The 119,399-nt window shown below is 44.4% G+C and overlaps 2 protein-coding genes, 1 long non-coding RNA gene and 1 other non-coding gene across 5 annotated transcripts; 1 reads left to right on the forward strand and 3 right to left on the reverse strand.

Moving 5' to 3' along the window:
* Positions 1-27,737: 27,737 nt before the first annotated feature.
* LOC126541275 (uncharacterized) lies at positions 27,738-43,998 on the reverse strand. 2 transcript variants are annotated; one of them, XM_055076616.2, is made up of 6 exons: positions 43,520-43,998; positions 38,040-38,331; positions 35,908-36,065; positions 32,564-32,646; positions 29,228-29,308; positions 27,738-27,944 (listed from the first exon to the last, which is right to left on the reverse strand). In XM_055076616.2, exons 2-6 carry the CDS (start codon positions 38,157-38,159, stop codon positions 27,817-27,819), a joined length of 570 nt encoding a protein of 189 aa, XP_054932591.1. In that variant the 5' UTR covers positions 38,160-38,331; positions 43,520-43,998; the 3' UTR covers positions 27,738-27,816. The 2 variants fall into 2 exon arrangements, with proteins under 2 accessions (XP_054932591.1, XP_050043935.1); XM_050187978.3 differs by lacking the exon at positions 43,520-43,998 and having other exon boundaries at positions 38,040-38,866.
* Positions 43,999-44,524: 526 nt separating this feature from the next.
* Positions 44,525-44,597, reverse strand: TRNAT-CGU (transfer RNA threonine (anticodon CGU)). Its single transcript has one exon. It is a non-coding gene; the product is annotated as a tRNA-Thr (tRNA).
* Positions 44,598-50,588: 5,991 nt separating this feature from the next.
* LOC126541274 (uncharacterized) lies at positions 50,589-62,321 on the reverse strand. Its single transcript, XR_011892540.1, has 4 exons — positions 62,167-62,321; positions 53,787-53,878; positions 52,269-52,361; positions 50,589-50,779 (listed from the first exon to the last, which is right to left on the reverse strand). It is a non-coding gene; the product is annotated as an uncharacterized lncRNA (long non-coding RNA).
* Positions 62,322-85,891: 23,570 nt separating this feature from the next.
* Positions 85,892-98,021, forward strand: LOC126541407 (cathepsin B-like). Its single transcript, XM_050188172.3, has 8 exons — positions 85,892-85,990; positions 88,427-88,560; positions 89,591-89,800; positions 92,442-92,557; positions 93,932-94,161; positions 95,447-95,563; positions 96,732-96,860; positions 97,896-98,021. The coding sequence occupies exons 2-8, from the start codon at positions 88,432-88,434 to the stop codon at positions 97,979-97,981; spliced, it is 1,017 nt and encodes a 338-aa protein (XP_050044129.1). The 5' UTR covers positions 85,892-85,990; positions 88,427-88,431; the 3' UTR covers positions 97,982-98,021.
* The last annotated feature ends 21,378 nt before the right edge of the window (positions 98,022-119,399 follow it).

The following is a 119,399-nucleotide window of genomic DNA, read 5'->3' on the forward strand; positions in this document are numbered from 1 at the left end:
GTAGAATGGTAGTTCCACACAAGCTAAAAAGAAAACATCGAAGAGCCAAAGTGGGACACGTCTTCACACTCTGGCGATCGCAGCGCCCCTCTCACTCAGCATAAAATATGAATTCCTCATGCGTCTTCAGTAAGTTCAACATAACGCGCCCACCTAACCTCTTGCAGCATGCAGGATACTTGCATGCGGCAAAGTTTATAACTAGCATTGGCGCTGCAGGTAACTTCAGTGGTCGCATATTACACATGGGCGAAATACACCGTCAACCGCGCGGCTTTTTATAACGAAAGCATGCCGCCAGCAAAATGACGCCTTCTGTTATGTGACTCCTTATTCCAACAGCGTTTTGTGCACAGTAGACTGCCAAATTGAATAAAGTCGAACACACAAAACGCACGCTAAGCACGCACCACATAGGCTCGGAATCATGGGCTGGTGAACAAACCATCTTATGCTTCCCCTCGCCTCAGGTCTTATTGAATATACCATGGTTCTGGCAGCGTTTGCGATTTTAAAAGCTTTCACGGATATCGGCAAGTGGTAAAATCACATGCAATTATCGCGACGACTGGCTTTTTCGGTTGACATCGAGAGACACAGCGCACTTGCCTAGTCCGTTGTCAATCGCGTCGGCTAAGCGCCGCGACGGCTTCCTGGCGATAGCATGTCGTATAAGCAGAATGTGCGCGTAAGTTAGAATTCACTTACCGTGGAGGGTTTGTTATATCCAACTGATGACGAACGGCTGTCGTATTTTCGCGGCGGCGCTAGATGGCTCATACACGGTATCTCTTGGATGGCCTTCGTTCCTGCTCGCTGGACGGATCACCTGATTTCAAACTGCTCTATTTTTTTAAAGAGAATCGTGTGCACATTGGCAACTACATGAAACACTGATGCGCAACGACATATGATCAACCAAGTAAGGCAAATAGAAATGAAAATTACGGTCATAATCTCCTGTGGGAATTTTCTAAATGTTGCGTAAGCATTTGCAACTAATCACCTGCTGTTTCGTCGTCGTATGCTGCTGTGTTTGGCATAATTAGCGGTGCACGTTGTGGGACGAATGCGCGACATTCCAATATAAGGTGTTCAAGTGTCTCACAGAGGCCACAGGACGTGTGGACAGGCCGTCGTGTACGTCCTGCGGCTCCTGTGAGACTCTTGGACACCTGATATTGGATTGTCCCACATTCGTCAAGGAACGTGCACTGCTAATTAAGGAATATGGACTGATTGGACTCAAGTGTATGACCCTTGACGATTGCCTTTTTCCGAGAGGGAGTGCTGCTCAACGTGTCCACAGAGCATTGCTAACTTTCATGCAGAAAACTGATTTGGCCTCCCGTTTATAAACATTCTTTCCGTATTCCTGCTTTCTTTTGTCCGTGTCTCAGTTACTTGTTTATTTACTATTTTATTACCTATCTTCTTCTCCTCTTCTGTTTTAATTCCCTCCTCCCGAAAGAGTAGGCAGGCGTTGTGCCCCTCTCGGTGGCAGTTGTCAGCTTGCTCCCTCCATGTTTCCTTTGTGCGCTTGTATGTTTCCATATAATAATAATAATAATAATAATAATAATAATAATAATAATAATAATAATAATAATAATAATAATAATAATAATAATAATAATAATAATAATAATAATAATAATAATAATAATAATAATAATAATATTAATAATAATAATAATAACAATAATAATAATAATAATAATAATAATAATGTTGTTATTATTATTTGCGAGAAATACGGCGAAAAAATTGTGAAATGGAAAAGCACGCTTGCAATACTGAAATGTTAACTGAGAACAGCATGAGAGGACGAAGAAGAGTAGAGTAGTAGCAATGTTCACTCACGTTATAGGTAACTCCCAGAAGATGTGGACGTGGGATGAACTGACCAGAGACCGTTTGTAAATGAAGCAAATATATACAGCATTTATTATGTGCACATTTTCTTGTTTAGTTCTTCATGTTGCGTTTCTTTATCTTCAAATTGGATGACTGCGCGTTGTGATGACGCCGCTGCTTCGTGGAAGATGAGCACTGGCCGCTGCGTGCTGTAGTACGTGGCCTAAGTGAACAGTGCCACGTTTGTAGACCTCGTACGTGGACGTGGGGGGTTAACATTGCTTCCTATCCGCCGTGGTTGCTTTGTGCTTATGGTGTTGGGCTGCTAAGCACGATCGCGGGATCGAATTATGGCCACGGCGGCCGCATTTAGATGGGGACGAAATGCGAAAGCACCCCTGCACTTAGGTTTAGGTGCATGTTAAAGAACCTCAGGTGGTTCAGATTCCTGGAGTCCCCCACAACGGCGTGCCTCGTAATCAGATCGTAGTTTTGGCACGTAGAGCCCCACGATTCCATTAACGCTGCCTCCTCTCCATGCGGACCATTATCAACCATGCTGTGGTGGTGGCGGCGGATGGCATGCCCGCGCGAACCCTAACTTGAAAGCGACCTGCGATGGCGACACAGTACGCCGAGTGCTGATAGCTTCGTGTGCGCTGTGTTCTCGCCGCTTAGGTCGTGTTGGAGCGGGATGCAGCACGAAGGTCGACTCCCTCGCTGCTGTGGGCCATACCTTGAAAGCGATCGCGTCACGTGACGGATGCACGGAGGTGCGGACGGGCGGAAGGGCTTTCTCGTTGGGTAGGCATAGAAATGCTCACGCATTTAATAAACAAAAGGCAAAAGCCAATAAAGCTGAGGCACCTGTCTGATCGGTATGGCCTGCATGTGTGACATTCAAGAAATGTAGCTCCTTGCTATTTAAAGAAGGTGAAGGAACACTGACGCCTAATGGGTCCCAGCACGACATTTCAGCGGCTTCTGTTATTTATTTTGTGACTCTGTTTCCACCCTTGCCAACAACAGAGCAACACTCAAACTTGGGTTCGCAATCACACCGCTTGGAATGCGTGACCAAATCAAATTTTTTTTTTTTCCATACCCTGTCGCCTTTCTTGTCTTCGTCGGCAATTGCGCTGTTAATCTCTTAATATGTCTTACCAACTAGCGCAAACCAGCACGCTCCGTCGATTTAACAGCTTCTATGCCTTCCAATTAACCAGATTCTTCCGTTTCATTTGCCAAAAACTTCCGCTACGGATATCCTTTGCGGTAAACGTAATGCAGTAAAACTGGCCGTGAGATCCGCAATCAGGAAAGTAAAGTTTCTAAGGGCCATATTTCAACATTGTATATTTGCTGACTAGTTTCCACAGTGCCGAAATTCCCGAAAAGTTACGCCATTGATTGAGTATGCTTTGCTAACGTTGTGGATGACGTTTAGCATGAACTTTCTGAATGAACTTTTGTGCTGTTTCATTGCTTAACTAGGTTACGCCTAATATCTTCTATACCGCTTCTCAAACGGCGAACAGAATACTACTTTCTGAGTCAGGCGTAATTTCTCTACTGAACTCTAAACGTTTTAGACCAGCTCACATATAGTTTTTGTCGTTATATTGAAAACACAGACGCGCACACGTCCTTTCTTTCTGGGAATACGAGTTGTTTTATGAACTCTTGCTGGTGCTCTTAGGGCAGACATCCCAGTCGTATATCCAGTGTTTCAATACACCGGCGTATATTTCATACAGTAGCACGCATATGTAGGGAATTGCCTGATGCTCTTTTACATAGTTTTGTTCGGCCCAGACATGGTACCCTAGAAAAGATTGAAATGAATGAATAAACTTACATAGAGAGAAGACCGGCATCTCTCATAAGATGCAATGTGCGCAGGAGGGACAGTGACACCACTGCATTGTCCGTTAAACTCTATCGCTACAAGAAATTTGTACAAGAAATAATAGCAAGAAAAACAAGAAAAAGAGGAAAAGAACCACCAGAACGCAGACTGAGCCGTGAAAGAAAGAGAACAGGAGGAAAAAATGTATAAATATCAACTTACTACGTGTACTTACTACCACGTCCACTCAATGTCCTTCAGTCGAGTGCTAATGTGCTTCTCTCGAGTGCACAACCATTACCGCTCGACTGGAGTGCTAGTGTTGCTCGAAATCATAAACGGCAGCATTTCAGCCATTTGAACAACCACGCCCACTGCCGTGTAATTGTCCTTTAATGCGTTCCTATCGCTGACTTGGTTGTATTCGCCTTCTGCTGCGTCGGGCATCTTCTATGGCATATTGTTAAGTGCAATTTATCATGCTATATCCAATGAAACGCACAATACCATGAAACGCAAAAAAAAAAAGTTTTTAAAGCCGACTTTTACACAATCGGGTTCGGCTCGGCTGCGGACGGCCACTTTCGAGGAACGCAGGTGACACTGACGAGACGACGTGAATTCGCCGATTCGTTTCCCTGACGCGGTGAATGTTTGTTCTGTTTAATTCGGCTCAAGGTCATTGGATGCACACGGATGAATTGGATACGTCACTGATCGCGTCATCGCGATAACTTCAATAGACGACTTTATAAAGTGGCAGGCGCCCTCAAGGGTCCGCCGGTAAGGCGTTATGGGAATCTTGAGGGCGAAAGCGTCGTCGATCGCGTGCTTCACTTGCAGCTACCCAGGTATAGGACGTGTCTCGTCTAACTGCTGCCAAAGCTCTATTCTGCCATCTTTGCTAACCATAGGACGAGAGGCAGTTATTGAATTATCGCTTAACAAGACAAGTGCAACCCCAAGTTGCCCCGAAAAGCCGTGCGTGTTATGCAGCCATCACGTCTAAGCGCAGTCGGTGCGTCGATTGCAACCGCCTCCTCTGTCGCCCCTCCCGCTTTTTGCCTGCCGGGTGTATGCAGCGAAGCTTTGGAACTGTTTTATTTAAACGCATGAAATACATAGCGACGACATACTACTGAGAAGACAGTGGCACGCCATCGGAACCTTGGATAAGTTTTACGCAGTTACTTTCTTGCATTTCGGCTGCCCGTATGCGCGGATACATACCGACAGAAATCGCGCTTACACCGACGCGGCACGTAAACAGTTCTTCGTGGGGCCCTTCGACGTGTGTGTTATGCACTGGAATACACCACGTGCTGGTTAGAATGCCGAAAATGGTATTTTAAACAGATATTTGTGGGTGTGTCCTTTGACACGTTTTGACAAGTTGTCGGGGACCGCCGACAGATTGCACGTAAACATTGCGTGCCGTTCGCACTTTCTTCCGAGCGTGTGCTGACAAATTCGCCTTGGTGTATATATTTGTAGCAGCTACGAGGTCCCTGCGACTGTGCTATTTTTATTTTTAAGAGTACGCGAGAGCACAACGTTTCACAAAACGCCGCACCACCTGTACTGATTGCAGCGACCATCTGATGGTGTTTATCCGTGTTTCGCGCGTTTTCCCGGGCGAATAACTCCTCAGATATTTCTCGCAGAACGGCGGTTGCTGCGGCAAGCGTATTCCCGAAAAGCTAGTGAAAAATAAATTGGTTTGCTGACCTCAGACATTTCCGCGCATAGGCCCAGACTTCATAGGTCGCCGTGCGAGGCTTTTTGTGCCTGTCGTGAGGTTAGCGCCCGTACTACTATGCAGGAAATCTTCACTTCGCTTGTGCTATACACTGCAACTGGTAGCTGTGATCGTGACCCATTACGGCAGGAACTCACACTATAATTAAGACATCCCGGAGCTCTATATTATGTGATACGTTGTTCAGTTCGGTCAGCGTATGGGGTCGCTTGCTAAAACCGCATGTAGCGAAAACATGCACTACTATTATTGCTTCTATATTTGCAAGTGTATACTATCCACGCGTATTTTGATATCATTGCCAAGATAAAAGAAGCGATCACTCGTCGTGCATATATCGCGCATACAGATGGCGCCTTTGTCGCGTCCCGCAGGACCCAGTCGAAGCCAAATTTACCCTGTCGCTCGACATCGAAAGAGACATAGCTCAGCAGTACGATAGTCACTCTGAGCGGGAGTGGCTAAATTTGAGTGAGCTCACTCAATTATAGTAGGTAAAATCCATCAATCTCAGACTCGTGCTCATCAGTAGTTATGAGGCTTACAAGTGTGCAATTTTCTACAGAAATTTGAGAGTGTTGCTCGGCTATGGCGCTCCCACGTTCGACACGGATAGGGTCGTAGAAATGGCGTGAAGAGACTCTGGCAGCGAAACAAGGGGGATGCCAATTCACGCCCACCACCTTTTACCACGGCGAGCCCACTATGAATAGGCAGCGGACACGATTGCAATATTACACTCTAAGAGCCCCTCTAGCTGTATCCTAAGTTAAGTTTGTATGAACTTTGCAATGTGCTAATAAACTTCCCTTGTGTATTTGGCTACGTCATTGCTTGTATACCCTATAGTGCCCACAGACCCTCTACAGCACGCACAAGGCGCTTCACGTAGCCCAGTGCAACTGCGCCCCCGTACAGCCGGCCCAATTTCCGTGGTTGCTTTTGTTTTACTTTCGTAATGTAAATTATACGGCAGACAGACTGACACGGTTCCCTGAACATGCTATTGTGTATATTAGCCCGGCACGCATCAAGCCTTTCCAATTCGCACCTCTTTTCTGCCATCACCACTCAGAACGCTACACAGACCACAGCGGAAAAAGCCGGTGCAATCTTAGGGGGTGTATAACAAAGAAAGAGAACTCGCCGCACTCTCACGAAGAAAATAAAATCAATGTCAACGACTCTTAAGGGCCTCCGGATAGTTACGACGAATCTACAGGCGGATTGTGCTGGATAACTACGCTGAATCGGAAGCCCCGAAGCCGAAACTGACCCTCACATTTCCCATAATGCCTTTGGTGCCACAGTTGGCGCTGACTTTCTCAGAGTCGTAGAATATTAGAGCTCGCGGTACCTTCTGGTGATGCCAACTGGCAGTGGAGTGCTCAAATGTCTAAGTTCTGGTCATGCCAGCGCACATAGCTCTTGTACGACTGCAACCTCCTGCTTTACTTCCAGTGTTACGTCTGGCGCACAGAGCAAATCTATTATTTCTCCCTCTTTCCTTTCATCAGCGATACCGGACAAGAACGACCGTTGGCAGATGTCGGCGGTTAGTTAAAATATTGTCATACAGCTACAAATTTAGCCATGTTGGGACTTAGGGTGCTATAACGTAAAACTATTTCAAACTTTTCTATTCCAATTCTGCCATCAGCCCTCCACGATTGGTCAAAAACTTTTTTCGACCACCCCCACTTCACCTGTCTGTCACGCGACGTCACGAAAACCGCGATACCTCCCCATCTGATATGATGTGTACACACTGTTTATGCATGATTTGACAGAAAAAAGAAAAACAGTTATTTCTGATTCGACCGATTTTCGCCATTAGCCCTCGGCTATTGGTAAAAAGTTTTCGGGCTGCACCCACTTCACCTGCCTGTCCCGCGACGTCACAAAACCGCAAGAACTCACGCGTCAAAGTGACGTGTACGCGATAAAGATGCATTAATATGCCGAACAAAACTGAATTTTCTTCGGAATAGTCGCAGGCTGCCCCGTTCCGAAAGGAATAGAAGATGGCTGCCGCCGATCGGTCAGACGCTGGCTACTCGCACCTGCCGGAGAGCATGGGTGTATTTGGTATAATAAAACTTCTTGCGTGGCCGTGTAACATTTTCGAGCACTTTCGGCACGTTTACCCCCTCATTCTGCCAACTCTTCTTTGATGAGGGTCCATTTTAGCGTCATTCTTAAGCTTCCGTTGCATGCCGCCGCGATTTTCGACCAGCCACCGCAAGCTAAGTAAGGGAAAACCGACCAATCGTAGACGCTGGCACCACCCTCTTCGTCCGGTTATCGACTTTCAGTGCAGTGGCTCGGCCCCATCGAGTCCCTCTCCACTGGAGCGTTCTCCTCGCCTCTTGTCAGCCAATTAGATACGACAAGCCGCTCAGTGTAGGCAATGTTATTCGTTTTTCAAGCAAACAAAAGTTACCTCCTATGAACGAGGAGAGCGTTTGATTGGTCTGTTCAGACAACCCTGCGGGTGACCGCCCGGTGCTTGCGTTGGCGGTTACGCAAATTTGACGTCAGGAGATTGGAATAGAAATATATTGGAATAGTTTTACGTTATAGGGCCCTTAGTTACAAGCCAACTGGAGCGAATTTTCGCTTTGTATAAATTGGTCATGAATGAGTAAACTGAACCTGATATAACACAACAAATTAGCTCACGCGTAATGTTTGGTTACACTATATCCAGCACGCTCTCTTTCCTTTATAGGTCCAATGTTCTAATTACCGTTTATCGCATCTGTAACAGTTTCTGCAGAGGACGACGTGCAGACGACGTGCAGACGACGTGCACAAGGTGACCGATATATAGGGTGTTTTTTTATCTTGATACCATGCGAAGATATTAAAAATCGCCTGTCGCATATGGCGCCATTGTATTCCTTTGGCTGAATTATTTGAAGCGGTGGACATTACTCGCAGAATGCATAGTCGTTTAAATAAAAAAAAGGTTCACTTATTATCTTTTAAATAAATACCTTACGGCCCCTATTGCAATCCAGGAATTGTAAGCGGTGAGTTTGCAAGGCATGTCCACTTGGAGACAGCACTGAATATGGCACAGGCTTCGCGACATGAGCTGTCACACTTGCGGTAAAATTGCACTGTTATTCCACTTCTTTTTTCAAGAAAACGTCGTTTTATGCATTCGAGCACAAACCTAACTCTAACGCCAATCTATTTCGTCGCCAGCTTCGGGAATTGATGCACCGAAACTGGTGACATCCTGAAGATTCGTGAAAACTCAGCACCTGCAATTCACAGACTGTAATATATGCCGTGAAGTGATTAATTTGAAAATTAATTTGCGAATTTTCGTTAATAGGTTCATTACGCATATTGATTTATCGTGCAGCTAATGTCCGCCTCTTTGAGTAATCGAGCTAAATTACTAGAAATGTGTTCTCTGCCAGAACCAATTTTTAAAAATTCAGTATGATCTAAAAAAAACCTACATCCCGACATCTGAAGGAGCTTCCCGGGTGTTTGCTCGTGTCACCTTCGCAAACAAGTTACCGATCAAGAAGGAGCAGTGAGAGCATAAAATGCCTTCTGAAATGTGTTCGGAAAGTTTACAGTGTTCATTTCATAGCGTTGAAATGAAACATCTGCATTTTCCCCCGCTTTTCTTCATAAAAGTGTCAAAAACAGGAACATTATTAGATATTACCAAAACCCCGTGACCACAGTAATATGCAGGTCCTTTCGTCGGTGTAGAGAATCTTGCTGTTCAAGTGCCGTATTTTTGTACCTGAAAGAACAAGAAAAGACAACTTCGCTGTTATAGATACTTTGGTGCTCGTACTTAATGAAGGGCCGTGCTTCAGAAATTTGTAACTGCATGCTGGATGCAGGCAGCGTAATATTTATTTAAATGCCGACGTGCCCTGGTTAACACGGTCCACGGAAGGTGAGCGCACCAATAAGGGTTATAATGTGCAGCACCACCGCTGGAGACCCCGGAGCTAAGACTACCCGGCACGCCGGATAAAAGTTTTTCGAGTTCAAGCTCTTTCGGGTTATTTTTCAACATTGACTCGGTGATCGTGCTCCCAGAACTGTCAGCAAATTTGTTCGTTGGCTTGAAGCCACTCATCTCGCCGGATATCGTGGTAAAAAAGCATTGTTGCATGTTGCAATTGAAATGTTTAACGAACACAGGCGGCTTTTAGAAGCCTTCCGACAGCTGGCGCACCATCCTGGCATCCCATGTGGGGCTTTAGCGACGATGCACTCGGATAGGGTGCCACCGAGGAAATTGAGTGAATGCCGTGTGCATTTTTTTGAATGTTGATTAGGACGCACAAGGCGGGCCTGGCCTGAGCGGCCGCGTGCAGCGCCGCATCCCGAGACCACCCTCATCATGGTTGGCCCTACTCAAAATATATCGGGGCCCCGGCGGTTCCCTTCCCTCAGCCAACTCCACAGACCACTGGTTACCAAAGCCCATGGGCAATAATTGCCAAAAGGCGACCCGGAAGGAATTGTCTGACTGTGTGGCCCTTGCCTTTCTGAAGTTTAGTTGAACCCCTGTGAAAGGAAAAATATATATCGTGTGAAGTTTCCTACTTTTGTCGACGTCATGTCTCCACAGATCGCAGGAGAAATGTTCTACCCCGTTCTCGAGATGCCGTACGTGGGCACCTAATAGTCTAGCTAAACCCTGTCGCACTGCCTCATTTGTGTTTTTCCCGTGGGCCCACAAGGCCGGTTGGCCTTTATCTCGTACGCGTGCGGATCAACGCGGCCGGAGGAGGGATCAAACGCTCTCGATGTGAAGGACAAGTGTGCGGTACTCATCAAACAGGCCCTGACGCCTCCGTATGCGCAACAGGCGGATACCTTTAGGCTTGTGTGAAGTTAATACTAATTCATGTGGCTGAGGATGCATTGGCCGGGGTGGAGGCACCAGAGCAGTACAACGTATAGTTATGGTCTTAACTAGCCAAATGTCCTAGCTTTCAGGGCGAAAAGTTCCTGTTTCACCGATATATTATTTCTATCACATGCTCCCACTTACGCGCAAGATGTTCTCGGTGCGGTGAGTGTAATTACAGTCTGTAGTTGTAACGACCATTCCATCGCTTTCGAAAATGTAGAATGACGAAGGAATCGCAGGCATCCCAATTACGGAGGGCAGTTAGAGAACCTATATCACCGTAACCGAACAGTTTCTTCCGTTTGAAGAGCATAACTCCTTCCAAATAACGAGCCCGGAATTTATGTATGGTTTCCCGCATCTTTGCACGGCTGCATGCGGCCGTCATTTCGTGACAACATTCATGGCTACGCAAACGGAAATTAATCAGCGTCCTATTTAAGGGCAAATCATTAAGTGATGTAGGTGGCGTCTTGTTAAAAAAAAAGCAGAACAATGCAATCCGTAAGATACCTTTTGGATCGTTGGCTGTTAGTACGTTGTCAAAGACGTAACAATCACTTGACCTCTTCATTCCCAATATTAACGATGACGTTTTGCTGAAAAAGGTCGCCGGGAAAGAAATCAGCCCATTACTTGTTTAAAGTTTAGGAGAAGAAATTATTGTTCCTAGTACGTCGGAACAACGTTAAACAAATACTTTGACAATGTGTGCTTGTGTACACATAATTCATTCATGACCCTGCTGACACACACGTGTAGCAGAGATACAACTACGTCCCCAAGGTTGCCTTGTGACGGACAACTGCGCTGAGAATATCTTTTTATTCATATAGAGATTTCCTTCCCATCATCAGAGTAACCTGTGCTACTTGGCTTAAATACAAGTACTTCTTCATTGATTTAAGGGACTGACTACGAAACAGGAACATTTATTCCCTCGCGTAGATATTGTGCAATGTCCAAGTTATCTCTGTATTACTCGTAAAACCGAATTGAGAGTCTGCCGGCGTAGGTCCTGATTCATGTTATGTTTATCTGCTGCAGTCGTTACCAGGGCCCCTTTATGCGCAAACGGCCAGATATATCAAATAATCATATGTTATCCTTGTTCTTAATGGTCTTCAATCGAGTATTTCGAATACGTCTTGTAGATACATAGAGTAAAACAACGCAGATGTTTCAAAAATAAGCTTCATCGGTTTCCTAAGGTGTCTTCTGGCTGCTGTTACGATTTCGAAGCCCCGCTACAAACATGACCTCGTCTACGATGTCTTAGTGAAGTTTCTTTCAGACGGAACAGCGTGTGACGAAAGTTTGCGAGTTCTTTTTGTATGAATTACCTGCATATACATGGCATTTGTTTATTTTTTAAGCGCATGCAATCCAGTTGGGACTTGCCTGTTTGGAAAAAGGGTATTTTTCACTCACATTGTGGTGCTGTTGAAAAGAGTTGTGTAGAACAGCTCGGTTTGCCATTTTCTTTGTGGAACTGCCTTTTTCAGTGTTGTCGTTAGGCACTTATAATTTGCCTGATCCACCGTTTTCTTAGATACAAACATTAGGTGAAAGTTAATGTTATTTTTCTTAACTATCTGTAATTTAGGAGACAAAATGGGATCTTTGAATGCATGTTTATAGAAGACACAAAGCGCGATATTCTAAAGCTATCGGCCGATTCCAACATTTATATGTCGTTCGCCTACTTGCGTTTTGAACATCGCGATCTTGATCCGCCAATGAAAAGTGCGGAATGCATTCCGGGAGGAAAAAGTCGTGTCTGTGTTAACGTGGGTCGACTTGTTCTTGTCGTACTCTTTTAGGAGTAAAACCTGCTCGATTGTGTGAAGTGCTCGTAGATCAGGTTCGGAGCTAGGGGTGGCAATGGTAGCTACGTGCTCATTTTCATTTCGGGGGGAAAGGCGGCAAGGTAGCTGTGATGGGGCCACTTTCCTTGTGCTCGATCGCTTTCCATAGAGCACGATTGGCGTTACAATCGCTTCCGTCTTCAGCTGCTCCTTACTACTCCTTGCGGAATTGTATGCGGAAGAAAAAGAATGACATAGGTATGCGGCGGGTTCTGTCCATGCTTCAGCTCGCTTTCGCTTGCATAAATTTCATTTTTTATTTTTCTTTTTGTAAACCTTCCTCTACCTCGCGGTCTTCTGCAGAACTGATTTGCTGTAGCTCTTGAAATGCCAAAAAAAAAAGGACTAGTTAATAGGTAAACCAAAAAATTATGGTTTCACCATAAGGACGAAGCAATAGATGCTTTATCAAGATGTTAGAATATTTCACGAAGGCTAGTAGCTGTTGTGTAAGTATGAATTGAAGTAAACGTAAGCTGACCATGTAAAAACGAGCTGTTGTGCAGAGCTCCTCTGTTTGAATCCTGCCACAGGACAATTTCATTATTGCTTGTTGATTTCAACCCTCTTAGCGACTTTACCACCTCTTTTCCGTATCGGGTATGTTTTAAACCTCTTTCCTCACTCGATCACGAAGATGGTGCACAACTGCGCCAATAAAATTACATCAGTTACAGGTTTGAGTTCCCTTATTGTTTCGTACTTTCAATAAGATTTAAGATAAAAATTGGCTGTGGATTTGCTCGGTTGCGCCAGGATATAGGTAGCGAAAGCTAAGGTATAGCATAGCTAGCCTTGGTTAATCTTGATTGCAAGTCCAGGTTAGTCTGGTTGTCTCGCTATGTTGAGGCGTTTAGCCAGTTGTTCGGCGCGCTGTTCGTCTGTTTCCTGGGCGATTCGTTTCCTATTCATTTCTTTCCGATGTCGCATCCAGGCCTCCTCCTGCTTATCAGAATTGTCGCCGTCCATACTGCCGCCTCAACTGTGGTTGCGGCTCACGTGGGCTCTCCTTTTCAATCCTCCGAGATCTTATCAGGCATGCAACAACGTGTAACAACGAGGAACGAGGTGTGACGTTATACCAAACGTCGGCGGCGGAAAGGCGCGGCGCTGCGCAGCGGCGGAACACCTGTGGCTCGGTGCTACTAGTGGCGCATACGCAGTAGTCACTAGGGAGCGAGAGAGAGAGAGAGAGAGAGAGAAATATCCGCGGCGAGGCGCGAGTTGTGACGTCATGTGCCTTCTCGGAGCACCGCCACGGAGAAATCGCAAGATCGCGGCCAGTAAATCTTTCGCTTTAAAAGGCATGTGCCGTCCTTTTTTTGTTTCATGACATTTGTTTGTGGGCTGCCTCATAGGCTGCCAGAAGGAAGAAAGAGCTGGGGCCCGACCACCTTTCTGAACACTATATATATATATATATATATATATATATATATATATATATATATATATATATATATATATATATATATATATATATATATGTATTTCCTGCACTTGAAGAAACTTGGTGTGACTTCGAAGAATTCTTCACTGAAGTGACGACCTTATATGAGAATTTAGAAGAGCTCATGGTAAGGGACAGTTAAATTTCACAGCCTGAGTCCTCTCGCACCACCAAGAGTCTGTTGTCTTTCGGTAGTATTATCCGCCTTCGTGTAATGACCGTATATTTCGCTCTAATACTGCTTCGCCTTTGCGAAACTGTAGCCTCTCTCTCTCTCTCTCTCCTTTCTTTATCTGTGAGTCCGAGAGTAAGCGCGACTGCGCATGACTGCTGTTGTCTTTTGTACGCGGACGACACCACTATTTACACCTCACATAACGACATCTTTACGCTAACCGAGCTTTTAAATGATGAACTAAATAATGTCAGTAGTTGGTGCAAAAAAAATAAATTGCTAATTAACCCTCAGAAAACAAAGTTTGTGGTTTTTAGTTCACACAGTAAACCTCGACATAACCTTCTACCACTATACATCGCTTCTCACCCAATATTACCATCTAATGAATGCTCATTTTTAGGTGTTCAATTAGACCCTTTTCTAAAGTTTAATTTGCATGTCAGCTTCATAAAAAAGAAAGCTGCCTATGGTATCAGGGTGCTTTTAAAGGCCAGACAGTACTTTCAAAAGCACACTCTCCTAACATTGTATTATGCCTTCATTTATAGCCATTTAAATTACTGTATCAGTTCTTGGGGTCTTACATATCGCTGTCATATAGCTCCCTTGCAGCACATCCAAAATAACGCTGTCCGTATCATCGCTTCAGCTCCTTATAACGCTCATGTTACCCCCATCTTCACTGAGTTAAGTATCCTCACTATAAATAAAATTATCTGGTACAACCACAGCATCGTCATTTACCGCCTTCTTCAAAACCCACAATTACATTATGTCATTGGCAGGAATAGTCTTGCTAATCCTAACACTACCAGGTTCTCTTTACAAAATAACCTTTTACTTCCAAAATCACGCAGCAACTATGGCAAGCTAACTGTTGGTTTTGCTAGTGTAAAAATGTGGAATAATTTACCTACTCACGTGAAATCCTCACCTACATTATCGTCATACCAACGTTCACTGAGAGCTTATATTAATACCCTGTAAACTGCATCTATTCTTTGAAGTAGGTTTATGTTGCTTATTATGTAATTTCTTTTATGTTGTGATGTGTTGCCATAGGTTTTATTACTTTAACACTGTATAAATTGTGTAATCCATTCTTTGTTTATAACCGCAACTGACGCCTTTTTATTTATGTATTACTATGTAACTAAGAACAAGAGGTCCCGCTGCAGTTTATAACTGTGGGACCTCTTTCTGTATAACTTCTACTGCATATATGTACTACTAATGAATGAAGCAATAAAACTTGAAAACTTGATTCTGATTTCGAGCGAATCCGGCCTGGCCTCATTTCACTTACTGAGTGAATTGCACAAGGTTCCCCAACTATCATGCACCAAATCTTAAACAAATAGCAGCTGTGTTACTAAAAAAAAAAACATAGTGCATATTATTCTCAGTACAGGGGAGTACCCGGCAGTAATCATTTCGTTACAGAGATTTAGTTCGGCAATTGCAATTAATTATCTAATTCGAGAAGTACTGTCCTAAGTATCAAAGTGTGAATGAGGCATTTGTAGGCGCCCCCAGGCACCCCCGAACGACATCTAACTGCTGTGTTTCGAGTGACGTACTAATTGCGCGCAATTTTTTTCCGACTGGCAACAAAACCTCCCGAAATGTGAAAAATACCACGTGAATGCGCTCCCATCCGCATCATAAAGCAGCGCCCTCAAATAAGCTGATTGAAAGCAACTGCATTGCCTGTCGCAAACCAGAAGAGAAAGCGCAACACCTTGATAATGGTACGGAAGGAGCTCCAACAGCGGGTTTAGAGGCTTTGCAGCTTTTCCTTCCTTTCATTTCTGCGTCGCACTTTCTATCCGGCTCTCAAGGCCGACTGATCACATGGCTAACAAAAGCCCCTTGATAACGCGGCCAAAGCACCGCTCTGACCACGCACGAAACGTGAAATGCAATGTAATAGGCATAGAATGTTTCCAAGTCCTGGCTTTGCTCGCAACGCATCGAAAGAGTGCGCGCGGCTATATTTTACGCCAGAAACTTGCTTCGGACCAAAGCCTAATTAAAGTGATGGTTTTAGTTTTTATGAGACTGTATACGTGCTGCAAAAACAGGTTCATGGCAAAAAATAAAAGTGAAATAAACAGACTGGGAAGCGACCCACGTGTAGAGAAGAGGTAGAACAGATGGGTTCAAGAAAGTAAATATACCACTTCTAAATGAGCTGAATTGGCGATCGGGATGCCTGCACAAAAAAGAAACAAACAAAAATACTTCAGATTTCAGTGTGCCCTTATTATCTATGAATTCGTAAGTGCCGTTGAACACCAGTAGCTGCCTAGAGGACATGTTCGAACAGGTATCCTTATGGAGCCACGCAGTACTGAGTCCGCTTTACCACATCTTTAGTGGGTTTCTCGATGACCGACGCTGGGATTCTACTGCAGACACCCGTTATCCTCGTGTTGAGCTAATCTGACGCCAGTCTCGATCATGTAAGCGGGATCTTTCACATAACCCGAATGGAAGAAATCGAATGGAGAGAGGTCAGCTGACCTAGCCTGCCAATTTACATACCCGTCCCTTCCGATCTATTGCCCACGAAAAGTCGCATCCAGCCAGTTTAATGCTCGGCTGCTGCTGTTTGCTGGTGCCCCCTCGTGATGATACCACAGAAGTGGGAGACGTGACAGCGGGACTTCGCTAAGAAACTCATCCACCACTCCTTCAAGAATTTCGTTCACGTAACGCTGTCCAGTCAGTGTGTGATCAAAGATGGGACCGATTGCACCGCCGGCGTAAAGTCGGAACTGCACATTGAGTGACCATTAGTACTGGTGCCGATTGCGTTTTACCCAATGTAGATTGGAGCCTCTCAAATAGTGTGCATTATGCAAATTTTCCTAAGCGTTTCTGCGAAATTTAGCTTCAACTGCGCTCATGATGTTGCTCAAAAATTCCGCTAGCTCTTCGGCTTTTGTGAGGACCCAATTCGAGAAATCTAGACAATCCTACGGGTCTCTATCTTCCAAGCATTGGTGCTGGTTGAGGTGGTACCGGTGAAAGGCCGAATGATTTAGAATCCTCCAAACTGATGACTCGGAAATTGGTACCTGGGCGGCCACGTCTTGCACTTTAGCGAGGGTTTGACGCTATAAATGCTAGGACATCCGTGCATACGCTAGGACTCAACGATGGAGTCCTCCGTTACTGTTTCTTGAAGCTGCCGGTTTGTCTCAGGTTTTTATAATTTCTGATAATAGACGATGCGTTTCTGATAATAGACGATGCGATGACTTATATTTATTTGCGGCCTTCCTTTTAATGCCATCTGCAGCTCCCCAGACAAGGATCTTCTTTGCCTTCGTCTCATTAGAGAAAGAAATGGTTACTGGGACGAAACAAAACGCATGTTTAAACATTTGCACTGACGTTGTCAAATCGCTTTTGTGGTGATAGGCTTCGTGGCAAAAAACAAAAAAAAAAAATCATCCGTGCACTCTATTTACGATAAGACAACAGCTATCACAGGTTGTTTCCAACCAACATCGACCTGTTACTTCGACCTGTTACTTCGGCAGATAAGGGACTAGCTCGATCACGATGTTTTTTTTTTTCTTTATTTACTTGTGGCTAGCTCAGAGGGAGCCTGTTCGAGGGCGCTGCTTTATGATGCGGGTGGGAGCGTAGTCAAGGGGAATTCTCCATATTTCGCTGAGTTTATCAGTCGAAAAAAATATAGTGCGCATTTAGTACGTCGCCGAAAATACCGCAGTTAGACCTCCCTTGGCTGTGCTACAGATGCCTGATTGACACATTCATCATTAGGATAGTACGTCTCTAGCTAGATAATTAATTACAATTACCTAATTGAATCTCAGTAACGAAAAAACTGCTGGCAGCTACTCCACTGTACTGGAAACAATAAGCACTAGGTTTTCTTCGAGTAACGCATTGTTTCTTTTTTTTTAAACCTTGGTGCATGATACGCAGTTGGGACACCCTTTATATACCTGTATGTATGACCTCTACATGCGAGTGACGATGTTTCCATTACTAATAGATTTAAATTATTAGACGCATTTTTTTCCTTAGTCGTTAGCATTGATTACTTCAAAGAGAAGCGATTCCGAGACACACATAATTCACGTGCATTTCACACGCCGCTGATAACAGACTCTCCGGAAGGGGTCACTGATGTCTACAGATTTTCTTTTTCACGGAGAAAAGAGCACGCAAAGCATTTTGCAGCGAGGGAAACATACAGAAACATATTCATTCTCTAAGTACAGGCTATATCCGTACCCTTAAGAATAATTGTTAATTGGCTACCTCTTCTTTCAAAAATATAATAAACTTTGTCCTCTGTATATATTTAAAGATATTGTGTATGAGCATGGTGTTTACAGTGGAAAATTAAAACAATGTTGAAGTTTGAAAATACGGATGAGGCAACCACCGCTGCAAAATCTAATGCACTTGTGTGCCTGTTGACAGAATTTCCAGAAATAAAGCGAAAGTACGAATTAAAATCCGTGTACGTCCGCGCCAACAATGGTGCAATAAGCTATTCGCCACAATAAAACTTGAAGTGAGAAGGTTGAGGCAAGTCAAAAGAATCCTCAAATTATCTGCGCCAGGAAACTATGGTAATGCCATTTTAGTTGTGGAGGGGGGGTAGGCTTCGGCATCACCGGGAAGGGGGGGGGGGGGAGAGACTCGGGTCCCGGAGACCCTCCTAAGTTGGGGCCTATGGGCTGCGACTCTCAAAATTCTGAGCAGTAATTTTGTCTAGAATGTAATACCTTGTGTGAGCAACTTTGAGTGACGATTACGGTTACGGCGACGGCAAAAATTGACTTGGTGGGTTTTTATAATTGCCGTGGCGATAAGGTAACAATACATAACCACCGACGTGGCGGTCGTTGAATGCCTTATGAACAGCGGAATTGGTCACAAATATGGTTGCCATTATATCACATTGAAATTTGCGTTATCCATGCAAGAAGAAAAATTTGGAGGGCGCTTAAGCTTCGCCTTTAAGAGTGGAGCGCGATAGCTTTTAATGATCCCTGACTGTTTCTCACGCTTCCCGGCAACTGTAACTTATGTAACTGTAATATTTATCGGGAAACGCTGGTGCCGAACTCTATGCACGAAGTAGAGCTTTTTGGTAGAAACGCGGCCTCTTGCGTGGGCCCGCGATGTGCTGGGGGCGAGCGCCATCTGGAGGTGTAGCAAAGAACCAGGTGCACCGCACGGTAGCCTCCAAGATTTGAGCGCGCAAATCGCGGACGCCGTGGTCAGCCTCTGAATGGTGGAAACGCTGGAGAAGGGGTTTGTTTGAGTTTCCGCGTAACAGAATTAGGTTTTCTGGTGTATTCAAATTACAATCCCTCGCTATTATTTCTGTAGGTTGTGTGTAAGTTGCACTTTACGATTTTGCTGACGTATTTTACTTTTAGAAGTCTAATTAGTGCCAAAACTTCTTTGTGCTACACGGAAGGTCTGCGTGGATGGATATGCGTGGTTGGGTTTGCATGGTTCGGGATAATTTTTGCCACTACGACGGTCGACGCTGGACACCGGGGGCGTTTATACGTTTATACATTTAGGAGCATTTCGCCAAAAGGGGCAACTAACCCCGCCTGAAGCCGTCAGCGCAGGTGGCGGAGAAATTGGGACATAGCGCTATACCACCGACCACAGCATCTAAACCTTCGGACAACGCAAAGGTGTAGCCTGACCGCATGTGCGTTTGGAAGAGCTAGTGGGCGTTCGGCGGATAACGCGGCTCGCAATTCGGTTGCGCGAGAACAAGTGTCCTTAGTGGAAGTATATACACAACGAAATAGACTAGGATTTTTATTAATTGATACAAAACAGGGGCTGTTCAGTAACGTTTGGCTTGCTTCAGCATTCCGCAGAAATTTCAAGCGACGCCGTGGCACGCCGACTCATCATCGTTGGGACGACTTCGCGCATGCTTTGAGTCGGCATATGTATAGAATCGGAATTACCCCCTTCTGGAAAAAGGCATGCCAGTGAGGACACACTGGTGCCGCTCTCCTTTGACCCACACCATCAACTTTTCTACATATACAAGCACCTCCAAGAAGCGGGTAGGAACGTACATCCCGACGCAAGCTATAGAAGAAGTGTGGTAGTGACAACTGGTGCAGCACTTAAAAGAATGTTCTCGGAAAAACGCACTGTTATGCACAGGGACAGGGCTGGACGGAGCACAGACCACACAGAACTCTGCTCAGTCCGGTCTCTGTTCGTAGCAGCACGTTTTTCTAAGAATATCATATATCCTATAGCCTGGGAGAACTAAGGCTATTAAACTGTCCAGTACAGATGGTGAAATTTTGACCGTTGTAGTAAAAGTCACTCCTCTCCTACACATAGAGCACGAACGTGCGAGAAATATTGCAGTATTTCAGTGATTTCGTTCGCAAAAAATACAGAGAACTAGGGCGTCGCTTGTGAAATGCTGTTGTACAATACGTAGTTACGCGCAAGAATAACGGCCTGCTACACGAAGTTATGGCATACATCATACATGATCAAGCAATAGACTGTTAACATTTCTGCTGATTTTCTCTTTTTGTTGTGATGTTCGTTAGCCAAGAACGCGAATTTAAACTAGCACACAACAAACAGGTGGAAGTCGGCACGGAAAAACCATTGTTTGTGCTAGAATGAAGTTCTTTGTGAGGTATCAGAACCACGGTACATAGCGGCAGATTTTGAGGTGAACACGTCTATGCGAGGGAATGTGGAGCACACTACGCATTTACGAACGTGCCAATAGCCTAGCTTTGGGGGAATAGCGTACGATCTAGAGCTATTCAACGTAGCAGCATAGGCAAAGCTTCCGAGTCTCTATAGTATTGATGTACTTTATACATGAGGTACTTTATACATATACACCCTGTATAGTTTGGTCGTCTAGCACCAAGCGGACACGGTATATGTATATGTCAGGTTACAAAGTCGACGTGAAGAGAAATTACGCACCTCCCAGGCGTCAGGCATATAATCAAAGATGGTTCCTATCAAGTCTTGTTCGCAATCCTCGCGTCTCGCCGATATTGTGCGAGCCACTAGGGCTACCGCTAAGCAAGCTAACGCACGCATTTCGCTCTTTGCGTTGCAGTACTCACTTCGCCACCAGAAAGCACCGCACTACGGCACAGCGTTACTGGGGGAGAGTATAAGTTGACGTCATCTTTTGCTTTTCTCCCTTGTCGAGCCTTCTGTATTGAAGTCGTACGACGTCAAAACCGACGCAGCGTGGTACGGCTTGCAATTTAGTTTGTTCGGGTGAGCAAAGCTTTCCGAGGATCACAGAAGAGACTTACGGAGGCCACAAAACGGGCGAAAAGTTCAGCGTCGTGATCTTGGCGCCCTTCACCTGTCAGCCTGATGCCATGCATGTGAAGTTAGAATTTGTTCACGGACATTTTGTTGACGTCTACTGTCAGTAGCAGTTATACGACGAAATGCTGACTCGTTGATCTTAACGTCAGCAGCGAGAAATACTGGCTCGTCGGAGCCGTAAAAGAAAGTGAAACGAAAGATGATACTGTGACACCAGAGGTCATTGCACCTGACGTTGTCACGCTCAAACATGAATATCTGCAGTATGATCTTTATGAAATGTGTCTCCATATATCCCTTTCACCATTTCACTGCGTCTCAACATAGGCGCCTGTCACTATGCTTTGTTGATGTGGAACACCCTTTCATACTGCGGGCGTTGTGCTTACGCTCTGCTTTCCTTTTTTACAGCGAAGCTTCTAGCCTCTAGTTGGTCGGAATTTTTCTCGGCGTCGTCCTCACAGAAAGAAAGTACCTTCAGTGATAAAAAAAATTGAAAAGTGCATACATTCTTTGGTATCACGCGTACAACATACAGCAAATTCCGTTTCAATAAAGAACAAGCACAAAAAAGGCATCCCAGCTACGTAATTCATAATAGCGTGCTCCTGATAAAAATGCGAAGTACGTAGTGCTCCCCGCATACGTTTACCGCTAAAGCTTACTGTTGCCCAACCTGCTGCGGCCACGGCAGCTTGCGACGTGGGGAGTGACGTCCTGAGCCTGTCATATGCATTTATTGTTTGTTTGCTCCACATGGTTAGGACTAACGAAAATCGGGTTTCTCGGCTCCCTTTATTCTCTTACATTAGTAAGCGATTAAAAGACTCGACTCTACCAGTTTTGAGGACTTCAGACATCATACGAATGCTTATGTGCCAGTTGCCCTCTCACAATTTCACGTTCTTCGTGATGCCTGCAGTCGAAAGGATGTTCTACATCCGCCAACGTGGCCGTGAGTGGCGGCGTTGGCTAACACTTCGAGAGTTATATACAGGGTGCCCCAAGTGTCATGCGCCAAGATTTAAACATACGCTAATGCCACCCAGCAGGACCAAACCAAGGTAATGTTTGCCGTCGCGTGGAGATACTCAGATTATTTTTGGCATGCCGCCTAATTACATAATTAGTCTTAATTAATTAATCAACCCTAATGTTATAATTAGCCGAAAGTGTAAATTAAAAATTGCGGAGCAACATGAAAAACTCCCGGTACAGTTTTCTGTTGCTCCCTACGCGCTACAAGAAGTCTTTTTCCGAACGTGAAAGAAGCGTGCGAATACAGGTGAAGTGCCTCGAGCGGCCAGTCGCGCGGCAATAACGCATTATATTAAGCTTATTCCTTGATTTACTTGACTTTATTTGATTTAACCATTTGGTATGTGCCACAGGGTGTGTGCCCAGTCTTGACCAAGTCTCCAGAATAGATAAGGGCTTCTCTTACAGAAGAGGTGCATAATCCTTAGATGTAGCTACATACAATGTGCCTTGCGAGTCTTTGATTCCCTCTTCCAGAAGTATCACACATTGGAACTATCCACGTGACATGGCTGCTTAGACGACCGACAATGTACATCCGCCTGATTTCGCGTCTGCATAAGACTAAATTTGGGACCTCTGTTGTAGGTAAACACTGCGTAGGATGAAAGCACACACACACTACGCCTTTTTCATGGCGGAACGGCGCATGCGCCCTGCCCTAGCGGATTAGTCGCGAAACATTTTGGTAAGGTCACGCACGTCGCCGTACTCCGGAAAGTCCACCGAAAAAAAAAAAAAATAATAAGCGCTCGGACGCACGCGGCTGCAAACATTTGTGCCATGTACCGCGTTGAAACTCCACTGGTAGCTTGACGTCGTTGCGGTGCCAAAAACATGCGCGGCGTAAGACTGCAACTGTTTAAAACGAATACAAAACGCGAGCTCCAAGTGCAGAAATCAGCGACAACAAACTCCAAGGCAGCCGTGTCGGCAAAGGGAACTCAGCGTGCCTTTATCGGCCACTCTGTTTACAAAACAGCGCCTGCTCACGCAGTGTTCATTGAGTACTTCATGGCTTCCAGGAACGATATTCTGTCCCGGAGAAGCCCTTAAAAATTATTCGCTATCCAACTGACGCGCACTCAACGTGGGCGCATGTACACAAATCAATCGGCGAAAGCCCTGGCACCCTTCCAAAACCTTTCCAGTGGCGTGCGGCAGAGGGCAGTGCAGAAAAATGAAAAAAAAAAAGAAGTGGATTGTACGTATCGGCATTAGTTGCATATACAACATGCGATTAGCCGCTTCACTAAAGATTCGCTTCACTTGGATTCCAACATGTACATTGGATCTATAAAATTTGTTGGGTATCTTCAATATTCTCTCTAGCAAGCGCTGATTTGTTTCTAAAAATGATGCTACATTAGTCGAAGGCGGGTTTTCAGCCACAGTCATGACAGTGCGCACCAAGATGACCTTTAATTGCGCGGCCTACATATACGTTATAAATGCGTTCACACTTTTATAATGCGCGGCCGAATGGCACGACCAACATTACGAAGTGTTCAAATCGACAAGTTTGGCTGCTGTGTACTTGACACACTGTGGTACCACTTGGCAATATTGCCTTTTAAACACTGTGGAAGAAGACGCGATACCTTTTCCCATTCAGCTCTAGAGTTTGTGCGCTAAATTCTTGCAGTAATCCTGCATGCATTACTGGCTCCTAGTCTCAGTATAATCGCCAGGCCTTTCCAGTGCACCACCTTATACGCTAAGGGTTGCTTTTTCTTTAACGTGAGTTTTCCTAAGCATGATGAAAACAAAATACATCGACACCAACCGCAAATAGTAAAAACAGAATGGTGTTGCCACTCCACTAAAGGCCTTTTTTTTCACCATGGACGGTTAAGTGCAAAATACTTCTTTTATTACATTTAAAATGTGGCATAAACCATGATATTAACCACCAATAATTTCATCTTGTCTCCTGTTTTGTCTAAGTTGCGTGACATTTATGAGTAGGTGCTTTATGTAAACATGCTCTGTCTTTTGTTTCCCAACTGCGGCTGCCCTTACACAGACGAACTGGCACCTCTCTGTGACACGTGTAACACCATTGCAGATGGATATATTGCATCGGCCTGTCTCCTCTTACCTTGCTTTCAAAAGACAGTGATTCACGTGCCAAAGTGCTTCTTCCTCGTACAGTGTTCCTGGTGTAAACAAACAAATGACGCTTGCCGTCTGTCAGTCAGTGTTGGCGGAACACATTTAGCCGGAAACTTCGTACTCAATACTGAAACTCGGCAATAAAAAAAAAACAGTTTTTTTTTTCTGGTATGCTGCCCGTCGGCAACACACGTAAATAAAAGGTTAAGGTTGCGCCGAGCTGCTCGTGCAGTGTTCTAAGAAAGCGTGGGGTTTCCACGTTGGCTCGACGCAGCACGCGACAAAACTGCGGCTGCGCCGCGGAAAGGGTACCCTGGTGTCCGGCAACGCCAGCGTACTTGGAAGCGCCGCCAACGGCATCGCAGGCGTCGCAGTTAAAAGGTGCACTATAGTCGGTGACAACCCAAGAATTAAAAACAAGCTGCTAGCACAAAAAATAAAACCAAGTGCAGTTACTCTTCGCCTCCGAAAGAGAGCCGAGCCTGCTGGAGTTCGCGCACAACTTAAAGATTTTGCTCCGCTAGTGTAAATGCTAGGCTAATCAGGAAATAACAGCTCGTTGTTTCAAACTAAGATGGTGGCTATTGCTCAGGAGATCAGATAGAAATTGAGGAATTGTCAAAAGCGGTCAACAAGGAGAAAATAAGGGATATTCAACATTATAGCATAAGAAAGACTGAGGAAGCAGTAAAAGATGGACGCAGCGTGAAATGAGTGAGAAAGAAAGAAACATGGCATAGGACAAGCCAAGATGTATGAACTGAAAGCATGATAATGTCATCAGCAATTTCGAAGATATAGTAAAAGCAGCGGAAGAATTCTGTACTGACCTGTACAATAGACAGAGCAACCACGATACCTCCATTCGAAGTAGTAATGTACAGGTGACAGAGGTTCCTTCTATAACTAGCGATAAAGCTAGAAGGGCCTTACAAGGCACGAAACGAGGAACAGTGGCAGAAAAAGACGGAATAACGGTCGATTTAATCAAAGATGGAGGAGACATCATGGTTGAAAAGCTTGCTGCCCTTTATACGAAATGTCTCACGACGCAAAGGGTGCCACAGAACTGGAAGAAGGCCAACATTATACTAACCCACAAAAAGGGAGACGTCAAAGAATTGAAAAATTACAGGCCCATTAGCTTACTTCCAGTATTGTATAAAATATTCACCAAGATAATTTCCAATAGATTAAGGCCAACACTTGACTTCAGTCACTAAGAGAACAGGCTGGCTTCAGGAAGGAATACCGTACAATGGGTTTCATCCACGTCATCAATCAGGTAATCGAGAAATCTGCAGAGTACAATCAGCCTCTCTATGTGGCTTTCGTAGATTACGAAAAAAACATTTCATTCAGTAGAGATACCAGCAGTCATAGAGGCATTACGTAACGAAAGAGTACACGAGGCTTACGTAAATATCTTGGAAAATATCTACAGAGATTCCACAGCTGCCTTAATTCTGCACTAGAAAAGTAGGAAGATACCTATAATGAAGGTGGTTTGACAAGGACACACAATCTCTCCAGTGCTATTCACTGCATGCTTGGAAGATGTATTCAAGCTAATAAATTGGAACGTGTTAAGAGTAAGGATCAACGGCGAATATCTCAGCAACCTTCGGTTTGCAGATGATATTCTCCTGTTCAGCAACGTTGGGGACGAATTACTACAAATGATTCAGGACCTTAACAGAGAGAGTGTAAAAGTGGGCTTTAAGATTAACATGCAGAAGACAAAGATAATGATGAATAGCAGGGCAAGGGAACCAGAGTTCAGGATCGCCAGTCATCCTCTAGAGTATGTGAAGGAGTACCTTTACGTAGGCCAAATAATCACAGTGAACCCTTATCATGAGAAGGACATTAAAAGAAGAATATAAATGGGTTGGAGCGCACACGGCAGACAGTACCAGCTCCTGACTGGAAGCTCACCATTATTATTGAAAAGGAAGATGTACAATCAGTGCATTTTACGGGTGCTGACATATGGGGCAGAAACTTGAAGACAAACAAAGAAGCTCAAAAACAAGTCAAGGGCCGCGCAAAGAGCGATGGAACGAATAATGTTAGGCATAACGTTAAGAGACAGAAAGAAAGTGGTTTGGATCAGAGGTCGAACGGGTATAGCCGATATTCTAATTGACATTAACAGAAAAAAATGGAGCTGGGCATGTCATGTAATGCGTATACGTTAGATAAACGGTGGACCATTAGCATTACAGAATGTGTGCCAAGAGAAGGGAAGCGCAGTCGAGGACAGCAGAAGACTAGATGGGGTGATGAAATTAAGAAATTCGCAGGTGCTAGTTGGAACTGGTTCGTGCAGGACAGGGGTAATTAGATATCGCAGGGAGAGGCCTTCGTCCAGCAGTGGATATAAAGTAGGCTGATGATGACTGCTGAGCAGTGATATCAATATCACCCATAAAATTTGTCATGGACGTTCAGGTTTCCTCTAGTATCCGGTGACACAAACTCCTTTCTGTACGGAAGGAAACAGTTGCTTTAAACATGCGAAACCGCTTGACGTCAGCGAAACGCGCGAGCCTAATTGGCCAGAGCATCTATGAAAATTTTCTCGAATTGAACAGCGTGCACATAGTCTCGTAATTCTTAGCTTGTCGCCGACTATAGGTGAGACCAAATCTTCAACGTGTATAGTTTGAACTGTATTGTCCGTACCTATCAAACTACTCTGCGCGCCAGCTGCTCAGAAGGGGGCGCTAGTATTTGTATGCACAACATCCTCATAACTCATAACATCCATCCAGCCATCGATCCATCCATCCATCCATCCATCCATCCATCCATCCATCCATCCATCCATCCATCCATCCATCCATCCATCCATCCATCCGTCCGTCCGTCCGTCCGTCCGTCCGTCCGTCCGTCCGTCCGTCCGTCCGTCCGTTCATCCATCCATCCATCCATCCATCCATCCATCCATCCATCCATCCATCCATCCATCCATCCATCCATCCATCCATCCATCCATCCATCCATCCATCCATCCCATATTCTTGTAGGAAACTCTATGATCCATCCATCCATCCATCCATTATTCCATCCACAATGCTCATGGACGCAATGGGGGTAGAACGCGCTCAAGGCTTCGTTTCAAAGTCGATTGAGCGCAGCATGAGGGTACGTCCTCTTGACTTTCTCGTATTTAGAGCAAACGCGCTGCGCGGTTCTCGCGTCTATGGAGGCCTATTAACCCATGGTGCATGGGATGCGCATGCGCGTCGATACCATGGCGGCTCAACGATGGTGGCGCCAATGGCGACGGCACGAATGCGCCTCGAGCGTACGTATAACTGCTATTGGAATAAAACAGGCAATACAGTTGTGCAGTTTTTTTTAAAATGCCACGACTTATATTTGCTATCGTAGCGTCGAAAGCAAAAGCACACCCATGTACCTCTGCAGGGCGTTTATTTTTAGCACATCTTCCATTTGTAAACAACGTGTCGCGTACGTGGCTCCAGCAGCTCGTAAACGAGGTAGCAAACTTCGGGCACCTTTCTCCTTGTTTTCAGGTAGGATGACTCCACCCACACTTGGTAGCCTGGAATCGTAAAGTGTTGTGACAAGTCGATTACTGAGGACTTACAGGCACGTTTAGGGAGATACGCGCGAACGATCATTCAGTTGATTAGATGTGTTAGCTTAACCTGCACCTAAGGTTTATGCACTTTTGCATGAAACATACAAAATATTATTCGCTAAATAGCATACACATTGCACGTTCTCCACAGCAGCAAAAATTAATATAACGAGTAGCATGCTTTCGGTTTAGGACAGCCACATGAGAAAAGCAGAGCCGTAGAAGCAGAGCCTCTCAATTACTCTAGCGTCTACAATGCATCTCTCAAAGTATGACCCGAGGGGTACAGTAGCATTGTTGCCATTAAATGGACACTGCAGAGAAAATCAGCTTCAACACATGTACTATTTTGTTAGAATTCTATCTTCGTTCATTTCGCTACAGAGGGTTAATTACTAGAAGCAGAAATGAAAGCCAAAGTTTTGTTCTCGAATTTCGCGCCTAAATCCCAGCGCTGACACTTCAATGCAACGTCATGGATTTCAGAGTATTTTTTTTGCGTATTCGGGTATTTTTTTTTTTTTGCGAATACAATGTAGCATATCTTCGGCGATAAATTATTAGCTAGGCCAGAGGTAGACGCCATGACGTACCAGCGAGCTTGTTGATGGAATTTCGAGGCCGCGTTGCTACTTTTGCATCTATTCTTGTTCATACGAATCCACTTCTTGCAGTAAAAGCGAATTTTTCCACATTGTAAACAAAAATGTTATTGACTCTTACCGCTCACATTGTTTTCTATCTTGAGTGTTCCTTCAAACGATAGTATCTGCTGGCACCGGCTCAGTGACTAGGACGTGCGCCTGTTGAGCGCGAGTTAGCGAATTGGGATCCCGGTCGCAACGGCCACAATCCGACGGGGGCGGTATGCGAAAATTCTCGCGTGCGAAGCTTTATCTGCACGCTAAGGATGTTCAGCGGTAGAAAATTAGTCCGGAACGCTACTCTACCGCGCGGCTGAGAGCCAAGCTGTGGCATTAACACATCACATCTGATGAAACATTACTAATAGAGTGATGTTCAGTTAGGAGAAGCAGGTCATGCTATTGTGACATGAGATAGCATTATTAAGTTCTTTAGAGCCTTCTGTCGGAGACTGGGGACACTGCTGCTCGGTGATTCTTAGTAATTGTGCCACTTTGATAGATTCGTAGAATGTCTTCCTTTCTTAATAAAAATAATAATAATAATAATAATAATAATAATAATAATAATTGAAAAAAATGAGAGCTGCTAGTGCGTACCTAAGCTCCAGGACCAAAAGAGGACGCAATGTCTGTAATCAGTGTATATAACTTGGAAGTCTTGCAGGATATTTTCATGTCCTGCAAAAAGGAAGGCTGCATTTACACCACGACAACGCCCTCTACTTGTCTGCTGCTTCGCAGGCACACGGGCCTCAGGTGAGGTTTTAATGGAATTTTCTATACCACAAACATTCCACGCCGTTTGTCCCGTCCATCCTACATAGAAAATGAAGTACATTCTCACGACCACCATGCTTAAAGGACTAGGAAGCCCAACAAGGCTGTCGCTGCTTAAGCTCATGAAAGCGCTTGGTCTATCTTGAACATGAGGGGAATCAGTACGGGAATTAGAAATGCCGCTGGCAATTCTTTATATGTTTCTAGCCGAAATCCTAATTGGTGGCTGTATCGCTTTGGTGTGTAGACTTGATGCCTTGACAAGCGTACTCTTATCCAGTTTATTAAGCGTAGTTCACAATAATACTGCTTCTTATTATTAACCACGTGATCACGAACCTGCGTTCACGTATGAACTTTGACTTGCGAAATAGAAAAAAGAAAGTCATTGATAAGAGCGAGCAATAGCATACTACCCTGTTGTGGAATCGGTCTGTGGGTACGGCAGGGTGATTGAGTCCAATAGTTGAAGATGTCTGATCAGGCTCAGGCAAAGTGAATGCAGCCTACGCGATATTTTTTTTTTTTTTTTTTTTTTTTTTTTTTTTTACAGAGAAGCTGTTAGTGCAACTAGGAGCGTCCGAAAACGCTATATGCGTGTATTCGCGGAGCCTCGATAGAACTAGGCCATTCACCAAGTACATATATATGGTGAGACTGAGGACCATGTTGGTAGTACAATGTTCAGGAAAATGTGGAAGTGTGTAAGTTAACTAAAGGCTAAATTGAAATTGCTAAACCCCAGTTTGCTGCCTGTTTCCAGGGGGCGTATTAAATGGTACACGACGTTAGTTAATTACGGCGGGCGTAGCAAAAAACTTCCTTAAATAATTGCTGAAAAGCATTATAGAGCCATTCGCTATGTTTCCTGTTCTACATGAACTGTACGTGGCGCAAAAGTTTCATTTGCTGAAAATGGGGTATATGTTACGGGTAATGTGTGGAGACAGTTTAATGTTTCTGACTTAAAGTTTTCAAAATAATTACTCAATACTCTTTTTTTTGCATAATCTTATACGTTCTATGATGTGCGTGCAATACCCAGTGATTTCAATGAACTGTACAAGGCACGGTTCTTGGGGACAACCTATCAGTGATGTGTAGGCAACGTTCTAAGTCTGTGGGTTTATTACGGCCTTTGCAGTAATCTACTTATTCAAGAATCACAGAGGGTTGTGTGGTCGTTGTCTTCAATGTTTCCCTAAGTTCTCAGTAAACTGTTCGTTTCACCGAGCTCTTATTTTGTGGAATTGGTGAGAATGTTAAGGCTAACACGCTGGAAAGCTTGATGTCCCTGGCTTCTGATGACGTGCTTTGCAGATAATTGCTGAATATTACTTTTCTCCCCGTTCAGATACGTTCTACAAGGCGCGTAGTAGGCTTTACACGTGTATTATGCTCATTAAACAAGGTACATTGTTTATATTTAGCAGAAATAAAGCTGAGATTTGCTATGATGTATGGGCGAAGTCCGTGGAAAGAGCGTGTGGGTTACGTATAAGGTGACATCAAAATGTTTCGAGGCTGGCTCTGTTTTGAAGAAAGTAATTAATTTATTGTGCATTCAAACACTGTCACTTTCGAAATAGTCCTTATGCACAGCAATAGAGCTCTCACAGCTTCTGTTGCCACTTAGCGAATATGCCCGGGAAGTCTCCTTACAGGAACGAGTCGAGCAAGCTTTTACGATCTGTGCTTGCTTTCAGTAATCGCGTCATAACGGCGATCTGAGCTGGGTGTCTAAAGTATGGTAAGAAAGCGAATTGAGCGGGAGCCAAATCTGGTGATTATAAGGTGAATTAGCGCAAGCTCTTGGGCCAGTTGGTGCATGATGAACTTGAATAAGGGGAGTACGAGCGAAACACAAAGGACGCGCACACAAGGAGAAGGCGTTAGACCCGGAAGGACGCTGGGGTGAATGTGTAAGAGAAACCATGTTGCTTCCGGCGATAAACTCGCGCGTTCTGCGGTGACAGGGGGCATCGTCATCGTGCAGTGACCATATCCTCGTGCGCCCCGGATCGGGCCGTTTTCCCCAAACATGCTCCCTCAGACGTCTTGAAAACTTGGCAGCAAAACTCGCTGGGCATGGTCCGGAAATGTGGGACAAATGTCCAATTCACTGTGCCTCAATTTTCGAAAAAGATGATGAGCATGCACGTTGTCGCTCTGCGGACTTCCCAAGCCTCTCTCTCTCTTTTTTTTTCGGTAGTGCGGAAGTTGGGTTTTTCCGTGTACTGCGATGATTGTTGCTGTGTCTCGGGGTTGCGCCCGCACACCTAAGCTACGTCCTTAGGGATGATTCTCGACCTCGAATACGGTTCATGCGCCAGACTTTGCTGCCGCTCATTCCACTCTCTTGTCAAAATTAACACGATTGCTAAAATCATGCTCGAATCGCAAGAGGTGCCTGATCCGTTCCGCAGAGGGACGTTGCAGGACATATTCGCAAGGTAGCAGGAACACACTATGTTTCTGTGCACGGGGACTTTCTTGAAGGTGAATTACTTACTGAAAGCAGAGGCACCGCAGCCTCGAAACTTTTTCATACCACTTCGTATTATGTCACACGGCGGGCAATTACCCAGAATGGTTGTGGCGCTGTGACGGAAGGGGTATAAAAAGCCTTAATGTACCAAGATATGTGCCGTACCTCTGTGTGCGTACACTTCTCACCCCCGTTCTTTCCTTGACAAGCATCACACATCAGAGAGCTCAGATGATCAGACAGGCGACGAGGCCATGTGGATCTCGTCCGCTATCACTGCTACCTCGCTAATCCAAAGAACCTTCACGTCATTTACATTCTAATATTCATTTTGATCTGCGTGTTTCATTCTTCGGAAGACCGTCTCTAAGTTTTGCATTTGCTATTTGCATTTGGAGAGTCATGAAATTGCAGGGAGGGTTGTCGCCCACAGTAGCAACTGTTTATGGTGTTCGAGTGATTTATTAGTATATACCTTCGAAATAATTAAGTGACAGGCATCAGTGTTTAGCTACTCGTAGATATATAATGTGACCTTTGAACGAGCGCCCCAGTCTTTATTGCTTGCGGTTGCTTAACATGTGATAACACTACATCAAAACTGCATGGCGCTAGAGCCGTGTTACAAGGTCATGTGATAATGTTGGTTGTACCTACAGGATACCCACCATGGCCGATATCGATGGTGAATTCGTTAGGGTGTAGATAAGCTTCGTCTGTTTTGTCGAGACCTACACCCCTTAAATCGAATCTGTGAAGAAAAAATTTCGTTAGAATTAATTAATTATTTTTTTATTAATCAGATGTCATAGCGCATAGGAACAACTATGAAATCTTCATACTGGCGCACTTAGAACGCAATACACACGGCACAATGTACAGAGAAAACATGTGGTAGAGAAAAAGAATGCAAGCTAGAGAAACAAACAGGGTAAAAGAAAATGAGGCACGCGTGAAAGGGAGTCATTCATACAACGAAATTATTTACCTTGCATATGTACAAAACACAGAAATAAACTCAAAAATATGCCACTGCACAATACTTATTGCATGCATTTCGGAGTGAGGCCATAGGACAGGGACTGCTGCAACAAGGCCACGCAGAAAACTCGGAATGCGGCCTGGTACACTTTGGCGGAATGGAAAATTGTAAAGGATCAAGAAGTTTTGGGCAATGCATAGTGCCATGGACCTCCTTATAGAGGAAAACATTTAATATTAATATTACTTGGTTTTAGAGGTGCGAATTGAGGCATATTTGAGATGGCTGAACTATGGTCGCCGGAACGGCAAAAGCGGAAGCTTGAATAAAGATATCAAGGTATTGAGGACGCGTTCAACAAGAATGAATGAATGAATGAATGATACCCGCCGTCGCTGCTTAGTGGCTTTAGTGTTGCGGTTCTAAGCACGAGGTCACGGTATCATATCTCGGCCGCGGCGGCCGCATTTCCATGGGGACGAAATGCAAAAACACCCGTGTACTTAGATTTAGGTGCCCGTTAAAGGACCCCAGGTGGTTCAAATTATTCCGGAATCCCCCATTACGGCGTACCTCATAATCAAATCGTGGTTATTGCACGTAAAAGCCCATAATCTAAATAAATAAATAATTTACCGCTTCCTGGGACAACAATGAGGTCTGATAATAATAATAATAATAATAATAATAATAATAATAATAATAATAATAATAATAATAATAATAATAATGATAATAATAATAATAATAATAATAATAATAATAATAATAATAATAATAATAATAATAATAATAATAATAATAAATGTAACGCACTAGCTAGCCCAGAGGGAAGGTTTCTTATGCGTTGGTAATGGCGAAGACGATGGCTCTCTTTCAGGTTTTGTTCGCGCCCGTACTCTATAGCGCCTGCACATCAGTATGACACCCCAGATTTCGCATGTTAATGTCGTTGTAAGCTATAAAGCTCGCTAAATTTACCCTTTAAATTTATTACCATGCAATCTCTGTCTTGTTCATCGATAATCAATTAACTATAGTCCCGAGCAGCCGCTGCAAAACCTCATGACGTTCCGAGGAGCTAGCGCGGAAACTTCAAGCCCGCGTGTTTGGTGTTTGCGTCTTTTCTGGCTGCCCGAGTGTCCGCGCACGACAAGTCTGGCGCTTGTGGTGCGTAAAACGTGCAAATTGCCAATGCAGCCTAACTTAACATACGTGTTTAGCGTTCCTCTAAGAAATACGGGATCGCCGGTAATTTGTTTTTCCGAAAGCAATCTGTTATATTCAGCTCTATAGTCGAACCAGATTGTAACGGACATACTTATGCGCTATGAATAACTTGATATACCAAGTTGTTTGGTGAACCTAGACTCGTCTGTTAACAACATTTGTGATGCGTTCCTTATATACGGATTTGTTATGTCCAGAGAAAGAAGGAAGAAAAGATGGAATGCACCTACTTGAAACTAACGTTAACACGACTGGGTCTAGCCCGACCCAGTCGTGAAATCCTGCCGAGCCGCTAGCTTACAGGCGGCTCGGCAGGATTTCGCTTCGATACGCCTCCTATACGCTTCTGCCATGCTTCTGTCCATTCTAGAAAGTGGTTTTGTGGCTTTAACAGCGGCCGCCCCAAGTTCGACATACATCCAATGCCCGGCTCGTTACGAAGGAGTTATCTTACACGCGCGTCGGTCAGTGGGCCTTCTGTCTTTGATGTAGAGAATAATTCGCTTTATGTGCGGGTTTGTTATATTCGCGTTCGGCTTCATTTCGACCGGTACAGCCCCAATCGTACAGTACTACGTTGGTGAGCACAATAACTCCCCCAAGAGAACCTAAGCGTCGCACACACAGTAGCTTCATCACAAGAAAGAGGACAGCACTGCATTCCTTTTACTGTGCACTGCAGGAAATTATTCTTAAATATGGCGGCCTCTACGCAGCACGCGCTGTACCCCCTCTGCGCTCCAACGCTTATGAGTAAACATGCGTGCTTCTCTCCTTTTTAACAATGGTTTTATCAACGAGCTTTCGTATCGTGCACAGAAAAAGAGTTTGGCAAATTGTGATTATGTACACTAGCTTGCTTCTTATTTGCTGACGTAACGGAATGCACAAAATATTGTATTACCCACAGAAGAGATCACGTGGGACTGTTTTACGGTCGTCGTAATACGCAATAAAATAAATCATTATTTTATCTTTTCTATGGTATCATTGTATGTTATTTTGTTAGGATTGTTTCTCATGTTTGGGCCCTTCGATACCCTTTATCCCTCTAACTCATTGCACAGCGAGACTCACGGCTCTGGCAGCCCTCATGCCCTATAGATAGAAGACAAACGTTTATTGGCCTATTACCTGCTCCTATAATCACGCCTAAGTGTATCCTACACCTTGAAAAAATAAATAGAGAAACATTGCATTCAGCAACTGAGAATCTGGAGGTGAAAGTTGGAAGATAACATGAAATTCTAGATCGGCATAAGAGGAAAAAAGTAGTGTCGCAGGTCACGTGTAATACATCGAGCAGGTTACCGGTCGTGTATTTAAGTTACGGAATGGCTGCCAAGGGAAGAGAAATGCCGTTGAGAACACAATTTTCAGGTTTTATGAGATTAAGAAACTTGAAGAGGATGGAGTCGACTCAAATAGGGCAGTGTTACCGTTGTTGCTAGAAGAGACGTTTGTTTAGCCAAAACAGAGTATTATTATTATTATTATTATTATTATTATTATTATTATTATTATTATTATTATTATTATTATTATTATATCCGCACCAGAAAAACGACTCTTCGATTCTCAGTTGTATGTTGTGGCACGAAAACATGAGCACCAGTGTAATATACCTCACCATTTTTTTCGACAAATAAATGGCAGTTCAGTCTTAACACAATATTTCACAAGACAAGGCTTAAGGGCTTTTTTGTGTCACTTTAAAGTGTATCGATATAGTAAAGTCGTTTGGGTGCCAGTTCTGCGTGCTTTCATATAAAGGTTTATATGAATTAACGTCATACGCACTTGATTCCTGTCGTCGACTTGTAATCGTACAGGTATATGGTTCTGTTGTTGAGCACAGGTGTGATCCTTGCAGCCCGCAGGCAAGGGTACGCATGGTGAAACGAGCTGTTCCTCGAGTGATACACCAGGAAGAATGGTCTGCTTTGTTGTTGCATCAACTGCAATATTAACGTATGCAACTTTAATTGTAGAAGCTAGTGTTTTCCAATAGGCAGCAGTGTCAGAATAAGCATAGACGTTGATTAAACGTATTTCTGCAGACAAATGCAAACAAACGCAGCTACAGGCAAATGGATCAATAGGCTACGCTTCTGTCCAGGCAGCGTATATACAATTGCTAGTAGGTGCAGCGGGGCGGGGCAGTTGCGGAGACGCCGGACGTGTGCGCGCATGCGCGAGTAAGAGCGGGTGCGAGAAAGCAAATGTGGGGAATTTCGCTCCTTGAATATATGACTGTGCCTAGACTACGGAGGAGTTTCTTAGCGCGTCTTGTATGCGTTTGTCCCTTGGCATGCCGGCAGAAGTCGGCAGAATTGATGTGCACCAAAGTTATGATTGCTGGATTCTGAGTTAAAGCATCGCATGTCACTTGGTTCAGCATTTAAAAGTTGCAAAAAACAGAAACTAGGACTAATGTAACGAAATGTGCAATTTATTTCTGACATAATATTTTTATGTGCTAATTACAGCAAATATTCTACGCATTTATATCGCCTTGATGCAGTAATCTTTTGTTGAGCAACACTAATGAACTGACTAATCAGCGCTATAATGACGTGAAGAAATTACAGATAATTAGAAAAGTTTACTAAGATTGCTCGTCGAGCTTCTTACGGCAATTATTAGAGAAGCAAAAAACGGAATGACTAAGAATGCGCGATAAAAACAAAAAATTGTGTTCCTCTTTGGATTTCCTTGCTCTACCGCAATGTACTCACACTACCATGTGATGTAGAGTACATCTAGGAAATATACGGTGTGTACTGAAAGTCAGGTTCGTTATGAAATTTCTTGTTACTTCGTCTTCAGTACCCACACTTGAGTTAGGGAAACTTCTTCTTAGACAAGCAAATGCGCGAGTGTCATGCAGATGGTGATACGTCGTGTGGAATAAAAAAAAAAGGAGAGATATGGCCAGAAAAGAAGCGCTGATGATGGCCATGGGCCCATCCTTGGATGTTTAGTACTTGATTAGAGAGCAGGCCTTCACGATGCATGGCGGTATCGCGTTGCGTGAAATCCCGCACATGTACATAGTTTTGAGATGGCGTAATACTTCTTATCTTTCAGTTCAATATAAAACGTGTATAAGCAAAATTCACTTAAAATATTGAAGACTGCTCGAAACTTCATTGAAAGACACTTATTTTGCAGAACCCCGACAGTTCTCGGAGAGACAGAGAGAGAGATAATTAATTAAACTTTATTACATACATATTAGTTATCGATACACACTTTTGTCTCACATAAAAGAAAATTATAGCTTTCTCACGCGTTTTGTTGACCTCTCCAGGTTGATTTTAATAATATTTTATGAGAACATTTACTAACGCGACAGCGTTAAGGGCTCCATGTCGCAGAAAATCCAGTGTCGGCGTCGGCGTTGTCCGTCAGAAAATAATCATCCCGAACCACAACGACGCAGGCCCTCTGCGTGGCGCAGAGACGTTACTGAACTAATTGAGTTTCTCAAGTTAAGACGCGTCAGAAAATTTCTAAAGTTCGACCTACGCACAACCTACAGACATAAACAAATACACTGAATACACGAGAGAACGTAATTCTGTTACGCGGAAACTCTAGCACAAACCACTTTATCCTTGTTTACGGGGTTATGAGCCATTGATGAGTCACTACTTGTAGTCACTACTAAGTCACTAGTCACTGCAAGTCGCTACTTACGGGGGTATGAGCCATCGCTCTGCTCTACGTTGCCACCGGGATCGGCCCACCATTGCTTTCTATCGGGTGCCGTGTAACAACATATCCGGTGTCGGCGTCGGCGCAAAAGGGGCCTGATGAGGCTATCACGTTCCACTCTTAAAGGCGAAGCTTAAGCATCCTCCAAGTTTGTGAATAACCATCTGTGATTCCTAATTCAAAAAAGGGATCTGCATGAAGGATTTACTCACCTTCAATGCGTCAGGTGCTTGCTCGAGTGCGTGCGCGACTGCATCCTGCGGTGTGCAGAATTGTCCGCTGACAGTGATGATCCCTACCATGAACAGGACACCTACGATCACAAGAGCCATGAGGCCGTCTTCTTGCTATACAGTGCGTACATCGAAATGCTCCGCTCGTTCGTGCAGTTGACGAACCTGCCGCCTTTGTACGCGTCTTTGCGTCTTGGGCGACGGAACCTTAACTTCGGGCAAGGGTGTCTCTTGAACTTTGTCAAACTGTCGGTGTTCCATTGACGCGAATCTAGAGCAAAAAGAGTGTGCGAAATGAGTGACGTCTATCAAACGGGCTTCTTGACATCTATCTGTTCGCGAGGTTCGCGCGAGACTAGATTTATGGCTTTATTCATATTCAAACAGATATGACCACGTTGGAGCAGTAAGGGGGTCAGGACGTTTTGATAGGCCCAGGCAACCACGTTAGCGTGGTAGGTACGAGATATCATTGACAGTACTGTAAAGGATGAGGTGCGTAGTGTAATAATATAACAGAACTGAAAACAATGAAAGGGTCAAACATATTGCAAAATGTAGGGATGGATTTACGATGATAAACGCACGCAACCGTTTTCGTTCAGGTACTCAGAGATGACAAACAGAAGTTGACGCACCATCATGATTGCACATATTCTAAGAAATGAGAGCTAAGTACTCTCAATTAGGAATACTTGCTGATTGTACAATCGGAAAGAAAGGTATTAGGCGATTGTAGAAAGCGAACAGCTAGGAAATTCTGCACAGCTAGAACGTACTGTCCTACTTGGCTTAACTTGTAATATCCTGTGCGAGAATGCTTCTTTAGCATAAACTGATGATTGTGGCTCAATGATTTGTAAGTTACCACACGTACAAAAGTGGAGAAGAAACAGTGCATCGGCGTTTTGAGTGCAAACATTATTACCATGGAGTTTCAATGACGCTACTGTAGTCACAAACTCACTAGAAGCACTACACACTATAATATTGTTCCTCAAGATGTATGCTTTAGCTTGATATCTTTATTTCGACTCTCCAGGTACCAAGCCAGAATTCGATATTAATATTAATAACAAGCTGAGCAAACTCTTGAGCGTTTTCATGGGTCATCCTTTGGAAGGAGTTGGCGTCCCCGCTGGTTTAGTAATTACTCCCATGATTTCTTGATGCACTAAGCTGAACGTGAACTTTTGACATACTGCTGTCTAGAGCAGATGCGTAGACGTTTTGTGAAGCATCCAGAAGGGGCAACTCTCCACTTCTAAATTTTGTCGGATGCCAGGGTAAAAAAATATGAACAGTATTGCTGACTATTTTAACATTCATTGTATGTCTTCAGAGCAAACGTTCTTACATAGAGGCAACGGAAAGTTTGCGTTAAGCTGAATCAACCTTCAGAAGGATATACCCTTCAGCATCTGCTTGTCCTGTTGTACACACCAAGATAAAACCTCAAAAATCAGGAGCATAATCGAGAATAGTGACTCGTCGCTTTCATCTTAATACGTGTGTGACTTTACTTCAGAAGTTCATAATGCACGCCAGCAGTGTTAGAGAAAACAGTTGAAATATAGCAACGTCTATGTGTTAGCTTTGACGCCAGAGGATCATCAGGCGTGTCTCTTTCCTTCAATGTTACTGATAGTAGTCCTTCGCATTAGGCAAGATCTTAGAGTGCGCGATTGAAGGAGAGAGTTCTTGAATAGGGGCCCCTATCTTTGCGGCTCCAAAGAACTTTGCCCACATGCCCTCTCCCTTACGCGGCAGCAACGAGCTCTAGTATAAGGTTCAGCGCTCGCTCTTTTTGCATCTCGCGCTTGCCGCGCTTCGACGAGTGAAAACGGAAGCACAAAAAGAGTAATCTAAAGCAGAGCAAAATAATTGCTCTTTCGATATGCGTTTCATCAATTATAACACGTCTGAGTACACTAATGTACAATGTTTATAATAAATTGTGCCATATATGTTAAGCTCTGAATTCAATCTCGACCGACATAGTAACGAGACAGACCTCCCCCTAGCAACGAGATGCGTTTGTGTTAATTAAGCCCGGTGGCGGTCAAGTCCGGCTACCGATATAAGAAATAACAGTAGTTTCTCGCTTAGCTCTTGTCTTTCAGATGAAATGAGGGACAGCGAAAGCCTACGACATCGCTGATTACTGTCGGTGGCTGCAGGTAAACGAGAACTGGGGCCGAATGTGGTACAGGGTGGCAGCCGTCGCCTCGATAGATGCCGCCATGCTCGTTAGGGTTTGGGTCGGAGCGCTGTTTCCGTGAGATAGGGTCGCCGACGTAAACGCTAAACTCTGTTTGCGTCTCGCGCATGTGCAGTGCCCCTGACGCTATTTTTTTAGGACCGCAAACCCTTTGGGGCTCATATTCTAAAAATCTGTTATCTCAAAGTGACTCACCATTTTCAAAGCAGAAAGCACGTAAACTAGCCAATATTTCAATTGATTAGTTGATTGAAAATATTTCGATTTCATTCGACATGACATACTGCTCTAAATATTAGAGACCTACGGGGTTCGAGGAGTAGCTCTGCGTAGCTCTAACCATAAACAGTAAGCATCCATCAGCCTCTTAAGAGGAGCGAAGTTCCACGGGCGGTATTCCGGAAAGGACAACCTTCAGCTGCATTTTATATGTAGGCCGGACACACACACACACACACACACACACACACACACACACACACACACACACACACACACACACACACACACACACACACACACACACACACACACACACACACACACACACACACACGCACACGCACACGCACACGCGCACACACACACACACACACACACACACACACACACACACACACACACACACACACACACACACACACGCACGCACGCACGCACGCACGCACGCACGCACACACACACACACACACACACACACACACACACACACACACGCACGCACGCACGCACGCAGGGTGTTTCAGCCAACACATTAAATAATCGTCAAATGTTGCCTGTGGCAGATACCACAATTCTAGCTTATGAGCCGGTCTACTCGAAGCGGCGGACAGTACTTGCACAAAAAAATTGAGATGCAAAATCTACTAATTAATAAAAATTCAACAATTACCTTTTAGTTAATTACATTATGGCACATATTGCAATTTAAAAGGTAATTATAGCCGTGGAGTTCGCAAGGAGGATCCACTTGGAACGAATTTCAAGATGACACCAGTTTCGATATATAAATTCCCCAACTTTGCGGAGAAATGCATCGGCGTTCCAGTTAATGTGTTCACAAAACGTCGTTTCATGCACTGAAGCACACAAGTAACTGGAACGCCAATGCATTTCTCCGCAAAGTTCGGGGACTTATATCTCGAAACTGGTGTCGTCCTAAAAATTCCTTCCAAGAGGATCCGCCTTGCGAAGTCCACTGCTAGAATTTGCAAATTGCAATGTGGGTCATAAGATAATTAGCTAACAAGTTAATTAGTGTATTGTTAATTAGTCGATTTTGCATTCCCATCGATGGAGGCGAAATGCGAAAGCACCCATGTACTTAGAGTTAGGCGCACACTAAAGAAAACCAGGTTTTCCAAATCTCCGGAGTCCCCCACTACGGCGTGCCTCATAATCAGATCATGGTTTTGGCACATAAAACTCCATAATTTAAATTTTAACTTTTACCTCCGCATTGCCTGGTCTGGCTATACTGTCTTCGTGCTGTTTATGCAACACGAGTGAATCTCTGCAACACTTCTTCTTGACATGCCACCGTTTCATTATTCAACGAAAAATGCTTACTGTAATGTACTGCTCCAAGACATCGAAGTAAAACAATTATAATCACACATCGATAGCAATGATTAGAGTCAAAAGTGGTCGATTTGGCAAATTTTAGTCATAATTTGGGGCTCTCAAAGCACTTCTTGCTGACTGAACTTGCAAAAGAACCCTACTGCATATTAAAGATGCTCCATTTGTAAATTCATCAGGTGAAGCTGAGCAGCGTTGTACACTAAAGTACCGTTTATGACACTGTTGCGATTACAAATATATGGACACTCCAGACGAATTTCTGCCGTGGGCGTTCGCGCCGAGTCGACGTGATGTTCCGTATAAAGTCCAAGGACGAAGTCCAACATCGTCGCCCCGCGCCGTATGCTTTATGTGCGAGTGAAAGCGTGCGAGGGTGAGCCGATGATGGCGTCTTAATCTCGCGCGCGCAAAGCAGGAAAGCGGGGAACAAACGCGCCGTCTTCCGTCTCGCGCGAAGCACCGGAGGGTGGGGAGGGGAAGGAGCGGTCCAATTTGGAGGCTGCTGCGTATATGACGCGGCCGCGTGCGTTCTCTCTTGAAAGCGATCTGCGATGAATTCAGAGTCTAGGTGCGCCGTGTGCAGCTTCGTGTACGCTGTGTTCGCGCCGCTTAGTTGGCGTTGAAACAAGAGGCAGCACGAAGGTAAATTCGCTCGCTGCTGCTGCCGCGTTTCCTCACTCCACCATTTTGATATCGAGTTTCCGTGGTCATCGAGTGAAATGTGATCATGTTTGCTTGTGCGCGCGTGACACGATGCTTATTAATTTAGTAAACGAATGTTTACAAGTTTATGCGGCCGATAAAGCTGCTATCCTTGCTTCGTATAGCTGTCTACAGATTTGCTATTGCGATCGATGCTACGGCATTCGGGCAGAACTGCGACTTTTTTTTCTCGCAGAATCATGTTTCACCTACTTGAGCAAACTATGCAAGCGCGTCATGTGACGCAAATGTTTTTATTTTTTTTCAGAGAAAGTATACTGCGAAATGACTGTGTAAGGTAGTAAATAGCTGTAATATTAATAAGAAAATTTGAGATGGTCTAGCGACGCGTATGAGACGCTTGGCGTGATGACTGACTTTTAGCAGTAGTGCCAAATCGCCGTTAACAAGAATTTTTATTGTGCAGTGGGAAATTTATACGATGGACTTGTGCACGGAGACGGTGAAATGACTCATGGCTCTTCTTTTCTCTTGGACACTGAATGCTATACTATGTTTATTCTATAACCACCACGATGCCTTTAGCCGTTGACTTTATTCGGCTCCTTCCTTCTTTGTCTCGATTTCTTATTATTCTTCACATTAACTAAAGTAAGATAACTCGAGACAATAATTTCGCAATGAGCTCTTGCAAGAACTTAGTTAATGTGTAAACTGCCATGAGGTTGCACATTTTCCCGCTTTTCTCGCGCTGTGTTGCACGAATTGACTTAGCTGCAAATGCCAAATAAATTTTCTGAGTGCAAGTGTCCTGTTGTTGTTATACAAGCAATAAATGAAATCCTGCTCGCTGATACGTTCGCGGCCCGTTGCAGGGATATTTTGTTATTTTGTATACTCTCCATCATCTTCTAGAGTAACCTGGCCACGTAGTATGCATTTCTCTGCTGGAAACTGAAGATGTACGTAATACAGCCTGTATTATACTCACCTTTCTCGCATCATGGCACACGTTGCAGTAGCAGATTCGCATTGAAGTCTCGATGTTGGCACACTTGTTGACGATGTCGACGACAAGTGGTGACGACGCTCACGCCCAGAATGATGAATGAACTTCCTCTATGGGTACATCTTTTCCTCGACAAACACATTATAGGTACGACGCCAAACAAATCGTTGCCTTCAATTTTATTTTTCGCTGCTCATCGGTATTATCTTTTATGACAGCGCCCAAGCAACAGAAATGTGCGAGAACTCACGAACGCCGGGTGAAGAGCGCCTTTTGAACTTTGTCTAAATGTCGGCTAGCTCTTTGCTGAAGCGGACGCCTTCTAGAAGGGAATAAACGAAACGCATCCTCTGTCCACTGCTTTTCGAGCGTTGTTGTACACCCTTCTGCCGGTTTGACGGCATTCAAACGCTTGACAATGCAAACTGACAGCGCCGGACTTCTCTCAGGGTGGATAGGTCGCAGATCAATGGCCGTTGACGAGCTTCGGATTCGTCTTTCAGCTTTCCAATTAAGACGTTGACCAATTGAGGCTTCCGAACGAAAAGCAACGTTTTTACGACTTTATTAGCAGCACTCGCATGTGACGGCTGACCTCCCAGAAGATTGTGTAGGTTTAAATATATTAGCAACTTGAAGGCGAGTACACAGGATAGGTATGGTCGAATGTTCTCGCAGCCGTACCTTAAGCAGCGTCAACATAGCTGTGTCAAAACGATGCTATCAATACGGCAGGATCAGTGCTTGGGTTTCAGCACTTTAGAATAGCTTTTATTTCAATTGTTCTGGAACGATCATATACATTAGAAAGTATTGGACATGAATTGTTATGAAACGAACTTGCTATGTCAAATGAGCTTAAAGAACGTACATAATATGGCAACAAAGACACCGAGGACAACACAGAGGAAATTACTCGTACTTAGTAACTGAATTAAACAAATGATAAATTAATGTAAATTAAAATGGATGAAAAAGAAAACAACTGGCCGCGGGTGGGATACGAATCCACATCTTCGCATTACGCGTGCGATGCTCTTACCAATTGAGCTACCGCGGCGCCGTTCTCCCATCTACTCTCTGGGGTACTTATGTTTTACTACAAGAACTAACCCTGGGATATAACCCCACTCACAAACTTTGGTGGCTGTTGTGGAACCTCCTTTCTGCCGCAAGCGTCACGAGCACGTAAGTTATTTCAAATAAAAAAAATAAAATTTATGTCAACATACAACTGATGTTGGACTTGACGTTCATTGCTGGACCGTGGACAAAACGGTAGCAAAGCTTGACGTAGTCCATAACCCCGTTTTACAGGCAGCAGCAAAACAACGAAGAATGAACGCAGTTTAACACAAAAGAATAGAAAAAAATCTGATTTCCACACTAATAACTGTGAAACTATTTTCAGGATGACTATGAGGAAGTATTAGAAAAATGTAAACTGTACATGATGAGTAATCCTCACAGATATAGCTAGCCATCAATACATCACAAAACAACTCTTGAACTAATCCCGAAAAACGCAGCACTGTATATGTATAAATTTTATAGGATACAATATATGGCATATTTCATACAGCAGCATATACAGAAGGACTTGATACGCGTAGTATAAAAAAAAGTCATACAAAAAATATACCTTACCACAGAACCTTCAAGCGTCTATTGGGGGTGAGCTCCACCACTGGAAAAGCTGGCGTTACCGTCGGCGTGAAGTGGCATGAGGGATCACGTGGACACAGCGGCCGCGTCGACTGCTTCGGAAGCGCCGAAGCGAGCTGAAAACGAAAGTTTAAAGTCCCACCTGCGCTGCGCTTCTGATTAAGTGGTGAGGCTTTCCCGCCTTGGGTGTCTGCTTGACAACATTTGAAAGCACTATAATGTGTAGTGGCTGCCTCTGGAAGCGTGCAGCATGGTAGGCTATATACTGCTCGGTGCAGCAGTGCCGGACGTACGCAACGGAGCCCGGTGTCAGCCTTATTCACACGTAGCCGCAGGACAAGAAGCTTCGTGAAGCTTGAATCGCGAAACTTAGAACCGGCAAACAGCCATCGGCTACAACTCGGGTATGCAGAAAGCACAGACGCGAGGAATATTTCTGCTACGGCGCCGGGACTGCGATGTTCGGTGAGTAGCAGAAAACGCGCACTGAGACGTTCGCCCGTGCTCCCTGCCCGGCTAATGTCACGACGGTTTGCTCTATGAACTTGGTGATGCTAGACACTGGCAAGTTCACTGGAATGGAAAGGGAGTGGTCAGAAGCACATTAAATGAAGGCATGGCATATGGTGATGTTTGTGTTATGAATTAACGCACTGGATTACGAAAAAGAAGCAGTGCGAAATCGCCCGCTGGCTGCATACAGTGCGACGCAACTTTAGAAATAATATTGAAACGTCCAAGAATTTGGAAGAAAATAAAATATTGAATCCTTGATCGCGACGGCACATCACAGTCGCCGTAGGCGTCGAAGTCCCTTGTTAAAACGAAATTCTGTAACAACGCAACAATGGTTGCTTGTGGACTGTTAAATGCTCATATGCTGCGGCCTAAAGCTGACAGCACGGTGCGAAAACGCTCTCAGTGAAAGCAAAACATTGTGCGCAGACATGTATGCAGACGCGCAGTCGGTCGCCGCAAACCTGTGTGATCGCTGGATGCATTGAGGCTTGGTTCTGTTATGCGCCATTTGGTTATACAGACCGCCCACTGTAAGAACATATTTCACATGGTTTGCGCTCAGCGTTGCCGACCTTTCAGGCAAGAAGCCGGTTCGGGAGACTCCATCGCGGCGACCCCGCGCAGTGGCTTTCACTGTATGTGTTCGGTAAAGAGATAGCGTCTGTAAACGATTGTGCTTTCAGTCTGCCCAAGATTATTATTTCGACAGTAATAAAGTTCCCTCGTTTTGAGAGTACTTACAGAAATGTACAGGAGGGCTGCCACGTGGGGTTTTTATTAAGCGCCGTAAGCCAAAGCTATGAGGAGCGCGCCACGTGATCCCCCATACTACGCAAGGGAGGCGCTTACGACAGATGGCGACTCCGTAAGTCCTAGCCCTCAATATACACGTTTGCGGGTAGATACGTTTCTTCTAGTGCAGAAATAAGCACTATGTTATCTTTACCTTGTTTAAATGGTAGGGTAGTCGAAAACCTAGCATTTGATATGCATAATTTGTTCAAGACCTCGGTAATTCCCATATTTCAGAGCTCCTTGTACTGAGCGTCTTATGTTTTGGTATTAAGTTAGAAATCAGTTTTAGGGTGTGGTTGTTTCTTTAATACTGGTCATATAACTCCGCATCAACATATTTTTGTAAGTGTTAAGCATGGATAAGAAATTGAGTTTTTAAAATAAAGGACTAGTATGCGTTAAGTAAGGAACACCTAGGATACAACGTACGACATTTTTCTGTATTCTATGCAGTGCACTAGTGCCCTGCCCTAGACAAGATGACAATAGTTTATATATAATAAGAAGAGTGATTTGTACAATAGAAGTTTAATACTTTCTGGAAGGAAAAAGCCCACTTACAAAGCATTCGACTCACTCGAAAGAGCTTACCCATTACCCTTGCCACGTGAGCATTCCACGACAAATGTTGCTCTAATATAGCGCGACGACATTTAAGGCGAATAACAATACTCAAAATGGAGTTATTAGGCTGTAGAAGGGTACAAGCACCAACATTTCAATTTCTTGGCCCAAAAGTATCTTTTTTGTTTCATTAACATTTATTGTTAACGAGTTCGAAATACTCCAAATGATAATTTTGACTGCACCTCGTTGGCTTTAATCGTGACATCTTCAGCATTTTTTGCAGTTACAAGAATTTTAATGTCGTGTGCATATGGAATAAATATTGCCGCGTTATCAATATTCACTAAATGGGTGACACAACTGGTCAATAAACCCACAAGAGGCCTAATAATAACAACCTATTAAGGTAATAATAATAACCTAATAACTTCACATCACTACTACTGGACCTCACCACGGGGGACGCACCACAGATACAATATGTTTTACGCCTGGGATGACGCTAAGCGGTTGCTCTGCAAGATGCAGAAGCTCTACAAAGGGGATTGAGATGTGCAGCTAATTAACAGCGCCTACACCAAGCAGCGAGAGTGTGGAACATAGTTAGTGCTCTTACTAAAGAGTCGCCGACATCCTTTGCGCACTCTGTCTTTATTTTGCGGACTGCATGAAGCTGCTGTCGCTGAGAAATTTTACGCTTCGCTAGTTCGACAACATGCTGTGAAAACTAATAAGAGTCATTAAGTCAGGCTCAAATGACAGTATAGAAAGGGCTCAAGTCAGATTTTCTGGTTATGCAGAAAAATTTTCAATTAGGGGACCTTATGCACGCCATTGAACACATCACTACAGATAACGGCACCTTGCCTCGACCGTGTGTGTCTCACCAAATTTTACGACTAGGAACGCAAAAGCTTCGTTAAAGCTACACAATGATGTCTGGTGAAGCTAACAGGTGTCCACATCGGCGACGGTGTACAGAATAATGACTCGTCCGCAGTTTGGAAAAAAGCACTATGGTGCTAGATTAATTTATACCAGTCAGCCATAATTGCCTTCCCAATGTAACGGAAAATATTATCGAAGAACCACTACACCAGTGAAATAACATACAATTCTTTACCCAATATACATGTTTTCGTTTAGGGCATGGTACCATGAAAGGCTTGGTCAATCTAGGTACCTCTGTCGAACATGCTGGAACAAGAATAAATGTTACAGTTACTATATTTCTGGACAAAAAATGGCTGTGGCTTAGCTAAGGTTAAGCCCAGGATGCGTAGCATACTAGCCTTTATTTTAGTTGTTGAACCACTGTTTAGCCTGGTGAACTGCTGTTGCTTGGCTATATTTGGTTCGGCTAGACGAAGAAACAACTCATGCAGGCGACCGCACGAGCTGAGACCCGACTATGTAGCTACGCGGCCTCCGCTTTTGCAGCTGTTATGACGTCATATGGTAGCTACGCGGCCGCGCGCGGCGCAGCAAGGAAGAGCATGGTTGTGCGGCTAGTATGCTTCGCATAAAACGAGCGTACGATACGGCTTAGTATTAGTATCAATATTAATAGGCGCTTGACTTGCTATATCCCTAAAACTTGCAAACTCTGCAAAGGAAACGCTAGAGTGTCTTTAAGTGCGTTAGCGTTGGCCCTAAAGCAGGAAAAACATAAACGTTTATGCAGTGTGCACCAGCTAAGTTAGCCAGAGTTAAAAAATATCGAAGCGCCACGTGGCTAAATAGAACAAAGGTAATGTTGTTTGCCGTCGCGTGGAGCTACTCAAACTATTTTTGTGATTCCGCCTAATTAGATAATTAGTCCTGATCAATTATTCGCCTTCTCAAATATTATAAGTACATGAAAAGTGGCAATGAGAAAATTGTAGAGCGACATGACAAACTCGCGATACAGATTTCTGTTGCTCTATACGTGCTACATAAAAGTGTTTGTCCGAGCGTGCAAGAAGCCCGCAAAAGCCCGCAACATTGCCGCGCGACTGGCCGCTCGAAACACTTTACATGTATTAACGCGGCAGCGTTAAGCGCCCCGTGTCGCGGAAATTCCGGCGTCGGCATCTAGCGTCGGACGCCCTTTCGGCAAAATGATTCACAAACCACCAATACCCAGGCCCTCTATGTGGCGCAAGGAAGCAACTGAACTAATTGAATTTCTCAAGCTAAAATACGCAGAAAAATCATAAAGTACGACTTACGCGCAACCTAGAGACATGATAGCATCGGTTGTAATTTGACTATGAGTGAAAACATAATTCTGTTGCGCGAAAACTCAAGGAAACTCCTTTTCCAGCGTTTCTACCATCCATAGACCAGCCACGGCGTCCGCCACTTGCGCGCGCCAGCGCGTACGTGAGTACCTTGGAGGCCACGGAGCGGCGCGCCTGGTTCCTTGCAAGAGCACCATCCAGATGGCACCCGCCTCCGCCGTATCGCGGCCCACGCAAGGGACCGCGTTTCGACCAGAAAGCCCTCCTTCGTACATAGCGTTCGCCGGAAGCGTTTCCCGCTAAACGTTACGGTTACATACACTCCAGTTGCCGGGAAGCGTGAGAAGCAGTTAGGGATCTTGGAATGCTATCGCGTTCTACTCTTAAAGACGTAGCTTAAGCGTCCTCCATATTTTCGCGCGCTTCTTGCCCGCTTGGAAAAGCACTTTTTTGTAGCACGCATTGAGGAACACAAAGCTACATCGGGAGTTTTTCATGCCGCTCTACAATTTTCTCATTGACACTTTTCTTCCAATCATAACATATCAGAAGTTGGTTAATTAATGAACTAGTTATCTAATTAGGCGGAATTTAAAAAAAAATTGTTTGGGTATTTCCAAGCGACGGCAAATAACATTCCGTTTGTTCTGTCCAGCTAAGTTGAATTTGCATATCTTTAAGCTCTGGCTGAATTTATCTGGGACGCCCTGCATAATTAATAAGCATTTATCATAAAAATATGTTTCCCGAGCGATTTTTATTTTGACAAATAAAGTGTTCTAGTGAGATTTATGACAAATATTCTCGAATTCAGCCGCGTGAAATCCGTTCCTTGGCCAACAAATTAAAGGGTCCCTTTGGTTAGGACGGCTGAAGGGTGAGGAAGCATCAACGGCTCCTTACAAAAAGTTGCAAAGGGGTCTAAGGAAAAAAAGTGTATCCGAATTTGACCATAAGAGCCAGAATTACATAATGCGTGTTCTTCTTTATTTTACAGCAAATTTGCTAAGGGCTACTTTCCCCACTTTCCTGCCCGCGTGTTGAAAAAAGAAAAAAATCCCGGAGATAGTGCAATGCCAAACCGACCCACGGCGGAGGTGACAGAGGCGTTAAGCACTCGCCATACGTGGGCCAATCCCGAAGATAGTGCAATGCCGGGTCGATCGCGTCGGAGGTGCAGTTCGCCATTAAGAGGCCCACATACACAGCTTCGCTGGTCATCCTCCTTCACAGAGTGGAAGGGCACTGAGTTTTTTATACTGAGTCAGTTGGTGGTATAAGACGCGTACTTTATTTCATGTTGCAAGAGGCTCTTTGTTTTCAGGCAGCCTGTATGTTGTTTTGGGACAATGGACCCAATCATAGACCCATTTCTTGTTGGTTCCGGCGCAGGCTTCGTAGAAAAATGTGCAAACGTAAGGAATCTTCTTATGTTTTCTAAGATAACGAGTACGAACCCAAACCTGGTAGCCTGCGAAAAAGAAATGTTGAATCTCAGTCATTGTCTGAAAACATATAAAGTAAACGATTTAATGCTTAGACATTTCACTGTACGAAGACAAAACATGTCGGACCATACAGACAGTTCCAGCAGCGGATTAGCTCAATATGCTCTAAAGTAGCTCCTCGAAGTATGGTATAATAAAGGGAGCTTTAGATTCAGCTCTGCTGCTCAACGTCCTAAGGTTTAATGTCCAATGATTTTGTTTAGTAAACTGAGATGGTTTAACCTTTGCGTGAAGACATTTTAGCGCTATCTTTTAAGGTATCTTGAGAGAGGGGGAAAATAATAAATTAAAGGGAGGGAGGTTAACCAGGCCTGAGCTGGGTTGCCTACCCTACACATATGGAGATGCGATCGCAATATATTATGTACTACAATCAACGCGCGTAGGAGCCCAGCACTCAAAACTGTTTTTGACAGTAGTTGTGGTAGAGTGATATAAACTAAGGGTCGCTGGAATCTGGAGGTTATTGCACAGAAAAAGTAGCGCCATATAAAAATACATATTCCGCTTTATGAAACGTCGAGGTCACTGCGTACAGCAAGCTCAATGACACAGCCCCCTAGATCCGCATTTTGGACAAGCGTAACAGTTTTACTCCCAATGACAGAGGATAATAACGCATAGATTTAATAATCAAGTATAGGAGTGCTTCTTTCATTACAATGCCATGCTTATGCATATAATGCTGCTATTAACGCTGCTATTAAAAAAATTAACGTAAAGACGCTACAGCGACGTTTCACTTCCTGAACGCGGTTGACGCGCAAGCGTACGGGTGCTATAGCGCACACGAAACTAGCGGCCCTCACTGCGCCTAGAAGCCTAGACTGTCCGCATGGCTGATTGTTTTCAAGAAGTCTCGCGCGGCCGCGCCGTACGCAGCAGCCGCCGGAGTAGAACGCATCTCCCCCTCCGTTTCCCTCGCCCCCACTTGGTGGGAAGAAGGCGTGCTTCCTAACCGCTTTCCTCCCTTGCGCGCGCGAGAAAAAGCCGCCATCGTCGGCTCACCGTCGCACGCTTTCACTCGCACATACAACCAACGGCGTGTAGAGACGATATAATCTCAAGACGAACCCGGTACGTTCATTCCGCACACATCACCATTACCAGCTGCCAGAGGAGGTCAACCCAGCGTGCCTCCGCGTACCCGCCTCCTCCGCAACGCTTCGCCTCCTTTCTCCTTCCCAGCTACGCTCAACGCCACTTGAACTTTTCTCAAGGTGGCGTTGCTTTGCGGCGCGCTCAGCGCGCTCCTTCGTACTTTCCCCAGCGCGCAGTTACCTTCTTTGCGTCCAGGCGCCTTGCTCCTCCGACACGCGCTTCCTTCGCTGCTTGAAATTAAATATCGCCGGTTTCACTGGCGGGCCACTGACGCTTGCGCGTAAAACATTCGTCGCATGATACTATCGAGCTAAGAGAATATTATCAATTACGAATAAGTAAGTGTCTTACCGAGTAGGTCCGATTGCAATACTACGCACTTGCCGTAAGCGAAAATTATTTGACTGATCGAAAACATTTCGCTGAAGTCGATCTCCGAAGTAGCTGAAAAGTGGGAAAAGTTAACACTACGTGAATAGCCTCTTTTTTGATCACCGGTAGTGCAAAACACCGTAAGTATGATATTAAACAGAGATATTATTGCACGGTCGTACCTATAAAGGATTATTTACGCTAGACGGCGCACTGTTTCGCTTAATTAAACGTGGATGAGTGAGAAAATGAAGACCAGGCACCGAACGGCGCGCTTTCGGGGTGGTATAAAAACAATAAGAATTAAGTTTTAGTAACATTTCTCGCTTCTTTGTAATGGATATCATATGCAAATATGATATCCATTACATAATAATAGGTGTAGGGAATGGCAAATAATGTCGTCCGGTGGTTACATTTGCCCTAACTTAGGGTTGACCTCATCTCACAGACAATACGCATGCTTCTAAATTTATTTAGAATTTGCGTGCCTGAGCTAGTCTAAGCAAACATAATCTCCACTATATATATTCGATCGCAATCCCATTTTATGTGATGCTGCGTCCAAGGCAAACGGTGTTTTTACATGTCCCCGTATTCAAATGGTACCATTTGTAGTACGTGGTGCTTTCACGTACTTGCGCTTGCGTGGACAACGAAAAAATTAACTTGCGTTGCTGTAAAGACCCAGTAAATGCTGAGGCAGTATAGACAATGGCTGCTTATTGTGTCAAAGCAAACCTGCTATTGCGACTTGATCCTGTGGAGAATGACCGCTTTAAATCGTGCTCTAAACGTGAACGAAAGGTCTGTGTGATGACCATTAAAGCTAGCGCAGTGAAATTTGGAGCAAATATCAATCAGGACATGGGCGATTAGTGAGCAAATTAAAAGCACGTGGCGTGAATGCGCACGTTGCACGCAACTGCACAAGCCTTGCTTCTCAACCTATGTACATGAGACTTCAGTGGTTGTTCAGTGAATGTTCATTGGTCCAAAACTTTAGTCAGCTCGGTGAGCAGCTTAGCTCGGTAAGAAGCCCAGCGCTTTATGAAGAGAATTAATTACTGTCGCACATTATATTACCTTATGATACGGAAGAGGGCAATATATATCTTGTCAAAAAGATAACTGTAAGGGCTCAGTGCTATGTGCAGTTTTCATATCTGATATGTTTGGAGCAACATTATTTTTGATTGGCAACATGCAGCATTAAACTAGGGCATGGTAAGTGGCAATTACGCTCATTACGAGCAAAACATCGGTCACTGCACACCTTTAGACTTAACAATAGATAGTATCTTACCGATGATACTACAAAAGAATGTGACAGGAAGGATTCCGTTACAAAATTTCTTCTATTCGTGCTGCATTGACTGAAAGGAATTCTTTATTGGCGGTAGTAATGAGCTATACAAGGGGTATCTAGAAGAAAACAAATAGCAGAACTGAGGGCATCAACAGAATTCGGACTAAAGATGAGAAAGTTGTCCTTACATTTTCGGGCAAAGTATGTTACATTCAATGCGTTATCGTAGACATAATATGGATCCGTTTTGATCGACCACACTGTGTCAGTTCCATGATATCTAAAAAAAATTGCAACGCTTTTCTGAGTATGTTTCTTAAAGAAACTCACACGGGGGGATTTGCTGTTAGCAGTTACACAGTTAAGTATTATTATTATTATTATTATTATTATTATTATTATGATTATTATTATTAGTAGTAGTAGTAGTAGTAGTAGTAGTAGTAGTAGTAGTAGTAGTAGTAGTAGTAGTAGTAGTAGTAGAACAAGCTGTTGTTATTGCTGTTGTAGTATTGGTATCCTTCTGGTGACCACAAAATCGTTCCACAAGCTCCCCTTTACTGGGAGTGGCACTGGCTAATATTCCCAGAGGTAGTCTTTAAAGGAATTATGCATATTCAGCGCAAATATTCCAATATATGTGAAGCGAAATTTTCGTAAATCAGTTAATGAATGTTACAAAACTGTTACAAAACCATAAACTTGGCGCCCTCCAATGCCTAGCTATTAGGGTGGAAAAATTGAAGTGTTCGGTTTAAAGAATTGTACCAGCTGTCTTTTTTTCTAGGTATTATACTGGTCGCCTCCAAACAATGAATACAAAGAGGAATTCAGTGATTTAAGTCGCTCAAGGTTCCGTATTGGGCCATCTTTTATTTAATATATATAGGAATGACCTGGCTAATCTGAAGTGACATACATAGCTTTTTCAGGACGCCGAACGATAGAGCGTTGCTTAAGTCTCATGATTCGCGTAGTCAAGCTGTGACGTTCTCACAACCTCATTTCGAGGCACGCTTAGATTGGCTCTCGAATAAAGAAATATACGTAAATAAACCAGAAACCGCTCTAATATGTTTTAGGAACCTTCATAAAAATTTGGAGTTCCAAGAATATACTGTATTTCATGACTGCTCATGTACACGGTGTCAATGTTTACCGATACCCTTCTACCCTAATGTTAGGTATTCGGGAATGTACTTCGATGAAAGAAAAAAATATTAGTGTGCTCATGTATAGAACACGTAGTGACGCTCCTTTGGCTGCTTTCTATCCAACTATATCGAATTAAGCACAACAGCTTCTTTCATACGCGTTAAATTTTACTCAAAACCTTTGGCGAATCTATTTTACGGTGCGCTGTTTCTGTGTTTAGTTCATGCTCAAGTTCTTAAGGACATGTGAATTGTGCGAACGCCTTTGACTATTGTTGCGCGTAACATCGCGTTACTGTGTGCATTTTTCTTGTTTTTTTTTCTTCTCTCTTCCTTCTCCTTTTATTCCCTTTACCCCTTTCCCCAGCACAGGGTAGCCAGCCGGTATTTACACTGGCTAACCTTCCTGTCTTTCCTTCCCTTTTGTCTCTCTCTCTCTCATGCTCCCACAGACGAGCTTAACCAATTAACAAAGTTTTATATAGGCTGTCGGCTAACATAGTGCATGTTACAAAATGTGATGGCCTAGATACCATTCCAAGAATTAGGGGTGCTGAAGCTCATCCTTTAAATGTTTTATTTATACTCGCAGTAGTTGTAAGAAATCATTTCTCCTGTAAATTCAAACATTAAGAAAGTAAGCTGTGATTGTGATGATAATTGGGATTTATTGGCGCAATTCCAGAAGTGGCCAAATAGCGCCAAGAGTATGATATTAGTCTGCCATTGTTAAATGAATAATGAATAACGAGATGTGAATGAAACGGTGCTCTATAGAGGCCTAAAAATATTCGTCGGAAAGTGCGTAAATACATTCGTTATAAAACTAGACAATGATACATGACATAAGCTAAAGAAAAACGATGTGTTACGAAGAGGTGATGTACCAAAATATGTGGCTACAAAAAGCACTGCTGTCTCACCAAGGCCCTTAACCACAAAGGCCGGGAGCCATGTGCCATACAGGTCGCAACTATTCCAGCATCAGCATCTCTTGAGAGGATGTGCTAAGGATATCGTGGGCTTAAACGCGCAATAAATCGACATCTTGTAAAAAATGTAAAACTGATTTATGATCAAAAATTGGGTCTGCTCTAAAAAACAACACCGGATGAAGGGGAATGTGGCACCGGTACCCTACAGGAAAGTGCTTCTTTCGTTCAGCTTCTGGTCCCCAACACTCTACGAAGACGCGGAGAATAGTCAGCCTCTCACCACACCTACCACAGAGGGGAGGTTCACTGCCAGTAAGCAGGTAAGTATGAGTACCGTATGCGTGTCCTATTCTCAGTCGACAGAAAAGGACATGCGTTTGTCGCGATTTTGTTACCAAAGGCCAATTTCACGCGTGCGGCTTAATTAAATAAAGTTTATTAGAGGTTTCACGGTCCCAGATGGATTACCAAATGTTTCTCAGCGTTCTGCTCAAGAAGGGCTTCAAGTTTGCGGGAGGGATAGCTATGGTAGTGTTACAGGTTCGCGTTGTTATGGATGTAGCCAATTCGTCTGCAAGCATATTGCGCACTGTGACTCTGTAGCCTAGCACTCAACATACTACAGTATGTTGGTTAGATGTATACATGGTACACAGACAGTAGTAAAGATAATTGACTACTGGATTCTTGTGCTTCCCTAAAGACAATAAACCTTTTACTACATTGAGGAAGTCTGTAAATGTGGTAGCTTTTTGTAGTTTTGAAGCCTTTATGTGTTTTATGGCCGAGAGTAATCCATAGGCCTCTGCTGTATAGATGCTCGTTTCTGCCTGCAGAACATTGCATTCCGAGAAGGATGGCCCGACTGCCGCGTAAGATGCGCCACTAGGCGACTGTGATTCGTTGGTATAAAATTCTGGACAGGAGTGCTTCGACTGGAGTTCCAGAAAGTGCATACGGATGTGCATCTCTAGAGCACGCTTTCTAACTTCGACAAAGGACGTGTCGCATTCTATCAGTTGCCACAGCCATGGTGGCAACAGCCTTGTTGGAGCCACCAGTGGATGCACATGTAGTGGGACATTCATTTCCTCGCTCATCTCCCTCATGTATAGTGAGAAAGGTTCTCTCATTGAAGGTCGGTTTTGAAGTAGCGTGGCAGATGTCAAACCATTAACGGTTTTATAACAAGGTTGTTCAGGATTAGATTGCACTTTAGGAAATATGCGAAGCTTATGTATGTTCTTTGCAGGTGGATTGACCAATCATTCGATTCTACGTATAAACTCTGCATAGGACTTGTTCTAAAGGCGCCTGTGGCCAGGCGAATACTTAAACGGTGAACGGGGTGCAAGATCTTTCAAGCGCTTGGAACGGCAGTTCGTTATACCGCAATACCATAGTCCAGACAGGACCGTATGAGGCTCCTGTACAGGTTCATTAAGGAGCCCCGGTCACTACCCCATGTCGTGTACACCAGAATTTTAAGAATGTTCATTGTTTTCAAACATATCACTTTCAGATACTTTACATGTGGAATGAATGGAAGTTTTAAGTACGACACCAATAAATTTGTGTTGTGTGTTCAAAGGTAAGCGCTGACCATGCGGCTGGATACCAGGCTCTGGGACAAGGCCCATCTTTCTTGTAAAGAAGGTGCAGGAACTTTTCTGTGTATTTAGCTTGAAGCCGTTCTGATTTGCCTATGCTGAGACTTTTTTCAGCCCGAACTGAACGTGTCGCTCGCAGACTGCGATGTTACACGATTTAAATCCAATGTGTACATCATCGACATGTGCTGAACAAAATACACTTTGTGGAACACACGAACTTAACGAGTTCATTTTAACAATAAAAATAGTACAGCTAAGTACACCACCCTGCGGTACCCGAGTTTCCTGCGTAAATGACCTAGACAGAGCTTTACCAATTCTAACACGGAAAGTACGGCGTGAGAGATAGCTTTCTATTATGCTAAGCATGTTGCTACGCATACCCATTTCAGAGAGATCTCTGATAATGCCGAAACACCATGTGTTTTCATAAACCTATTCCATATCTAGAAAAACTGACAAGAAGTATTGTTTATGGGCGAATGCATCGCGGATGCTTGCCTCGATGTGCACATGATGGTCGTTGTAGACCGACCTTCTCGAAAACCACATTGATAGGGATCAAGCATGTTGTTTGATTCTAGGAAATGCAAGATAACGGCGATTTATTATTTTTTTAAAAGCTTACATAGGCATCTTGTAAGTGCTATGGTACGGTAGCTTGTTACCAAGGATGGCTCTTTACCCTGTTTTAAAACTTAGACGATAGCTTCTTTCCATGCCATTGGAAGATGTCCGGCTGCCCAAATGTTATTAAGAAGTGCGAGCAATGGAATTTAAGTGTCCGTGTGCATGTTGTTGTTGTTCATATCACACATGATCCTATCTGCTCCCGGCACAGAGCTTTCGCAAGCGTTCTATGCTGCTCTAAGCTCAGCAATGTTTAATGTATGGTTATATAAATCGTTTGTTCTGCATTTGTGGTTAAGTGTATTGCGTTCTTCCATTTCGTTGTGTTTAACGAATGTCTGTCTATAGTGCGCGGAGCTAGATACATGCTGAAAATGTGTTCCAAAAGCGTCTGCCTGGTCTTCCAACCTGTTACGTCGGTTATTTACCAAGGGCAACGGATGCAGTTCCTTCCGGCACACTGGGTGTGGGCCGGATAGCCGCCAGAGACTGTTGTGGCGCTACCCCCCGACGCAACACTTCGGCAAACCTGTTATTTGGCAGGTACGCCACCCGCCTGCGTGCCTCTTTGAACGATATGTTTTCTTTGACTTTGAGTGTTACTTCTTTTTCGTTTTTACAGGATGAGCAGGACCGCGAATATGCGGTGTGCTCCCCATCACAGTTGACGCAATGTGGAGCATTCTCGCAATTGTCGTATTGGTGTTCTTCGGCACCACATTTAGTGGAAGTCTTGCAGCCTCGGCAGTTCTGTGAACTGTGGCAAATCTTTGGAAACTGAAGCATCGTAGCGGTCTGACCCGGATCTTTAAATATCCTGCCTAAATGGTCTCAGGCAGCAACACTTGATCCGAAAGTTAGAATTAAGTACCTCGTTTCGATCTTTGTACCATCAAGCCTGAACTTTATCCTCTTGACATTGATCACATGCAGATCACTCCAGCCTTCTAGTACTTCGGCTTCAGTCAGCTCCATTAGGTCGGCATCGGAAACGACTCCACGGGTAGTGTTCACAGTGCGGTGTGGTGTCACTGCCACTGGGAGATCCCCTACTGACACTAGATTAGACAGTTTTTCATGTTGCTTCATTTCGCGGAGTTCCAGAAGGAGATCATCGCTTACCAACTTGGAGATTTCATAACCTGGTCCAAAAACTTCAGTTAGTGTTTTCGCAACAAGAAAAGGTGTGATCATTTTCGCTGCCTTTCCTTTTTCTCAGAATAGACTATATGAAATCGTGGAAAATTGTCTACTTGAAAACGTCTTCGGCGCGCCCTCGTTTCTGAGGGTGATCAGTGAGTGGGGGTTATGAACTTGCCATATGCAAAGGTGAATTTTCGTCAGCGACGCCAGCCGCCCACCTTGGAGCCCACAGAGGGGACGCTGCAGGACCTGGAAAGGACAAGTCCTGCCCACGTCTGCTAAATGCCGCAATTATAACCAAATATGACATACCCAAGGCTGGCTAACCCCACAAGTTTAACCCTTGCCACCCGGCAATTCTGGAGTGAAAAGGTAATAGAAGACAGGACAGACGAAAAGGCGAGAGAGAAAGACGAAGTCTGAAAAGGAGGATAGGAAAAGGGGACTGCATATTTCCTCCAGGTGGGTCAGTCTCGAGGAACCGACTACGTGAAGTAGAGGCCAAAGAGATGTGTTGCCTCCGCCAGGGGGCCTTAAAGGTCCGGACATCCAGCATTGGCTCAACCCTCGGAATCCCCATTTCCCCAGGCACGGCTATACGGCTACAAGCCGCGCACGGCTACACGCGGGAGGGTCGAACCCTTATGTGCTCGAGTACGTGGTGTCACAACACACCAAACGCCTGCTTACGCAGACGCATCTGTGGGGAGCAAACTGCAAACATTAAGTAACGTGGACCACTGCTAACTTCCTGAAATATATGCACACAAAAAGAAAGGCGCCGGCAGCTTTATGTCCCTATTTAGTTTAATTGGTTGCCAGAGCAAATGCTTTCAGTATGTAAAACAAAGGAAATGAGTGGTGAAATCTTGGTTATTTCTGCATTTGCAATACTTTGCTATCTTCACGGTGCTGTTACGACGCGTATTGTTTATCTATTGATATATTTTTGTTTATTATATTTCGACTAGATTACATTGAATTTCATATTTGATGTGATTGCTTATTGTGTAATTTGTGTCATGCACGGGCAGTTCTTATTATTATACAATTCTTTTTTTCATTTTTATCGTACTTTCTGTTTCTCTAACTTGCATGTGTTCTGAGTTGACCTTGCAGAGACTGCTGTGTCCCGCTCACAAGCGATTTACGCTTCCGTGGTACGAATACTACTACACATTTTATTGAAATATGTATGTATGTATGTATGTATGTATGTATGTATGTATGTATGTATGTATGTATGTATGCATGCATGCATGCATGCATGCATGTATGTATGTATGTATGTATGTATTCAGCCGATCGATCATTTTCGGGCGCTCCACAACGCTCTGCATAAAGGCTGTGTGCTGCAGAGACTTACTCGCGAGGAAGGTTGGTGATGTGGAACACTTTCTGATTATGCCCACAGTTCCACGAGGAACGAAAAGCGTTGCTTTACAGCCTACAAAAGAAAGTTGTTGCATGTGCGATCTATGAAGATGTAGTGATCCCTGGAGGATCCGCAGTAAACTGTAGAAGTGTTCTGCGACTGGTGAGTACCTTTAATCGAGACACAGACTTTGCCGTCATCTGGTGACATAGTCTTGTTAAGAACGTAAGAGATGGTCAGGCGGAAACAATTGCCGGCTAGGAATGCGAAGCTGATACTGCCTACTGAAAACCACCACCCCAAACATCACATCAACCATCCAAAGATGCCATAAATTTCTTGCGTTAAGAGATATGCACAAAAACACCAACAACAATAGTACTATTATCACATTCTTAGTACCATTGTTGTAGTAGCTGCAAGGATGTTCTACACCGGCCACCTAGGCTGCAAGTGACTCTAGCTAACACTCCCTGGGCTAATCTTGTACACATAGACAAATATTCAAGGAAGTGTACGGGAGCATAACCACCATGGTGGCTTAATTTGACTATACGTGTAAAGCAGAAGAGCCCACCTTCCACGAGTTATCATTTCCTAGACTTTCATTTTCTGTTACTTTATTATTTCTACGGTTAGATCAAACATAGCACTTAATTTCTTCTACTTCTCTTTGGATTTGTTGCTTTTCTTAGCATGTATCGAGTATCATAACATAATGTATAATGTATAATGTATAATGTATAATGTATAACGTATCGAGTATAACAAGTATCGAGTCATTCGGATACCCTTATTTTTCTTGTTAATTGCAAATATGTTCATAAACTGAGGCTTATCAGGCGACAGATAAAAGTCCAGATAGCTTGCATGCCACACTGCGAGATGGTCTCAATGCTTTAGTCTATGTGTATTTAGGTATGCAACATCACTATGCACATAACAGCATTAATAACAGAGTTGCTGCGGGATTCGTGAGGGCAAAGAAAAGTAGATTTTACTGGCGGCTGTGCTGCCTGCAGCTGAAATATTATAGAATACAAAAAATACTTAGCAAATCATAACAAGATTAGGCACCTACAGAGCAAAACCATCTCTATGAACATATTGCATATCAACACTTTGCTAGGTAGTGGAATATGCAGTGAGACCGGTGCACTGCTTTTTGTTTACTTTCAACTGTATCAGCAGTCTTAGGCAGTTTCTGTAGTTATGTGCTTGTAGAGATGCACATTATGCTGAAAGGAATTGTACTTTTTTAGTTTATTTAACGAATTCAGACACCTCACAGGCTTCAGGATTTAGTACAGCGTAAGAGAAGTGAGATATAAGTTGACTGATGACGGGGGAACAGTTATTAGCCTACATGTACATATTAGTGCGCACTAGTCGTCATTATAGAAAGCATTCTACACGGGCAAATAAACGGGAAGATATGGCAGAGCAATAGTGGAGCATTGTTCAATTAGCCAATAAATATTGCCGCTAGAACATAACAAGCTTGGTAGAGCAGTGATCGCAAAATACATAGAAATAAATTGCAGTGCGCACGTGAGAACAAGTTTCAACAACATGGCACGCACGGTTTGCGTTTATAACAAACTAACAAGGAACAAACGTTATTATGAACATTCTGTACGATTTTATCATCTGTGCAAATTACGGTATAAAATACAGCAGAAATCGCTTCACACCAAATGCTACGTATTTTTGCTTACGTGGTCGTTTCATTCGGCGAATAGTGAAATTTTACATTTTTGCGATACTTTTCACCAGCTTTGTCGGTAACCGTCGTTGTGCACAAGCATTTGTACATAGAGGGGAGGTTGCCGTCTGAGTAGAACATTAAGTGATATTTAGTATGACCGCGGCTGATTAACTGAAATAAAAGAGAAAAAGAAACCAAAAGATAAGAACGATTTCAGTTTTCTCAAAAACACGAAACATGCTGACATTTATCAGGGGGCATTGTGTTGTGCTAATGTTACACAATGTTGTTCTGTTTGTGGAGTGGACGATTTCTTCAGCATTTCACGGATCGTATACTGAGAGAGCCTTCTTGGAGCCCCAGAAATAATAATTGTTAGCAGTAATAAATAGCATTTTTTGAATGCAGCAAGTTGCGCGAACATTTATTTATGTTGCAGTACTGAGAGAGTACGTGAATGTTTGTTAATGTGTCTATTAGACAACTTTTGTGGTTGTTGACAATTCTCCGGCGATAGCTAACATGTAAGAGAAGAGGAGTAGCCGGCGCCACAGATAGGCATCAACATCTCCTTAAATACATTTAATAAACAAGTGTAACTGTAATTGATAAGATTTTTTCTGTAACGTGTACAACCCTACTCTTCACACAACTAGTAGTCAACACAAAACAGAATGAGGGCGAACCCAGATTTGAGATCTGCGTTGGTAGTACTCTCCAGAGCAAGCTGGTTTTGTGCCGTTAAACATCTTCATAGCGCGAAGGTAATGCAGAAGTGTCTGAAGAGATTGAATGCGAAAGAGAACAGCCATCCTAACAACTCTTTAATTATCAGGGTTGGCACAGTCAGCGACCTGGAAAACATTTTGGTATCTCATTGGCAGTAACATCAGCAGGGAAAGCTGTGACTTGAGATGTGACCTTGGACGAGTTATGTGCGAGATTGTAACCTAAAGCAGAGTCGTAACCATGGTACCGTAACTTGTCAATATAGGCAGTTTAGAAAGTAACGTCAAAGCGACATTTTTTTTGGTAAATATCTAGGCACGTCTAAGAAAGGTGTCAGTGCCTGTAGGTGGCGCCATCTACTCCGCTTCACCGACATCAAGGGCTGAGGCCTATGTCAGAGTGCGTTTATTATCTTAGAGAATATTTCAATTTTGCTTCGAGGAGGCTGTATATTTAAACAACATAGAAAGAATGTGGTGCGACGGCCAAATCACATGAAACATAGATTTCCAAAAACAAACGACGCGTCGAAATACTACGATGAGACCCCCCCCTGTTTGTGTCATTGCGCTTATTGACAAACTATCGCTTCAAGAATTCCGATGTACTTTCTGTCACGTCAAGAATGTTAAATACAAATGGTTTAAAAAGCATCGCAGGGAGACTGACCACTTACATGAACAAACACACAATAAAGCACAACGTACCTTCCAGGAATCTGGATTAAACCCAAGGCGCTTAGAAATAAGCTTTGCATCACATTTGCGGTTTCGGTAGGCCCAACACGTGCCCAACGCGAAGGTCAGCAGGAGTGTTTGTATAGTTGACATCACTTACACTCAAACTAGTATCTAGCCCACGCAAGTTCAGGGGAAGAAAGCCTTCGTCGTCTTGTTTTCACTCTCGTAAAGGACAAGCAACTGCAACGGCACTAAATTTGGCGAGTTTGTTGCTGCCTACCTTCCTGGATGCACAATAAGCACTACTATACGTGCCTGCTGTCAACTTGAACCGCTTGTTTACGCCGACGTGCCGCTGTGCTATAAGACGGCGCTATGCACGATGACATTTCCTGCGTGACATTCCATCGGCAGCTTGTGTGATGTCGGCAGAAAGCGCAAGCGATGAGGCAGAGGATTACGGCCCGTCAAAAGAGAGAGAGAGAGAGAGAGGGAAAATATGTGAAGTAATTGCCACTAAATACATACGCCATTTCACTCTAAAACGTGGTCTGTCATCATGGGCGTACAGTTACTCGATAGATTGTGAGGTATAAATCATAGATTTGTTTAGTACACCGTGATATAAAGGCTATAAACAGGGATAAGGGGCCTCAGAAAGGCTGGACAACGTTTCGATAGGAGGAACTAACTTCGTCAAAGGTGGCCTCGTCATCTTCGGCAGGTTAGTTTTAACAGGTTAGTAGAGTGACGTCACGGGCGGTCGTTGTCGGAGGCGGCTGACTGTAAAGGGAGAGACTTAAAAGAAAATGAGCGCTGTCGTTTGACGTATCTAGGACTGGTTTCTCAGACAAGGGGTCAAGTACGGCAGAGTAGAAAGGTGGCAGAAAAAAAAAGGGGGGGGGGGATTTAAAAAAAATGTAAACAAAAAGAAGGCCATGGGAGGGTGTTGGTGGAGCAAGAGGGGAGGGAGCCTTCAGAGGACTGAACAGAATCGCTATGTGTCGTAGGCGGCGTGCATTTATGGTTTTAGAAGAGCCGGTCAGCCGACCAGTGCGCGAATAACAACACACAGGTTGAAAGAATGACTTGAGTAGCGTAGCAGCAGTGTGTCGGGTAATTTTGAAGGTGTTATGATGGTGACACGGAGTCTGGGGGTAATGGATGGGGTAGTTGGAATGTCTTTCAAGGGACGTTAGCCTCAGTAGTTCGGCGTAGGCGTCGTCACCCTGTTAAAACCAACCTGCCGAGGATGACAAGGCTGCCTTTGAAGAAGATAGGTCCTCTTATTGAAACGTTGACCAGTCTTTCTCAGGCACCTTATCCATGTTCATAACATTTGTATAACAATGTGCTACTCTATCTGTCAGCCTCATTCGGGATTTTAAATTTCTTTAGTAGTAACTGTCGTGAATCAGAAAAAAAGAAATGCTAATCCCTCGCGCTGTGTCAAGGACAGAGTAGCTTCGCGTGTCTCTATCTCATATGTGTTCTATTTCGCATAGGTAGTTTCTAGAGTCACATATGTTTACTACGTTGGTAGCGTTATATTTATTTCTTACTGGCTTGAAAAAGTTGCCACGTGCTTTCCCTTGACACGGCGGCCATACGACGTATTTTTTACGCGCAAGCGTAACTGGCAAGCTAGCGCAATCCGCTGTGTCTGTCCGAAGCCGCGAAGCAAGCTGACGAGGAAGGCGCCTGGAGGTAAAGAAAACCGTGCGCCGGGTAAAGAACGAAGGAACGCGAGCAAGCGGCAAAGTATCGCCACCTAGAGGAAAGTGCAGGTAACGTTGAGCGAAGCGGAGAAGGCGAAACGTGGTGAAGCGTCGCGGGGGACGAAGGTAGGCAGAGGCACGCCGGGTTCATCTCCTATGACAGTTACTGCAGGTTTTGTTTGCGGTAAAGACGTACTGGGATAACATCATCCTCGCGCGTCGTACGCTGTGTGTGCAAGTGAAAGGGCTGCGATGCTGAGCCGACAATGGCGGCTCAATCTCGCGTAGCAAGGGCGGAAGCGCGCCGTATTCCGTCGCGCGCGTGGCACTGGAGGAGGGGAGGGAGGTGGAGCGTAGTATCACGAGCACATCATAATTGGATTTCTCCGTTCTTTCTACGCATGCGCGAGGAGCAGTGGTCGCGAGAAAGAAATGTGGGGACTTTCGGTCCTTGAGATTTCTCTTCGCCTAGGTACTACGGAGAAGAAAGTTGTTAGCTCCGTTCGTCCCTAGCCGAGCTGGTAACACAATCGACAGAATTCGTGGCCGGCAAGGCGAAGAAGCCGTGTACAAAGTGAGCTTGTTGATATTTTGTTGCGCCGGTAGCATATTAAATTTTTATAGTCGCAGGGGGATATGTTTGGAAGTGAGGTGTCTTCTCGGATGACTTTAGTGGCAAAGCATTACATAGCGCCGATGCGCCATTGTTCATTAGTGTCGTCGAGCAAGGTCAGCATACCGCACACTTCAGGAGATTCGCGGGAACGGAAACAGCTTATGAATTAGACTGCCGTGCCGTTGCAAGTTTGTTGCTTTTTTTTTTTTTTTGCTGCGGTTTCATATTAAATTCTATTAGTCGCAGGGGGATACGGTTGGACGTGAGGTGTTTTCTCGGATGCCTTTAATGGCAAAGCATTACGTCGTGCTGATGCATGGTTCATTAGTGTCGTTGAGCATACCACACACTTCAGGGGAATCGCGGGAATGGAAACAGTTTATGAGTTCAACTGCCATGCCGATGCATTAGTTATTAATGTAACTGAGCATACAACACACTTCGAGATTCGTGGGAATGGAACATTTTGTACTCTGTATGTGAAAGTACTAAAACTTGCGTCGCCATGCAATCTGAGCCGTAGATCGTTGTTAGAGCTGTGCAGCCACACTGGCAAAACATTATGCCCTGCGGATGAATACGGAACAAACGTATCCTAAAGAAAAATGGTTGTCATGCAATTTCATAGCAGTAGACCCTTGTGAAAGCTATACAGTAACACTGATATTGGCTCCGTGGTTTGTGCAATCAGCCAGCTCTTCCAGATTCAGAAAAGACAAGACCGGAGGAAAACTTCTAAAACTACAAGACGGCAACCTGATTTGATAACTCATAGTTTGGATGTTTCCAGTAGAAGCACCTGCACCAATGGAAACTAAGTTGCAGTAAAGTTGGACTTCAGAAAGTAAATGCGTCAACATTACACCAACGATAAACGTAATTCCACTACATGGATGACTTCCCTTGTATGAAAACATTGTTTTAACTTTTTGCTTTCCTGTTCGCCACATAGACATTGCGGATTAAGGCGAAGTCTCATTGTTTAGTACAATGCGTTTGTCACTGGCTGACCACCAATAAATCGCTATCAATGTCGTATGATGAGCATTAAAAAGTTATTTTCAGCTCCTACTTTGCGACTGATGAGCCGGCTGTGCTTACGTAGCGGCGGATCCACCTCCAGAGGGTCATCACCAAATTGCATTTTTTTTTTTTTTTTTTTTTTTTTTTTTACGGGAGCGTGGACACCTGCATAAATAGTGTTTTTTGACTGACTGCACATAGGTTACCAGGCTTTTTATCAATCCTTTAAATCACCCACACAGGCGTACGTTATCCTCTTCATTTAGTAAAGAGGGGTAAACATCGACAAAATGGTGCAGCTCAAATAGCTTGAACGTGTATGCGTTTTCTATCCGCAGTGACAAACAAGATGGCTCGAGCCGTTTGCTTAAAGTCAGCTTCGCCGCAAGGCACCAATGTCGCGCAATCAAGCATACGCAGTGTATTGCGGAGAAGTACACAAGCAGTGGAAAGCGGCCACTGTCAGAGGATATATTGTGCGCACCTGCCGTCACGTCTCCTGTCGCAGTACAAGCACGTAGACGCCGAACAAGTGTACTGGTAGGCCTTCAGAGCTATTTCGCACGCGGTTGTAGCGATCTGAGCCCTTGTTTCACCCACATAGAGCTCTCCATATATGAGCTAGACATCGTAACAGCAGGGATTAGCAATACGCGCTCCTTCATTTTTTACCCTTGCGCACAAGCACCTCAGAATCGCTACGAATCTGCACCACGTAGCCAATATCAGTGTTACTGTACAGCTTTCCAAGGGTCTATATATACTGCTATGAAATTGCATGACGACCATTTTTCTGTGGCACACATTTGTTCCGTATTCACCCGCAGGGCGTAGTGTTTTGCCAGTGTGGCTGTACAGCTTTCACAACGATTTACGGCTCAGATTGAATGGCGACGCAAGTTTTAGTACTTTCACATACAGAGTACAAAATGTTCCATTCCCACGAATCTCGAAGTGTGTTGTATGCTCAGTTACATTAATAACTAATGCATCGGCACGGCAGTTGAACTCATAAACTGTTTCCATTCCCGCGATTCCCCTGAAGTGTGTGGTATGCTCAACGACACTAATGAACCATGCATCAGCACGACGTAATGCTTTGCCATTAAAGGCATCCGAGAAAACACCTCACGTCCAACCGTATCCCCCTGCGACTAATAGAATTTAATATGGAACCGCAGCAAAAAAAAAAAAAAAAAAGGCAACAAACTTGCAACGGCACGGCAGTCGAATTCATAAGCTGTTTCCGTTCCCGCGAATCTCCTGAAGTGTGCGGTATGCTGACCTTGCTCGACGACAATAATGAACAATGGCGCATCGGCGCTATGTAATGCTTTGCCACTAAAGTCATCCGAGAAGACACCTCACTTCCAAACATATCCCCCTGCGACTATAAAAATTTAATATGCTACCGGCGCAACAAAATATCAACAAGCTCACTTTGTACACGGCTTCTTCGCCTTGCCGGCCACGAATTCTGTCGATTGTGTTACCAGCTCGGCTAGGGACGAACGGAGCTAACAACTTTATTCTCGGTAGTACCTAGGCGAAGATAAATCTCAAGGACCGAAAGTCCCCACATTTCTTTCTCGCGACCACTGCTCCTCGCGCATGCGTAGAAAGAACGGAGAAATCCAATTATGATGTGCTCGTCATAGTATCTTCGGCCGCACGCGGTCGCACGGGCTTTATCTTGAAAGCGATCTGCTTTGGCAGGCACAGTGTAGGCGGGCCGACGGCTCGTAGCTTTGCATGTGCTGTGTTCCCACCCCTCAGTTTGCGTTGAAGCGATACACAGAACGGTCCGTTCGCTCGCTGCTGCTGCCGCGATTCCTGCCGTCAACGTTTTGACAGCAAGTATCCGCGGTCATCGAGTGCGAAGTGTTCTGTTTGCCTGTGTGTGCTGACACCATGCTATTTAGTTGTGGCAAGCGGCTATGTTTTGATGTCGATGTGCGTTTTAACCCCACGACATCTTGTTCTCCAATGAGTCCCTTGTCTGCACTCGGAGTCTGTAAGTCAGAGTGCTGCAGTTTTGCTGAAACATACACGCAGGTACCGGTTGACTAGCCACCGTCAACCGTCAATAGCACCTGCCCTCTTTGATGCGTCTCTGTATGCCAACTGGACTCCGCCGAAGAGAGGCGACTCTGCTTTATCGCTTATGGCTAGGGGTGGCTTTCACGAAATCTTACTCATTTCGCATTGGAATGGCCGACAACGCTCTCTGCAATGCCTGTCTTTGCGAGGAGACGCTGGAACACATCCTGTGCGACTGTCCGGAATATAATGTTCAGCGATAGTCCCTGGCATCCGTTCTAGCGCACCTTGACACTATAGACCATTGTCCCTCAAAACGATTTTCACATACCGCCGACAGAAGACATCGCAGCTGAAGGCGACGAAGGGACTACTTCGGTTTTTGAAAGAAACGGGATTGGACAAGCAGCTGCGACAGTGATATCGCGTATCATGCAAGAGTGATGGACTCTAACGGACGATGTTTGTGCTGTGCTATGTGCTCTCTCTCTCCTTTCCCCATCTTTCATCCCCCATCCCGCTCCCATGTGTAACGCAGCAAACCGGTTAAGCTAACCTAGTTAACATCCCTGCCTTTCCTTCTCCACTTTTTTCTTCCTTCCTTGCTGAAAGGGAACATCAAAATGATGCTAACCGGTGAGGCCGCAAGGATGCTCCATACAGTAGAACGACTATACGACTGCCTCTACAACATAATGACCTGCATAATAAAGGATCGCTTAGGCTCAGGCCAAATTCACATCTTTCATGTCTACTGTGAACACCTCTGCAACGAATACCACTACAACAGATTTGCCTGCAGAACGACCGAATATAGGCGCGCCGACGGCTGCTTTTATTTTATTTATTTATTTATTTATTTATTTTTTGTTTTGCAACGAACACCACCATCTCTGCTCGCCGTCGCACGCGCCTGGCCGAGCCTGTAAGCGGCGAAGAATTTTGACGGCAAGGAAGGCGACAGCTGCAGTCAGTCGACGACCTGCGGCTTTACCTGCCGGTGCTTTCGCGTTTCGCTGCGGAGAATGCCGTCGGCGCGATGAATGTCGGCTGCATTCGCACATTCTGCCTCGAGAAGTACACACAAAAATAGTGACTTATTTCACTAAGCCTCACTTGAAAGCATGTTAAATAGATGTTTTCACATATTCGACGCGTCTAGCCTGCTCCATTGTGAGCAGTACGGTGTGCGATCTTCACAGTGAAATGATGTGGATAACTAAGAATTTCCGCGTTCTGAGGCCCTTTGTTGTAAAGGCGTTTCGCTGTATGATGGTTACGTGCACGGATTCGACGCGTCTTTGTTTACTCTCTATCAAGGATATTTATATTAACGTTTTTCCTTCACGAAGTGTAGGGTAGCCAACTAGATGCTTTTCTGCATGATTAACATATCTGCCTTAATTATCTCTTTGTGTTCTTCTGTTCATGAGTTATTGAAGCCAGGACGGACTGTAAATGTAAAGCACTGCTATTCGCTACTTTGTTTCTAAAGTAAAGGTCCTTAACAACTATTTTACAAGATACTCCAGCAGAAGTGTCCTCCTGTACTATACACGGTGACACAGCACTCAATATAATCTCTCAAATTGCAGCGTTGTCGAAGAGTGTAATTGCTCTGCATAGATGACTTAACTCTGTATTGACTTTCGTGTTATTTCTATCCAATCCTAGGAGCAGGAAGGCCATCTTCTTCATTAGCTAATTACTAATATAACTCAGAATTGCTGTAGCTCTATGTGGATTAATATCTGTCGGACACTCGCCCGATCGATGAACTGGGATGACACTAACGAATGCCCAGGATGGTTGAGGGTTACCACTCTCCCAAGAATTGTTGCATATGTCTAGGACTGGAGGAGCCCTAGCTTTTTCAATGATATGCGGTCGCCTGGTATAGCTTAAGCTGCCGGGCCCGGTCACGATGATTGTTCGCGGAGGCCAGGGCCATCATATATATATGGAACCTTCGCAATAGTGAATTATTCATCTGACAGCGGTTTGTTCGGAGCAGCTTGGCGGCACTGAAAAATAGTACTTAACGCTTCCACAATTGCCGCCGGCTCAGTTATGTTGCAGCAAAAACTATCGTCTGCATCCAGATTGTCGATGATTTGGTGAACAGCAACACGGCTAAATATATACTGCTGCTTTGGCGCGTCGGGCTGCGTACAATACTCCATATTCCCGCCAATTGTTCCTCGAGGTCAAGTTTTGAGCGAGAAGATACCTACCGCCTTCTGGCTAAGCATTCTGGGTAGCACAAGACGTGTCTTATTGGGTGTATCGCTGTATAAATATCGTGTGGACAGATCGTTCTTAGCGCACGTCTTTCTACTCTACGGCTTCACAGGCGTGAGGATTTGGGAAAGGCCATAGCATTAAGAACGTTGTTTTGTTTGTAATGCAAGCACGAAAAATCTGGGCAACGTGGCGCAATAGCGGTTCTTTCCAGACTTTAACGGAGCGTTCGATAATGTTGCTTATGAGGCAGTTCGCATAGCATATTGGCGTAAAAGGGCATTGGTAGCCGCATTACGCCAGGATTAGACTCTACCCGACTGTATGAACTGTTTACATCTCGATTAAAGTCGCCTGCAGTCGGCTGTACAAGGGTATTGCGTTGAATGCCTCAAGGTGGAATTTTATGTCAAAAACTTGTCGACATTTGCCTAACTGGGTCGTATAAATGCGTGCCTTGACGCCTACTTATGATGGGCGGTATGATGCTTGTTAAGTGTGCACAACTCCACAAAGTGTGGCACACACTTAATGCATCACCCGCCGTGGTTGCTCAGTGGCTATGGTGTTGGGCTGCTGAGCACGAGGTCGCGGGATCGAATCCCGGCCACGGCGGCCGCATTTCGATGGGGGCGAAATGCGAAAACACCCGTGTACTTAGATTTAGGTGCACGTTAAAGAACCCCAGGTGGTCGAAATTTCCGGAGTCCCCCACTACGGCGTGCCTCATAATCAGAAAGTGGTTTTGGCACGTAAAACCCCACAACCTTAACACTTAATGCATCAAAATGTTCCTGCGTAGTCGATAACTTGAAACGCCGCCAGAAAAGTGCCCTGTGATAGCACTTGCAAGGAAAAACATCTACCTCGATGACCTGAAAACACGTATATATTGACACGTGTACTTGTTTGTCTCTATCGGGCGACACGTTTCACCGCCTAACAAATGTTATCGCTCAGCGCAGGACGCGCCTACATGTATAGGAAGTTTCTATAATGTTATCGATGCTTCTATCCGGTGTCTGTTGTCGCCGAACCTTGCGTAATCTGATTGCATGTATGCGTGACACGAATGGTGTAGGACTTTGTGGAAGGCACGCGGGTCCCAGCAATTACTCTGGAGCATCCGACGGCTGATGTATAAAAGTCGACGCGCTTGACCCGCTGATCAGATTTTCGACGATCGCCGACTGTGTTCGCTGCCGTCGCCGTTCTTTGAGTGTTGCCTGTTTTTGAGGGCACAAGTTCGCCCAATAAAACGCTAGTTTCGTCTTTCTCAGTTTGGCTGCTTTCTTCACCGTCACTACCACGTGACAATATCCTATACTACCAGTCAGATATTCCTAGGTGTGGGTGGCTTTTGCTTGCCGCCACATTACAATACCTGAAGGAGAAGCTTGCATCGTTTAATCACGTCATATAATGCCGACGAGTGTTCTCTGTAGTCTCTTCATGGATTACATATAAACCGGTCTGCAAATGTAATGAGTCTTTCTACCTGCACGTCCTTCTCCCCCCAAAAATATGAAGAGCCTATAATATGTGCAAGCGAAAACATTAAAGCTGTATCTACACTTCCTACCTTTCGCTACCAACTGGAGAAACGGCGGATTTGAACCATGCTTGTGTGCGATATGTCGCCAGAATCCCTGAACATCTTCTTGCTATCAGGTATCTCACTGAAGTAATCAACCTGCTCCTGCCTCACTTCAAGAGTCCTTCTGGGCCCTTACATCCTCCTGGGAAATCTGATTTATCAGTACCCTGCCGCAGCAGCCACATTTCGATGGGGGCGAAATGCAAGAACGCCCGAGTCTTGTGCATTGCGGACACCTTAAAGATCTCCTCGCGGTCAAAATTAATTCAGAGTCACCCACTACGGCGTGCCTCATAATCAAATTGTGGTTTCGGCACGTAAAACCTGCAAATGCATTCTGATTTATCAGTACAACAGTGCGAAGGATACAAAGAAAAACGAAAACCCCCTGACCGCAATGAAGCATTTTGTGTTAGGACACATACGTGTGCTGCTACGGACAACGTAGTTGCATTTACGCTGTCCATTTGCTAAGAACTGAGAGAGATATACTTTTGCCGGGCGTCACGCTTAGCATGCTACTGCAAGTAAATCAAGTGACAACACATGGACAACGCCTCGGTTTACTTGATGCTCATCAAACTTTTTCACATGCCAAAGTGTTAAATATGTCCATGGCCATCAAAAGTACTGGATCGCCAAGAAATGAATCTTTTTAACGCTTCCTTGAAGGCGCTGTCATTTTCCACGAATATTGACTTTACTGCAGTCTCATTCCTTCATCTGAAACTTGTATACCCTATATATTCGTGGACTTCATTACTACGATGGCTTTCAGATACAGAATTTCACTGTTAGTGCTGCTATATATTATTCTTCTATTATAATTAGCTATCAACTAATGCAATAATGTACCATGTTTCTAATTGTTTATTCGATATAATTAATCAAGTGAAATGGGGAGCAGTCGTCAGCAAACGGTGACAATTGCTCCTCGGTTTATTTTCATCTTAATAAAAAAAAAATACTGAAATGATACAGAAACTACAGACATGTATGTAGCGCACACAAAACAGAACACACGCTTAGCAAGTTTTGCTAGGAATGACGCGACGTTTATTCGAAGCCTGCCGCATAAGCAGTAAAGATTTCAACTTTCACTCACCGAGACAGATGTCAACCAGGGGCAGTTCATTTACAAATAAATGTATTTTGCATATAACGTGGGACAGCGATCAGTTCAGCAATGCTTATATCTGTTTCGACAAATGCAGCCATGTTTATTTTTTCTCATTTCTTTGACTAGAGCAGTCGTCCCCGTCGTATACCAAGTGTTTTCCAATTCCGGAGTACATTTCGTACAACAGCATGCAAACATACGGAATTTACTTATGTTCCTCCAGATAATTCGTTGCAGCTCATACTTGATATCCCAGAAAGCACGAAAAATAATAGAACAGGAAAACGGATCAAAGGTGGAAAACACAGCTGATCTAGTTTTTAAAAAATTATTTTGAGAATAGCTTTGTATACTTTCTTTTTCGAAAAGAACGTGGTTAAATGCATTGGTCTGACAAACTATCGTCACTCGGTAGAGATATATTGGTGAGGAAGTTGCGCCACAACCGCCCAATCGGTCTATGGGTAGATAGGTCGGGAACAACAAGGACTGTAAGTGTAGGTGTACGGGGCTTTACTTAGTTCACAAAAGAAAGAGAGAAAAGGAAAAACGCTGGAAAGGCATGTTGTTAAGATAGGCTGCGCACCGTTTATTGTATGCACAGGCGGAAGGCAAGTGTATCTTTGAACACGTCTTTGAACAAGCGGCAATTTTGTCCACTAAGCATGTCTCTCGCATACTTATTTGTCTTCAGAAATCGGCGGGAGCTCCTAAGGATACCCGCTAATGTTTTCTTTCGGTGGCAATAACTATCCGCCGCAAACTTTCCTAACGAAAACCAACAGAACTGCCACTGACACAACTCGCGTATGCGACAGCACTATACACAATGAGAATGGCATCTTTTTCCTCGTAGTTGCCTATAGAGTCTGAAACTACTATGCTGGTATGAAAGATATACTTCCAGGTGTGTAAAGTTCCATCAGCCACAGCACCGACGCAAGGCATGTGCGTCAGCTTGTGCTGCAGTCGTTCTGGCATGAGTATTTCGCTTGGTGACCGGCACACTGATTTTGCTACCGCACTTCCTTTTTGCCAGCTCGTTCTGATACGGGAGGCGCGCTCATAATAAACGCAAGAACGTTCACAACTAAGATAGAGAGACAATGCGTAAGGTTATTTAGAGAGCAAGTTGAAGGTCCTTTTACAGTGCACAATCATGCGCATAGGTGAATGCTAAATACGCATTTGTGCGTTTGATGTTGCATTTATGAACATATACTGCCCTGTTCGTACAACATTTCACTTGTCAACTGTGATAACGCGCCGCCTCATATATCACTGCAACACATGCAATTTCAGAGGCAATTAAAATTCAAGACCATTGAAATCCACGAGCTTTATTGGCTCCTCTGCGCAAGCTTGTCGAGAGAAGTCAGAGAGGCCCGCAAGCGATAAGCTTATTTACATAAAGGCAGAAAGGTAGGCCTCAGATATAGTTTGTTCACGCCTGCTGCTGTGCAGTGGGGAAGAGTGACAGGGAGGAAAAGTAATTATAAGTGATGACGATAATAAAGATAAGGAGGCATTGATGCAAGTACTCTACGTTGCGGTCTCCCTAAATTCGCCAGTCTAACCCAGTGGCTTTTAGCCAGGCCATGGCTACTTTTGTATTTACGGCTGCCTTGTTTACGTCGGTTGAAGGGCCCGAAACTTGACAGCTTTTATTGACGTGTAATGGGAGACGCCAGTTTTCTGCCTTTCCCGTGCGTACGCTACACAAATACAAAATACGTGTCAAAGTATGTTGAACAAATTTAGATTGCATTCATTTGAACGCGTTCTGGAAGCGTGAGTGGTAGAGGGTATACTATTTTCCAAATAGATTTCTTCGTGTACTGAGCAGAAAACGTAGCCAGCTTTAAATTTGCTGTGGGACTTGCACTTCCTTTTCAGTACGCACCCAATCTCGCCTTCAGCTTGGTATCGCTCTAATTTGTAATCATGGAGTTTGCAAGCAGCCAGTGGTATCCCTAATTTAGCTACTGCATGTATACAAACTGATGAACAGCTACGCTGAGCAGCTTCACAACACCTGTGATCATTCACGAAGATCTCATCACGAAGCTGTTAGCGGAGGGTCTGATTATTTATTTATTTATTTATTTACTTACTTACTTGTAGTGTTGGTCCCATCGGGGATCACAATGGAAGGGCATATACAGAGATTATGATAATGACATGATAAGCAGATAGGTTGGTAATACAAAAAACCTGCTTTTTCTATTGACGTGTCATTAAAGGAAGAAAGGAGCGCTTATGACCTTACGTTTTGAAATGAGAGTTTGTTAAATGTTAGGCAATGCTTATGTTTCGTGTGTCGTGTCTGTTATTGATGTGTGTTTGGACGTGTCCATCTTACAATCGTTAATCTATTAGGTGGTACAAGATCTTCAGTCGCATAAGCTTGGCTCAATTTTCTTAAGTGAGCATGCCGGCGCGTTTTAGAAATTCTGTGTTGGAGTCTGTTATATTTTATTGGCAGTAAATAAATTTTAGCGCCTTTCGTGGAACAGCTTCTATTTAGTAATACATTGTTAATTGAAGGGAAACCAAAAAAATATTGGAATATTTCAAGACTCATCTCACAGATGTGTTATATGCAACTAGCTTCCAGCTTTGTTCTCTGAGATGCTTGCGCGACATGAATATTTAAAAAGAACAGGGTTTTCAGTGCGGTACCGCTAACGCTGTTGAAGTGGTGATCTCATTTAAAATCGCGTGTGAATGCTAAGTCAAAGCGCTTGTATTAGTCATCCAGGCTAAGGGTGGAATTATTTATAGTTTATTGGCATATCGATCGGGACCGGTTTCTCGTAATTGATAAGATAGGAGCTTTTGAATGATCATTACCACTTGCCAATCATTGCATCATTCAAATATTATAGTTAAAAGGTCGTTTAATTCTAAGTGGTGATTTTAAGAAGGGATCACTTCATACATAACACAATCGTGAAGAAAATGTTTGACGTTAACAGGAACGTAAGAGGACAGGTCATTAATGTATATGAGAAGTAGAAGTGTCGTCAAAACGCTACCTTGTGGAATTGCAGATCTCACATTACATTTAGTGAAACAGTGCTGGTTCGTTCCTACAGACTGAGTGATGTTGCTAAGGTAGTCTGTAATGCAGTCAAGAATAGGCCCTATTCCTAAGGTAAGTTCTAGGCTCTGTAATATATTTATTGTTACGCCGATAGCTGTGACGCTTGTTCTCGCGACTCCTTCCTTCCCCCCCCCCCCCTTCTTTGTTGTGCACTTCAGACTGCACATGACGAAACGTGACGAAAATTGTATGTTAGCTGCTAATAAACGGCGATATTTACGTGCTTGCTAGGACACCTGAAGCATGAATTGTATCTTCAGTGATTGTAGAAGATGTCATAATCCAGTGGACTGGACGGTAGCTGCAGTAGACATCCCTTAGTTTTTTTCTTCTTTTTAACGTTTAATCCAGGTCCAACATTATTTAAGCCAAGAATACGCGAATTTGTCACGCACCTAACACCACGGTGCTGCCCACATCATCAGTTGCCATGCATGAGCGAGAAGTAGTGTTATAAGGGAGTGACAAGTAGTCAAATATACAAGCGTCAAATTGAGAAAAGGTCCGTTTGAAAACGCGAGCTAATCTCTTTTGCGTGGCTACAAACCTTTATGTCGTGCAAGGCGTCGAGCACTCTCGATAAGCGATAAAAATTCAGTAAGAGCTTGTCAGATTTTTTTTCTCAGAGCCTAGCGCTGCCAGACCACTACATATATTTTCAGGACATTGAACATAATCGAAATCTAACCCACCATTCTTTCACAGGTCTCCAGACATGGATCCGCACCTTGAGTGTCACCTAATCGAAAAACTCTGTCACCGAGCGGCGTTGCGTCTTCGCTATCGGCTCGGAACACGGAACGTCACCTCGAGGGAGGCCGTTACAGCGTGAGACAGCGGATCACATAAAACGTGAAGTTGCATGATCCGTCGTGCAATGGAATTTGACCAGCTACACGCGGATGTGACGCCCAACATGCCGTTCAGCATGATAGACGGAAGTTGGATTGCTAGCCATAACTCCTATTGTTTTGGTCACGCTAATTTATAGAGTCACCAACTATTCACGGGTCTCGTTAGGTGTTATCCACGAACAGGTTTCGTTCTTACTTCATTAGGTTGGTCCGTTATTACCGCAAAGCCGCTCTGTAAAATCGCAGTATATTCACATTTACGATCTAGATCACACTGTAACAAATGCAACGGAGTAGCTGCATCAGTTAGAAAGTCGTACTCTTTGGTAAAATAACCGCATGAAAATGCTGCACCCAAAAAATTTCTCAGGTATTACCAAAATCCTTCATTTCAACGATATACAATATCCCTGATCAGCGTATTTAATCAAGGGGGGGGGCATTTGCCCCTCCCCCTTTTTTTTAAAGCGGGCACTTTCGGCCGCACGCTGGAATGTCCAACAAACATACAATTGAAGCTAAATATTCTTTCTTAATAAAGTGAACACATAAGTAATGCTTTTCTTTACTGCGTATACGCTACTTCGATAGCCAGGATTGCTATTTGTGTCTTTTCGGGACGCTGTGTAGCGGACGACGCGCGGTATTTGCCATATATACGCTCGCGATGTGGAGAACGCCTGGTGCTGGGCGGTTCCCGCCCTAAGAAACTGTCAGCTTGCGCAACTTGCATCATGTCCAGTTTTTTGGGACCGCTATATCTCCATTCAAAAACACAGTCAGCTTGCTGCCTGTGTTTTTTTTACCTGCGGGCGAGGAGGAGGTCCAAATAAACTTTTATAATCAGCCGTGCCCAACGACTGGTGTGCCGTACGGCATGAAATCGGCGGATTATCAAATGCTGGATCTCTGAGCAGAGGCAGCTTACATAGTGTTGCAGTCCCAGTATCCCATGATCAAAAGTCTAATAAAACCTCTTACAGGTATAACTGTGGAATTTATTTATTCACTACTACTCGTGAAAATGACCTTTGTCGAAAGTGCGAGCCATTTCAATACCGATAGAACTCTAAGTTTTTCTCAGTTTTTTTCTAAAGGCATGTGTCACTTCTGACTTTGGCGATTTCATTTTCAGGCTGTTTCTACATAAGAGCTACACTACTACTTGTTTGCCGGCAGCAGCAAAAACGACAGATATTTCGTATATTGAAAAACATGAGGGCCACTTTTTGGTGACGTGTACCGAATATTTGCGCCGTGTATATTGCTTATGTGCTGTGAAAACAGTTACTGAATAGTCGCTTTCTCCCAATTTTTATGCGTTGTAGACGGCATTTAGTTGTATTCCCCCCGTACGCTCGGTAAGACATGCGGGGCACAGTGTTTATATTTATTCGAAGTACGAAGCAATCTTCCGAGTGACGAGCGATATATTGTTATCAACAATATGTTTACTCTGTGTAGGTTCATTGCAGCCTTTGTAGAAAGTTACTAACTGAAGCGTTCCCGAGTGTTATACTACCGCTAATCAATATGTTTCCCAGACTCCTAAAACAACAGCACGAGAGGCGGTTGAAATTCCGTGAAAATAGCGAGAATTTTAAACACAATGCGTTGCGGAACTCAATTTCCACCTTTAAATGCGAGTGTTAATGTTAATAAGAAATCCACCGTTTGTCCAAGTGTTTTCGTGCACCATACGAGAGTCATGGTTTCTTTCTCCGTTGTCCTCGGTGAGCTAAACACGGCATCTGTTTATGTCTGGTGAAAATTAAGGCATTGTATGGCTAATGTCTAGGCAACGTTCCAAATGGGTGTGTTAGGTGCACATTTTCCACTAGAATACGCATGAAAGTAGTCCATAGCGGTATTATTCCGTTCTACGAGCAGTGTAAAACTTAGACGGCTGCGCTGGCATAACTACAACTGAGGTCAAATTTTTGCGGACATAATGGGAACAATACGCCAAGTTTAGGTGCGATGGTATATGCGTGTTGATCAAATACAGCCTTTAAAAAATTGTAAGCAAGTGCTCGAAAGTATCACGCTGCTACTATTATTAGCTAGCTTTCACAATGTCTCCATAGAACTCTGCGTTTCAGATATTTTATACTTTGAATGAATAGGCAGCATGTCAGGTGCAATGTGTAGCGCAGTTTTAAAGTTTCTGGCTTATTTAGAGGCGTTACGAATATTTACTTAACCCTCACATTATTATTTTTTTTCTTTTTTTTTCACGCGTGATATTTTAGTTTTGCCTAGTGTCCTCACTGAACTAAAGGAGGCAGCTTCCTTATGCTTGCTGACTGTAAGGACAAGATAATGAGTGATCTGGAGGTAAAGATTGAAGTGGATGGGTAATTGGGGGTCTCGCAATAAATTACACATGCAAGCCCTCTAGAGTGTTATGGGCGTGTCTAAAGAGCGGGGCAGAATTAAGCCCGCTGCCCTGAGAGAACATTAAAAGCCACCAAGACCAAATCTAGGGAGAATTAGTCGTACGCTATGGAAACTTTCTGTCCGAACTTAGATACGATTGCATCAGACACAACCTATTAAAAAAAATTCTTGTTCAAGTGCTAGAGCACGTGATATGTCCGCCATCAGTTATGCTTTCCAGTTCCCCGACATAGCTGCAGATTACAGCAGGCTTATATTTCGTGGAAAGGGGAGGGGGGTCATGGTAAGTGTGCAATGTTCAAAAAAATTTTTACATTCCTGGTCCAGCTAGAGGCGTTACAAATAACTACCGAGCCGTCGATTTTCTTTCCCTCTATTTAGGCGTGATAACAGGTTACGACTTGGTTTCAGCGATGTCCTTGGTGAACCATACAAAATATTTTGTTTATATTTGGCGAATATAAAGGGCGCGTTATGGTCAATATGTAGATAAACTTCATAGACAGGGGACCAATTATGTGCATGCAAGCGATCCGGAGCTTTAGGAATGTGTTCTGCAAACAAGCAATTTATCCCGTTGCCCTGAGAGAACTTTGAACTCAACCGATATCAAATCAAGCGGAAATTGAGTGGGTGGGAGGGCAGGGAGGGAGGGAGGATGCCGTGGCAAATTCAATGGCGAAGTAACATGTATGATCATGAATAACCGCCTTCTTTAAAGATTCCCTAGACGGGCTCCAAAGCATTACATGCGGGCAAGTTTCCAAACGGAACCGTCATATACATACGGGCAGCGTAGTAAACTATGCGATATAATTACAAGAAACTGAAACTTTTATTGCAATTATTCGAAAGAAAAAGGTTCGCCGGAAATTAGGTTGTAAATCTCCAACGTCGCACGCATCTGCTGAGTTTATTTCTTGTGAATACTGGGAATTAATGTATGTTGATCGTAGTACATGACCGGGGTAGTTGGAGAAGTATGGGAGAGGCCTTTGCCCTGCAGTGGGCGTAACTAGGCTGATGATGATGATGATGATGATGATGATCGTACTTAGTTGCACATAACTCCAATGCTATTACCTAAACTAGCGATACGTTTATGCTATAAACTTAAACATGAAGTACAACTTTTTGTTTAATTATTAAAATTGTTTCGTAGCAAATGTGCATTTTTTATGTGCGCTGTACTGGTGCTACTGGACGGGATCCGAGGCCTCGGTGGGGCACTCGTTGCCATTTATCCCTGCATCATCTAGAGATATAATATATATTTCTAAGAAATAACTGCAAATGCAAATAATTTTTCAGGGGATTGATAAATAGGTCTGTGGCCGTTAAATATAAATATAACTGACAGAAGCATTTGCAGGCTCTCTCACTTCTTGTTTTAGTAATTCCCAATATATATATATATATATATATCCCATGTCTTTGCACTACGCGTGCGATGCTCCACCAACTGAGCTACCGCGGCGCCGTTTCCCCATCCACTTTCTTGGGTACTTATGTTTCACTACTAGAACTAACCCTTACAAGTAATTTCCCCTACGTTGTCCTTGGTGTTATTGTTTGTATATATGCTACCTCAAGGCATCACTGTTGCCGGATTCGAGACCCTCGTTAGTAATGAACAAGAAGAACGGCGGTTAAATGAGCGGCCCGATTTTTAATAATAATATCACAATATCATAATAATACGGCGCGTGCATCACGGTAGTATCAAATACCGTGATGCACGCCATATTGACGATATGCCTATGAAACACCATGCCTGTCTTTACACAATAAACATCTGTTTAAGCAGATCTTGTCAAAACCGACACTGTTTAACTTCTTTTTCAGAGCTCAGGTACATCATGAGAAAACTGTGCGCCCTTTGGGCTTATCTTCACCAGAACAAATAATCACCGTGTACCTTGCGAGCACATTCTTTAACGTTGTGCTCCCAGTACTTAGTGGTCACGAATAGCATGCGCACGTTGGATTGACATAGCACTCCAGACAGGAAGATATCGAGCGCGCAACACTAACGAAAGCAGATGCAGGAAATGTAGCCTATCACTACTGTTTGGAGGCACGACATAGCGGTCACAAAACGTTTCTTGTGGGCACAAAAAGTTCTTAGAATGTACGTGTAATACAGTATGCCTATATAGTCTCACTGCGCGAAAGTCAGTGCACATCAAGGGCTTCCAGTTGAGATATAGAAGAGTAAAAAAATGTGCGCATGGATAAGTTGCCGGCGCTTCATTGTCCATGGATTGTAAAATATGGGAAATGTTTTCCCAGACAACAACTTATTTCTATAAGCCTTAGGATTCCGACACGCCAAGGGCAACACAGATTTGAGATAATTTTTTTTTTATATTTAAAAGCTAGCCTGCTAATCACATTGCGGAAATTCATCTGCTCACATTTTTTAAACGCCCCTCTATTCTGCAGGAATAATTACAGCTTGCACTTCCGAAGTCTCAAACGTAGCACCTGTAGACCTCAACACCACACACATATCCGAACAGCATTTTACAGCGTAAGCTATTATGGGCTCACATCTCCTCACTGCAATGCATTAGGCACCCTTCGGCACGTCATAGGAGAGTGCAATTTTTCCATAGACCACCCCCCACCTATACTCATAACTAACCCCCCTGCTATCCCCACCCTTTACGAGCGATGGGAGATCATGCTGTCCAGCCCCGCCCTGGAAGACCAGCTCCGACTGATCCACAGGGGCCAGGCGGCCCTGGAAGCATATGGAGCCCGCGAAGAGGGAGCCACCCCATCAGACGCTTAAAGCGTTTCATTTCATAATGGACCAGTAAAGTTGTTTCTCTCTTTCTCTCTCATTATGGGCCCATTCCAATAGCCGTTTCGGTTGGCGATGTTGTCCGCCGCTGCCGATTTCCGTGGGAGCTATCACCAGGCTCGTACCCACTATGGGGGACTGGCCAAGAAATGGTTGGATTGTCATGAGGAAGCAAAAAAGATTAGGCAGATGTATAAAAAAAGGAAAAAAAGGCTAGAATGAAAAACATATGCGGCATGCCTGATTAGATCAAGCGGGCTAGGTGGCTGTCGCCGCCCCGTTTCAAAAGGTATTCCAGTAAATAGTTATAATGATCATCATCATCATAATTAGCATCGAATCGTGCCACTTCTCATGCTAAGCGAGATGCGCGCCGCGTAGCGTCGATACGTGCGCACTTTGCATTGCAGTTGCATGTTATTACACCATAGATGCACGCATAGATAGAGCTAAAGGTGGCCTGTGTTTCCGATCAAGTATGTGCCTCCTCTCCACCACGTGGGATTGACTAAGAAATGAATGAATTTTCTTGAGGAAGAACAACATGATTAAGGATATGTATACAAAAATGCTCGAATGGAAAACATGTTGTACAGCACACCTCATTAGGTCAAGAAGGCTAGGTGACTGCTTGACACGGCCTCGTTTCAAGGGGGATGCCATACATCATCATCATCACCACCACCACCATCGAAACGCACCACTTGACACGCGATGTGACATGCGCGCACCGCAGCGTCAATACGTGCAAACTTTGCATTGCAGTTGCGTTGTATTCCACCAGGTGCCGCGACACGTAGCAGTTGCATGTTGAATGTATACCTAGACCTCTTTAGCTCAACCAGACTAGGTGGCTATCTTTCACCGCCCCTTATCAAAGGGGATGCAAATAAAATCATCATCATCATCATCATAAACAACATCATCACCATCAATATCAACGTACCGTGCCACGGGTCAAGGATTGTGACATGTGCGCCACGTAGTCTCCATACCTGTGCATACTCTTCTGTACATGCCATGGCGCCTCCTCGCAAGGTCCGGACCACTGCTGAATAAGAAAACCGTAGCGCAACGCGAGCGGCCGCAGCAAGGCGACGTCTGGCTCAGCCGACCGCTGTGCAGAGAGCAACACAAGCCGCAGCTCGCCGTCGATGCCGGGCGGACAGTTCAGATAGTTCTCGCGAAAACGAAGCAAAGATACTTCGCAACGAAGAGACTCTAGTGCGTGCTGACGAAAATGGGGCTCCTCTGGAGCCGCTCTCCCAGCTTACACTGTGACTCTGCTGGGTGTGACCAAGAAAGAAAAAGTCACAAGCCGTACAGGCCTGTACACTTTTTCTTTCTTAGTGGAATGAAAGTCAGGAACGCGATAACACGTCACGTAAAACGAGCCAATATACAGTTAAGTAAATTTTCTTACCGTGTAAATTACAGAAAACAATCGCTTAGTAGCTAAACAGACGTTGTTCTGCGCGCGCAGACAGACACACGAGCTTAATTTAACCTGTTAATGGGATAGCTGGTTCATACTGGCAGGCGTAACAAGCGCACATCTTATACGGGAAAAAAGCAGGGCACGCGATTCCATCTGTTCCCAGGGACCACTAATGCCTGCCAGTGGTAAAATATTGCATCCTCAAATTCGTCGACCGAAAGTTAAGTGGAACGTTCGCGTCTGACGCGCGTGTCCCATAGGACGACGCCATAACTGCGTTAACGATGGTGATCATACTGTTATCAACCAGCGCTAAATATATTCCGTCATCAAGTGGTGAGCGACCTTGATGGAAGGTCTAGGAAGAAAAATTGTGCCTTTCATGTGGTCATGAAAGCAGACCCCTCACTGTCCACTGTGCAACAGCTGTTTTCTAGAATCGAGTGATTGACGGAACGATTTCAATCAGTGATTCTACAGTTTATCAACACGACACTAGACTTTCCTTTCCATGTGTGGTGCGATCACGAGACGTAAAACAGACGCTGATTGCGAATACCTCCTCTCCGCTTCTCCGTATGGTAGCACACGCTGGTATATAGTAGTCCAGGCAGCCGCACGCAAAAGAAGCGTTCACTGTGATTACCAGAGAGAACACGCTGAAACTCTAAAGCTGCGCTGTCACGCCTGCGCACGCTGATCACTGTTACTTTGTTTAAAAAAACTCACAAGCTTTCTTGTACAGCTTTCTTGTAAAAATGTACAGTGCCCATTATCTCCTCTCTACAGCACCCGCCTTAAAACAAGTTTGCGACGTACCCAGTGCACTTGTACTAGAAGCACGGTCGTGTGATACCGCGCTGTTAAATATATCGCCGCTAGCCAGAAAGGCCTTTGCAGCAGCTTCAGCTATTCTTTCAGGCCGAGCAGTGGCACCTGTGGTCCCTTATCTACTACAAATTCATGCTGTCACTGCGAAAATCCACGTGTTTGGTGAACCAGCACAAGCCAATGCGACAGATTCATGTGGAAAACGAGATTCTCATACCGCGTCTCCCACAATGCGGGGTGGAAATGACCAAAAGAAAGAAAAGCTATAAATAAAGCACGTGCTTATTTCTACATTTGCTTATTGAGGCACGATTACGATAACGCTGAAACCCGTGACATAATGTTTCTGCGCAGCGATATGAAAGCTATTCTCTTCCAGGTAGCTCTTTCCATTGAAGCACCACCGTGGACAACATCAGGCTGACATGTGACATATAGGTAGCCTGCACTACGTTCTGGCGTATGGGCGCGCCCGATACGCTCACTATTGTTCTAAGCGTCAAGTGCATAGATCGCGAAAGGACGTTGACGATAAGACCGACAAAATACTTCACGGATATTCACAGATACGAGCTATATAAGAGAAGGCGGACTTTCTCTCCACAGACGAAAGACACCGTGGCCTAGATAAGGTAAGAACTCAGACATTCATGCAAAGCTTACTTAGAAATAACAAGTTATGGTGTGTGCATTTCTGGGAATTTCTTTCTCTGTTATCGTATCAAGCTAATGCAAACAGGTACAAATGTAAAACCTCCCTCTAAACATACGACCCCATGCTTCAGCTTCCATCACTCAGTCTTGCTCTGCCGCGGATAAGAGAGATTGGCGAAAGTTTCTTTTTGTTCTGCATATTTTATATCTTTTGCAAATGGTCAGATTCACAAAGTGGGTGGTCGTCTTACTGTATAGCTCGGATTTCGACACTCTTTGCACTGCATAGTACCCACCTGTCACTAATTCCTACAAGCACGAACGCTAACATGATGCTCTAACCTTGAAGTTAGATACGACATTCAATGGGCAAACAGAGCAATAGCGGAAGCAACATCTCTTCGAATCTCAGAACATCAAGTTTGGTCTGGGTAGGAGGGCGAATCAGGAAGTCTTCGCCCCCCTTTCTTTAAGCTAAATTAAGACTGTAAATGCGAAGTCATCATATACATTCCCACCGGCGGACCTTTCTTGGACCCGTCTCGCCTTATCTGCCGGTAGCCCTGCGGCATGGCGCTGCTGTCAGTTGTGCATTCGTCCACAGCGTACGAGCAACGAAGTGTGATTCGTTTTCCATGGAGCCAGGAACGAAGACCTATCGAAATCCACAGAGAAATGCAGCCCACGTATGGTGATATGTGCCCCTCTTTGGGAAGTGTGAGGTGGTGACGTTGTGAGTTCGCAAAAGCCCGTGAAGACTGGCATGACAATGAGAGTTCGAGGAGGCCGCGTGCATCGTTGTCTGCCGACAGAGGCGTCTCATATTTAGCACGGCGATGGGACAAATGACTTGATCCGGTGTGGGGACTATGTGGAAAAATAGTGTAAGGTACGTATATTTGTAATTACCTGTGCGTACCTTATTTTGGCTAATAAAAAAAATATGGGCAAAGGCTTTCTGATTTGCCCTCGTATGTAGTAATAAGCGTAACATAATAAGGAATGCAACCAAATTGATGCCACTATGACAAGACTAGCTCGCTGTTGCTTGCAACCGTTTTGCTTTCCTGTTTCCTTCTTCTTTTATTGCGATATCAAATATATAAACACTCCAAGCAATTTTTTTGCCGTCGTCGTCGCCATGACGTTCCCTACACATTTAGGTATGTACATGTATGCTATAAGCCACGCCATGTTATATGACATGCGGTATATGCGAGTTGTGTTGCCCAACATTCTATCACTAAAATTGCTCATACCAGGTTCTTGAAAAAATTATTCCTCAGAATTTTGAGAATCGCAGCACACAAACAAATGTCATGAAGCAAAATACCCACAGGTAGTGCCTTCTATCTTAAGTACTCTCAAACTGAAATATTAAAAGTGCGAAAGAATAACAGGGCTCAAACCTGAAAATGATGTAAACTTATTGGCTCGGGTGCAGGGGGGACTACCTCCGGGATCGGCCAAGGAAAGAGGTTTGGAACATACCAGATACAGAAAAGTGGTGGTAAAGTCACTAAAAAATCAAACGTCACTAAAAAACGAGGCCATGCGCTATGCGCCGCATGGTCTCGAGAGACACGAAATGCATTTGGCTGCGACAACGAAGAACTAAAGTCGATGAACCATCAACGATACGCACTATCGTCTTGGTGGCTCAGACAGAGCAGCGTTTGGCCTTCAGCCGCTATGCACAAGTGTTGTGAACAGGCACGCTATAAGCACACTAGCTTTTCTGCTGAGCTGCTGTGTGTATGCGCTGCACTGAGCGGAACGGGCAGCTGAAGTCAAGCTAGCATTATCTAATATTTCTCTGGGTGCTGACAAGCACCTACAGTTTCCCGTCGGAATTGTATGAAGCACCATTGAACTGCGACCCCTCTACCACCAATGGCGTCGCTCCTCGTAGCCTCAGTGTTACGAGCTGCCTGGTAACTGCCAGGATGCTATTTCTTCTACTCAGTACGAGTTGCTTTATGGGCTTCGTCGCGCCTACAAGTCGTAACTGCGCATACTTAGAACACAGTCCGAGAAGCCCAAGCACAACGATAAACCTTGTTGGTGGTGTCTCTCCTTGGGTGAAAGTGCCAAATTTTTTTTGCTGTCCAGAACCTATGTGGTTGGCCCCTGTTTCCTTGGTTACCAATGTGAATCCATAAAGAAGTAGTCTGATACGGCTGTCGCTGTCTCTCGTTGGGCGAAATCGCCCAAAAAAATTTACCTGTTCAGAACCTATGTGGTTGGTTATTTTTTCTTGTTTACCCATATGAATCGATGAACATGTAGTTGGATACGGGTGTGGGTATTTTCTTACGAGTACACCAACCGGTCAGACGTAATGCGTCGGACGTAATAATGCTCAAGAGTAAACAAGTTCCGTGACACTCCCTGTACTTGTGGTCTCTCCGAAGCCAAGATGAAGTTCCTCGTCCCGTACGCACTGTTGCTGGTTGTGGCGCAAGGCCGTTTGATGGTGCCCCCATCCGTGGACCCGTTGTCGGATGAAATGATAAACTTCATTAACAGTATCGACACAACGTGGAAGGTGAGTACGTTTGTTCACCTTCTTATTGCCCTGCTATGAGTGCAGACCATCGTTTTTAACGCGTGGCCCACAGTAGCTCCGAATGTCGTAACCTGCAGGCAAATCCTAATGCCTAATACATAAACACCGTGAGTCGGCGGCAGCATTATGCCCAGCACGCATGAGTATGCGAACTAGATAGCGTCTTATCATTTTTCTTGCAACTTCTCAGGCATTTCAGGGATTATGACATCGTTTTTCCATCTCCACTGAAGTCAAATCAGCGGAAGGAAACATGCACAATCTCTTTTTATAACATACAGATACTTCCAAAACCGGAATATCTAAAGCTACTACAAATGGTGTGGGCACACAGACATCACTTTCGTGCGCAGTCAACAAAAGAGGGTGCCCGAAAACTGGTGTTGGTTAGACAGAGAACGAACAAATGCTTACGTATGACGACCGAGAAAATGAAGATTAGGGGCGGTAAGTTTATTCGAGTTTCGCAATCAGTTCCTTCTTCCTATCAACTCTAACGCAACAAGACCGCGCACCGTTCTCCATGTATGTAACAAGGGTTTGTGTGGGTCAAGGGAATCACAGAGAGCACCGGGGAAGTGCCGCATATGCGCACGTTATTAGAACGGTGTATTCTCGTGACGTAGCTCAGTGAAAGTCGTTGAAATTCGGCCTACCTTCTGAAGTAATTCTTTTAGCGCGGCTTGCTGAGCTAAGCAGGTGTTTTGATGTAAAGTTCGACAGTTGGCCGCAGGGGCAATGTCCAAAATTTCTGCGTATGACCGTCCTGCACACTTTGTGAGCTGTTACTAGACTAGCAAAATGTGCCAACTCGTCCACCTCTCGATTCAGATGCTCGCGTGCTTTTGTACAAACAACAATCATGTCAACTGCTTAAATTTCCGCCTTTGTGTTTTCAAAAACGTTCAGTCATTTTTGACAACTGTGCAACAACTATACTTATGAAAGATGTCACAGCTGGTAGCCTTACCTTAGTACCGGCTCGCGTCGGTTCATCTCTTCCACCCAGGCTGGCAGGAACTTCGACAAGAACGTTCCCTTCAGCTACATCAAGGGACTGATGGGCGTACATCCCGACAGCAAGAAGTACAGGCTCCCGATTCACTTGCACGAGGAGATTCCGGAAGAACTGCCAGAATCGTTCGACGCCCGGGAGAAGTGGTCGCACTGCGACAGCATCCACCTCATCCGTGACCAGTCCACGTGCGGATCATGTTGGGTGAGTGCAGCGAGACGAGACAACACGTTTCTTTGACAATACGTAAGTGCTTAAAGGGACACTTAAGCCAAACACTAAATCAGTCGGGACTGATAATATATTGTTTGAGAAATCTATTATTATCTCTAACTTGGCGATAATATTTTGTTTATGACAAAAGAAAATGAAGTTCAATGTTAAACTTCTTTTTTAATTTCACGCCCAAAACCACAACACCGGTATGTCAGTGAGAAGTCACGAATTTCAAAACTTCTTTTCGCATTTTGATCATATTGATTTCAGTGAAAGCTTGCTAAACATACCATGTTCATTCCTTAGCTCATTTAAAATCTAACGTAGTCCATTGTTGCCCATAAAGAATTAACTAGGACCTTGCAGACGCCGTCTGAATTACTGACGTTCCGGCGGGCTGGTGTGGGAACTGCACGACGGAGTCGCTGCCCGTCTTTATTTCTTGTGCGTTTTCTGTTCCACTAAGCTTCTTCTCGCGGTAAGAGTGTTCTGTTTGGTAATGCAGGAGGGTAATTTACAATTACAGGTGAATTTATTTCTCTCTTTAGTGTCCGTTTGAGTATACAGCGAACATTGATAACACCTTCTCTTTCGCCTCGATTTTGCAAAGTGTATTCGTCGTGTGGCCTCTTAAATGATTAGCACTTCCCGCCAACATGTCTATGCTATGGCGTAGGAGAACTTACATCGGACAATGCCGGAAAGGGGAGTAAAGAGCAGAAGCGAGCGTAGTATCAATTCCTGGCGTTCGTCTTCTTGCTCAGATAGACTCATGGCATGAGTACCGTTATCTGTCAACCGCAACTACCATTTTAACTACGACAGCCATAAGGCGAACTTCACCCGTTCTGGAGGTATTCACCAGGAAAATCGCGGTGTGTTGAGAATACGCGAGCGCACCGTCGCGTGCACGAACTCGGAAGTTTGTATAAAAGATGCGAGGTAGAGAAATACTAATAAATATAGATTGTCGCCCGGGACGCTCGGGCGCGCAACTGTCAGGACGTCGCAATCATCGCAATCTAAGTGTGCAATCGCATACTGGGACCTATAGCGTGGCTAAGTTCTGACCTATTTTTTTTTTATTCTTAATTAAAGGACACTTAGTATGATAACAGAATACTCACACTCGATAGTTAGCGAGACGCTACAAATTTATCTGAAAATCTGAGGTTGCGCTCGTACACAGATCCTGCTTGGCGCAAGGGCTACGGCGAACCTTGTCCTTGACTCTTAGTCAGGCATACGTGCCTTTTTGTCAGTTTCTTAGGCAGAGCTTCTTTATGTTTTCATTCATTCATTCATTCATTCATTCATTCATTCATTATATGTGCAGAGAGAAAAGAGCGCGCAAGCTGACGCTAGCATTGTTTCCACCGCTTTGGCATTCTCGACATGTTCGCTCAAGAGTTTCGTCATCGAGGGCGGCCTGGTTGCACATCCCGCAGCGTCTACTGCATCAAATCTCGTTACACTTGCATATACGTGCATTGATGAAGGTAGTGAAGGCATGTGTGCCCCCATCCCCTCCCGCTATTTTCTTGTGATACACTGTATTTCCCACTTCCCCTTTCCCCAGTGAGGAGTAGCTGGCTAGAGACACGCTCTCCAGGCCGACCTCTCCTCCTTTCTCTTCATTAAAGTCTACTCCTCCTCCTCCTTGCGATGCGAACTTCACGTTAAGGCACCAAGTCTGTACAGCAGTTCTTATCAGAACAATCGCGAATAATGAACAAGGAGCTCTGACGCTACTTCTGCAGACATTTCTGCGAGATATTAACATACTGCGAATACTGACACATCTTTAGAACTAAAGGAAGGCGCTACCGGACCAGAGTGCTGGGCGTTTGAAGGAATGCAAGATCCATCAATGGCCTGTAGTACCTTCAACTTCGTCAACTGCACTGGATTTATGGCCGTGCAGCTATGAGTACGTCAAGAGACGTTAACGTTAAAAGACAGGACATCATGGTAGATTAGAGAGGAAACGGGACTAAGCGATGTTCTAGTTATTAAGAGGAAGAAATGGAGCTGAGGGGGGCATTCGATGCCTAGGCCAGGTAACAGGTGGTATATTAGAGTTAAAACGATGGGTTTCAAGAGAAGGGAAGCGCAGTCTAGGACGGCAGATAAATAGATGGTGTGATGAAATTAGGTAATTTTCAGGTCTAAGATGGTATCAGCTGGCGCAAGACATAGGTCAGTGGAGACAGCTGGGAGAGGCCTTCGTACTACAGTGGATATAAATAGTTTGATAATGATGATGATGATGAGGCATCAGGAAACCATGTTTATAATCGCTGGCCGAACAGCGTCATCAATGCATCACGCTGCAAATATTTTATGTAACACTGACAATAAATAGAGGTATCATCCACAATTAGCTTTAGCACTGTGAATGCAGCCAAGACCAATTGTAAGCACTATCAGGGAACCTGTTTGTACTGAGACCCAGAAAATTTTATATTGCACAACGAGACAACAGAGTGGTGAAGAAAATGAGCAAGCATCTAGTTCTGCAGAAATACAAACTTCGCTTTTCAGAGACTCTGGCAGGCGTTAGAAGTATTCTCCTGACGTGTGAAGTAAGTCATACGTAAGAAGCCGACCATGTTTCTTTGTATCACAGGCATTCGGAGCCACGGAGGCCATGTCCGACCGCATCTGTATCCACACCGGAGGCAGGGTTCAGGTGAACATATCGGCCGAGGATCTTCTCACATGTTGTCATCGATGCGGCATGGGGTATGCTAAACATTCAAACTCATTCTTCCAAACTGCGTGCGCTTACCGCCCTCCTGGTATACACTGCATACAATTCACGTATGATTCACTTCTACGACATTAAACAAACGAGAGTAACGGCTCGCCTCTGTGAAATCAGTAATTCTGCTTGTCCCGTACTTCATTTTTAGGAGTTGCTGTAGCCAACCCTCCCGCCACCCCAAGCCCCTTATTTTAGTATGTTCACTTTCGCGAGGGCTCAAGCGCACTCCATCTCGAACATTGTTGAATGTGTATTACAAGTAGCCATCTTCGAAAAAGAATAAATTGACTGACTCTATTGCTTTTAGAGCTAACGAGCAGGTAGGAACGACTCTCACCTATTGAGGCTGTAACTGCACGCTATTCCAACCTAATGTAATTAAATGTAACGTTAGAACGTCATATACTCTGTCACTGGCGCGTGCAGTGAAATTAACTGTGCTGGCGTAAGGTCAGACTAAGAAATAATTTCAGGTATAGGAACTCTGGCCGCAGACCATGTTTCCAAGGTTTCCCAAGTGAGATGCTGTGAAAACACGTATTCAGTATAATTTATTTGTAGGAAGCAAAAGAAGACGTCGAAAAAGAAAGAATATATTAATGCGTGCACCAATTACTGTAATAAATAATAATAATATTTCACCTCAAGCGCATGAAATGAATTGAGAATTAACGGCGGTACCAGTTGTTTGACTCCTTTTGTTTATCGTCCGAAAAGAAAAGGAGGTCCTGAAATACGCCAAGGTGGACAACTCCAAATTAACTTTAGTGGCCTCCGGTTTCTTATCGTGCGCTACTACAGCAGGGTACACGTGTGTGCTTGAACTACTCTCCCACGAGAATGTTACCGATGTGGCCGGGATCCAATTCCGCGATCTCGTGCTTACACCAACCCCCCCCTTCAGCAATAGAACAATTGAGAACAACTGAGCAGCAGCAACTGAGGTTGCTCGCTAGATTCATGACATCCATAATACACATAGCATACGCAACGATTCCTTAAGACGCCGCAATTTTACAGATTGATTTCGGTCAACTAGGACTTCCGGCGCAAGCCGGTACCATGACAAAGACACTTTTTTACGCAACTAGCCGAAGCTAAATGTGGTTTACGCGGCCACTGAGGATTGAGCGCAAACACTGAGTCACTACACTGTAAGTATGCAAAGCAGCAAAGCTTTATGACAACTGTAAAACCAGAAGCCGCTGTTGAGTCGAATTGCGTGCAAGCTCGAATCTATAGTGGTTCATGTACATCGCGAGACGGAGCACGTGCCATTTGCTCACATTACTCGGCGTTGTTTCACAGTTGCTGGAAAACGACACGTTGTTTGCATTTTGTCTCCATGCTAGGTGCTTTGGTGGCTACCCTTCAGTTGCCTGGTATTATTACAAGAGTGAAGGTATTGTAACCGGAGGCCTATACGGTACCGATGACGGGTGCCAGCCTTACTACTTCCCCCCATGTGAGCACCACATCAAGGGTCCGCTGCCGAACTGCACGGCCACAAAACCAACGCCGAAGTGCCTGCACGTTTGCCGCAAGGGATACGAGAAGAGCTACAGCGAGGACAAGCACTTTGGTGCGTAGACAGCATCACAAAGAGCCTATACTTGCTCACAAATATTCTAACGGATAACGACAGCTGAGGGAGCGATTACACAGTTCAGAAAACACAGCTGTGTTTGCGCAGTTTGCTTCTGTAGAACAGCAGTTTGTAGGTTAAGTATGTGCAAGAAATGGTGTAGAGGAAGTAGGAGACTTAATTTCAATGCTCATTGGGTCATCGATTGTTTATTGCAGGGGCTGCCGCCATGTTCAACATTTTTTCTCCATACTAATAAGTGCCTTAGAGCGTATAGAATGCGCTAAGGAACTTGACATTTCCGACAAGCTAACGTCAACAGGATGTATTCCACTTTCCGTTCTAATTCTCGAGAAAGCCTGCTTCCGGACCGATGTTTCTTTTCAGCTTGCGTACTGAGTTGCTCATTAGTAGTACCAACCGAAATATACGTAGAGAACGTTTAACCTCGTCACGTTTCGCGATAATGCTTTACCGGTTTGTGTAGTTGAGAGCGTCAGCCCTTTGCCAACTGTTTAATCAGGAATGCGAACAGATCGAAACTGATTCGTATTCGGTGATCATTGGCAACACAACTATGAGGTACTCGAATATTCAGCTTAAGAAATGCAGCTACCTGTAAAGAAATGATTCCATGCATACATGCCTATTGTTCCAGGTAGGCGCAGTTTTGGGTGATTTTGTTCTGCATTGTGAGAGATCAGCACGCGATGTGAGAAGAAAAACGCACAAGAGGTCGTCCTCGTTTCATTTTCTGCACTTGACCTCGCGTCACATGCTGGTCCTCAAAATGCACGTTAGTTAGCTTTAACCAGAGGGTGACCTACACGTTCTGATGGTGGTAAGATTAAGTGGTGTCTAGGTGCGCTGCGGGTGCAGTGAAAATCTTGTACTAATTACAACTTCACCGCGCAACTAAGGGATCTATGCCACTACGGCATTTCTAAAAGGACCTACTGAATTTGAGGCTATAGTTTAGGATGTAATGACTTCTATTGTGCACGCGTGAGTGTTTGTGTGCGAGAAAGGTGGGAGAGACAGATAACCAACGTAATCAATGCATAAGTAGTAGGAAAGAAAACTTATGCTTTGTCAGCGTATCCGAACATTATTAACACTTCATTCTCAATCCGAAAAAGCAAAGAAACAAGCGACAAACGAGACAGATGAACATTAATTATTGCCACCGCGAATATAAAATTTTGTTTCCACGCAGTGAAGTTACTTCTCACCCCGTCGTATCGGTCGTCACAAATTGTTCCTTTTTTATTTTTTCCTGCAGCAAAAACAGTTTACAGCCTCCACAGCGACCAGACCCAGATCAAAACTGAAATATACAAGAACGGACCTGTGGAAGCGGACTTCAGCGTCTACTCCGATTTCCTGGCGTACAAGAGCGGTAAAAACGCTTCTAGTGTGGCTTCATTGAACTTAATGTTTCTATGTATTTTGAGCATCTTTCCCGTTCCCCCCCCCCCCTAACAATTTTGTGTTTGTGCTTAAAATTTGCGGGCTTGGAGAATTTCGCTGGACGACCCTTCGTGTAGCCCCGCGTACCATCTACCACAAGTCAAGTTGTGCACCTGTGTGATCACCACAGAAGAGAGAGAGAGAGAAAACACTTAAATCGCTGTTTCTCACCATGCGATGCATGTGGAAAGAGGCGTTGTGAACTGTTTCACGCCCTCGTGTGTCTTGCGGTAACCGGGACACCGCTGCGTCATCGTCGGCTAAAATAATGACAGAAGCTGCCCACCGGTACTGTCGCTGCCGAACCGAGCGGCGAGACTTGTCTCAGAAGATATAAATTTTGCATTGGTGGTGACGAGCGTATCTTGCCTCAGGTGATAGACGATTATAATATGATTGTTAAGCTTATTTTTTGCTTTGCGGAAGAAGAGCCTTATTATTTACTCTGCAGGCACAAAATCGAGACTTGCGGGTAACGTGTATTACATGGAAGCATCAATGTTTCGTCCAAGGAAGCGGCAGTTGCTTCGAGCAGCTGTTAGATTCAAGCGCACCAGATTGACTGATCACTGGTTTGAAGCTGTACAATCCTTCTCTGGGAGGTAAAAACATGACCTACTCGTGTTTTCGGAAGTCGTGGAAGACAGCAGTTCATGATCGAAGTTTATACAACCTAAGTTCTCCAGCGCGGTAAAAACGGCGCTAGTGACCTAACTGTGCGCTGTCATTGGCATCACAGTTTTCTTTATTATTAGTGCTCTTTTGAAAGGAAGACAGGTCCCAAGAAATTCCTCGCGATTTCTCTTATTAAAGTACATTGGAGGCCTTGTTACAAGCAATTATTAATCCTAGCTTTCACCACTTGAAGCCAGAGTGTTTAACGATGTAGCCCGCTACTTGAAAATTATCAAGATGGCCTCTCACATTCGTATCGTCGCGTGGTAAACCCTGGCCGCCCCCTTGACTTGGCGCCTAACTGAAGGTGGCATGTATTCCTGTTACAAAAACATACGTCACACCGCAATATTTTGGGAGTACAGCATTTGTACCTGCGTTATCTTAAAGAATCTTCATTATAACGCTGCGTTGTTCCGCAGGAGTTTACCAGAGGCACAGTCGTCAGTTTTTGGGAGGCCACGCCATCAGAATTCTCGGCTGGGGCACTGAAAACGGCGTTCCGTATTGGCTCGCGGCAAACTCCTGGAATAAGGACTGGGGTGACAAAGGTGAGTGCCGCGACAAACATGCCTCCTTAGCTTAAGTCGAGATATGTGTCGGAAGGTGTAAAACACCGTATGGGGTAAAATTTTGATGATCCCGGGTTAAAGTGCCTCAGACGGTTTGATAGGCGGAGCCATCATTGTCAAAGGCCACCTGGCCATCCTTAGCGTGTTGATGAACCGCTAAGAGTGACAAAACACACGTTGACAAAGATGGGTCCTCGTATCAAAGCGTCGACCACTCTCTCTGAGGCGCTTTACACTGGTTCGTCCAACATTTATCTCCTTGTTTAGCGTGGTTAAATAGGCTGAAAAACAGTGCTGAAGCTATTACCACTGTTATGCGTACCATAATTGCACGTTCAACTTGGCGGAAAACATGGATAAGCATTGCCTGCCTGCGTACAAAAGTGCGGTTAGTCATTCCTTTTAAAAACACTCAAGTGTGGTAGACAGTAGGTGCGGTTCAACTCGACCGCAGTTAGTACGCTTGTAAAGCTAAAAGGTAAGAGAGCGTTTTTCTCAGAACAGAACCCACAACTGTGACCTGTTTGTACACATACATGTACACACCAGACAGAGAACACACGGCTCATCCGTCTTGCACCTTCGCTTCGTAGCGAGCGGTGGACACAGATATACATGGCTCCTGCAAGCGCATTTTGGGACTATTTGTTTGGTTGCACGCTCGTTACAACCACACACAAGCCATAAGCTACTCCTTATGCTTTCATGCTAACAGGTCATGAGGGTTGCACAGAAATGTTCTAGTTGAAGGCTTCTGGGCGTACTCGCGAATATAACCATTGATATAAACTTTACGTTACTATAGAGAGGGAAAAAGGGTTGGCAGGGGGAGCCACATTAAAGAAACGTCTGCTCAGAATACGATGCCTAATTTTTTGCGTTCAATTTATGGAATTTCCACGCTTATCAGCCGCCTAAGCCAGGTGCGCAGTATTCTATAGGGATCCATTCAATATACCGTACATCATACCTGACGATATATGGCTAATCATCCTGTTTCCACTTTGGCCGCAGGCTACTTCAAGATTCGCCGTGGTAACGATGAATGTGGCATCGAGAATGACATCAACGCCGGTATTCCCAAAGAACCCAGCGCCTAGATGGCAGAATGTGGACTGTAAATAAAACATTTCGGCTTTATGTTTTCTCGATAAGTTGCTATTTTGGTGAGGAGTAATTGGCCATAACGTGATAAAAGTCTGTTTCTGTGAAAAGGACAAGACCCCTTCAATTCTGTTAATGCCTGAATACATAAACTTCACAGTTACCGAATGCGCGATGATTGATCTAATCGGAGTTTTATGTTTTCTCTTTGCGGATTATACACCGACAAAGTTAATCATTCCTAATGTGTACTTGGTCGCAATTGCTTGAGCATTCACTTTTATTTTCGTGAAAACACTTTTTGAAATGATAAGACCGGGAAGTATCGATATAATATCGATTTCTCTTTTACTGAACATCCTAACTTCCGTGAAAGCCGCTATAGTTAGGTTCTTTACTATATTCACTACTGCAGGGAACACCAAAAAATTCCGATGAAGCAGGATAGAGAGAGAGAGAGAGAGAACATTTATTTGTCATGAGATTGGGCGACTTCCTCGCAGGGTGGAGCCCTTAGTTCAGGTCCCCATTGGCTCTCGCCACTCCGCGTGCCCGCCGGATCAGCCGTCGCTGCTCTTGCGGGTCTGAGCTGGTCAGAGCAGTCTCCCAGGAGGAAGGTGAAGGTGAAGGAATAGGGGAGTAGCCCGGAGGGTGTGGGCACCCCCAGATGCAATGATATACTGTGGGCTTTGCTCCATAATATGGACAGTATGAGGGATATTGTGTGGGGTGGAAGAGGTGAAGATAAAAGAGGCAGGAAAATGGATTAGGTTGAAACTGTCGCCACGCGACGGCATCTTCTCGATTAAGGGAATTATGTGGTGGAGGGAAGTGTCTCCTGGTATCTCTGTAATACTGTAAAGTTTCAGTGTTGTTCAGTGGTTCTGTCGGTGCGTCGTCTGGGTTGGACAGCTCTTCCAATGGCGCCCGGTTAGCGAGTTCTCGGGCTACCGCATTAGCGCGTTCATTACAATGGAGAGAGGCATGTCCAGGTGTCCAGACGATACGCACCCTGTGTAACGCTGTGGGGTCTAATGATTTAAGGATGCGGTGTATGTAGGGTGTCACCCTCCCTTGTGCCAAAGTCCTGCAGGCGGTCTGAGAATCGCGCCGGCATGGTTGAAGCGTGTACGATGGCTAGGGCGATAGCAGCCTCTTCCGCCGTGCCACTGTCCACAGTGTTGAGGGTGGCCGAAGCCCTCAGAATGTCTGCACTATCAACTACGACTAGACGTAGGGCACGTTTCTGTGGGTAGGACTGGTGTGTTTGATGTGTCATCGCCAAAGAGTCGAGCCAGGGCTTGTGCTGTTGCGTTTCTTCGACCTTTATGAGGGTCAGGGTGCATGTTCTGGGGAATTGGGGCCACGTGAATTTCGTTGCGAATGCTAAGCGGAAGAAGTGTGCGGTTTTCCTGTTGTTGTTTTACTAGGTGTTCGGTATCCTAGCCGGGATAGGATGTGGCACCCTTGCATTGTTCGGGGCAGACGTTGCAATTGGCTGTTAAGATGACCTGCAAGTAGTTCGTGGATGGTGTTGTGCACCCCCAGTCGTAGTAGCAGCTGCGTAGACGCATGTTGGGGTAGTCCCAGCGCTGCCTTTAGTGCCGTACGGAGGAGGGTGTCCATCTGGTGCATCTCAGTCTGAGTCAGATTGACAGGGGAGGCGGTAGCTTCATCGGCTAATTATGAGGGCTTGTACAATTCGGAGTACGTCTTTTTCTTGGAGTCCTTGTCGGCGGTTTGTAATGCGCTTTATCACGTGCGTTACTTGAGTAAGTTGTTGGCGGAGCACGTGCAGGCTATGTGTGGCCTTCCCGTTGTGTTGTATGGGAAGGTCTAGTACACGTAGTCTGTCTACCCTTGGAATAACGTTGCCATTGAGATGCAATGTGATGGCTGGTGGAATATCAGCCTTGTTCCGTTTTTTGAATACAAGCAGGAGCTCCGACTTCTTAGATGCGCATGTGAGTCCTCCGGCTGTTGCACACTCTTGAATTATATTTACGGCTTCCTGTAGTGCGTCTTGAATGGCGCCGTCTGACCCTGTGGTCACCCAGATTGTAACATCATCGGTGTACAGGACGTGCTGCACGTTCGGAAGTTTGTCGAGAAGCGGTGGTAGCTCTGCCATTGCCACGTTGAACAGGGTGGGTGAGAGAACCGAACCCTGGGGAGTCCCTCTGCCGGAAAGTTTTATGATATCCGACCGAATCAGGAAAAGCTTGGTTGACTGATACGACGGGCGTTGCTTTGAACACAGATACCAGCGAGCATGGCTCATTGATAAGACACACCTATTCTTCGAAGGGGCATTGATAGTCGCGTAAGAAAGGCACAACGGCGATAAGAAAGATAACATTCCGTTGTGTTTCTGCTACGCAAAGCGGAAAAGCCTCGTACTGTTACCGGTGGGCGTTTCTGCTGATACGCTCACAGAAGCTTACATGGTCATCACAAACTAGAAAGCTATATACATGGTCAACACAGGGGGAAAATATGTTTGTTTGATTTTATTATCAGTCGCTCCACCGGAACAATCAATTTGCACATATACACACAACTGCTGACGTGTTTCGGCTTTGTCCTTAAGAGGAAGCTTTAGCTCGGGTGCTCCTATCTAAATACATGTAAAAGGAGAAATTGTTTTTCTCGGCAACTACTGCACCAAATTTGACAAGGTTTGTTGCATTTAAAAGAAAACCTTAAGATCTAGTGACTGTTGTTTTCCAAATATTGAGTTAGGTCGTCAATTTTTTATTAAAAATTGGCAAAAATCAAAAATTTTCAGAAAACGACACTATCAAGTTTACAACTCTGTAACTCAACAACAGAAAATGATAATACAATTCTGTGAATTCTATCTAATAGTACATCTAAAGCGGACAAAATTGATATGTTACACATGAATCTCAAAAAATGTAGTAGTATGGAAATACAGCTTTTGCAGAACCTTTGTAACCAACATCGCAAATTCACGTATGATGTAAAATGACATGTAAAATTTGTCCGCTTTGAATGATCTATTGGATGCCATTCACAGAATTGCGATATCTGTACTTGATGCAGAGCTGGGAAATTTTAAACCTCGTGCTTCCATTTTTTTCAAGCTTCCGAATTTCTGAAAATTTGTTAGCAAAATTCAGGCGCTAAATCGAAATCCAGCTTCCAACAATCACTAAAATTTAACTTTCTCTCTCAAATTTAACAAATTTCATTAAAATCGGTCAGGGGTTATCTCAGAAAAACGTTTTTACATTTTACATGTATTTGAATAGGCGGCGTCGGAGTTGGCCCCGAGCTAAAGCTTCCTTTTAAGTACCGCCTACAAGCCAGTTGATAAGCCACATGCGAGCACTACAAGCAGGTATATGTCGAGAAGTTGAGCCTTCACTATTCCGCTGAGATGCGACATGTTTTCCAACAATGATGGCGAATGCTTTCTTGAATCCCTCCTTGGATTATATGCAGCGCCTGGCGAAGGTTTATTTTTGATATGTCTCGATCTCCCGACGAACCCGTCAACAATGGACGCACTAGAGAAAAGCCAACGTCTCTCGCTTACTTTACAAAATTTTACAAAACGCTGCAGATAAATCGCGCTTGTGTTCGATATGTCGCCAGAGTCGCCGAACCCTCCTTTGCTGACACACATCTTTCTGAAGTTATCGAACTACTCCCACCTAACTACAGGAGTTCTCCTGCACCTTAACTGCCTAATTGGAAGTTCTATACCTGGTACACCGATACAATCGTGCCAAGCATTACGTGCGAACAAAAATGCCCCGTGCCGATATTGAGGTATTGTACACTGTCGCACACGTAATGCTGCTACGAAAAACATCGTTACATCTACACTGGCGGCACTGATTCATATGCGATAGCGGTGAAGATCTCACCAACAGGTGTCGCTGTTTCCCGGAAGCTGAGAAACAGGAGCTCTTACCCGTCCCGGCGCTAGCTGCACTGAGAGCAGCATTCACTAACATCTTGAAGCAGCCAGTGAGCTCCTGGGACATCTTTACAGACACGCATGCTGCCCTGTTATCCCTAAACTCGCCAGGCGCAGATGACCTGCTTATCTACGACATCAAATGCTTGCCCACTCAAGCTTCTGGTATGCTAAAACGGACATTGGGGCGAGTTGGTAAGCCATTTTAAACAGAACAGCGCATATTTTGACAGGGACAAGGAGGGAGACACGCAATAAACTTCAGTTGCAAGTCAGCGCTTGTCCGTGTCGTGTCTCCCTCCTCGTCGCTGTCAAAATACGCGCTGTTCTGTTTAAAATTCTGGTATGCAGTACAGTGTTGTTCTGCCGTGGCTGCTTTGTCACTGGGCAGTAGCGGGCACTGTAGATGCAGACTGTGCTGCTGGTTCAACACAGAACTCTAATGAACTACTCCGAATACCTTTCCCTATGATTTATGAATCACATTTACTGTCTTGGGTCATGTTGCACGCGCAGCGTGATATCTTGACTGGCTCAGAACAGCAGTACGGAACAACTGGCACGTGCGGTGCCAATTGCGAGTTTGGCACGTCGAAAACACTCGACACGTTCCGCTTCCAACTTAAAATGAACAGGCAAGGACACCAGTGTTGCTTTACGTGCAACGTACAAGACAACATAGGGCACCTAATCTGGTTTTCCAGGCTATTTACTCTAGAGAGAACAGTCTTAATGTCCGCACTGAATGTACAGATAACAGATTTTTTATAAAAAGTCTGTAATCGCAGTGAACCTGGCGTTTGCAGACGAATTCCGAGGTGTGGTGGACATACTTTGCCGCTAATAACGTGAGCTTCAGAAGAATAATTAAAAATATTATTAATTAACCTTATTTATTATTGCCTTAGTGCAAGTTGGACAAATTACAAAATTTGAAGATAGGCACATTTTATCCATGCTCGTTTTCCTCTTAGGAATGCTTGACATCGTACCCAATTCGAGATACTTATCAACGAATTTCTACGCTAAACCGGGCAATATCGAAACCGAGCGCCGCGGAAGAGGCGAAAAAGCTGCCCCGCTCTCGTACCCGACCAAATCGCCCCATGGCGAAAAGCGCGAGGACGTTTGAAACCGAACGTCTCGGTCAGTAGCGGCAGCTGCTGATACGGCACCGCAGTGCCTGGAAAGCAGGTCCGGGATTGTGCTAGGTCCAGATTTAAGCCTTTATGCTTACTGCGTGCTTCCTGGAGGACACACGAGGAAGCATCCTTTATGTTTCCTACATGTTGAAAATTATCCACTGATTTTAGGTTTCCTGCATACCTGCGTACTTTCCTGCATACGTCCGTGCTTTATGTATCGTTTATGTTACCGTCCTTTATGCATCCTAGATGTTGAAACTTAGCCACTGCTTGTATGTTTCCTTCATGTGTCCGACCTTTATGTGCCATTTATGGGGCCCTGTTGATAAAACCCTGTATCTTACGTAGAAATGCATAGACGGAGAGTCCCCTGTGCCCATTTTATTTTTATGCACATTTTGTGAGTTTTAATGTTTTGCATTGGTTTTTATTATAAGGTTAATGTCATTTACAATATGCTGCATACGGATTGGAACTCTGCTAGGGTACAAAAATTCACGCAAGATTGTTCTATAATAATAATTTTAGTATTATACAACACTTGTACCTTCCTCCCTGCAGTGTTGCTGTTGTTCTAGATGTGTTTTTCTGGCAAATATTACGTGTAATGTTTGGATGGAAAGTTCAGCTCTGGCGGTGTCCGAACTCAAGTGTTTTTGATTGTGCGCTCTCGCTGCTTATACTAGTACACCTCTAGCGGTACTGTCAACCATATTTTACGGTATCTTTGTTCATCAGCGTTTATTTACAGAGCTTGTTTCCCAAAGAATATATTTTTCAAAGGCAACGTTACAGTACCGGCCGACGGAGTTCAGTCCAGCCCAGTGCATAATTTTTTTTCCATCCATGTTTCTACACTTTTAAGTGGTAGCTCACGTGAATATGCAGCAAAAACTGGAAAGCATAGGGCAGAACAATCCAGTTAAGCGACCTTACTTGCTGTTGTCGCAGCAAGCATGTAACCAACGATCACTATAAATAACTTCTGCAACATTTACCCTGATTTTAAACCACTAAATTTGCTCACGACGATTTTTTTCACACAAACGTTCACCATGTACTACGAAGATTGAACCAACACTGTAGTCTAACTGCAGTGTTACGAGTGAACTAGCACTGTAGTTGAGGTTTTCAGTTGTTTGCAGCACAGAAAAAGGCGTTGACCCATGTTTAACTATTTTTCGAAGCTATACGTTAAACTCAATAGACGAAAGAGTGAACGAACGCTCCGGTTTAGATTCTGCGGGGGCCAGTTTATTTTTGAACTGCGTCTCAAAATTGAAGCGCTCCTACCTGGTTAATTTTAAGCGGCGGTAAATTGAAGTAAAGCCAGTTGAGGCCTTCGGCGGCTTGCGGCACACGAAAAGGTATTAACCAACATTTATTGCCTTTTCACTGCTATACGTTAAGTTCAATTCAGCAATTTACAGGTGCTTACGTTCTCTACATTCTCATTACATTCTCTAGTTGCGGTGGTGGCGGAGGCGAAGTAGCGCATGCGCAGAGCGCTAGAAGCCTACGCCAGCGCTTCGTTTACATAGAAGGTATCGGTGGACGTGCTCGTCACATGCCTTATATTATTTATTTATTTATTTATTTATTTAAGTACTCTAAAGGCCCGCGCAGGCATTACATAGGGGGGAACAACAGTAAGCACAAAGCAACGTAGCACTACAATGTGTAAAGAAGTCATTGGCCGTTAACAGCATGTTGAAAAGAAAAACTCAAAATATAAAGACAGATAGCAACTAGCAACAACAAGCATGAAGGCTACAGCTCAAAGGGACGTTTCAGGCTGGTTACAATGCAATGGTGCCAGACAGAAGATTCTATTGACGGATGGCGAGGACGAGAGGCGAATGAAAGAAGAGATTAGTGCGAGCAAAGATGGGTTCGACATTCAATTGGTGATCAATGCGTCGGAGTATGCGATGCGCTGGCGTGATACGGGACATAGCAAAAAATTAGTGGTCGTGATACAATTTGGGGAAAAACGACAGAATGGAAAGCATTCTGCGTCTTTCAGGAAGAGGTAAATTGAGAGCTTTCTTTATTTCAGTCACACTTGCCGTACGCGAGTAGTTTTTTTATACGAATCGAGCAGCTTTATTTTGAAGTGACTCCAATTTTGTTATTAAGGTTGCTTGGTACGGGCTCCAAATCGAAGAGGCGTAATCCAACTGCGAGCGCACTAATGTGGTGTGGGCTAAAATCTTTGTGTCCGCATTAGTTAAAGCAGATTGCGTCTGAGAAATCCGAGCGTTTTAGAAGCTTGGTTAATAACCTTATCTATGTGAATACTCCATGAAAGGTCGGATGCTAACTGGATCCCTAAATATTTTATGACAGGTACCGATTCTACGCTAATGCTGTTTAGAGTGTAATGGCAAGGTTCGGGGTCAGACATTGTGGTAAATCTCACGACTTTTGTTTTTAAGGTGTTAATTTCCATTTTCCATTGTGTGCACCAATTGTTAATCTTTTCTAAGTCCGATTGCAACTGAAGTGAATAAAAAGGATGATTAATTTTTCTGCATATCACGCAATCATCAGCAAACAATCTGACCGTAGAACTCAGGTTATTGCTTATGTCACTAATATAAAACTAGGAATAAGATAGGTCCGAGTGCAGACCCTTGTGGTGCTCCAGATCTAACGTGGGAGAAGGTTGATAAATGGACATTAAGAAAGATTGATTGGTAAAGATTGGCCAAAATACTTTTAATCCAAAAAATAACCTTCGAATTTATGTTCAGATTGTAAATTTTTCTTATTAGACGTTTCTGTGGAACTTTAACGAATAGTTTGATGAAATCCACAAATATGACACTTAATTTTAGAGTGAGCATGAACAGCGCAATGAATTTCAGTAATTAATTCGAACAGTTATGTTTCGCAAGATCGACCCTGTAGAAAGCCGTGCTGATTCGCAAAAAAGAAGTTATGCTTCAACAGATGGCCGATGAGATTCAAGTAATTCAAGTTCTAGTAATTTGCAGCTGATGTTGGTTAACGAAACTGTTCTGTAATTTGACGGGTTAGAAGCATCACCAGATTTGAAAACGGGAATGACACGCGCAATTTTCCAGTCGTTTGGGACACATCTATTGGTTGCTGAAAAACGGTGGCTAAGGTGGGGCACATTACAGGCTTCGCTATGTTGAGTAATTTAGGACATATTCCATCAGGGCCGGGTGCCGAGTTACCACGGAGACGGTCTATGGCAGAACATACGTCTTCTGGTGCGACATTTGCGTCGGGCGTAGTTGAGTGCAGCGTTGGGAATTGTAGGTCAGTAGGTAAGGGGCTTTCGTCAGTGAATCAGTGAATACTGAGCAGAAAAATTGGTTGAATTTCTATGCTACCTCAATGGAGGCAAGACTATCTTCTTCATTTATGGATATTGAGAAGTTTGAACTGTAATTTGGATGAAAAACCCGCGAGAAATATTGAGGATTGTTTTTTAACGTGTGTGAAAGGCCACTGTAATCAAATTTGTTCTTCGCGGATTGAATTTCATTTCTGCACCGTTGCGCATGTGTGCGGTAGTTGATCCAGTCGTGTTCAGATGCTGACAGCTTAGCTTTTGCGTACAACGCTTTCTTTCTGTTTATACATCGTTTCACGCGCCTTGTGGTCCATGTACCATATAAGTGCCAACCATACAATAGCTATCGCAATAAAGGAACTATGGGAGAGGGATCCAATAACAGCTGTTGCTATAAAATAGCAAAGACATTGAAATGAGGAATGCGTGACAGTTTCCAAGCACAGGAATGTGCAGCCCATTTGCGAATTGAGCAAGCGGCATTGCATTACGCATGGATAATATATAACGCACTGCTTATTGCAGTATGCTTATATTATATATTAATCAAGTTTTTTCCTGGACACGATAGATTACTCATTCGGATTCCGAACCCCTTTGACAAACCATAAACCACTTGTAATGGGAGCATTGAATCAGCTAAAAAAATTTTTTTTGAAGGCAGGAAGCACTGGAGACATGGCAATTATATGGTGAAAGAAGCGTATTGTTCTAAGGTATTATGGCTTTGAACTGAGTACACAATGCTGAGTCATACACCCAGTGCTTTTCAGTGCCGGCAAGCGTCTCATACAAGAACACGCACAAATAAGGAGTTTCGTTGTGTTGGTTCAAATAATCCACTGCCGTCCAGACGTTGTATCCTGCAAAGAAAAAAAAAATTCGCAGTTCCGCCCGAAAGGCGAAGCACCGATTGCGATAGCAAATTAGTAGATAGCTGTACGAAGTAAGGATAGTAGTTTTATCGGCCGTGTAAAGTTGTAAACATTCGCTTGCTAACTAATTTACCAATGATAGAATATGTAAAAATGACTCAACGAGGACGTAGAAAGAAACAGGCACACGGAGACAGCACTGTCTTTGTGTGTCTGCTTCTTCGTGCTACGTCCTTGTTAAATGGCGCTTACACATTCTATCCTGGATTTAAACCAACTAGCTCGTCAACGTGTTCTAACTATATTAAAGAGCATGGTGCCACGCGCGCGCAACTAAACATGAACACACATCGCTCGATAACAGAGGTAATAACTGTCTGTGAAAACGCTAGAGTTAGGAATAACGGCAGGAGCCGCGAACAAATTGACATCCGCGCATCTGTCGCTTCAACGCGTATGAAACGTCGAAAGCACAGTGCATACAAAGCTACCGGCACTACGCGCATTTCGCAAACATCGCAGATCGCTTTGAAGATGAGGCGCACGTGGGCGCGCACTTAAGCCACGTCGCAGACCACTTTCAGGACACACGAGCACCGCCAACGCGTCCATACGGCGTCCGCCAAAGGCGTCTACTACGGCGTCCGAGATTCGCGCGACCAACGCCGTAGTATGCGCCGCGCTTGTCTCCACTCTGTGCGGAGCGGCGGGCGAGGAGGACATCGACGCCTACGTCTAGGCACCGCAGCAGCCGCAGAAGAACGCACTCCCCCCTCGCCTCAGCGCCCTGCCTCGCGATCCACAGGAGAGGGCACGCATACGGGCCGCGTTCCTCGCTCGCGCACGCGAGGTTGAGCCGCGTTCGCCGGTTCACCGTCTTTGACTCATACGGAACCTCACGGCGACGGCAGAAATGCGCCTGGAGTGCGAATATAACTCCGGCCGCAATAAAAAGAATAAGTTTATGACTATGGTTCCTGAAGCAAAGTGGTTTATCGCAGAAGCGACGGCAGCTGCAGCTTTGTGCCACAGAAACAGTGAAATAACTCGCAAATAGTTTTCAAATTACATGGCATTCAAATGTGCATTACCCATGGAAGAAAAGTACATTTCGGCGCATATCGACAAGATACACGCAGCGGATTTCGACGACAAACACGGCCTGGATCGAACCGCGTAAGTTAAGCCAGCGGAAAACGAGACATGGCGCTGTTAGCGGCCACATCATCAAATCCTTCAGTCGTCATAAGGCTATCTTGCAACAACACGAGCGTCTCAAACGACTACAGCTGGCGTTCAGCGAAAACGACCAAAGTCTGAATACAAGAACGCAGAAAGAGCCAACGAAAGCTAGTCGCTTTAAAACGAGAGAAAGAGTAAAGGAAACTAATTCGTTTTAATAAAGGAATCATACGCTTGACTTCCTATAGTTGTTGCGGTGAGGATATATTCAAGTAGCGCTTGCGTTGTTTCATTGCGTAATTCTCTACAGAACACAGCTGGTGTCCGGCACATCTGTAGCGGCTGTAAAGATTGCTACACGTGTACGCCGACTCGATATATGTGTGTTATCCTGTGTTGAGCCATGTCGAGCGATGATTTATAGTTACTGTGAAACGTAATTGCGTGGCAGACCTGGAGAACAGCCGCTTTTGCGGTAAAAACCAATTTGACAAGTCCGAGCGTTGATGCACGAACGAGGGGAGCATATGTTCTGGCGTGTGCTGCATGCCTGAAAAAAACGCCAATCCAAGGTGATTGCAAGTGCGCGTCGCCTGCGGCACGCGGCTTCAGTGTGCTTTTTCCACAGCGGTCACAAAAGGAAGAACTGCTCTATTGCAGTGAGCGTCGCGAGCTGCCTGCGTATGATTCGCGGTGTAAGATGCGGTGTAAGATGTGCACTCTTTTTAGGTGGGAACAATGCATGGCGTGCTATAGCAGCGGCGCGCGTCCGTCTCTTCTCTGACGGCAGCGACTGTCTGTCGGCGGGACGACGCAACTTGGAAGCCGAAAAAGCTGCGTCTCTCGTCGCTATAGCAACCGGCGCTACAAGGGAAAATTTAAATCGGTGATTCGCGCGGCGAAAGTACGTCATTGGAGGAGAGAGAAAGGCGCCTGCGTTAACAGTATACAGGAGCGCCCGTCTGTCATTGAATTCAAATGTCTTTATGACAAATTATTTAGACGTAGATAGCTTGGGCTGAAAAGGCTAAAAGCAGATTAACTCTGCCTAAGGTCCCTCCACCGGTACATTTCCCATGAAGGGGACAAATGGGTTAGAAACTTCTACTCATTCAGCCTGAGGAGCACAGGCCGAATGTTAGCCATGTAAACCGATCACGTTATTTCTTGTGCATCCGTGCAACTGAAGTCGGCGGAGACCTCAAGCAAAACCGCATTGACGATAAAAAACTCAATAAATTATTATTATTATTATTATTATTATTATTATTATTATCATTATTTGCTGTCGTTGCAGGAGAACGTTCGCGCCGTCAAGCGAATCGCAACTTTTGCCACATAGGATAAGTACGTCGAAAAATAAACAAGATTTTCCAGTGAACACTGCAGCCTTCGCCAGATCTTGTTTCTAATATGACCAAAGCTTCATGTGAGGCAATCTACGTTGTTGTTCCGGGACAAAATTATCGTGAGAAAAATAGGTGCCGGTAGATAAAACATGTTTAAGAACGTGTTTTGAAAACATGTTCAGGCGAGCAGGTGGCACACAAACACACGCACAGCTCCCGGCAAAAGAACCCTTGCAGTGAAGAATTTGAGGGAGAACTTTGGTGCACTTCAACAGAAAAAAAAAGAGTGGTTTAGAAGACGTGAATATAATCGCTCGGAATTGATGTAAATCAAGAATACATATCGGTAAATAAAAATACTTGTAAAATAATTTGAAACTGATTGAATATGTATAGCGGTAAAGCCACGGATCTAATTTCACTGCGTGACTAAGATACACCTCTTGATAAAGCACGTGAAAACATCCTCACGCATTTGTGATCGTATTCGGAGGCGTAGCGCCTATACAGTTGCGCTACGTGGAGTGAGCTAAGCGCAACAGAATTTGTTCGCAGCTTCGTTTCAGATGAAGGATGCAAACTGTATTTGACAGCCAAAAAGGCGTTTGTCAGTAATAATTTTAGCTATGGTCAAGTTTTGTTTTACCGCTTTTTCGCACAGAAACTGTTTATGACGAGGTCTCCCGCAGACTTCCGGCGTAAGGATTGAACTGTATCATATTCAACCGTATCATATTCAACATAGCCCGACATGGCGGCATCCAGCCTGCCCTTTTCAGGCCAAAGAAGTAGCCGTTACTGACACGTTCGACCCTTCCATGTGTTGTGGAGCTTCGCTAACCTCTTTCTCACTTCCTTAGCAAAGGTCGGACGTTATTTCGGCGGTCTTCTTGCGATATGTTCTTGTTATTGAGGAATGGAGGCCTACCCTATCTAGTATACACGCTGCTCGCCATTGTAACTGCCTTGGGTTGGTGTGGATTTAGGCAGCATACGCTAGCATGAACTCTCTCCTACGTTCGCCAGTTGGCAGATTGATGCGATCGAAACGCTCATTGAAATATCGAAGCGCATGAACCCGTCAATACGCGTACTTTTTATTGATTTAACCTTCTGAAATAAGACGCACCTTCCTCGTTTTGCGCGCTTCCTTCAACATAGATTTAATGTACACTGCAAGCACTGCAGCATCTCGCGGCGTACATTTTACGAGTCCTTATCTCCTCGTTTGTGTCGCACCATCGCATATGTTATGCCCATGAACCACTAACTAAAGCAATTGCAAAACGCTCAAAGACGCTGAAACCAAATGCATCAAAACTTCTGACCGTTTTTCATTATTTTATTATATCTTAAGATTTTGCAGCCCATAATGGGGCTATCGCAGGAGTAAGACAGCAACAAAACATACATATACAATGATACAAGTCGTAAAAACAGTACTAAGTAATAAAATGCATCGCATATATATGAAAAGCTGCCCAGGTGGAGTGCCAAATCGAATTCATGAATTCCTTTAAGGATAGGTACTTCGGCTCTGCCTCGCTCGCGGACGCTCGCCGTCTAAAGACAATTGAAATGGTTTACTGGCGTCCCAAAAAGCTCGAACGCTTCAGAACGCTTTCAAGCGTATTTCCACTCGTAAATTCACTCTTGGCAATTGGTCTTTATTGTATAGTTTCTAGCGAAACCACAGATATTTATACGCCGCTCAGCGGCGCATGGTTTAGCGATGTTTGCCTACAATATGCCTCGGATCTATAATGAGAAAGCACTGCACGAACGCCAAAGTGTTAAACGAACCAATTTAAGTAGCACCGCGACTGTGTTAGTTGCTGTCACAGTGCAAACGATAATGTGAATGCATGATGAAAATTCCGCGAGTGACTTTCCGTTTAGTATTTATTTGGCCGCCTCACGTTGGTGGCCTTGTTTTTTTCTCTGCGTATAAAAAGCGAGGCGTGTCATAAAATGCATGCAGTTGCTGGCCGACGGCATGTCTGTGTGCTCTTGCTTCGTCCAAGCTAGTCTATATCACTGCCACATGAAGCCCTTTAAAACTAGCAAAACACGGTGCGACTACGCTGGTTCCTGGACCGCTATCAAGCATCAGCGTCGGCGGTCACCTACTTTGATTCAGGTATCAAATAACCTTAAATTTCAGTTTCTTGCGTATTCTCTGCTACAATGTGTTAATTGTAATAGCGGAAACAACGCGCGAAAGTACCAGTCGTAAGTCGTACTTCAAGGTCAAGGTTTTTTTTTCTTTTGGAAACGAACAAAGGTGAATAGAAGGCCTGCCATTGTCGTGAAAACTGTTGAAAAACCGGAGAACTGAAATATAGACATACCCAAGGCTGTTGATTTCATTAATATGCATGTGCCGTAATCACTGTATATAACCTCGCTGTCCCAATCTTCCAGGTTTGCACCTGTAATTTGGGAACGGAGATATGATCACATAAAGAAGCCTTTTCTTATTTTTTCTGGACTATAACTTTAAAATTGGTGAGCCAAGAACCTAAGTCGAGAAATGACCATTTTGGATATTTGAATGCAGCAGTCAATTTGCGAATACCGATTCGATCGATAAGAAACTGCGCCATTTGACTACAAAGGCCCTCTCGCTAAATATACGCGCATTTTCTTCAAAACCCACTTATCGACACAATAAACAGACAAAGGACATTTCAGACTCCGTCACGAAGCTTATGAAATTATATGGACACTAGGTCGCGAGTGGAAGTTGACCACGCTATTTTGTGGAGTAACTTAGTGGTATTTTCTCAAACATGACACTTTCTCATTGTTTCAGAAATAATGCTGGCCTTTATGCTCAACTGATATTCTGTTTCAGAGAATGCAGTCGATGCAAGGTTGTAAATGACGACCGCACAGTATGAGCAAGTATATGCAAGACCATTGTTCTTTTATTAAATATTTTAATGCGATTAAAGTTATTGGCATACTTCAGCCACGTTCTATCTATCTATCTATAGACAGATAGATAGATAGATAGATAGATAGATAGATACACACACACACATCTGTCCATCCATCCATCCATCCGCCGATCTATCTATCTATCTATCTATCTATCTATCTATCTATCTATCTATCTATCTATCTATCTATCTATCTATCTATCTATCTATCTATCTATCTATCTATCTATCTATCTATCTATCTATCTATCTATCCATCTATCTATCTATCTATCTATCTATCTATCTATCTATCTATCTATCTATCCGTCTGTCCATCTGTCGATCTGTCCGTCCGTCCATCTATCTATCTATCTATCTATCTATCTATCTATCTATCTATCTATCTATCTATCTATCTATCTATCTATCTATCTATCTATCTATCTATCTATCCGTCTGTCCATCTGTCGATCTGTCCGTCCGTCCATCTATCTATCTATCTATCTATCTATCTATCTATCTATCTATCTATCTATCTATCTATCTATCTATCTATCTATCTATCTATCTATCTATCTATCCCCTTGACGACACCTCTAGAATTTAAAAAAATATTTTGAAACTTCCCGTCGTTGTCATGCCCCGCCGTTATCATTCTGCCGTCATTCAGTCGTGATCACGTCACCATTGTCATACCGTCATCGTGAGGCTATCGTCGCGATGCCGTCATGGTCATTCCATAGTCATCATTGGTTTCGTCATCCGAATTACACCATGCTGCTGTCCTGAAGCCATCGTCGTCATTTAGCCGTCGTCACACCATTGTAGCATACGCCCGTCGTCATTCTATTATCATATTGCTGTCGCCCTCCAACTGCCGTCGTTAAACCATCGTCGTCTTTTGAATAGTCATCCCATTGTCGTCATATCTTCGTCGTTCCCTCGACGTCATTCTTTCTTGGTCAGTACATCGCCGTCTGTCATCGCCTACCCCGACGAGTGAATGTCATAGCAAAGTGGCCTGCTCCCGCAGACAGGGTATGGCGCATTAGCCGAATGACCGCTACACATTCGGAATAAAGTTGTCTTCTTCAATACACTGTGTCGCTACAACGTCGCCACATTGCTTCAATGCTAATCGCATTACCGTTGACAGTCTTAGAATGACAGAAAGCTGCGCTAGTTCGTAAGGATTCATTATGCAGTCGTCGTCAGATGGGTTCTACTGGAATTATTGTAGGGATATTATTGGAATGCAGGGGCACTGCTTTACTTTTCTGCCAATTAGAAATGCGGCATATATGGTTTTCTTACGGTTCATTTGGTCCCGGGTGCACCTACCTTTTTCTGCACTCGCATTTCTTAGTGGTTATGCATTTCTTGTTCTTGTTCTTGAACGTACTCGCCTATTTTGTTGAAGGATGGCTGCTGTTATTGCTTCGAGCCATGGTTTCAAACATGTAAGAATAATTGCTGAGTATTATGTTCTGATTGGCTAAGAGTTTACAGATAAAGCTTCGTACATTACCTTTGTGATCGGTTACCGTCACCTCGTTTTCATATACATAACATTTGCTTGTCTTTTTAATTCCAAGAGTTATATTTTCAGTGTGTCTGAAAAGGATGCAAATTAAAAGCACTCAAGAAACTCAGATCACTTTGTTGTCGCTGAAGTGATTGAAAACGGTCTCACGTGGCTAACGCAGCTCGAACAAAACACTATTTTTTACCTTTGGCCACCTATTTCGGTGGTCACCTTTAATTTGACTGCTTTAACAAGATTGAGTAAATTAACCACATCAAGCCACATCAATATCCATCTAAAGTCGACGTCCCAGATTCCATCACATCCGCATCGTGGGCGGCTGAGCACTGATGCGTGCGTGCGTGCGCGTGCGTGTGTGTGCGTGTGCGTGTGCGTGTGCGTGTGCGTGTGCGTGTGCGTGTGTGTGTGCGTGTGCGTGTGCGTGTGCGTGTGCGTGTGCGTGTGTGTGTGTGTGTGTGTTTACCAATGTACCAAATACAATGTTTACCAGAATGCATTAACACCTTTGGGGTGTATACTTGGAGTGTATAAGTAGCGGGCTCGCCGCCTTAAAAAAAGATGACGAGAAAGAGGACAGATGACGATTCTTGTTGTGTGGCAAAAGGGTGTAATTTTGCTTAAGAGTGTGTACTATACATTTTTCAGGAGGAACTTGCGGGCTACTTGGCTGGTCAGCGCTCTCGAGTTTGTATGTGTTTTATTATTCGCCTAGGAGAGCGTGTCCTGTACACTAGTGGAAAGAATTTAAAATGTAAATGGGGTTGCATCCAGATAAGTTGATTGCTAACGCTAAAATTTCGCACTCGGGAGCCGCAATCTGCAGTGAAATTTTAGTCCTATGAGAAATTTTAGCTGAAACAAATATTGATCAGTTAAGTTCCTCTTCCTTTCTTGCATATGTACAAAAATGAGCTGCAGACATGATAGTTTGGAATCAGAAACTTGGAGGACGCTTGCTCCTCACGCTTCCCGGCAACTGCAGCTGATGTTACCGTATTTTCCTGGAAACAATGGCGCCAAACGCTATGCAAGAAGGCGAGTTTTTTGGTTCTTTTTGTCTACCCCTCCTCCCTCTCCCCCACCCACACACAGACGGCGGGCGCCTCCGCTGCTGTATGTGCGGACGCAAGTGGCATCTGGGTGGTGTTGCAAAAAATCGAGTAGGGTGAGCAGCTCGTACCTCAAAGACAAACCTCAAACGGCAGCTGGAAAAGGGGTTTGTGTTTGAGTATCTGCCCAACAATATTATGTTTTCCAGTACATTCAAATTACAATGCGTCGCTATCTTGTCTGTAGGTTGTGTGTAAGTTGTACTTTACGACTTTTCTGATGCATTTTACTTTGAGAAATTAAATTAGTTAAGTAACGCCTCTGCGCCACGTGGACGGCCTGCGTAGTTCGGGATGCAGGGTTCAGGGTTATTTTTCTCTAACGGTCAACGCCGCCGACGCCGACACAGGATTTTCTGCGACACGGAGCCCTTAACGCTGTCGCGTTAAAACTTGAACAAATGAGAAAACGTGATACTGTCACAGGTGAACTGGAAGATAACGCCTCTGTGAGAACAACTATGCATGCGTTGGCTGAAAAAGGCCTGTATGTCCAGTTGTGACGGCATATATTGCATGTCACGTGATTAAATCTGTAGCTTGCCTGTTTCTTAAGTCGACGCGACATCTCTAGACGTCCTGGATTTCCCTGGCAAAACGCACCTCCTGTCACGTCAAGCAGATGTCGGTCTCGCATTTAGACATTAGAACCTCATTGGTGCATTGCTGAAGTATGTGTAATTTACTGGGCAGTAATCCGGTAATTTTTGTTTCTCACGTCGTGTTTTCGCGGAAGTGATGTACGGCTGCAATGGTGAAAGCTGACGGTGTAATTCAGACAACGCAACCTCAATAGGAGCCCCTTAGTGGCCGTGTTACCAGAGCGTTGGTGATGAATCATTGCTACGAGCAGCCAGCAAACAGAACCTGTACAACTTGTAAACGGAATCGACTAAGGGTGAGAGAACTCTCTTATGCTGCTTCACTGTCGTTGATGTATCAGTTTCTCAGAATTTCATAGATCAGAGAAGATTTTTTTCCTCACCAGTAATGATTCTGCCTTCCCCCACCATCACTTTGAGGTAACAAACCAGAAGCAACCCGGTTAATTTCATGGCTTTTTTTTTCTATATTTTAATAGTTTCTTCCTGAAATTTAGGGATAAAGAAAAAAAATTCGACAGACCGATGTATATGCAGCTCTTTTCACGACGGGCATAATTTTCCCCGTAGTGTCTACACTTGCAGAGCGAAAAGAGAGTAGCGATGCACAATATGTGCTTCGCCAAAAAGCCAGCTCAAATAACACACGCACCCATGGCTAATATCAAAACATTTGTCAGCAAAGTTTTAAGAAAGGTTTTATAACTACTAGATGGCGCCTTTCTTCGCTCTTGATTGAGCAATATGGATGTTACGCAGATGAAGTAAAAACCTACTCAAAGATGCGCGATGATAATTTCAAGCGCAAGGCATCTCTAATGAAATATAGAGCACTTTGGGGCTACAGTAATTATCGGGTAGGGCGAGGGAAGAGAAAGACGCAAGGAAGCAAGGGCAGAGAGGTCAACTATACATTGTCCAGTTTCCTACCTTGCACGTGGAGAAGGGGATGGGGGTGATGCGGATGAAGGACTGAGAGAAAATACGTAAGTCTAGACATTCACATGCACTAAACCAGGTGCAGCATTTCTACAGTCAGACACGTTAGTTCGTCGCCTTCACGTACTGCAGAAAAGATGAACTGGGAAGGCAGGTTCCCAGGACATTTGTTTATATAAAAGACCAATAGTCAAGCCTTCTCAACGTTGTCTGGAAAGTCTGGCGTTCTTCATCGAAGCCAGAACAGTGGCGTAGGAGATGATCGATCATCTCTTCCCAACCGCACTTCGCACTCACTTGTGAGTCAGCCATTCAAATTCACTGGCTATATCAGTTAGGGAAGGCTACTTCGACCCACAGCCAACACAGTAGTGTTGCGTCGTGTCGTGCAAAATCTGTTGGTAACTGCAGTTGGTACTGCTGAACTGAGACTGCATTATAAAATGAATTCTGGGTTCTTTTACTCGCCAAAAGCACGTTCTGGTTATGAGGCACGCCGTACTGGGGAGACTCCGAATTATTTTTGACCGCCTAGAGGCCGTTAACGTACACCCAATGGACGCTTCACGGGCGCTTTGCATTTCACCCCGTCGAAATGAGGCCGCCGTTTTCGGAATTTGATCCCGTGACTTCGTGTTTAGCAACGCAACGCCACGCCAGAGCCAGTAAGCCACCATATGGCTGATATAGGTTGTATGAGTGGCGGTTGGAGTTCTGCAGAGTATTCCAATGAGGCAGCGTAATAGTATCTGCGATATAGCAAAGACAGTGCGAGGAATTTGAAAGGGAGTATTGGTACCGGCGCTAACGCTCGCAAATGCAATTCTGTGCTTAGAATCAAAGCTTTTGTCGGGGTTTGAAGCTGACCGAAAGTTGGTGTGCTGATTGGCGTTGGGGGCTCCCGGTAAAGCGATACATGAGGCAGAGCAGGGGTGCATTGGTCGGGCCTCGTTTAAAATCGCAGATGCGCCGAGAATAATCAGCTTTAAAGACCTAAGGACATCTATGAAAGGAAATCGACAATGAAGATCTACAAATATGTGTACCTGCAAAGCGTAGTTGCTGAACGGAGGAAGAGGTCAAGAAATATGGCAAGCAAGTACAGGGTAATTGAAAGTGTAAATAGACAGCTTGGAGCCATTAAATGGAAACTGACAGAAATAGTAAAGTGGATGCAAAGGATGGAATAAAAAAAAAAAGGTCCATGGAGATGCACAAATACGCTAAGAAAGAAATCAAGAAGGAATGTCTCTACTATAAGAAAAAGGGCAGTGCCTTGACACTTTAGGCCCGAGCTGACTGCCTTAGGACAAAAACATACTGGAGCAAATATTCGCAACAAAATGAGGCATGCGACTGTTGCTGGAAAAGTCTGGAGACGACTCAACACATTGTAGTGCAACGCCATGCGAGATCTTCACCCAGCAAGAACCGTAGGGAGCGTCCACCTTCCAGAAGCGCTAGGATGCAAAGTGGATGTTAGCATTAACTGGTTAGGCGATCGAGGTACGGCAGTTGCGCTTAGAGAATTGCTCAAGAAAAAAAAAACTGTGTAGAGGTCGATGGAATCGGGATAGATATAAGCATAGGTAACTGTAAAATATATATATAAGGGTTTTAATGAACAGCGATGAGGTCAAAGAGAGATAGGCAATATGCTAGACTGCAATGAGTGTAGTAAAACCGTTTTAGCTCAAGCAGGCTAGGTGAATCTTTGTCGCAGCCCCGTTTCGAAGCGGATCCGAAATCAAAAATTACGTACGCAGACCCCTACGCGTGCATTTTCCACTCACATTTACGCGTACCTATTCAGCATATGTACATACACCGCCTTGGCGTGTTAGAAATGTTGACCAAACCCAATAGTCAGCTTGAGCTGAGTGAGAGCACTAACTTCAGAATGCTTATCGCCTCGAGGAAACACGCAAACTAACACTAAGTGGTAATTTACAATATATAGAAAACGGGGGGTCAGCTCACCTGTCGTCACATGCGCTCTGTGAAGAGACCGTTAGTCGGGTGAGGGCCGGCATTCTGTCCGAGCGAATCAAGACCCGTGGCTTAGAGCCAGTAAGACTTCGAGAGATCACTTTGTACTGTTTGCTATTTTTTCAGCTATATAAATGTGCATTTCAGATTGGGGGTACGAGCGCCGTTCTTTCTCCCGCGTGCTTGCCACGAGCACTCGCTGCGGTGCGCCAACGTGACGATCGGTAGCGACGGAAAACGGGGACGTCGCGCGTTCTCCACGTTCCGGAAGGGATCCGTCGAACGTCACGTACATGAATTCAACGCGTTGACGTGTCCTTTCAGAGCAACGCCTGTAATCCACTAATACATACAGTTTTCCAAATGTATACTCACAGATCAGCGCCAACCAAACAACTGTACGTTAGCTGGCGCTCAAACGCTTTTTCGGGAACGTTTCTTGTTCCGACTGTGCGCACGCACTTTTTCGGGTCG

The sequence above is a fragment of the Dermacentor andersoni genome, chromosome 2 (genome assembly GCF_023375885.2).
Source record: "Dermacentor andersoni chromosome 2, qqDerAnde1_hic_scaffold, whole genome shotgun sequence".
Taxonomy (NCBI): Eukaryota; Metazoa; Arthropoda; class Arachnida; order Ixodida; family Ixodidae; genus Dermacentor; species Dermacentor andersoni.

Bases quoted from the DNA above. Each gene is read 5' to 3' on its own strand.
- LOC126541275 (XM_055076616.2), bottom strand. From the start codon at position 38,159: ATGGCTCTTGTGATCGTAGGTGTCCTGTTCATGGTAGGGATCATCACT. The intron at 32,647-35,907 runs GTGCGTATGACG...TTTTCTTCACAG, and splicing joins AAGTCGACGACAGGAATCAA to ATTCGATTTAAGGGGTGTAG. The intron at 27,945-29,227 runs GTACGCACTAGC...TTACGATTCCAG, and splicing joins CTTTTGGTCCTGGAGCTTAG to GCTACCAAGTGTGGGTGGAG.
- LOC126541407 (XM_050188172.3), top strand. From the start codon at position 88,432: ATGAAGTTCCTCGTCCCGTACGCACTGTTGCTGGTTGTGGCGCAAGGC. The intron at 92,558-93,931 runs GTATGCTAAACA...TCTCCATGCTAG, and splicing joins TGTCATCGATGCGGCATGGG to GTGCTTTGGTGGCTACCCTT. The intron at 94,162-95,446 runs GTGCGTAGACAG...TTTTTCCTGCAG, and splicing joins CAGCGAGGACAAGCACTTTG to CAAAAACAGTTTACAGCCTC.